The sequence below is a fragment of the Echinococcus granulosus genome (assembly GCF_000524195.1).
Source record: "Echinococcus granulosus chromosome Unknown EG_S00116, whole genome shotgun sequence".
Lineage (NCBI taxonomy): Eukaryota > Metazoa > Platyhelminthes > Cestoda > Cyclophyllidea > Taeniidae > Echinococcus > Echinococcus granulosus.
Window position 1 is genome coordinate 52,596 of NW_020170496.1, and position 143,211 is coordinate 195,806.

Sequence of the window (143,211 nt, forward strand, 5' to 3'; positions counted from 1 at the left end):
TACGGGGCGCTTCCATAACTTGGAGTGTTGATGTTAGCCAATATTCACCGTTGGGGAGAAAATCTACAATTACATTTTTTTTGGCGACGATTCTGCTTTTGTTTTGGAGGGGTGGAGCCAAGTGAAATGCATTATATTTACGCAGCATTTCCAAAAACTCGGTGCCTTAGTACGGGCGCACCCTTTTTGTGCATTATCTTGCGGCGCTTTTAAACGTCTTTCCCTATCGTGGGTGGAGCGAAATGCCACATTACACGTGCTGCAAATGTATCACCGATTTCAATCACGGCGTGCTGTGTATCGAGGTAAGATGAATGATGGAGGTGTGAGTGTGTGACCTACAACTCGCCTTTTTTTGCCATTTAACCTTTATGTATCTTGTTCAAGAAGAATTTTGATGTATTTGCTTTCATCAGTACTTGGGGATGGAAATGGGTGTTCAGAAAGATGCTGTATAGAATCCTTACTTAGTGCGGCGCTCATCCATACTATTGAGCGGATTCTCGGTGAATACCTTTTTGAGTGCTTCAACGAACTTTCACTCATTTGTCCTTAAAAATTTCCTCAGATTTGAGCGCAGAGTAGGCTAATATCCCATTAGGGGGCGATGGCGGACATTGATTAACCATTGAATTTCATGTCGCAGTTTAAATTGAGGCAGGAGAAAAAGTTGTTTGCTTCTGGGAGCATTTGGCGCCTCTGGCCACATTCGGTAGGTGCGGTTCTGACAGGATGGACAAAGCCTGCTCAAATGACTGCCAAACATGTCATGACTGGTTCAGCGGCCTCAGTGTTTCTTTGATAATGCCGCCTGGGTTTTGGCCTTTAAATGGCCAGGGGTGTTGCCCTTTGTTATGACAACAGATCTCTAGTGTTTCCTTTCTTAAATAACAACTTTCAACTCCTGTGCCATTACTTATTTGCCTTTTCATTCCCTTTTAGTCTAATTTAGGTGTTTAATTAAGAACCAGAGGGAGGTTTTGAAAGAAAGCACCCAGCAGGGAAGGCTGAAAGGAGGAGGACGAGGAGGGGAAAAAGGATAAGAACTGAAATGTACCAAACTCTGACGTCAGTCGTCAATTCGTGAATGCACAAGGATCGACGTCATTCCCGTGGAGGTTTAAGGAGTCGAGAATCGCAGTGATTGGACGAGGCTGGAAGGTGGAAAAAGCACTAATGCATACATCGGTACGGCAGCTACGAAATGGAGGATTTGCAAGCTTGCTTTGCTGATTTACAGCACATTTTAACAAATTTTATGCCAGAATTGCGTGTCATCTACTGCTATGTGGAAAATTTAGTGAAATTCATGCATTCGGTGCTTTCAATATCAAGTCGTACCACAAAGCGGCCGGGTGAGTTTAGAGGAAAAGACTTTTGTTGTTTTTTGGTTTTTACCATCTGGATATTGTGGGTGATTTTCTCCTGAGTCCTTGATAACTTCACAACGTGGAATCTCCACTCTCCACCACCTTGGTGGTATGGGGTTACGCCCCTTCCACATTCCCCCTCCTACGACGTGACTGGAGAGGATCTGCGCGTAATTGAACGGCGATTTGGAACGAGAAGACTGTTTGAGATATGAAAGCAGTGAAAATCTCATTGGGACGTCAATTTATAACGAAGTTGTGATAACCACCTCAGCGTTTATTAAATTGGATAAGTGTAAAGTGCCAGACAGGTCTATGATTAGACCTCATTTATTGCCTGGAGCAAGTTTATCAACGCGGCGTTAACTCTCTAACCCACATTTACTGTACTAAATGAGTCAGACTTGAGGCTGCGTAGGTACTACTTACCTCAGAGGGCCTTAGAGTTACCCCAGACTAGGTTTCGGGAACTCGCCAGCATTCCTTGAAATTGGAGTCAACTGATCACGCCGATTCAAACACTCTGGGAGTACATGGAAGAACCTGCCAACTTGGTTAGCCTGAAAAGGTTTCATGAAAAAGCGAATACACTGCAATAGGTAAGTCGCTTATTTAACTCTCGGTTTTAGTAAGAGGCCACTTGGTATCACCGCAATTGAGCCCCCGTCAGGCGGCCTGGCCTCTGGGCCTTGCCAGAAGCCCCAGGCCTATTGTGGGTCGAGGGTACACATTCAGTCGAGCATTGTATCTCTTTTTGCTGCACTTGAAGTTTTTTATTCCTTTTTAGTAGTTTGGGAGCAGATAAGGTCTAGTTGAATGTCAGATTTCCTAAAGTTACAGCACGCATTTTATTAATTAATTAATCAAGTAAAATCGAGGGAGTACGTCCCTCTTGAAGAAGAATGCTCGAAAGGTCGGCATATCTGGCCGGTAAATGATTGTCAAAGTGGATGATACCTATCGAGTCTTGAGAATTCCCTGAAGGAGAAAAAGGACAACCCTCGGGCAGAATATGTGCTGTCGACGTTCAGTAGGACTTGGTGCTGCTGGCGTGGCTTGGAGAAGGAGTACCTCAATAACCCATTGCCAAAATTGCGAGTTAAACAATCAATTAAAGTATTACAATATCAGACAACTGCAGATACGAGCATTGTTTCTTTTTCAATAAATTCTGTACTTGACTACGATTGTCAACGTCTAGACAGAAGTAGCTTTGGCAATGACTGACAGACCTCATCGTGGCGGTTAAATAGGACATTCTAAATGGGGCAATCAGGGGACTACTGACTTTACTCAGGGGCTAAAAGTGGCGTTGTAGTAAGGCATCAGAAATAGTGGCTGCAAACCACTTTAATCGCCCCATGTGTAGTTACCCCTAGGTGAACTGACTACTACTTAGGAGAGGTCAAGTACTAAGTAGTATCATTTGATGACCGCAGGAAAGGTAAAAATTAGCCTTCAGAATTATATAATCACCTCACATTATCATCCATTCTATGAACAGAATCACACAAATCAGTGATTCGCCAAAGACAAACAGTCATGTCTGTACCTGGGCTTCATCTTGTTCCTACCTCACCTCGCCACCCCCAATTTGTCTGCGCTATTACTCAATATGTTATTATTTACATTTATACTGTATTTTCCCATAAAAAAAATCCTAGAATAGGTCCCCCAAAAGACATTAAATAATACTTTGGCCCCGATCTGCGGCCCATTACCTCATAATGGCTCCTCTAGAACGTAGGGGGAAGTTACCCTCGGTCTACTTGAAAATATTCGACACACACATCAAGACAGCAGGCACTGCGCGTAGGCCGCAATGGACTATCGGCTCCACCACAGGGGAATCACATTCTTTGCTTTTCAAGACCCACCAAAACTACCTTAATGGCCCACCCCGGGGTGGGAGCTACTGAAATGCACAACTCATAAGTCTTCTCGATTCTTCTACCTCCTAAAAGAAAACAAGGTGCAATTCAGGAAGAGGAAAAGATATTTTAATTCATTTTGGGAAGTTATGTGATTTAGAAGTTTTTATTTATTTTGCAACTCGTTTTCCAGTCAAATGAGACGCCACACGTTTGTTGAAGACGAAACTGATCTGTTTACAACTTTGCTATTTGCGTGGAAGGACGATATATGGCACTTTTTATTGCCGACGTGCTAGCAGTTTATGGGTTCACTGAAACAGTTGTTCCCAATAGCGGCAACTGCAGTGTCAGCCCTCGGTCCCCCACCGCTCACCCATCGGCTAACCTGCCACCAGGCTTGTGGTCACGTGAGCCTCACATGGCGGAGAGAGCGAGGGTTGCGGGAGTTGTTGTCGCCTGTGCCTCCATGTTTGATGCCTTAGGCCTTGTCACATCTTTTAAACAATAACCCAGTTTTGGGACGCCTATTGTTGACTTTAAAACTGCGCCTTTTGGAGGTTGTAATAAGTTTAATTAACTTGGTTGGGGAAGGTTAGCAGTCAAGATTAAAACAAGCAACACTCCAAACTTGAAGTTTTTCAATTTCTTTATTCTTTGATCACAAATATATTCACCTATTAAGAGGTCCCATTTTTATTTGCATTGTTAAGATTCTCAAACAACTCCACATTTTAAATAACGCCCTGGTTCGTCTTGAAACTTGAGATGGGGCAAAGTACAATGGGAGGGCGCACCCTACTAACCCAAGAGAGGGAGGTAGGGGGAGGCCTGTTTAGGGTCGCTCGAAGTACACACCGTGGAGACTCAAGTACCCCCCCGTTGCAACACATAGTTAAACCAATGCCAAATGATCGTAAAAACATTTATCCCGTCTTGGTTCTTGCATTTTCTCCTTCAGTCTTCTCATATGCTAGATGAAACTTTCTGTAGAGCTAATTACGTGGTTGAATCGTTCACCTCTGACTACTCGCATTTTGAGTGCTCCTATTTAATAAATGCAATGGACAAATATTAGGAATTATTTAATTCTTAGAGATTTATTTTAGGTCGTGGCAGTTAAACTAACAACTTGTTTACCACATTGATGTCTATTTGTTATTGTCCGTTAATTGATATTCCAAATCTTCTATACTTGTCATGGTGACTAGCTGAAACAAATACAGTAAAACTCAAAATCCCCATTTGCTTACACAACAAATTCCAAGTTTTTGCAAAAGTAAACATAAAAATGGCTTACCTTTCGTTAAAATCCCGAACCAGTTATCGCAAACCGATTTGATTCGGGGGTAACTGCATTTATGAAAATTTGCCCAATCGGCCTGAGTGCTGATTAAAACAAATGGGCCAGTGATGCGCGAGGATCCTTTTTTATTCCAAACCAGGGATCCAATTGCTCGTACTCATGCAGATTGAGGCCATACATTGGTAATAAATGCTCTTCCCGGTATTTACAAATCCAATTGTGGATTTTATAAACTAGCTTTAATCTAAGATCAAATGAATAGTTCTGATCTTCGAATCTTACGAATAAGTGCTGTACCATGAGATAACTGTATTTATTTTAACCAACCATCAGGCGGTCTCGACTTCGGTGACATATCTACTAAGGGCAACCCATCCTTCCGTACCTCTAACATTCGGTATTTGACCTAGGAACGCGTTTTTTGGTTTTTTCGGTAGGGAGAGAGGTATATCAAGCCGATTCAAATAAAATTATGGGCAATTTTTTTTGTTTTTCGGGAAGCTCTTGTCTAGTTACCAAAAATTGTTCTCACGGCAGACCATTTGGACTAGTTATTCTTCAGAGGGAGACGACCGGAGACTTGTCAGTTATTCTAGATGTCAACTGAAGTCTTGGGCATAGAACACAGTAATTCCATTGGTAAAGTTCGCCACTATCAACTGATTCGTATCTCGATGTTATGTTTGCATCACAGTGACTGTTTTAAAGAATTGGGAGCGCATAGGATGCGGTTTTTAGTTAAAATTGCAAGAGCTTCAGTTTATCACGCGACAGGCGTCTCTTTTGGCTGCTGGAACCGCTTTGCCATTACCAGTTATTTATTACGCAGCTATATGACCCTGACCTTAGCTAACCTGACCTAACCACACACTCAAGTCATGACCTTCGATTACTGTCATATAGTCTGAGTGAATCACGCGGAAGGAGGTTACTCGATGGTCGTTCTAGGGCCACAAAATACTCGCTTAATTAAATACGTTGAAATATCGAGTTCATAATTTCTTAAGCTTTAAAAATTAATGTCAAAGATTGAAAGATTTAAATTAAAAATGCGCAAGGTATCAAGGACGACCTACTGTAAATCTAACATGGCAACTTTCTTGTGTGAACCATTACTAAAACTGCAGCTCTTTAAATAGAACAGGAGAAATGTCCAGTTACTAATGTAAATTAAAAGGTATACTTACGAATCCAAACTAAATGCAGCCAGTCCGTCGGTTAGTGCAGGACCGCCATTGCGGCCTCTTCTACAATGAATGCCAACTCATTGGCTCAATTGGTATGTCACTGCTGTCGGCAATGCTTTCCGCTTCTCTTTTTATCCCACACTGACTTTATGTTTGCATCATATGGGCCAGTGTTGTATGAGAGTGGATGCGCAATGATTACTGCTTCATGTCAAAATGGCAGGCTACTCATGTCCCGAGCATCTTGGGCATTGTCCCCGAACCTACGCCCTTGACCCTAACTGACCGGACCTAACCGTAGGCACTTCTGTTAACTCACAGTCTCTTCCCACAAGTTACATCTGAATGATCTTCTTGTCCGTTTTACGCAAAAAAATATTGTTTTGTGTCAGAATATCGGCATGCACACGTCCCGAGCACCAAAAGCATGGTCATCAATTCCTCGACATGGAATCGGGCCGGCCTGACCTAGTCGTAGACGCCCTTGTTAGCTCACTGACTCATCCAACCAGTTACGGCTGGATCATTTCCCTTGCCCTATTTTACTCTTTTTGGTTTCTGAAGGGTAGCATACGTACGTCCCCAGGATTATGAGCATTGTCATCAAATCCACGTCGTCGATGGGAGCGGAGATGACCTAATAACAGGCATCCACGTCACCCCCACTGACTCACCAAACGAGTCACGATTGAAACATGCCCTTGTCATTTTTTTAAGGCAAGGATTACTTTCCTTGTTGGCAGAATGGCCGTGTACCCAGGACCCTACCATTGCATTTTTCCCGAACCTACGACCTTGCTGACCTGACCTAGTAGCAGACGGCTTCGCCACGCCACTGACTCATCCAACTAGTCACAGTTAGGTTATGTCATTGTCATTTTTAAAGGTTGGAAAATGGTTGTGATGTCAAGTAACAGGGGGTTCAATTTTTCAGGGTGAAAAGATGCTCTGGTTATCGGTATCCATCTTAGCTATGAGGATAAATTGAGCCACAGCGATTCCAAAAGATGATTGGCAAATCTACAATTGATCTAGATCTAATAAACCTTCAATTGGGTTTTATAAATGTATTGTCTTATTAACATGAGATAAACAATCAAATAAACATTTATTAATAAACCTCAATACTGCTCGAATAGATCCTATCTCGTGCTCAGAATTTCTTCCTTTTGGTCCAAGTCTCTAACATTGTTGACTTTATCTACCAAGCGTTCTGAGCAGTTAAGCGATTAGAAAAATTGTTCGACATTGATGCAGTTTTTTCGGCCGTCATGATAGCATTGTGATCTAGTCAACCTGAATGCTCATGAGAAGTGACATCTCAAGTTGTGAAGATATTTTAAGATATCACAAGACAAAAAGTGCTTTACAATTTGACATTAGTAAAGACGGAATAGCTGAAACTCAGAAATGAGAGTAAATTTTGCTGTGAATCTCAAGAAGGGTGCGCACTTATATCGTTTGTGTAGTTTTCTCATTAGAATTAGCTTGGAAGGTCAGAAAGTGAACAGTAGTGAATTTAAAGCTCTTTTTGAGCCTCCTTGAAAAATTGGAGCTTTGACAGCACATTTCGTGAAACAGTACAATTAGGGTAACACGTGCTGGCAATCAGCCCGTGGAGGATTGAATGAGGTTGACTGGCTTGGTGACAAGGGACCAGTTGCTAAGGCAACCTTACACTAATCAACCCGCCGTGCCGTTCTTACGTGCTTTACTCAGCCGCCGCGCTACCTCAGTCTAGTCATCTGTGAGTACCTCATGTGAGAGCGACAACTGATCTGTGGGACATGGCTTGGGATTGCAGGGCAAACTGCGCCAGTCATTGATGCTTATTCAAGCAATGGTAAGTAGTTCTTCAATGGTTTAGTGGACGTAGTGTTAAGCATGGTGTTCTGGAACTTTATGATGAACTGAATATCCTTCAAGAAGAGATTTAATGCACAAAAGACGTGTTCGTACTCAACTGATGGATGGTAATGATGATTACGTCCCATCTACTTGAAGTTACTGCATATTAACATGGTGTGATTGTCTGGCCAATTCTCTTACAAAAGCTGCCTTTGGTGCCTTTAACTAACCGTGCACGCCTTATGGCGGCAAATATTAACATTTATTGGGACTGGTCCGTGGTACTTTAATAAAACCACAAAAAATAGACTGCTTAATAGAAAATTGTGCTGGTGTTTCAATGATAAACTCTAACAAGCTGCGAAAAATTAACATCTCCCACAGAATAATTTAGGCGCTCCTTCTGGAGCATTATAAAAGCTCACACTCAAACTGACTACTGCTAGTGGCGTTCGCGATGGGCATCTTTCCCAGCAATTACTAACGTCTAAAGCACCAAGACGTGGTTGAATAGTATAGCCAGCGAAAACGGCATGGGGATTAACTCTAATTTTTTTTCGGCTTATGTGGAAACAGAATAGGTGAGAGCTGGTGCGCGTTGGTTTGCCTCTACGCCCACGCCAGTTACGAAAGGTGGGATGGAGCTCAAGGTCACCCTCCGCCCCAGCATTTGGACAGACTGGCAACGCTCTGCGAAGAGCCAATGCCTTTCATTTATGCAAGCAATTCACGCAATATGGGTAACTGTAAACCGACGTGTTGCAGAAACGAATCAAAGGTTGCAAGTTCATAATCCTAACGCATGCCGACATTAATGAGTTATGTAGAAGGGTGACGGAATTTGCCTCTGTAAGAAAAGGCATGCACAAGGCTTATTTAATAGCGTGCCACTGCATCATGCCAAAGGCAGCATGAAGCTACATGAAAAATGTTAACACACCAGTACATTATGCAATGAAGACCGAATGTCCGCCTTGATAGCCATAATCACAGAGAGCGAAGTGGCATTGTAATCCTAAATAATAATACAATTTTTGGGACGTGAATTTTATTTTAAAACTGGGGAATTTAGGGCACTAATTTAGGACTGCAATTCAAAATGCGCGAAATTCAAGTTTGGCTGTTATCAGATAGTGTGAATACATAATACTCTAATAAAATCAACTGCAACAGACATCTTGCTCACTTAGTAGCCTCAATTCAAAGGGAAAAGTCGTCCGAGCACATACTGGTAGGCTCATTTAACGCACAAAGTAATAATGGGCACTTTGAAAACCTGAACATAGACTTACTAATTCACCAACTTTTTAATGCATAAGAAAAGCTGCAGGATTCTGTTTTGTTAAGCACACAAGGTATTGGAATGTAGTAACTTTGGTCGTTAGGCGAAACCCATATTTGTTTAAATTTGTATTTTACCAAACTGGAGTATTTGCTTGCATATTATGGCGCATTGATATCTTGTTGAAGTAAGGTGCTCGACGTACATAAGCGATTGAGCTATTTCTCTAACTTGTATTTTGCCGTAAGTTTTTTTTATCAGCCCACCTCGTTTTGTAAACATACAGTGCATTGATATCTGTTCCAATATAGTAAATCATCACTCTTAATTTGAATATCATCCCCATGTTATTCAAACTTTTCTTCCGACAGATATGCGCATAATAGAATGGAATCAGAGACGATTATCAGCAAAACGATCACACTTCAACAACTACCGATATCACCTTCAGGTGCTGAATTTATTCTTGCTTAACGCATTTATTGTTTTGAGGCTGCATTTTTGTCTTTACTACATGCTAAAGTCCACATTTGACATCTTTTACCCTATGATTCTAGTATCAACAGTTTTATCCTAAAGCTCTGCACTATTGAGCTGTTTCCAATACTTGGCATTTCTCATCCACCACATGGTTTTAACCCCATGATAGCTAACCAATCCGTTTTGTAACAAAAGTTGCATTTCCCATGGAGGTTTGGTTTACTGCAGTGGTTTAAATAGGCCAACTAGGCTTCATGAGACCATGTTTTTGGGGTTTGACCTAGAAACGTTGATGCGATCTCCAACAAATGCCAAAGCTGCCCCTGATTTTGTCCTGCATGATACTGATAACTCTATAAACTTTGTCGCCTGTGAGCCTTTGTGGCTACTCGAGATAGTGTGTGCCTATGAAAGACTAACATCCATTTTTGGTCGTCTCAGGTTTTTAAGCTAGCAGGTAACTAATCCCATTTCTGAAGCCGTTATGAAGTAGTCTACCGTATCGCGCATTGGCTGACTGTTGCACTATTTGCGGCTCAGGAGTCGCTTACCTCAGTTTCCGACCGCGCATGGTTGCCTTGGGGTTGCCAGTCTTTTTCAACTGTAGCGTCTGGACTATTCTATCACCTGCCACGATCGAGTAGTTTTTTGAAATCTGGTTTCACAGTGTGAAGCTGGTAACCTCTTAGGAACTGGTTTTTTGTTTATTGCGACTTCATTGTCTGGTAAGCGAATTTAGTTTCCTGCGATTTATGTACGTACCTGGTTTTTTTTCGACAATTTCATCTCTTGTGTAGCAAGTATGCGCGGCGGTGTATGGAGTTGATCTTACTCTTGAGTCGTAATATGGTCGTGGGAGCATTTTTTTTAACAAATCATTCGATCTCTCTCTGTCTACCTCGAAAATAGATTTGATGCAGCCTGGGATACAGGGTCAGTTTGCTGCGATAAAGCGAAGGTGTCGCTTAGGTTCGTTGAGGCATATGCGGTCAGTTCCATTACTGTCTATTCTTATGTGCTAGGGGTTGAAGCTGTAAATGGGAATTGGCTTGATGTCAATTTCGATCGATTGCAGTATTAATTTGCGGCGTTAGAACTGCATCACTTTTTGATTGTCGTAGATGCAAAAACCGCAAATTAATTCTGACTTTGGTGTTGGTAGGCTTTGGTGGTTGTCTTCTCACTTTGAATTTCTCAATTTCAAAGTAGAAAATATTAGTCGAATGGGATTTAATACGGATTAGCGCCCGGAAAAGTGTTTGGCGGTTAATGTCAGGAGTCTCTTCCCTTTTTGGTCAACTCGATCCACTAGTGTAGGTCATAAATACCTTTGAATTTTATCGAAGTAGCTACCTCAACCGCGGTGATGGGTTTAGTATGGGGTGTGCGGTGACACTTTGTCTCATGCTGGTGCAGGTAAGGCTGCCTCACCGTTTTGATAACTCTGATAACTATGTGACATCGTTTAATTCTTGTATTGTTGTTACTCTTATTAATCGTTTTAGTAGCATAGTGTCACTGTATATTTCAAGTAAGCGCGCATAAAATTTGTTTGTCGTTGATCCACATACGCACGACCATCCCGTGTAATCACACCGCTTAACTCACCTCTAATCAGTCGCTTAGCCACTTAGCTACTTTGTTTTGGCTCATTCACCTCACACATCCCCACACATTTGCCTGCCTAGTTTGCAATCGCTCATTAACATTGCTCTCCTTTTTAGACGTTAAAGGCTCGGATCAGATTCCATCGCTACAAGACGCTGGAAGCCATTTCCCCCAAACAGAGCTGAATTCTGTTGATGAGCCTGTCGCCTTGCAGCAAACCTCACCAGACACTACAACACCCTCTTCTAGTGGCAATATTTCTGATCAAGACCAAGGCAAGGTATTTGCAGAGGTTGTTGAAGCTGCCAAGGCTGGTAAGTACTCTCTCTGAGTTTAGTGCGCCTAAACTCACATGCCCTTATCTAGTATTCTCAATTCCTCCATTTAGGCGATTTAGCAAAAATCATAAACCTAGTTTCATCATTGACGGAGTCATCACCTCCATCGATGAATCCGTCAACCGCTCAGGCGGCATCTTCATCTGCCGCGATCCCGAACAACTCTGGCGAGTTGGCTCTACCGAACTTACCTGAGAGTATTAATGCCGTTATACAGAGTGCTGTCAACTCTCCCCAAACTGCTATGGTGTCCACAACTACTTCTTCTGATGCTCCTGCTATCACGACAAGTTCGTCGAATGATATCGGTACTCCCGTCGCTTCTTCATCAGCTACTCCACCCCGTTCTCATCAGGGGCCGCCACCGTCCTCTCCGTTAGTTGAAGAACCCAAAGCCTTACCAACATCAAGGTACATATTTGGTTACTTTCTCTCATCTTTTTCCGATCTGTCTGAAAAATATGCCCTTCTTGTTCAGTGGGGAGGAGAAACTCACAGACTGTAAATCAGGGAACCCACAACCGGTGAATGAGTTGACGGGACCACCCCTATCAGAACCGGCAGTCACTCCCTCTTCTATCGCACTACCCACCACTGTGTGGGGCACATCCACCGCTCTGCCTCCCAAGCCTGTCTGCGTTACTCCCACAAACCTCTCTACGGATATTAACGTACAATTAACAGTCCTGAACGCAGCTGGTGAACTCAGTCCAGTTCATTTATGCTTACCGGAGCATCCACTTATTATACTGCGTGTTAACCCCATTCCAGGAGCTCGTGTTGGACAATTAGTCACTCTGAGTTTTTCTGCGCAGATGATTTTGAAGACTATATCTAGTATTCTGGAAAATGGTGCGGTCTACAACGGTGCACCGATTATAATACCCATCTCCACTGCACCACCACCCCCGGCTCCTACCTCAGCGCCAAGCACAGAATCCGTTTCCAAGGCTATCGCATTGCCGGCACCGCCTTCCCTCCCCTTGGGAATGAAGTCGGCAGCTTTGTCTGGGGCTCGAAAGATGCGGGCAATCGCGCCGAAGCCCTCCAGCTCTGCTGCGGGCTCAATGCCCGTCTCCTCGGTTGCCACCGCAGCGATGCGCTCCGCCTCGGTCAATCGGCCGGCTAGGAAACTTTTTGCTGCTCCGGTTGCACCGAATCCCCTGACTTTACCAAACTCTTCCTCGACGATCGCCCCGGCCTCTGCTCCTATCGTTAATCCCACCCCTCTGGTCAGCAGCAATAATGCACGTAGTGCTTCGATCCTCCGAAAGGTGAACTCCAATTCACCAAATTCGCGTAACCGCAATCGCAGAAAAAACCTCAGTACAACTCTCCCTCCCCCACCTCCCGTCACTATGGCTGTTCCCACCACTACTTCAATCGTACCTCAGTCCACCGGCTACATCGTCGACCCTACTTCCGGTGCTCTCATCTCCACCGACACTAGCACTGTTTCCGGTGGATTCATCCAATCCATTATGCAACCGGGACCAAACGGTCCTCAGTTTTTCGCACCAACCGGTTCGATCTTGGTGGGTCCTTCCAACAACATTATCCCAATGCCGATTAGTGGTGTTATTCCTGCAGAGAGTAAGCCTCCAGACACCGAAACAGTCGACCTAATCACCAATGCAGGCAATCCCTACCCATCGGGTTTCCTCGTCCCCGCCGATGGCAGTAATGATGGATTCTCTCGACAAGTCTTTTTCACTAATGGAGGTGCGCCAAACGGTCAATTCCTCTTGCCAAGTTACCAGACGAGTGCGACAGGTGGTGAATATGTGCAATCCTTCTCGGCTCAACAGGCGGAGTACTTGCAAACTAATGGAGGCGAAATATACTTCACCAGTGACGGGTCTTGCTACATGCCTTACACAGGAATCATTGGACAGCCACAACCAGTAGCCACTGTTGACATTAAGGACGATGGAAGTGGAGTTGACGTAGTGCCTGAAACCGACGATATCATCGATATCGCCATGCGCGTTGCTCGCGAGGATGTGGATTGTAGTGTAGCCGTTGCCACTGCTCCTGTTGCTACCGAAAGTGTTAGCACAGCTCCTGGGACGATTGAGCTAACTGACGACGCCAACGGAGTTATCAGTGAATTTATACAGTCATCAGCCGTCCCTCCGCTGCCATCCTCTAGCACAGAGTTCGAAGAACACCAAACTATTGACCATGTGTCGCCAGTCATTGATGAGTCCGTCTCTGCAGCTGATCAGCAAACTAGTACAGGCGATGCCAAGATTGATGCTCTGCTTGCTGAAGCAGCTCTTGTGAGCTCGGTTAATGGTGTTGGAGATAACCAGTCAGCTGTATCCGTGCCTGTCACTTCGTTGCTGGGCCCTCGTGCTAGTGTGCCGACAACTACAGTTGCAGTGAGCAATGCAGAAGCCTGCACAATTGTGGAGGCTAATGCCGTAGACATGAATGAGTTTCCGCAGTCTCTCTACGATAGCTTTGCGAATTTTGAGGCTGCAATGATCCCAGAACCGGTTCCTACTTCTTCCACAGAGGCGGCTACGGAAGCAGCCTTCACTTATGTGACCCAGAAAGTGGGGGATCTTGACGCAGAATTTGGAACCACTGATTCTGATCTGGATGTCACTTCCACGCATGTTACAGAATCATTTCTCAAATCACTAGTCAATCAGGCGGATGACTTGGAGGCAGAAATGGCAAGTAAAGAAGCACGTAAGGTTACTGAACCCCTTGAAAGCCAAAAGGAGTCTGATGGAGCATCGCAAAATGATGCAGGTGGGATCACTTCACAGGCTGAAATGACGGACCTCTTTCAGCTACCCTTCAGTCGAAGCGTCGATGATGATGTGGCCGGTGGCGATAGTGATGACAACTTTTTCCCATTTTCACGTGACTACACTACACCGGAACAGTTTGATGCAGCCCTGCAACTGCTCGATTCACAGCCTTCCTCAGACTGCACGCCTCCCCATATACCAGACGATGTTGATGATGCGGATGATGAGGACGTTAATGGGGCATACTGCGATGACGCCCCGATTGTACCGGACAGCCTTTCGGTGAACGACCAGGAAGTAATATCAAGAGAGAAGCCATCTAGTCCTGAGTCGAAACACATCGATGAGGTTTCGTTTGGCGAGTCGCTTCTGCCACCAGAGCTAACCTTGCACTCCAATATCCTCGATTCTAGCCCTGCCGCCGATACGCTAATTGATGAAGCCAGTACGCACGAGAAGGAGCAGGATGGAATGCCATCTCCATGCAGCACTTCTGATGCAACTGATGTTAGGGAAACGGTTCCCATCGTCTCTGCCAATGCCTATGTTGAAGAGGAAGACGATGACTCAGGAAGTGAGTTGGACTTTCTACCAAGTCGCAAAAGACCAGAACGGAATGTAACCCCTCCGACATCACCGAAGAAGCTTCAGTCGTCGTCGCCAGCACCATCTTACTCACAACAAAAGGAACCGCCACAGGGTGTTGATGACATCTCGGGTTCCCCACACCCTGTTCCTTCTACTACTACGTCTCCAATCCCTGCTACAGCATCTCGTAGACCCCTCAGACTGCCCAGGCAATCAACTCCTCGTGTAAGATTTTCGCGTCGAAAATCAGTATCTAGCGCGATTTCACCGAGTTTGCGTCGTAGCAGCAGAAGAGGTCGAGGAGGTACCTCTTCCACACCTGTCTCTCCACGTCAGCTGCGCTCATCAACGGCAAAACGGAAAGAGGACACTATCGATGTATCAGAGGAGGAGACATCGGATGATATATTGCCACTGAAAAATACAATCTCGAAAGATCTCAGCGAGCTGGACCAGGCCTTGTGCCCCAACCAATCACAGGAAGACAGTGCCACTTTTCCTATGCTGGGCAACGATGTGGCTAACTCATCGAGACTCACTCTTGACTCCACTTTACCCCGTAATCCTTGTGTAGAGGAATCGAGTATTCTCTGCAACGCGGGCTCGCCTCAGTCTCCCAAGAAGAAACGGATAAAGACAGGTGGTGAATCAACAATGTCTACTGTTTCTAACACTCTGACTGTCAAAGGTGGTTATCCAGAGGAGGGTTCAGCATCAGTTGTCTGGGACTTAAACGGTTCCAGACCGACATCTTTTGGGTTAGTGAAAATGCTTTTTTGTCTTGGGTAAAAAATAATAGTAATAAATATGTTACTGCATTATGTGAAAGAAAGGCCATCACCTCATTATGTATCTGTCAGTATATGGAATCAGGACATACCTGTGAATGTTGTTTTTTCACTGTTCGTAAAAGCAAATGAGGCAGGCTACATTCTTTCAAGGAGTGTGCGTGTGGGTCGTACTAAGGTCACACAGCCTGTGTGCGTCCGTGTGTGCATTTAGTTTGGCAGGCTTGAGCGCCCGTGTGCGTGGTAGGCCGCTTGACGCAATATGTGTGCACACTTGCGCGTTTCTAATCCAGATAATCCAAAATTTCCGCACACTTGTTTGCAGGTTAAGCAATACCTCTGCTGTTCCCTCTCTAATTCCCGTCAACAATTTTGAGTCCCACTTGGAGCTCAGGGACAATCCGGTTCTGCAGTCAGACAGACCATTCTGGAGCGATCCCAATGGGCCAGCTTCTACTGAAGACGACGACGATGATGAAGAAGGAGGTGAGAGGGAGAGAGTGGAAGTGGGCGATCCAGATGATGATAGTGAGTCAGACTCATCTCCCAGCCTCCTGGCTACTATTAGGGCGGCTTCTCTTGCCCTCAACCTCCCTTTCAGTCCACCAATCGCCTTGCCTGGAAACGAAACAGCTTTTACTCAATTTGCATCATCGATTTCTTTACCCTCCTTCGATGCTTTTGTTCCCTCTGAGGTGTCCAATGAAGACAACAAGCACACTAGGCCCGATAGTACCGCTGCTGCCGTTGGCTGCACTGCTAGAGATGGTGATGAGGATGCAGATGATGATGGTGATGATGACGAGGCGGAAGATGTCGCACCAAGCTCCTGGATTCCAGATCCAACAAAACTGGTGTTCTCTGAAAACCTCTTCCCACCGAAATTTTCCCCTCTACGGATCTTACGACCTCCCTCTGTTCCGATTTTACACGATAAAGTTCTGAGCTCCTTCTCAGCTATCGCAGAGGCAGCTCCAGAGAAGGAAGGATTTGCTACTAATCCCACTGTTAATATCCCTCGTCAGAAGAATTGTCGACCAATATGTCAGCGGTATGATCTGTCCCTATACGAAAGAACACAGGAGATGGTTACTGTGTCATCTCAAGAAGAGGTGACGGTGGATGAGAGTCTTCCTGGCACTAGGCATCTCCCCATACAGTGTGAAGTCGTTCCGGACTTGAGGTTGGTCTCCCCGGTAGCGAAGTTTATGGGTGCTAGCACCGTTGATCCACCTCCTGTAGCTCCTCGGCCATCATCATCACCATCTGTTCAAATAATCGATCTGCCTACACCCTCTAGTACCGAAGCTGTGTCTTCAAGCAGCGACTGTGCTGTCGAAATTCAAGATTCAGCATCGATGGCGCAACCGCCAATACGCCTGAAGTTTAAGCTCTCAGATATTAGGCTGCGTCACAAGAAAGCCAACAGAAAGCGCAAAGTGGAACAAGAGTCAACACCACAACAACAACACCAACTGCCTTTGGATATTGAGGCATCATCCCCACCAAAGACTCGCAAGATTGGCACCATTTTGCGGTTCTCACGTGTCGGCGGCACATTTCGTACGGAAACGGTAGCGGCACCACAGTCGTCACCCAACCGAACCTCACCACCACCGCAGCTGCAACCTCCACTACCACCCATTCAGTCTACTACCACTATTGGAGGGCCTGCTCCGCCGGTTCAGCCAATATGGGCGGCAGCCAAACCCCCCAAGCGTGGACGACGAGGAACAGGAGGAAGGGGAGGTAGAGGCAGAGGTAGTTTTCGTGCAGACCGTGGTGTTACTGCTGCCACTGCTCCTACTGTTTGTTGCCATGGTGATGACAACAACGGTAGGGGTGAAGCCTCTGTCGATTTACAACAATCCTTTGCCTCAGGTAGCAAAACGGTTGCCCCTACTCTCTCTAAGAAGTTCTTCTCCTCCTCCAAAGAAGATCGTCGCAGCAGTGCGATTAGAACAGTACGTGGCTTTATACTAAATCTTATGATGTGCGAGAGAGTGACTGTTCAGAAGTACTTTTGAAATCAGTAGATCACACGCCTCGTGACATTCTCCCAAGGCGTAGAGAGTTGGAGATCAAGTCGCTCGCCTTTTTATCTAAACGCCAATTTGCGTTTGCTCTACTCTGACACCTGTGCCTGTATTTGTCAGCGTCACTGTGGCGGTACCTCTACCGCTGCTGCTGCCGCCTACGGTGATGTGGCTTGCGCATCCACACACACACTCAACGAGGGCGATGGTGTTTGTAGGGTCGTGTGCGTGCGCACGCGTGATTTTGGCATCCCAGAGGTTTTGGCATTTGGGTGCGTGCCTCTTCACGTGTATGCGTGCGTGCGTGTGTGCTTGCATCGCTATGGCAGCGACTTTGATGGAAGAGCAAGGGGAGTGGCGAGGTGTAGGGTGAGAGAATGTGTGGGGGGTTGTGTATGATTAGTAGTAGCGTACGCGGAAACACGCATGGAAAAGAGTTTTTCCTGTTTTTTTCATCGTCGCCGTCGTTATGTCCCTCCTTCTAGATGATTTTGCGCGTATCAGTTTCTCTGGAGGCACTGTCATCCACTTTCCTGAAAGCCTCTTATCTTAGGTGGGTGGGTTGGTAATCACCGTCACCTTTGAGTAATCGTGAATTATGTTTGTAAAGGGTTGACTTTTTTTTATTCTCATGTGATATTGGTTACACTGTGTGCAGCACAAAGTGTTCCTTGTGATTGCTTGGCTCTTGTTGCAAGCGCTCAAAAGTTCCTCAGCTTCACACTACCCTGAAGCAGCGGGTTTCTTTCCCGCAATTGATTTTAGTCAAAAATAGGTATAGGGTTTATTTAATCCTTTTGTTATTTTCTCACCGTGATAATCAATTGCGCTACACAAGTTGAACATCAGCCTCAAATGCGAATGGCTACTACTCAAACAGCGGTCATTCTGGGTGTTTTTAATGTTCTTTACCAAGGTGCGGCCTTGGCGCTCGACATTCGGAAATTTGATCCGGAAACGCGGTCGTTTCTGTGGTACAGCAGACCGTACCGGTTCACTTCGGAACGGTGTGCCCAACCAACCTTCACTTCCACCGGTAACACCATCACAGCCACAAAAACCTCCTCCTCCTTCAACTCAGTCTAATCCCGCCTCTTCTCCTAATGATCCGATCCGTCTTGTGATTCGTCTTTCCAAAGAGAAAGATAGCAGTGCAGAGGCGGGTCAAGCCTTGGCGAACTGTCAAGCAAATGATGGTCAGCTACAGGAGACGGAGGAAAGCACCACTGTGACAAGTAATGAGGGAGGGACGTGCGATGATGGCGTTGAGGATGAGGAAGAGGGATTGGATGAAGAAGACGGGAATGAAGTAGGACGCGCACCGACTGGTGAACCGGGTCAACAGTTCTTCGTTGCCCCGGAAGCGGAGACCTTTATCGACAAGAATCAGGCTCGAGTGCGAGTGGTGCTCAACAAGGCCCTCTACACTGCCAACGGCGTCGATCCGCATGGTGATGATGACGACGACGAAGACGATGAGGAGGAAGAAGGGGATTCATCTTTTTTCCCCTCCACCCACGAGAGACTTCGTCGGCTACCCCCAGTAAAGAGCACGCAACCGGCAGTTCAAAGACCCACTGTTTCTACGGAACAGCACTATCGCAGCCACCAAACTCCTCAACCGGGAAGTCGACCTCCCAGGTATAGCTGGTTTCGTCATTTCTATTGGTCTAAAATTCACTGAGTCGGAAATGGACGGGATAATCCTCTCACTATTTCAGTTATGCATCACAACAACCCCCTCCAACCTCGATTTATAATCATCAGCCGACCACAGGTCCTCCAGTCTCCTCCTCTTCCGGGACCACAGTTTTCAGTCCCCTCCGTTGTGACATGACGACGGCGCCCACAAGCATGCAGCAGGCTCGATCTCAAACTGAGGCTGTTAGCAGTGCCCGGAGTAGCAGCACAGCGAGTGGCAGTCTTCCTGCACCCAGCACCATCTCTCCTCCGGCTCCCTTTACAGTCGCCGCAACGACAAGCGAGGCAGAGAGCAACGGTGGCCCTGGCGGCCCGCCCGCACAAGACCATCACCAGAGTGTCGCTGTTGACCAGCAACAGCAGCAACAGCATTTTTACCAAAGACAACTTCCCCGCCAGTTTGGTGAGCCTGATGAGGGAGAACAGGGATCAGGCCAGCGCTCTTACGTCCTGCCCAAATTGGAGAACACCTCCCAGCCGCCCACTCCGGCCACGTCCGCCTATCCCCAGGAAGTTCAGTTCGCTCGTCAGTTGCGAGATTTTCCCACGATCCCTGCACAACAACATCATCACCATCAGCAACAGCATCAGCAGGCGCTGGCGGCTGCCTGTGCAGCTGCGGCCGCTGCCTATGTAGGGAACTTCGAACCGGCAACTATGCAGGCGATGTGGGCCTCCTCTTTTCTAAATAATCTTAGTGGGGCCCCAAGTGGCTACGCACAGAGCCAACATCCCCCGGTTTCCTCCTCGAATTCCTATAATCACCAACAGCATGACCAACAGCATCCGTCTCGTGGAAACTTGGAGCCCTCACATCAACACCAACAGCAGCAGCAACAATTGCAGCAGCAACCTGTGTTTCCACCCTATCGAGGAGAGGGGGATGCTTCACGCGGACGTACTAACGAGGCACATCAGCAGCCACCCTACTCAGTACCCTCGCATTTTACGAGTGGGTTTTATGAGTCGCTGGGGTTTTTATGTGATCATTTTTTCTACCTGTATCCCTTTTTCTTTTCTAGATCGAGTTGTCCCCGATAGTGGAGCACTGAACTATTACTGGCATTCTCAGCAATATCAACAATTCCAACAGCAGAGTCATAATGCGACGCAGTTGAGAGCGATTGATAGGGCGGCATCTTACTACTCTGCCGCCTCACCGGCTCTACAACAACAGCAGCAGCATCAGGCATCAACATCACATCCCAACGCAGGTCTCACCTCCCAGTGGTATCAGAGTAGTGGCGGTGGTGTGCCATCGTCGGCCAGTCAGTCGTCACCGGCCGCACCCCAGGCTGCAAGTTCGACGCCTGGCTACTCTCAAATAGACGACTCAGCTGTTGTCGCAGCAGTTGCAGCTGCGGGCTATCGGCTGCCTCCGTTTTCGAGACTCTCTTGAAGTATCAGAACTCGTCTCCCTCCCCTTCCACACACTAAGAATATTTTGCCTCTCTATGTATAGTTCCATGGTCTTATTTTAAAGTGAAAAGTGAGAAATAGACGGACATACACGCATGTAATAACAAGGATTCGCTCATTCACTTATGAAAATAGGAAAACTCTTACCCTTCCTCCTCCCGAATCATGTGATACTGTTTTGTTCGCCTTTCCTCTCCCTCCGCAGATCTCTTCCTCTTATGATTTGTCGCCGAAGAAACCACACTTGCGCGCGGCAAGGATGATCTGGTAACAAGGGAGAAGTACTCTGGATTTTAATCTCTCAGGCTGTGAATGCCCAGCCGCTGTATAGGTCTTGCTCGAATTCCCCTCTAACTTCTTCCTGTTGTCATTTTCTTCTTTTTGTACTCTCTCTCGTTCTCTATATATCTTAATGAGCTCCTCTTTGAGAACGCGGGTGAATTAATGAAGTGTAAACATTACTCTTATGGTAAGCCTTTTACTACTGTCGCAGTATGGTCTTCTGCTTCTCTTGCCTGATGGGGTGCTATTTGTCGAGGAACCGGTAAGTGGGAGCTGGAATGCCATTGCGTTCAATGAGGCTCAGTGGTAGTTTTGGGGATAATTTGGCGGTTTGATGGCCGCACGTGGTGCTTGGGTCACCGATGGCCCAACATGGCCGATTTGTCGTGTAGCTATTGTCATCTGTTTGGCAGCATGTTAACTTTATGGACTAAATCGCCTTAGAGTTGTGAGGGGTCACCCGCGCTTAGAGTCCTCCTTGTTTTGGAGACGACTCGGGTCACTGCAATTTTACCAACTGTGTTTGAGTAATCGGGTCCTGGTCACATCCAGCTAGGGAGATATCAGTGTGATGAAGAAGGTTAAGTTTTAGTTAGCGTGACAAAACCTCTTATAATGGGTTGCTTGTAATAGTTCGAGGATAAGATAGTTACATAATTATTCGCGGTCAATGCTAGATATCAGGAAATTCAGTTCAGCGGAGGGAAGAAAAGCCGACTTTCTCCTCAGGTGAGGGTAATAAGGACTTCGGGGGCATTCGCCAATCTTTAGTGCTATTAAGTGTAATTATCCTTCCATTCTCAGCTAACAATCAACCTTCAACCCCTCTTTACAACTAGTATCTGCGGCTGATCCAAATATAATTTTTTCTTACAAGCATTAAAACATCAGCAATTGAAAAACTATTGCGAAACAAGCCTAGAAGTAACAGTTTTTAATTAACTTGTACCAGCTACTTAAGTTGGCGGATAAATAACATGCATAAAATCCTTTCTCACTAAATTTATTTTGCTTTAATTATAACTTTCTTCCTACCAGAATGACCAAATTCTCCATAAAGCTGTACTTTACCCTTTTTGCATTTTTCCCTTAAAGACGGGCAAATTCGTCGCTAAATAAATCTGTTTAGAGCGTAATGTAATGCAAATAATAACTAGGTGAAATTTAGTTTAGGCAATTCAAAGTAATTCGTAACACGCTTTCATTGCAAGAATTTACAGAGCCAATATTAAATTAACCCTAAAACACGTGACGAAAAAAGGTAAAAAGTTCAAAACGGCAATTATTTGGCCTAATGACTATTCAGTATTTTCGTGTATCTAATTCCCTAAGCAGGTGTGAGCAGTTTGGTGCGGGGCCTTACCGCCAAAATGAGTGTGACTGGTGAGACGTTCGCGTCATGGGCTACTCGCGTAACTGGATGTTCTAATCCAACATTCAACCGGGTTATTAATCGGCTTTGGGAAAATCCGTCACTACAGAAGGATGTTCTCGCCGTCCTTACTGGTGTGACTAAGTTAATTCAGTCCCGTGGGGGATGCGAATCTGCCGCAGAATACTATGCTGCGTTGGTAATGGACAGTTATTTCGTAACTGGGGTTTTCTTAGCTAGGTTTGTTAAATACTGAGACAACTACTAAGAATGCAGAAGCATATCTTTTTCAGCTTGTTATATCTAAGGCGTAAGTGAACATTTAATTCTGATATTGTCCCAGGGTTCCCGTGTCGCTTTTGAGGAAAACTTGCGGTGAAGCGTCTAAGACAGTAATGAATGTTTTGTCTGCTGCACTTCAGGAGGAATCGGTCAATATTTGCTTGTGTAAATCCGTAGGTACCTTTTGGTAGTGTTTTACTATTTAGTTACTTCTTTCTCTCGGGCGTATACTGGCTGTCCAGCCTACGGAAAACTGGGCAGATGAGTCGGTGCGCCATACATATAGGATATTTCTTCGATTTATTGACTATGATAAAGCCGCTCTGCGCAAAGCCGCCCATAAAGTCATTTCCGAACTTCTGACTTTTGCGATTAGCACCAAGGATACTTATCATCCTGTTTGTCACCAAACGATTAACCATATTTGCAAGTTAATACGTCAGGTGTCCACGTAGGCGTATTTGCATTGATCTACCCTTAAATATTTTGCATCTTTTTCATACTTACCTTATTCTCTTATATTTAGGGAACTTTCGAGTCTAATTCACATAACCGATAGTGCGTGCGGTCGACTGTTATGTATTTTGAATCTCTTGAAGGCTATTATCTGTCTCATCCCTGAAAAAGATATAAAATCGGCATGCGAGTGCGTTTTAGAGCTGACAGCTTTCAACAATCCACTGGTACGTACTTTTTCTATGCTGCAATTTACTCTCACACGGGCGACTATGGCAACTGCTTTGGACCATTTGAAGGTTTTGAAATCTGCGTTCGAGTGCCTTCAGACGCTGTTTCAAGGCAGGGTCAAGACCTTGACTGTTTCCCTGGACACTGCAGGGAAACTTATGACTGCTCTTCTCACTTGCAAGCCCCGTGAATCTACCTCAGTTGATATCGCAACCTTACAAAAGGATTCCGAATCCATTATTGCGTGGCTAAAGTGCTTGTGTGCTGGTGTCTGTTATCTAACTTCATTGGCCGTTGACAATCACGACGAGAAGCCCACAGAATTAGCTCCTCACGTTGCAGTGGAGCATCTGGAGCAGTTGGTTCGTGCTGCCCTTAGTATACTGGTTAATAGTCCCTTGCCAGATCTTCGTATCTCTGTCAAACGTCTTCTTGTCGACGTTTTTCTCAATCCATTGGTGAGCTTTTCTACATCACAACCGTTTAACTTACTCCGACGTCATGTGGATTTTCGATTCCTCTTATAGACTGAACAGTTACAGATGTGTAATCTGCTCACGCGACGTCCCCGATTTCTCCCAGAGTTATGCCTCACACTGCAGAATGCTCTTAACTTGGCGCGTCACGAAACCTGGCCCAGCCTTCTTAATGTTTCCTCCTGCCTGATTCACGCTTGGGCCATGAAGGCTGTTGTCGGTAATAGCGTCGACATACAGCTACCTGCCGAAGTAATAGACCTAATTCAACGCGTGGCCAACCTCCGCGATGCTCTGGCAGACGGCACTGAAGGTGTTGTCGATGATAGTAGTATCAGTGTAACTATACTTGTCGACGAAATGGATCGACTGATCCTCACCTCTATGGAATCTTGGGGCATTGAGCCGGTACTCAGGGATTCCTTGCCTTTGGAATCCCTTGTACTTGAACTTGAATCTGGTATTGTGGAACTGCGACGCTCCTGGATCCTTCCACTCATCTCTCGTGTCCGCCCTGCTCGCTCTTGTTCACTGGCCTTCTTCCACTCCAATATTCTCCCGCTTGCCGACCGTGCTGTCACAGTTGCCAAAGCGGCAGCTGAGCAGAAGTTCAAACGACAGATTGGTGGCGAGAGCAATGCTCCATTCGTACCCCTCTCGGCAATTCTGAACGCGGCTGTACAAATGGCTCGTCAACTGTGGATCACGTTGACCGCCTTCACACGGCGTTGCCCTTCGCGCTGGGCTGATCTTGTGGATTCGGGTCTCGGTGGCAGGCTAATTGCTGGTCTCCTCACCGCCAAGACTATCAGACCTGTCATTCTCTCTGCATTGCGACGCCTTGTTACTTTTGCCGAAACAGAAGGTTAGTTGCTTCCGCTTTAGAATCTCGTTTTAAATGTCTTCTACTCAGGCTAGCCTGATTTTCTTGCTCTTTGTGTAGAAGCCATTACTGTGATGCGATCAGGAGCCAAGCAGATGGTACCCAAGATGCTATCAATGTACGAAGAGCTCGACTCTACAAACGACCAGCAGCTCAAGCAACAATTGGGAACCACGCTGTCCGTGTTCCTGCCTCTTCTTACACCAAAGGTAAGCTTAGTTCCATCTGTTTCATGCTGTACTCTGAGGAAGGTGTTTATTGTTAACCTGTATTTGGGGTGATAATGACTCTTTAGGCAGTCTGGAAAAGACATTGTTTGGTTGTTTTTGATTAACGTCCTGAACTCCTTTTTTAAACCTTTTAAAGGTGCTCTCAGTACCTTGCGAAATGGCCTACAAGAAACTTGTCACTACTAAAAGGTGGGTGAGTCGTTTTACTAAATTTGCGCGCCCTTCGTCTAGTGTCGACACGCTTTCAAATTCCTAAATCTCCTCTTACAGGCCAATTTACATGGAAATTCTCATGTTAATTGTGCCAAATCTCACAAGTGAAAGTATCAAATCTGTACTCGATCAGCTGGAGGAGTATTTCTTGGTATGTAAAAGTGGTTTTTTCATTGCCATATAACTGAATTAGTGAATTTCTGGTATTTTGCTCTGGTGCATGACAGCGTCTTAATGACGAAGCATTTCGAATTGATGGCTGAAGTTAACGAAATTAAGTAGATTTTTTCATGCATCTATATTGGCTTAATCCACCGAAGCGTTTGTATTATCATAGCCGGACCATCACTTTTCATTATTTCTTGTCTTGATTGCCTATCATTAGTTCTTGCCTTAGCTAACGCTTCTCAGCACTTTTTCGTCTTTTTTAATGTTTAAACCATTTTTTCGGTTATGGATTTGGGCTAATTAATTGTGGTAGTTGGTAGCTGTGAATATCATCCCTTTTCAGGGTTACTCCCATTGTAATCAGTAATAAATGCGAGCCAATAACTTATTGGTTGTAAGACTACTCATTTGGGGGTGGGCATTCTCCCATCTTTTCACTTTTGGTATTTGTATATCCCATTTCAACATCTTTTTTAAACGTTATTTGTCCGTCATGTCTTTAAATGAACGCGATCCTCTTTTTCGACAACTCAGCTATTCAAACAGGATTAATTATTCTCGAGGACACAGATTCGTAGGCAAGACTAAAAAACGTTCTTCAATTTATTGTACTTTTCTGTCATGATTCATAGCACTTCAGCACAGGATTGTACAAGTCATTTTGCGCACAGAGTTTAACTTGATCAGCCTTAAAAGAATTGGTAATGCGAATTCATCGATTCTTGAAGGACATTAAAGGCAGCCAGTGCTGAGGTGTATCATAGCCTTAAAAGCTTTTCATTGGTGTCCTCATAGTAACTTCCATATGACTTGGTACTAGTGTCACCTATATGTTGCTCCTCTAATTTTTATCTGGGCATGGCGTGGTGTCATCTTATGCTAGCTGAATCTCATCGTGCCTCGAATAAATCGGTTGAGTTTAAAACAACGTAGACGTGGGATTTTCCGGCCTAATGATAATTGTGCTTTTTGACATTCGAGGAGCAGTTGATTTTGTCATTTTAATTCAGTAGGACAGAGGTTTTGATGTCATATCGGATCAATGAAATGCCTGGGATGTAGTAGTTGAATTTCCTCTGGGACTGTGGTAGCGAGTGTGTCAATGAGAAACTAAAGGCTTGATAACAAAACTGGGCAGTAAGTGTCGCCTCAATCTCCTACTCTAGCCCAAAGATCGTGAAAGTCGAGTTCTCAGAAAACCCGCTTACCGTCTTCTGGAGGCAGTTCTCTCCTCGCCCAATCCCTCAGCGAAGGAGTTCGTCGTTGCAAACCTGACCAGTCTCACCACCTTCATGGCACAAATCACGCCTCCCTCCACGGAGGTAGCGGACGGGACGGGAACTGAGATCGAATCTACCGACCACCTTTCCTCCACCATGGCCGCTTTGGCGCTATCCGCGAAGGAGCGCAAAGCTCTCGCCATCACCACTCCCTGGAAGGCACGTCTGCGAATCCTTCGTCATCTACTTCACGTTCATGCCGAACGTCAGCGGGAGCAACCGGAGGAGGGATGTGGAAACAATGCTGTGCAGGGATTTGTCAACATCTTTATGCCTGAGGTGAGCAATCAGCTAATTTTAGGGCGATTTTTTAAGGATGTGAACTATTATTGCTTTATTCCCGTTTAGAAACGCACTGTTTCTTCATCGAACTTTGTGTGTGCATCATGTCAAGAGCTTGTCGAAGGATTATTAACAGGACCTTGTTTTATTTCATCACACGTAGTTACATATCGCGGCTAAAAGAATTTAAAAGGTTCAATTTTTTTCCGATGGCAACTTTTCTGACGATCTTTCGGCTACACTATTCGATGAAATTCATTTAACTGTTCAGAACATCTTGAGTGGTTCACTTCGTTACACAGGCTTTTATTCCGGCCAAGATTATTTGAGCTGCCTATTTATAAGTATAATTAAACTCGTGAACCAACGCACTAGTTTCATTGACCCTGACAATTCGGCGTTTTGAGCTGTCTATTGATTCCGTGACGGAAGCTGTGTTCACTCCCTGGAACAATCACAAACAGGAGCTCACATTTTAAGTAATTCAAATAAGCCTTCACAATAATAAGGGAAGTCTTGAATTGGTAAAACAAAATATCACCGAGATATCGACTCTCAAATTGTGATAAATTTGGATCACCATATGTACCAGCTAAATATCTCTGCTCTTTTCCTCTTCGTAAATTTCAGATACCCCAATGTCTGGGAAGCTTGAATAGCCTCGTCCGAGTTTTGGCCGGCCGCTTGTTAGTGGACATGGTTTTGGCCACCGCAGGAAGTCTTTCCTCGGAAGGAGGGACGCTACCATTTGGACGTTTGCGACGGTCGTCTTGTTCACTAACAGCTGCACCTTCAGAACTCACTCGGATGGATGACGATGGCGAAGGGGATGAGGACGGATCAGAAGTGGAAGAGGTTGAAGGTATCGGTGAGGAAAGTGACGATGCCGATGATGACGGGAGCATCTCGGGTCAGTCTCGTAATCCCACAGAAATAGCCTCTGTGTGCACTTCCATTTCCATCACTGGAGTGGATCCTCTCATTGCCATGAAGGTACGTGCTTTGTCTTATTCTTTTAGTCGAAAGCAAGTAGTTCGTTTGACCAATCGGTGATTTCCTGCTTCACGTTATCTTGTCCTTCAATCTTGCTTTATTTTCAAGTTTAAAATTGTGAAATTGTCTAAAACCTTGCAGCTTTCACTTCTGCTGTTTTTGATTTTACATATTTTCATTCAGAAGAGAACTATTCTTTTATGTATCGGAAAGGTCAATTAATTGCTCTTGGACTACTGGCTTTTAAACTCCCATTTTGGTTGGTTTCCTTTTTGCCACGTATTCCAGAAAACTGGAATGGGTCTTTTGCCGCAACAAACATTGACCCTGGTTCCTCCAAGTATACGAACTTTCTGGGCTATTCTTTCAGACGTGCGCGGGGCTACGAAGCATTCTCTCCCATCTTTGGCCCGTGATATTGGAGGCAAATGTTGAGAGCCTGAAGAACGTCTCGCAATCACAGCTGCTGCGTCTCGAAGTGACGGTTAAATCGATTTGTCGTTTACTTTCCGACCTCAGGCTGCGTCGCTGTCTCATGACCGCCATGCAGGAGGTTGAGGACACCAAGGATACCTCGGATGCCGCTGAGGTCCTCTTAACTGCCAATCGCGCTGCCCAGGGGCTTGTCCGATTGCCCAGCAAGCACATCGCTCGTCTAGGATTGCAGATATCCCGTCTCCTCATCGCTTTTGTCGGGCACTCTGTCTATGTCTCGGATATTGTTGTCAGCATTCACCAGATCCATGCGAATCACAAGCACTCCTTGCGGTTTATGGTCAAAGCAATGGTGGAGAAACTACTTAAGAAAGTTAGGTGAGTATTGGAGACATTTCACAGATGACTGATAGACTTAGACTTCAGGGCATCTCTCGCTTATCTTCCCTCGACATATTTAGTGTACAAGCATTGTTATCGCTGATGAGCCCGGAATACCACAAGATGATCAGAAACAGCGCCAAAATTCTTCGAAGAAGGGAGCAGAAAAGCAAGATCGAGGAAAGGAAAAAGGGCGCCAAGTCTACCAGTGGTAATGTTGACGAAGATGAGTTGGGGACGGCGATTCCAGAGGGCAGTGTAAGGGAATCTGGGCGCTTTCCTTCTGTGTCTGGCGCCTCCTTAAGGTCCCTTGGAAGTGCCCTCTCCCTCTCGAAACATATCCATGTACAAAAGTGAGTTCCGTGAGTTACTTTGATCCTGATTAATTAAACTGCCGTTTATAACGGTCTGGAAGGTCGTACGAATGAGGCCTTTCGTGGGTTCTTCTGTGAAGCCTACTGCATTTTGAACGTACACCTTTTGGTAAAAAGAGCTCTTGAAGCTGATTTGAGTTTTTCTTGGCATTTATAACCAGAGACGTCGATTGTTTTTACCGTCACAAGTTCTGCATGGAAGGCATTTCCATAGAACTCGGTACTACTTATTCACGAGGTACCGTTTTAGTTTGTGCTACCATTGTTGATCCTCTGGGGTGGTATGAAAGTTAAAATCCACAGTTTAAAATAACTAACGGGCTGTCCGGAGACTACTCTAATTCCTCCAGATTCATTTCAATATCTCCACTCCATACCGTGCCTCGTGAAGTTTCATCCAGGTCTTTATTAACTTCCTTTCTATTACCCTTTTAGCCTCCAAGAAATCCTGTCAACTTCAAACGAAGATGATGAGGGTGGTGGCGTAGAGGATATCGCGAGACAGAAAGCAGCATCAGAGAATCAGAAGGCTACTGAACGCCCCCATCGACGCTTGGGTCTGGCGGCAGAACTTGAGCGCGCTGCTTCCGTCGCCGGGCTCAGTAGACGCTCCCGGCGCAACCTCCTCAGAGGGGCACGTGGAGAGAGTTCTGACGAGGGTGACGAGGATTTTGATGATTTGGGTATGGTCCAAGTTTTTGCTTGACCATCATACCGTCGAAAATTTCATGAAACACCTTGCTATCGTTTTAAATTGCTCATTTTTTGAGGACGCCAATCATATGGAAGCTCGGCTTAGCGAATTCCTAGAATTTGGAATTAGTTGTATTTTGAGTATACTGAAAGGCTAATCGTTCCTCCGTAGTAGCAGGGTTTTTTGGAAGAACAGTTCTCCTTCTAAGCAAATAACATGAAGTTTTCCTTTAAACCAATAGGAACCTTTGTAGGTTGCTCTTTCCCCTGTTGTCCGCTTGAATGTGCCGGCCTACCACTTCATCTTCCCGCTGGACTGAAGCCGATACAATAAGTTGCGAATGTGTGTGCTGGCGTTGATTGTCATTCATGGGATACTTTAAGGAATCGCTCTTGATTGGCACATGTCTCAGGCCCTATCAGTCGAACTAGTAGAGACCAAGTAGGTAGAGATTGGCTTTCGTAATGGAGCACGTTCAAACTAATGACTTGTCACGGAAAGAGGCATAGCAGTGTTGCCATCCGGAGAGTTTCAGTTGACCATCGCAAGCATTGATGGCGGACCGGTGGTTTATGGATTCGGTGCCGTAGCTTCTCCTAGAGGGGGATGATTTCCGAGGCAGGTTTCAGCTATGTACCCATTGGATAAACATTAAGCCGGACAGTGATGTACTTCCAGGGGCCAGGTGCATTGGCATGGAAGAAGGTCATCACCCTACATTCGTTGTTAGTTCTCTTAATCTTTCCTTGGCTTGTTAGTGGCCAGATTGGGAATTGACTTGATGGGATTGGAAATATTTATCCTTGTGGCTAAACCTATTATTTCTGGCGGCACTAGTGGCGCTTGTGGGGGTAGAACTTGACGAGTGCCCAGGCCATACTATACCGATAAGAAGTTTTCTCGTTCTTGGCGCCGGGGCGAACAGGGTTGGTCGGACTGGTGCATCTCATGGAGCCAGGGATTGCTTCGGCCGTAGACTGAGCCAGAATGATATTAAGCCATGAGATGTCATCTGTTAGTGGCCCAGCTGTCTGAATAGACGAAGTCGAAGCTTTCGTCTCTGTTAAGAACTCCATAAAATTCAACTGTTGCTCTAGTAGTAGCTCTAGCTTTTTATGGACCCATGGTGGGCCTATCTGCGCCGCCAATTATTATGATCTACCACCCATATTGCGGCACTTCGATTCCCTCAAAATGTTTTATCGGTTTCCAAAACATTGCTTTTATGTTCTCGCCTACTTTCACCTAATCTTAACATCATCTATCCATCATAAAAGAGCATCTTTGCATTTTAAATCGTGACGTGTCGTGTGTTTTTTCTCAAAAAACTGCTAGCAAAATCGATTTACAAACAGAGCTTGTCTTCGGATGATCTATAGTTTGCAAAGAGCGTCATTAAGTAATGGTATTTTATTTATATAACCCAATTTATACCACTTCTAAGCGTCCCCTTGCTTCCACATTGGTGCTTTTATGTGCCCTGTTTCTGGTCTCATCACCTTTTTCTTCACAAAATAAATGCCTCTTATTTGAAGAACCCACGTTTGCATCCCTCTCTAATTCGCTATTTGATCCTCTTAAAAGTATCTTGTTATAATACTTTTCTCACAAGACATTAATTCATCTTTTGTGCCTCCTGTTGATTCATAGCAGGAGTATCCTCGTTAAAATTGTTGTAAAAGTATTGAATCCAAGTCGTGATGGATAGTATTTCGGCTGGTGCGGTACTCACAATTTCTACCTCTCAACTCTTTACAGTGCTTCGGAGTACTTGGGCAACGGACTGAGACCTCAGGTTACGTTAGTCCCTATTAGGGTACCTCTCTTCCTCCCACATTTAGCTTACTCGCTTATTCAAATTATAGGTGATTGGCTTGAATTTTAGTGAACTTAGCAAGGTAATAACTCTTCTTATAACGATAGATCTATAAATGTAGCTCACTTAGCTTCCTCGTGATTCATGTGACTTTCATAAATGCGGCCGTTTTAAGGAGCACATTACAATAATGCTACGCCTCTATCCGGAACATTCCATTCAATGAATACCACGTCCTCCACAATGTCCTATTTTTTAAATGCGGCCTCTTTCAGTCACAACGCGAAGAGTGCGATTCGCAGACGATGTCGCAAAGCTCCACCTAGCGGGCAAGAGGCGTCGCCAGCGTGCAGATGCTGGGGGTGATGCCCCCTCCATGACCTATTTAGTGGAGGATGCAGAGGATGAGGTGGTGGATCTGGCCGAGCCAGAGTCACTTGCACGGCATCTCACCGTTGCCTCCTCCGCCCAGCTGGCTAAACGTGCCCTCAAGCCGGATACTCTCACACCCGCTGTTTCCGCGTCCAAGCGCGCTCGACTCACCTCCCTCTCCTTCGCTGCCGCCTTCCCGACATCCATTGATGGGAAGCTTATCATCAACGAGGCTACTGTGAAGGACTGTAAAGGTGAGTGGGAATTTCACTTGCCTTTGGAAACCTTGTAGAGGTGACTAGAGAATCAGTAGTATATTCCACGCCCTCTAGCTTATAGGCACTGGATTGGAAACACGTGAACCTTTTAAAATTTTGTCAAAATAGGGGGAAATTTCCACATTAAAAGGAATTCCAAACTTAGGCGTAGACTAGTTTCTCGTGTGCATCTCTTTTGTATCTTAGGGCACCACCTTGGCGATTTTATGGGCTTAGCTTTTTTGGAGGGATCATCCGGGATAAACTTTTTTAGCACTCATCACAATCATATTTCAATTTCCTCATCACTATTTAATCAAATCTTGCGTAATTATTTCATAAAGATGGCTGGTCGCTGAATGACGCTGATGATGATGGCGCTGAGAATGACGGTTCGTACTCGATGGCTCAGGGTGCCTCCATAGCCCGAGCGGCTGCTGCAGCGTCGGAGCGCATTCGCACACCTCGTCTACCGGGCGCAGAGTATCGGTCGTCGCGTGCGGAGGGCGATATGCGGAAGCCGGGCCGACCTGATCCCTTCGCGTATGCTCCACTCGGCGCCGGATTGTCCAACCCGAAGCGTCGTGTCGGCAGTAGTGGTATTGCAACTGCGGCCGAGCGCAGGGCCCTGCTACGCTACCTCGGGGCCGGAAAACGGAAGCGGAAACAGAAACAGGGAAAGAAGATGGATAGCGTGAGCGCCGGTTTTCATCAAGGCAAGGTTCGCGCCGCCTCTTCTAATTTGGTGCTGAGACTACAGAAATCGAAACGTGGCAGGAAGTGATCTTGTGTGGATCTTTCCAGATTATCATCAGTAGAAATAATTTTTGAAACCACTTGGGTGGAGTGATGTTGAATGTGAAATATCTACCACCTATTGTCCTTTGGCTTTCTACGTAGGAAGGGAGCTTCTCTCACCTCTTTTGGGTGAGTAGTACAAGGAGTGCTTCCAATCCTTTGTATTCACTTATGAATGTGGTGGAGCCCGGCTGTAAGTGTATTGGAAATGTTCAAATGCTTGGGCAGTTACATCAATAATAACTGATGGATGAAAAGCAGGTGCATTGTCATTCAAAACATGGACTTAAAATTTTTCATACGCAACGGACAAGTGTCATCTTCGTATATCTGTTTACGTTGGGACGAATTGCAATGTTGGAATGCAGGTGTGGGTTGATTTCTCATCGTTGGTTTGTATCGTCGACTCTCGCTCATATTGTTTCGTGGGTTGTATTAGTATACACAACTATACGCCGTGGATGCACGAGTCCAAAATGAATGGTATAATCCACGCCGGAATCGTCGCTTTTGCAGATGTGCATCAGTGTAGGTGTTTGGTTGGTTATTCAGGGTAGTTTCTGCCGGAGTAGAATGTCGATGTGTGCAGACCCGAGCTTGGAATTAAGGCTATTTGGCTCACCTGTGTGGATATGGTTTTTCACTATTCACTGTTTTGGATTTCTCGTGGAAGAATTAACTGTGGGAATATGTTCTGATTGATTGGCAAGTATTGTTGTGTTGATCCACGTATTTGAGTTCTGGTGTCAACTTGTCGCCGTTAGGTCTTTCCATTAACATGGTTCAATGGGGAAGCCCATTTTGTCTGCCTTGCCGTTTATTAGTGGATGTGGTTACAGCAAATTTTCGATGCTACTTTTGCCAGACCTTGTATTTACAACTGAGTGGCTGAATCACGAGTTGTGATACAACGTAGGTAAATGGGTGAGTGGGATTTATTTACGATAAAGAAATGAGAGTCTTATTCCTTGAAACGCCATGAGCACAATTTTTAATCAGTCTCTATTGAGACGTAGGCTTGCTGCAAATTTGAGTCTCATAAAGTTATGCCTTTGTAATCAGAAAACCGGCTGTGGCCACCTTCAATTCTACCTAGATTTTAAGTCAGTAAACCGTTTATTCCATTCCTCCTGTAGTCTTGTGATTGTCTGATGCCAAAACAGGGTACTAAACACTTTTCTTGCAGAAGTTTTATTAAAGGAATGCAGCGAATGAAGATGGGATTGACTATGGACATGAAGACAAGCCAAGGGCAGTCTCTCTCCCTCCCATCATGACCAAAGCCTAGGTCTCCTCAAGAGTTAGGTTTGGGGTATGGGTTAGATGTAGTCTTGCGTTGCCATGTTAAAATCGGAATGGGCCTTTCCTCCCACCTTGCAAGCCACAAGTTTGGGCTGCTTCCGCAGAAGGTGTTTGTGACATTATGCTAACCAGGGTAATCAAATGGATTTCAGGTGTCTAGACCTCAGCCTTTACACCACTGGCAGTCCTCCTTACTTGCTTATCGTTAGTAAGGGTTAAAATTTGGATATTCGGGATTTCTCATTAGAAGGGCACTAAAGCGATTTAAAAGCGTAAACAGGATCAGGCCATGTAACTGGATTACCAGTGTTGCATACATATGCGACTTCAGTGGCTACCAAGAATTTGGCTTTCTAGGGGGCTTTCCGAAATCAGTTAAATTTTTTCCTAAAAAAGCTAAGGAAAAGGCCTAAAACTGAATATATTAATAGCTCGTGCCTCTTATTGCCCCTTTAAATCACACATTTGGACCAAAGGATCTCCTGAATACATATGCAACGCCAATCTTTGTCTTGCTAGCCTGATTTAATAATATTAGCTTTTGAAATGAAAATTCTAGGCATTATAATTGGCTCTTGTGATTTTTTCCCCTTTAAACTTTTGAATTCTTATTATCTTTATTAATAGTTAGTAATGGGTCAAGGCTGTCGTGCTGTTGCTTCACATGGCCGGGCGCTTGAAGTGTTGCGGTGGTGATGGTTGCTTTTTGCAGTGTTATGTGGATTTTTGTGGTGGTCCTATAGGTCTTACTACATAAACAACTTGTTAAAAACGACTTATTCAGTTTGACAAATAGGTTCTTGCTTTGTTTGTGCTATCTCATCGTCGCTTTGGGATATGGTGACGTATACAATGAACCGGTACAAAATAAGTCTAAGCTAATTGTCCGATTAGAATTGTATTAAAAGGAATTACTCCTGTGTTATGAAAAGTCCTGCAATTAACAATCTGGAGGTCCTCTGCTGTATTCGTGAGACGGGTACCCAGGTCCTACGCCTTCGTCCGGTTTCGAAACGAAACCCAGTTGGGGTAAAAAACTACGTCTAGTGAGTGGAGAACATTTTGCAGTCACCAATTGGCATGCTCAATTACATGCTAATCGGCAAATGCACAATTCAAGTTTGCTTTGGCGCCGAGCTAATCCAATGTGTGGGCAGCCCGGGAAATGCGCCCGCGTTAATTATCATAGGAATGCCGAAATGCAGGGTTGCATCGACGTCCAACCTTGGTTCTTCCCTTTCGTTGTGAATTTCCTACTGATTGATTCTCAAATGTTGAAGTTAGTACATCCTGTTATCCATTAATTTAGGTGTTGGGTTAAGTGGTGTTTCTGTAATCTAGTCAATGCAGTAATTCATCCAACAAAAGTGGGTTATCGAAGCAATTTCTTCTGCCTAAAATGCCTCATCTCGAGCGGAATGGGCCCACATCGACCCTAATGCCAAAACAGTTTCTCTCTAGGTTCAGCTCACAAAATAAATGACGGTCTAAAGTTTTGCGATCTGTCTGTTATCTACACGACTAAGTCAAAACCGCTCAATCTCTATTCTCTTCAGAACTTTTCTAGTTTTATTAAAAGGGATTTCTGTCATGGTTGCACTGAGAAGTAGGCACTAAGGTAGGTACTATTAGGTCTAAAATTCGCTCAAAAGAGCCAAGTGAACATATCTCCCTTTCCTGAATGCAGTTTTTCGGAAGAATTAGTGCTGGAAGTTATTACACTGCGAGTAATTGTCTTACCCTCAAAAACGGAACTGTTCTCCGCTAGTAGTGAATTAAATAAAGTTGAAAGCATGTCTGTCAATTATTATACTTGCGTTTTTTTCCAAAAATACCGGTGATTTGATTAGCAGAGTCCTTCTCGCCTGGGATGGGTGCTGCCTAGAAATGAAACGGAATTAAATTATTCAAGTGGATTTACTAGACACTCAGATCTACCTCGTCGGCTAATGCCGACTTAAGGCGCACAATGTAGCGATACAAACAAATGCTAACAGTTCGTTACGGAAGCAGAGGTGGCCGAGCTATAAATTGTGCATTTTTCCTGGGGGTACTGAAGTCGTAGAAAAAGTGAATCGTGAGTTGATTTTCCAATTTTTGGCATTTTTAGTGGGCACACTTATCTACCCATTTCGATTAAACATTTGAAAATTCATTTTCTACGAGGTGTCTATTTTTACCCACAAGATGGGACGCGATTTGAGTCATTTTATTTAAAAAAATAATTAAAAGTTTTTGGATAGAGTAGCATCATCCCTATCATTGTGAGCGCCTGCTAAGGCCGTTTATTAGGCAAACCATAATGCGGTCGGACTGGAGAGTCACACCTCCAAGGTGAAAGTGGGATCTGCAGGGACCGCAAAGTTCAGAATTTGCCTAATGTGTCGTAATACCATCTTATGGTGAATTCCAGTTAAGTGCCTCAGATTTTAACAATCTTGGCCCCAGTGTCACATATATATGTCGCCCCGAGTTTCTAATTGTAGCTCTCCGTCACAAATATGTGACATGTGGTCTTAATAACTGTGATAATTAACCGCACCACCTTATGTCACAAACAGATTGATAAGATTTATAACACTAAACTAAACTCAGAATGCGCTTGACTTGAGATTAAATACATGTTTCAGTTCTAAAATTTCACAACTATATCCTACTATAAATACTGTCATGTCAGAACGATAAAGCATCTTTTACCATGGGGCCGAACTTTACGCGCCCTTGCCCGTTTTTGTACAGCAAACTTTTCCCCGTTTTTGTACTGTACATGTTGCAAATCACCGTTGCGGTTGAAAACCATCCGTCCATCCTTTTCGCGATAAATGGCTATTTTTTTCATGTCTCACCCCTTGCCATGACGCCCCGCTTGTAATTAGGCAATCGACCGAACCAGGTCGCAGTCCGCCTAGGCAAAATGAAAATGGACAAGTCAAGAGGAGAGAGGTGGTACGTGCACAGTTACGCAGCAATCTTTCTGACTTTAAATGGAAGCGTTGCCGGAGCGTAGAAGAAGAGGTTACAAGGCTATGGGTTCCCTGATTAATGGCTCTTTTCGTTTCGTTAAAGCATGAAATCTGTGGCTCGAATGCCAGCATTTGTAAATGCATCGAAAATGTGTAAAAGCGGCGTTTCTTATCGACGCTGTTTAAATTTAAAGTTCCTCTTAATAGCGCTTCAATCAAAAACCAAAGCCTTTTCTTCCTTTTTGAATAAAGCGAAAGGCAGGGGCTGAGGTAAATGGACCAATATTGGTAAAACTTTTAAACTCTCGTGCCGTTCGGCTAGAAATTGCCACGCATATCTGTGGCGAGATTTCCGACATCGCGAATGCGGATTTTTGAACAGACATATTTACCATCGTTTTAATGGGACGGGATGAAAATTAATTAAAAGCAACACATCACAGCGGAGTTTACTTGGGATTCCACGTCAGTCGAAGAGCGAATTTATTCAGTTCTAAATGTGATAAAATCACAGCTATTACGTGCGGATAATTGCATGCCTTATGAAGCATATTCTGCCGTTCAATCGGTGCTATCAAAGGGATTGGATGGACAACAGTGGAGACTATTCTGCTCCACGGACCGAGTTCACCTCCATTCTGCTGATGTAGAAGGTTCGCGTAAAGTATAGTCTATAGCATTAGGAGAAAGTGCAGCAGCGGAATGCACATCGTGGAAAAGATATAACAGAAAACAATTGGGCTTCAAAGGTCATCATCGTGCTACCCACTTCACTTACTTTGTGGAAACGTGCCGTGCAGTTTAGGTATCTTTGCTGATCGACTGATAAAGTGCCCCAGTGGTAAAAAGAAATGCCTTTTCCATTCTAATTCCCGTTGTTCATTGGTTACTCCTAAACAGCAAAATATCCTAATATCCGTTCCTCACTCTGAAAATACACACCATTTTGGGCATCATTCCCAACAGTCCGTGTTCTGTGTATATATCCAAGTATTTGTGTGCGTCTGGTGGACTGCAGACACAATTAACAACTACTCCTGTCCCCATAAAGGTCAAATAGCAACAATGACTGAGATCTACCCAGTCCGTTCCATGGATTGCATTTTTTGTGAAAACAGTCGAAACACATAGATTCCAAACTGGGAGGAAAGGTCTACTTAGATTGCCTTAAGGCCACGCGAGACTTGCGGAGAGAGGGAGGGAGAAAGACACCGTCTTGCGCTTGTATTTACGCCCATCGCCAACCTCTTCTTCACTCCTCCTATACCCCTGACGAAATTTCTGCAGGTGGGAAGCGCTTGTCACCTTGCCTTGGCTGCAGCCAATCACACGGTCACATATGAAATAGAGTAGGCCTTTTGACAACTAAAAAGGGTGTGGACACAGAGGTGGCTACAGCCGGTATTTTAGTTGCAGTGACAAAACTTTTTGTAAGACTGAAATTTGAAGGAACCTTGTCACTCGATGCGACAAAACTAGAGGTCATAGACTGCAGCCGTTAATTTTTACCATAAAAACTGCGCAAACTTATTTACCTTCCCTACATGCTCAATGTTTATATAAGTGAACCTTCCCATCCTTAAGGTAATCATTCCTTTGGTGAGGTTGTATCAACTTCACTTCGAAAATCGCCATAAATTTTGACCTACAATAACATTATTTTGTTTGTACCATGATTGTTTCGACCCAGATTTTTGTAAAAAAATTCCACTACTTCCATTTGCTGCACTTACACAGCGATGGCACCCTCGATTCAATCTTCACATTGCCTAAGAAGATTCCATTAGGACAATGTATCAACAACCAACTTTCTGTTAATTTTTATGCTTCAACAAAAAGGTTAAACATTTGACCTTTTCTGTAATGTAACGGTGTCACGGTATCAATGGATTAAGGGATAATTTGGACCTTGAAAAAAGATCCACCCTGCATTTATTAAGGCTTTCCTCCACCACAGTCCCAATTCATCCGATAAAGAGGAGTTTATTAAATTCAGTCAATATCCTTAAAAAATCTGCAAGTAATTATGAAGAGATAGGTGTGGTAAGAATTTGTAAAGCGAATTTTCGTTCTTAATTTGGATTGGGCACCACAGTGACCGGAACCACTCCTTGATGAATGACAAAATCGCTAACACTGCCAAGGAGAGCACGAGAGACCGGACCCAGTCCCCGCGTTCCCATGATAATCAGGTGAGCGTCCATCTCTTGAGCAATGCGTATGATGCCCTCCCCAATCTTCTCGGCAGGTTTACTCAAGAAGGCGCAGTTCAGGGATGCAGCTTGGCCCTCGGCTAAATAGTCCTCTTCCAGTCGTCGTGCCTTTTCGACTCTATCACGAAGTCTACGGCCCCATTCCTCCACTGGTACCGAACCGGGATTGGTGAGACTGAAAACATTTAACGACGGTGCCTCAAAGATATGGAGAAAGGTAACACCATCCTCCGGCATTCGAGCACATTGGAGGTACCAGCGGAAGGCATGTTTTGCGTGGTCCGAACCGTCAACAGCGATAATCACTTGGCGTCCGCCTGGAGAGGGAATTCCTGTGTACTTCTTGTTGGTGGCCATAGAGGTACTGGCCAAATAACTCCATACTGTGAACTTCTGGCCATATGCATGACTGCTGCTGATTTCTGATTGGTCCCGTGCCTTTAACTAATCAGAATGGGTTATGCTCACCCCACATAGGAGCTAAAGATTAACCGGAACACCTACGGGATTATATCCTAAAAATTAACAATTTTGCTCTTCACGTCTCTCTTTTTTCAGTAGCCGTCTGAGCTAATTTGTTAAGAATGCACCACAAATAAAATTTCGGGATTTTAGATTTGGGTAACTTCCTGCAACTGACAATATACTAATTCTTGAGGCATGATAACCCTTGGTAGATTACAATGTGTACAGCTGCATAACGTAAATGCGCAGAAGCACCTGAAGATGCCATTTAGCATTATTAACTTCCATTTCTGGCGCAGCATTTGGGCGGATCGTTATGCGTTGGCGCCTTTTAGTGGACACCGAATCAGCAAGTCAGCGGCGTCACCTCTCAAGCCCAATAGAGTACATTAAAAAAGGTCGCGCTTTTGGGGTGAATAAAAACAGAGACCAATTTATCAAATTACTATTGGGAGAGGGTACGTTTAGAGGACCTAAAAAATTGCAAAATATAGGGAGTTTATGCAATACTTAACGTATACAATTCGTTTAATTTTCCCAGTTAAGCCCAATTCTAGCGCACTCAAACACTCCCAGTTTCCTTTTGCGTAGGGAGGGGGAGGAATTTAAACTTACAGGATGCTAAATTGTACCACATCTTTGACTAATTCCAAGTATTCGAGGCTGGCTTGTGATTAATGCAAATGCGTCTTTTTAAAATTCGGTTTATATTAGTTAATTTGCTAGCAAAGGTATTTGGGAAAACCGAGGAAGATAGACATATGGTCTTCTGTTCCAGTCAAACACCATTTACCATATATCTTTTTTTGCTAATTCAGCTGCTTTTAGAAAACTTCTAAAGGGTGATTATCATCCAATCAGGAGCCTTAAGTCAGATAAGTTTGAAACCACCTACAACTGACTGCAAACGCTGAGTTTGAGTGTCACATATATGTGACATGGGTAGAAAGCTTGTTAAATACAAAACTGTTGGTGAGTGAACAATTTATAAGGGCACCACTACATGGTAGTAAGAGTTGAAAAGCAAAAATTAGGGTTTTATCATCAGGTTTTACTAAAAGTTGCACCGATTAGAATGGAAGCGTCAACAAGCACGGTTTGCACACTGTAATGTCAGGATTATGTACTGCGACAAGCTTTAACTGTGCCTAGCTGAAAAATGCACTTGATTTGTGAATTGCTGCGTTGATTGCCACTACCTTGCCATCAGAAGCTTACGTGTCCGCTCCCGTATAAGGTGGTGGTGTGAGCCTCGCCTTTCCCATGGAAGAACACGCACTGCTGACGTCAAGATGAGTGGAGAAGCTTCTAGCATGGTCTTAAGGCCAGGCCGCAGATTGAAAGCCTTGGGTACCTGCGTGATTGAACACACGGAGAAACAAACTGTCAAATTACTACATTTACTTACTGCAGTGTGTCAATCTAGGCAGAAGAAGTGGAATGGTGCCACAAGATGACGGCGCCTTCAGCTGAAGTAACGCCAAGTAAACAGTGTATTTTAGGGGCCTAATGTGACATTTATGCATCTTTTTTCACTTAAGGCAGTACGAAAAATCGCTAGGGTGGAGTGAATTTACAGATTAGTTTTAAGGTGCGGCTTCTCAAATTAATCTACCATAAGTTATTGCCATGACAACGCGAAAACGATAATAGCCTCAAATCCTCCCAGCTTACTGTTGTCAAGACTAAGTACAAATAAGCATGAATGCAGCAAACGGTGGACCGTATCCAGTGGCAAATATAGAACACTTTGGGTTGTTCTTTTCCTTTAAATTCCCACATTTTGCTCGGCTTTAAGGCGTTCATAAAACGCGCTTTCAAAGGTGGCACAAACATGTCCGACTCATGCCTCCTCTTATGTCTGGACGTCTTAACAACAAATAATTTAATGACCAAGTGCAAATTCTCTTATTTTTGGGGGGTTTGGGTTGTTTTATTTTACATGGTCATAGGAACACAATACTTGCTGTAATGTTGTTGTAGACATGATGCTCTACTCCTTCGATAGCTTGGTTAACACTGTGCCTCAGTAATAATATAAATCTACTCCAAAGTCTTACGACTTCGAAGAATAGTCGGGAGAATACATTGGTGCCAATGGCAAAAAACCCGATCCTAAGGGAACAACTACCCTGACTTCTACTACTGACGGCTGAACCTTAAAGTGACCGGAGAAGAGCATCACTTGCTGATGAAGGAATCTGTGAAGGTTTAAAAACGAAGCCTACCTTCGGAAACTACCCATTTCCGATCACTATGGGAATGCTATTTACTGCTGAAGTGATAATAGGCATGAACCATCTGGAAGAGCTCATTACGAAGCTGTCTATAGCACTTACGTGAACAAATGAGACCGCCTCCGCCCTACCAGCTGAATGAAATGATCAGTAATGAAGTGGGAGCAATGTGACGAGGAGGAATAGAAGCAAAACTTATCAAATGACTCTGCCCTAATGCCAGTATCCTTACGATTAGTGATGAGAATACCAGACGGTCCCGTTGTAGAGCGTCATTTAGTCTACGGCAGCATGAGGACAGCGCGATCCATTTCTCAAACAGGCCTGTAGAATTGCCGAGATGAATGGGTGGAGTTGCATGCAAATTCGATGACTGGCGGTGCTGGTTCGTGGTTGACCAAGGGGAGCGCTGAGGACGACCATCAAGAGAAGAGGGACCATGTAATGCTTTAGCAGTTTATCCAATTCTGCGTTTGATTGTGCGGACACTTAAGCCTCCACAGATTGCACATTTGCTCGATGAAATGGCCTTCAAACCATGCCAGTAGCTTCTCAGTCCTCCTGTACTTCGGTATTATATCTTCTCCAATAATACTCTGACTTTATACGAATTCAGAAAAGACTCGATTATCTGCAATACGTACCACCCTTTCTGCCAACAAAAGGATAAGTTATGTTTCTCCAAGTGAAGCACTTAAAATCGGAGAACAGTGGCAAACCCATCCATTTCAACTGTCCATGCAACCGCCTGATGGCAGATGACCGAATTTGTAAACCCTAAAAGTTTTTTGTAACTCTATGGTTTAAAAAATTGGGTAAGTTGGAACAATGCGTCTCTAATTTGAAGTAGTTTTTTAAAACACCGACTTAATTCATTTATTTGCTCACTTGGAGTAAAAACTTTCACCAGTTATTATTGTTTTGAACGCAGCAGGGATATGCGAGCAGTAAAAACGTTACATCGTCGTGGGATGTATCCGTGATGGGGTTCACAGGGTACCCTTAAGTGGCATCATTAGCGAACACTTAAGTGACATGCCACACATCAAGCTGGGTACACTCTTATACGACAATTAAGAGTTGTTGTGTTGATGATGCAAGTCCTGGGATTTCTTCTGCTCATCCACAAGTTCTCACAAGTTTTCCTGAAAGTCGATGTATCCAGTGTTATCCTGTGAGCGTCTCTATTGTGGCATTCGAGATTTTTCCCGGAAAGTAGTGCCCCTGAATCCAGCATAATTGTATTCCTGAAGTAAAATCCGTTGAAACAATGGGTTGCTACAGATTTTACTGAAGCCGAAATAGGTTCGGGACGTTTACAATGTCTAGAGTTTTTACAGTGGTTGGGACTACTTCTGTGCCACAGGCCTTCCGCTTCCTTCGCGATGATGAGGGACTGTGAGATCCACACGCAACTTGCACTTAGGCAGAAGAACGTATCGCCATAGACTGGAGATAATAGGCGCAAATTCATCACCGTCTGGATTAAGTTCTTAGAAATGTCTACAAGTTTTCAAAAGGTAGAGGGTTCCAGACCTATGGCTGCATCAGTTACTACTATGAAGTGAAGAGAAGAATGATGATTGGAGCAAGTGAAAGGAGTTTAATGCCTACTCTCATTTAGACCACCAAAAATTGGTGCTTATAGTTAGCGTCAGTCACGGAGGATACCCACTTTAAATCCTTTAGCATCACTTAAAATATATTTAGGCAGAATCTGCTTTTTATGAGGCAGCAGTTCCAACACAATAGAGCAACCATGACTACATGTGCAGGGAGAAAATTTTACATATTGGCATTAAAAAAACAGGATATTGCATCCCAAGGTTGACTGCCCATGGGAGTGACGTAGCAAATGCCTGGATGGCAAAAAACACGAACAGTCATGGATGAAATGTGGCAGTAAGAATGGTTAACATTTTGAGAGCGCAAAGCAAATGAAGCTTTCTTCTGATTGCCTGCGCTTCAACTGCGCTCATGCCATCAACGCTTCGTTTGTCAGCGCCGCTGTGTTGGCTTCAAAACTTGTTCCAGACTCTCATGCCTCTTAACGTCCTCCAAGACCTCGGTATTACCAGTAGGAGCAGCAGAGCAAAAAACCTCTTGACACACTACTCCGTACGACGAATACCTCTGTTTTCGCAGATGCTCCAAGAAAGGCTTACATCTGAATGGATTAACTGATCCATTCTAATTTGATGAGTCGACCTTTGGCAGGTCCATCCATCGCAATTCATGCATCATGATTAGTACACTGGGCCAATACCCACATCCAACAAGTCTGAAGGATCCATTAGACGAACTGCTCAAACCGCACTTCTGCAGCAAATCCTAACAAATTGAGGTCCTACCTGGGACTAGCGACAGGACCCACACCTTTTACACGAAAAACCAATCCCCGAAAAACTTCGTCTTTACCGACTGAACCAAGATTTGGAAAAAATAGAAAAAGTGAGGAAAATAGGAGGGATATTGGTAGGGGGGACAGGCAAACGCAAAGATGATACCAAAAGGAAACCCCCTCTTTACAGAGTGTAATGAAAGTAACGAATCAAGAGGTGAAAGTGGATATTTCTCCGAGATCGCGATCGGGTTACCATTCAAACCAAAGAAAAAAGACAGAAAGTTTACCCTGAATAAAAACTGAAAACGATACTTAGTACTATTAACAATAACTTCATGGCTTTAGTAAGTCCAGATAATTGGAGTAATAAAATAAAGTGCGTTCGCTGTATGAGTCCGTGTTTTTGTGGAGAGCACGGTGAATTTAAATTTGATTTGACTGGGATGATACTGGCGGCGATGGTCCGGCTATTGGACTTTATGCTCTGTCAATGGGTGGTGGGCGAACTCGTAGTCCAGATGGACAAAAGCGCGTTCCACCTCGTCCAATGACTCCAGCTTTTGTTGAAGCGACTCGCCGATGTCGTGAGCCTTGTGCAAATCCATGTCACGTGGTAGAACAATGTCCACCTGTAAAAGTACACACTGGAATTAGGGGCGCTGCTTCCCTGTACTTCTTGTGGCCGAATAAACTCTAAAAAGTGCATAGAGAGATCGGCTGTTTTTCCCAGACATCTACACGTGTTTTGATTTCTTATTACCTCATGAGGTGAGATGACGAAGCGGTCATACAGAAACTTACGGGACATAGGGCAACATTTCCCTATTTTTGGATCAAAAATAGGAGCTACTAAACCACCAGCTTGCTACTTATTAAATCTAGTAGGATGTGCATTTGCCAACCAATTTTTAGGCATAATTTGTTACCCCAAAATTATGACAAATCATAATCTCTGAAAAACGAAAATTTTGTACCGAAATCAAAAAATAACGGGTCATTTAAACTGCAAACAAAAGTAAAATACATAGCCTTTCAGATAATTCAGTAGTCATGATATTCCAGGCGCTGAAACTTTCCAGTTCTGGCCTATCATTAAAAATTTTAAAAAATAATGAAAGTGTAACATTTTTAAGAATACAAGACCGTAGTAGCAAGCACACTGTCAGCGTTTTAAAGTTGGATGTATGAACAGTGGAACATCGACAACATTATAGGAGAAAAGCCGTTTAAGCTCATGATGAAGGCTACATCAACAACTATGCACGTCGGTAATACAACAACGGGGAACAACTTTCCCAAGAGACTAAGTAATGATGTCAGCCCCTAGTAGGGCATTCGTGCAAGAAAAACAAATTTAAGCATGACGGAAGGGAGTTGCCAAAAAAAGCAGCCCTCACAGTGAAGACGATAAGCGATGAGGTCACAATGGATTGGCTGCGAATCAAGTGCTTGCAGTTACCCAACCAAGACAACAACAAGGTTGAACTTCCTATGAAAATGACACCTTTTTTCAATTAAAAGTCTCCAAGCCTTTGTTTCAACTGTGATCTGGGCTCTAAAACTAATCGCCGATGGTGCATAGAGGAAAGGGAAAAAGATAACGGATTGGCAGTTTCAAAAGCACAAAGCAGCGATTTGAGCACCGTTGAATAGCTTCACAGGATTATAATGAAGTGAACGGCATGTAAAGACACCATTCAAGATTTTCTTAGCTTCTTCAGCCTAGTCTAGAAAGGTTTACACGACTGTCCAAATGGTGTGAAAGACAGTTTCCAAGAGAGATGTGAAGCGCCTACCTTGGTAACAACTGCCAAATCTATGGTCAAACTGACGGTGAATAGAACAATCCCGTGCTAATATAACCAAAAAATAGACAGCAAAAGGTGGAGACAATGCCAGAACACTAATGGAAATGAGCGCGTTGATACTGTTGTTGTAAATCATAAATTCTCCGCCAAAAACTGGCTTTATCGAAATTCCCGGGGAAAAAGCATCGCTTTGTACAAAATCGGGTGACAAACATTATGTGAATAATGCAACAAAGCGTTTGAATGTAACCTCGAAAGTGATGCAAAACGGCAATAAAACCAAATTATCAGAGCCCATTAGCGAACGAAAATGGGAGGTTGAGAGGCTAACAATTACCATAGGGAGGGCAACAGGACGAAATCCATATTCTACACTTTGAAAGAAAACCGTACAAACAGTTCAAGTCCCCGGCGGATTAGAAAAAAGAGGCAGAGAAGTTTGCAGATTGACTGAATAGTAACAGTTCCACTGCGGCATGAGTTATGGAATCTCGAGTACGGGTGTAGTCGAAGATCGCGCATAGTTGCGTAGCAAATGAAAACAATCGTAGTCGCGTTAGAGAGCCGCCCTTACGCCAAAAAAGGTTAATTAAACGAGAAAAATTGCTAAAAAAAATATTGCAACTGACGTCTTGCCTTAAACCGTAGGGCTACTATGTTTTTCCAATTTACCCCTAATGACAGCAAAGTAGCTGTCAAATTTCGTCAATTTGTAAAAAAATTTCAAGCATCAAAAAGTGACCCAAACTTGGTAACTTAAAAGCTCTTGGGGACTGGGAATGCTTGCAGCCACAGAAAAAAGCTCCCAAATGCTTCCATTTTCTTGGCTGACATCTCAACCATCACGTTCTAACTCATTCCTCTCTGTCTGTCTGGAACCGTGTGTCGGTGTCCCGTAATTGACCTAATAGTCCACCTAAGGCCAAGGTCATTCCAGGTACTGCAATGTATGCGTGACCGGAGCGACTAACTGTCTCGGCCCGTCTTCGTTGTCTGGCTGGCTTTCACGTGTCCGCACGTAGCACCACCTTACGCACACCCGTCGGATAAGAGGTGCCGCATTTGTCTTTCGCCCTGATTCGGCGCTTGACAGGAACCACTCACCGATGTAGAGACCAGTTTATGACGCCTAAGTTTACTGTCCCGTAAAAAAAGGAGATATGGGGGGGGGGGGGTTCGGATTCACAATCTACCTAGTGGCGTCAGCACAGTATAAGTCGTGAAGTAAAGTGCTTCACACCAAGGGAGAAATTTGATGAAAGCGAAGTTGTCTGCCACAGCAAGAAAGGCAACATAAGGCAGCCCGGTTCTCAATCTTAGATCTTCCGGCACAGTCAAAGTCGAGACATAATCATGCAATCGAACCACAAAAAGTATTAAAGCATGGACCGAACTAGATGGGAAAGAAACACTAACCTCCACCATGAAGTTGCTGCCTAGGTGAAAGGCTCGGACAGTGTCCAACCGCTCGATGGAGGGATGATGATTGACACAGATGAAGGTGATGCGTTGCAAGAATGCCGGATCCGCGCTGTAGCCCGTGAGGTTCCGTGTGTGTTCTATGCAGAAGGAAAAAAAAATAGCCCCAGTCAGTAGCTACTGGCACCCTAAGTGCTCACTAAAGAAGTAATGCTGTAAAAAAAGGGGGCATAGCAAAGGTGATACTTCATCCGCCAACCTTTCATCCTGTGGTTGTCAAAGTGCTAGAGTAGATCAGCTCACAGGGATCACGTGAGTGCGTGCGAGCCACCGAGCCGCGTCGCATTAATGCTTGTATTAGCTGCGCAATATATCACCTTTAAATACTTAATCGACTACTTTAAAACCTCTTCTTTAACAGAATGATACCCAGTTTTCGTTATCAGTCCCCTGTAGTCCAATGTCCACAATAGTGGCGACGTTTTGCCACGTAGTACAGTTAATTTTAGACTCTACTGCATGCTGACTTCTTTAGGGACAACAAAGAAACTGATTCAAGTGCCTTCCTGCTATTCAAAACTATCTGGTGACGGTATCAACCGCGATATAATAAATATTCCTGAGAAAAATAAATGTTTAAACACTATGTTTCCATCCTCAAATACGGTAAAAAAGTGTCAGACGGACTTACCTGCACCCATCTTCCACCAACTATAGACAATGTAGGCACCGATAATAATGGCCCCCGAAGGATCTAGGTACTTCAGATACGGAACTCCCTCTGCAAGAATGAAAGAATAAAAAAGTAAATTTGGTTAAATTAGAAGTCATGCTTTGTAGGGAGAGTTGTCAAACCAACCAAATAGAAGTGACACTTTCAAGCAGCACGTGTTTAAGTATACATTCGGCACGTGTGAGGACTTTCAGGTGATTTTACACAAGTCAGATAACTTGACTGTGATTGGAATTGCCACATTGATGGGACTAAGCCCTTGCAATACCTGAACTTGAACACCTAAGAGTGTATGAAAACAAGCCCTAAGCATAATGAAATTTATTGCCCGAAAACATCGGTCCGAGGGAGGTTCAACGCGGCAAATATATGCCTAGAAAAACAAGACGCCATGCTACTGGGGTTATGTGGACCCAATGCTCGATTTCCTGTTCCACGGTCCCACTGATCTCATGAAGCTGGACTATTCCCACTCCCACCACCACGAACGATGCGCACAGCATACTTTTCAGGGTTCCTACAGTCGAGTTTTGCCAACCACTATGTGTGATGACAAACATACTGCCAACTGTCAATGTTATTTGGGATGTCAACGCATCTCTAGATGATTCTAGTGGCGCTATAGTGCCATGGAAACTGCATACGCTTGGGGCCGGAACATTTCGAATTTTTTTCAGAGCCGGGAAAAAGTGCACAACAATAAACCAACTTGTTTATTCTAGTCAAATAGAATGACAGGACATGACAACGGCACCAATATTTGTTGAAATAGGAAAACAACTTAAAAACTTGATTATAAAGTCCTTCTTTATTTAGTAAACGGGACCTAGATAGTGCCATTACAAAAAAGCCCTCACTTAGAGGAAGGGGAGAATGCATAAGTAGCCAACGCCGAGGTTTGAAGGTGAAATGCAAATAATCCTATGAGGAAAAAAAAAACGAAAAAGGAAAATACTGGTACATTCATCTTTGTGAAATGGAACACATCCAACTTCGTGGTCAATGTTAGGAGGATTTCAAAGTCAACAGCTTAATTTCAAGAAAATAGTAATACCGCGTCCAGGAAATACTTGAAAAAGGAATTTACACAAGTGCAAAACCGTTAGAAATTTTCCTTCAAAAGCGCGTCTTGAAACGAGATCTAACGCAATATTGTCTATGAAAATATTCCATTTAACCTGAATTACGACAAAAATCGGCAACTGAAAGAGGGAGGAGGAAATAGACTACAGTGGGAGCATCAAACAAACTACACTTTTACTGTAGAAGCCTCTGCGGGAAAAGAGTGTAGGACAAATGAATAATACGGAGTGGATTGTATCAAGACAACTAATCGCTTATCGCCAACGCCTCTTCCAGTCTTTGCGGTTTCAACGACCGTCTTGATGCCACGACGTTACAACGTCTTCAGGCACTGTAGAAAACGAACGTAGGAAAAGTGGTCCAGTTCTTCGTTTTTCGAATCCATTTTTGGGCACCTCTAACTCATCTCTTTATTGCTCCAAACCTTCCATTTCGCATTTGAATTCGTAACTCGAGGTCCTACAAGGTCTCCTACCAACACTTACTCTGGAGTGGTTGATATCTAGATAGGAGCAGATAAAAAAAAAACAACATTCTTAAGTAAGAATAAGAGAGACAGACTGTACCGATTCGTGCGGAGAGGGTACTGAAAATGAGCGCAATGGAGTTGCTGAGGGAATCGTTGAGTTGATCGTTCTTCAGGGCTGCCACAGATTCGCCCCGTCCGAACTTCCAGCAGGCCAGAAAGAGAGACACCTTTACCACTGTAAAAAGAGAAGAAAGTCATAACAAGAGCAGTAAAAAAAGTACAATTTTTACGATCTATTTACTCGCAACATTTCCCCCACTGCCTGCATTATCTAGGAGGGGTGGGGGCAGGGGTTGTGGCAGTTCTGTTTATTCCGGTTCCCGATTTGTTGACTTCGAGGGTAGAAAGGAAGGGTAAACAACAAAACTCTTCAAGGCCACATTAGGCTGAAAGAGGTGAACAGGAAGTGACCAAGACAGGCACTGGGGATGATAGCTACCATAAAATGCGGCATCGTGGGCCGCTAGGGACCAGGCGCTATCACCGATTCAATGATCATAAATAAAGATTAAAGCTGTAAATGATACAAATTCAATGCCGAAAATAAAATATTGATACTGATCTTATGCCACTGACTGAGAACATCGAAGTTAGGTCAGCAGCATGGCAGGCGAGCGAGGTCACAGTAGCACATGAACAACTGGTGATTTCCAATTCACATTAGACATGTCAACTGGAAATCCACTATATGGCCTCGAACGCGCAGAGGCAGTAATGGCCTATTCTGATCACACTTTCATCTAAAAGTTGTTTACATGACTACCTGCAGACAAGTGTTTAATTTTGAGTTTGAGCAGTGAAAATGGGGTAAATAATTTGAGACGAGCGGGTGAGGTCCTTGCTAGACTGCTCGCTTCACTGCATAAACCCCTCACCCTCAAGTATGGAACGACTGATTCCACAAAAGAGAAACCCTCGACATTCCTGGTACCTTAATAAGACGCTTCCTAAAACTTTTGATAATTTAGAAGGTGGGGCCTTGGAGAGAACTGACACCGCAACGGAAAAGTGACCTGCTGAAGAGGACATGAACCTACAACAGCTGAGCTGATGCTTTAGGGGGCGACCCTGCACCTGAGAAGTGAGCCATGCAATATTCTTGAGCGAAAGCGAGAGAAATACGAATGAGATGAGACCGGTGATCGGCGTCAAGGCGTGATGGGGTTGCGGTCCCAAGGAAATTAGGTTACCTCAAACGACGTGGTCTGGACGAAGCTGCCAATTAAGCAAATAGGCACGTACACTTTTTGAAATAAAAAGCAGGTAGACCAAAGTTCAACCACGGTTGAAACACTGGATAAATTTACTGGTGAATGTGCAACTCAAACACAAGCAATTCTGACATTTAACAGAAAGCACAGCACACAAACATCACGCCAATTCGTACTGATTGGCATCGGCAGTACACAAGGGGACAATGGAAGAGTGGTTGTGGACAAGTGTGGAGGCATTCGTAGTGACTTACCAATGGTGGAAGCGACAAGGCCAATGGTGAGATTACTCATGATTGGAGGACCCTGGTTATTGGCGGCCATGTTGTAGATAGTCTGCACCGCTTCCACCATTATTTGAACTGAGACACTAGCCATTATCACAGAGAGGATGATCACTGCCACTGGCTCCAGTCGTCTGCGTCCTAGACACAGGGGAGTAATATTTTCCTTAATTCAACCTCAAAGCTAGTTGTTTCAGGCACCCCTATGCTAATGGTCTCCCAGCCCTTCTGTACGCTTTGGTTAAAGCCACTTCCAGATTTTTAGGTGTTACAGGGCCTTCAGGAATAACTTAGTGCCGATGCACCTTTCTGAAAAGGATAAAAAGGCGACAATTTTGGCATATCCCATGTACTTCAAAAATGTCTTTAAGATCAAGAATACCAAGTGATAATGCAACTCCTATGAGTCTTTGAGAACCCCTAAAATCGAATCTAAGCTCACCAAATGCAATGATGTTTTGACTAGTTACTTGTACTGTGAAAACTGTTTAGGAACAAGGAAATGGAAAAAAAGATCGTCTGATAATGAATGTTGGAAAAATTGCGTCCTTTAGACCGTTGTTGACAAGGTGGTGAGTAGACATTGGTTCCACTTTTACCATTCCAGCACAGAACAAAGCAGTAGCACTGACGAACTCCCACAAAGTCCATCTCTTCATACCCCATTGGCATGTCAGTTGCCAAGGTCTCAGAGGAAAGATGACTCTACACACCCCACAAAAGGGAATGTTGCACTTAGTCATGCCGCTCAAAGATAAAAAAATAATTATTCTCGGGCCACAAATCCAGCACCCAGCTTGTCAGGTTAAAGCCAAAAAATCTTTTTGTGACGCACAATTTAATGGTGCAATAGTAACCATGATCTAACAAAGAACGCAGTGTCACATATTTGTGACGTCGGAGTCAGGTGCAAGACTGGGTCACACAGGTGACGCTGATAACGAGCTCGTTAATAAAACAAAAAAGGGAATCCCTTGAACAGCACGGTGGATTCAAAGGTCTTACCACGGCTTAAATACCAATGCAATCACATCGAGACTAGCAGATCCTCAGCTAAGTAGTTGTTGCACTTTTTCTTTGCTTGCGAAATGAGCGTTGCCGAAAGTCACATAATACCACTTACTAATATCCAGTAACCAACGCTTACGGCATTTAATGCTCCCAAACCTGGGCGCTGAAAAACATCGAAATGGAGATTGGTAAATCCGAGCCTAAACGTCAAAAATGTTGAAAAAGGATCAATAAAAGAGGGACCCAGAAATGCCACATCCAAACCTCCAAATTAGACTATTTTATCAGAAAGGATGAGAAAGTGAGGTCACCTGTGGGATAACTGTAGGGCCGGGACTTGCGCATCTGATGGGCTGCAAGCCAAAGGGTGAAACCTGAGGCCAAGTCGACCGCACTGTCCATGAGGGAAGAAATGACGGAGAGGGAGTGGGAGAGGATTGACGCAGCCATTTTGCTGCTCAAGAGGAGCTGAAAAAGAGCATCAGATGCGCATCCACATGTCGACGGATACTAAAGAAGCGGAATTGTTAAGCGAGGTCCTGAGGACTCACAAGGTTGAGTAGAAAGGTAAACTTGATGAGGAGATTGTTGACCCGATTCTGATGTCGTACTGTTTGGTTACGCTCCTCCATCTCACCATCTGCATCCTTCAGCAGGGACATTGTCGACTGCAGCGACTCAATCAACTTGTCCTGCTTCTTGTAGAACTTTCTGCACGTGGTAAGAAGGGATGAAACAGTTTATTCAGGAGTACTGTGGTGGGAGATGGGGAATTTAAAAAGTCGTATTCTTCGAACTTTCAAAACTTTCTGTCTAGTGAAGTGTTTCATCTGCCTTGGAATTAACTAGGAAAAGGAACTTCGGGATTTAGAAATATAATTAAAAGATGAAACGAATCATAAAATCATGATATTTTCGAGGACGTGTCACTGGAATAATGAAAGATTTGTAGCCATCAACTAGTGAGGTAGAGCAATGACAAAAAATTGAATGCGGTGAATGAAATAGTGACCTGAGATAGTGTAGAGATTGACTTGCTGTATTGACACTAAGATGAGTGGAGTACATGCAGCTATGTAGACGCCAACAGCTGGAGATCGGAGGAAATGGTTATCACAGGAATTTACGCGTCAATTAGAAGGGCTGACAAACTGGCCACACCATTGTAACTGGACGAAGCAAAATTTACATCAGCCACAACCTATGACCTGCATTTTCATTTTTAACTACAGTCGACAGAGTAGATTTGTGAGCCGGATCGTAAAAGCGTGATTCATCTTTAAATACGGAAAGGTAACGAAACTGTAACACAAAGTCCATTAAATATTACAGTAAACAATCGTTCGAATCACATCTGCAAGAACAAAGACATTATTGCACCAAGGAATCCCTAAATATGCTCATTATTCTGATTGGCTAAGATGATTCCCTAGACCAGAGTACCGGATGCTTTAACCCTATTGAAAAAGCATTTCAAATGAGATTGCACTGCCCTCCTCTCACCCTAGCGCTTGATGACACCATTTACCCAATTTTTTTGCGCGAGACGATAGGACACACTCAACCTTCAATATCACAGTCATGCAGGGAAGATTGAGGTAACGCTGCAGGACAGGCGGTAGAAAGGGAATCCTGAACACTTATTGTGCCAAAACAAGCAGATGCTTATTTATAAAAGCAAATACTGTGGAGGAGACCTCTTGAAGTGCTGTATGAAGTAGCGAAAATACGGAAGTAGTATCAGGTTGGGCAAAATGAAAACTAGCAACATAGAAATGCTTTCGCAATGGTGTGAGGCGACAGCAAATACGGCTCGCAGGACAAGACGAGGAGGGGATCACTTGTGGATTAGAAAACACCCCCAAAATTACAAATGATAACGAAATCTGTCAATTGCAATCCTACCTCTAAGAGGGAAAAATAGAAAGGTTTAATTTACGCACCTAACTTTGGATGGGAGTTCACGATCCTCGGGATTTTCACCTCGATACTTATCCCAGAACATTGAAATTGGGTGCGATCTCCACCGCTCATCTAAAAGTGCATAGGGCGAAAAAACATTCTCGTGCGAGTTTCCGCAAACCAATTGGGTGATAATGCAGAGGGAGGCGAGCTGTTCCTGATGGTAATGAATAAACAAATTCCTAGTTGATTGCAAAATGGAAGATCACTTCCTACTCATATTAAACACTGTTACATGAATGGAAATAAATTGGTAGGCATGAGAGAAATTGACACATGTATCGCCAAGAAGATCCCGAGTTCATTTTTTAGTCAACAAGCAAATCAAGCATTGCTCCACATTTTAAATCACTCAAGTAATAAAAGCAGTCCTGTCGATAAGACTACCCAAAACAGGTTGATAAAGTGTGTAATTTGATTTGCAAAAGTACAGAAGTTGACAAGAGGAAAAAGCATACCCCTATTGCTCTCAAAACCTCCAGAAGCGAAAGCAAATGCTATACAGCGAAGAAGGTTTTCGTAAAAATGACAGCAAAGACAAGTAATCAAGATCTGTTAAGTAATTTAAGAATATCAGGATTATTTCACTCGGTGTTGTGCAATACCTCTCAAAGGAAACGAGAATAATTAACAGCACAGATATTACGATGGCGTTATGAAATAAGCATTGACAGCGGAAATAAAATTTGATGCCATGCAGAAATCAGATTGTAATCCATTGAATAAGCAGTTAGGCAGGTAAAAAGAGGTTTTATAAAGTTTCCAGTTATTCGCTATCAATGAATCGAAATCGAGAGTAGAAATGGTGATGATTACAAATCATGTCAGTTTTTGAAAGTCGTAACCAATGAGACCTAACATAAAGCCAAATATCATCATTGTAAATCTCACAAAGTAAAAGAAATGAGCAAAAGCCAGTATCGAAACCTCGAAGTGACGAGGCTTACTATAATTATAGATACCTTCATGAACGGAGGGCCGTGGATCGACAGAAAGAGAGTTGGAAGAGTTCTTTTCATTCTCGCTTGATTCGAAATCACCGGCCCTACGGCTGACAGGCGCACGGTCAATATGGGGCAAAGGCAAGGGTAGATCAGGCGCTGCAAGTATCAAAAAGCGGTAAATGCCACTAACTGTATACATAAAATTTACCATCTAGCACATGATAAATCTATTCACACCCAACAAAGTGGCATAACAAAAATAAGCGAAGCAGGATACTCACTTATAAATTCAGCTAAGAAGATGCAGAAACATGAGCAAAAGCTAGACGAAAAGTCGATGTTGATAAAGGAGTAGAAAGGCAGACAAAAAGGTTCAACATTACTTTAGCTATTTAGCGCAGGAGATAGTAACAAAAACTGAATAAGTACAGATTTGGTCTAATGCAACCTCATATTCAGCACAAAAATGAGAGGTACACTGCAAAAAAATTAAAATCCGTAAGAAGAAGCTAAAAATAAAATAAGCTGTGCAGGACAACTGCGCACTTTCAAAAGTTATAGACGAAATCAACAGGTATTTCTCTATAATTCAAAGAAATATGTGAGGAATGACGAAGGTAGCCATGCGTGCACAAACAAAACTATCATTATAAAAAGGTCGAAAAGCAAATTCGTAAGGTATCCATTCCGTTGTTTGTTTTTGAAGAAAACTCACAATCGAGGAGGAAAGTCATTGTGAGCGCGAATTCAATGGTGCGGCTGAGTTCTCTTGGGCATTAAATTCATTATATCAAACAAATCTAAGCACCTTAAAAGTACTAGCCTTATAAAAACAATTGTTATATCCGTTTTACAGTGCAAACATAATAAAATACGCCTTTTTAGGTGAATGGTAAAAATTAAAATGCTTTGAAGAAAGAAAAAATTGATTATTAGCACTAACAAGCGCCCAAGACAGAAGTTCACTTTGAAATACTATGCAAAAATGCAAATAGCATTAGTAGGGTATTAGGGATTTTTTTAATTAGTAAGGTGCTGTTGTTTCCTGGTTAAAATCCCACCACCCATTCTGCGCTTCAGTTTCATGCCAACAGAAATGAGTGCATGAGTGAGGGTGGACAAGTTGTATTGTTTAATGTAGGTTTTGTTAAAAATGCAGACTTGACAAAAGGTCTCGATTTTTTTACGTCCTTTACGTCATTAGGACACTAACTTAAGCTAAACTGACAACTTACCACCTAAAAATCAGAATCAAATAATGTGTGTATTACACACGAGTTCAGATAGAACCAAAGCAATGAAACTTCCTAAATAAGCTTAAAATACCAATTTGGCTCTTTTATTTGAGTAACTTTTTGAAGCAAGGGTAGTGATAAGGGGTTTTTTCTTAATCGCTTTGCATATTTTCGCGCGAATCGAAATTTCGTTACAATGCTACAAAAACTTTATAGATTAGCAGGTTTTTGGTTTAAGCTGCGCAGTTAGATACAAGCTTTGGGAATGGCATCAAAGTCTTCGTTACGGCAGCTACTCGATTAACGACCTTATTTTGTCACCACTCTAATTATGCTAGCTAACTCAAAGTTTTTACGAAACAAATTTGGACGCCTCGATTTTTCAGAATTTTTCGATGAATCAATGCTTAGATTAAATGTTGAACGGGGATAAACCCTTTTGGTTTCAATTTGTTTAGGTACCTTGCATTAGGAGCAATCCTTTTGTGATTGGTAGTCATTTCATTCCCTCACCGGATTCGTTAATTTATGAGGTTGCTGTTTTGTATTTTTATGATGTTTTATTCTGTCATTTGGCCAAGCTACACCCTCAGGTTGGTGCTCTTGTCTATTTTGGCCTTGATATCAGAACTTGGAAGAGTAGATAAGAAGAAAAACAACTTGGAATTTTTGCCTTTTTGTAAGTCCTTCCTCCTAGAAGTATGCTTATTTTGGTGTATTTTCATGCAAATCGGTACGCTTGAACTATTAGTGCATCCGATTACCCGATTTTCATCTCAGGATTGTTTAATATAACTTGGGACCTCTAATCCACATCCTGTATTTTCCGGTTATTATTTTGCAAAGTTCTCTTTTACCATGCAGTGTCTTTCCTGTCGAGTGGATAAATTAAGAACATTTAGCTTACTGCCTAATTCCATTAATGTCAAGCACCTTGCTCTGCAAGACGAATGTTTGTCTGTTTTCTTTGCAGCACTTTTAAACTTTCTCTACGTTAATTAAACATTAATTTAATGCGATTGCACATTATCTGTACTGTTTCTTTTTGACTCTTGAGGCTTATTTTAAACTTTTTTCCTATTACCAAGGGTGTTGACCACACCAAAATGCTTTCCGTGGTTATATTTTAACCCATCAACGCCGTCAAAGCAGTAAAAGAAGTCGTTAAAGAAACAAGCCTGCACTATTAGTGTGCTATACTTATTTTCACCTTAATGCAGACTTAGCAACTTTTGGATTTTGCATTTCCCGTGTCTTGAGTTTTTAATTCCAACATTATTTTAATTGGCTCTGTTAATCCTTTTTAAAAGATCTGAATGAACAGGCGAACCTCTAGACGGAACACCAGGGGTCGTTCCTCTTCTTCCTCTTCCCGCTCCTCCACGTCCTCTTCCAACAGCAGTTGCACCAGAAGCTCTAGTGAATCTGATAACTCACGAGACTTCAATCTACAGCTCTCACGTAAAGGTCTAATCCTTCGTTCCGTTCCCTTGGATGGTAACTGTTTGTTTTCCGCGTTTGCCGATCAACTTACTGGCGATGTCCGTGACCACACTCGTTTACGGGATGAGGCTGTCAGCTTTCTCCGTACCCATTCTCACGAAATGCGCCCCTTTTGTGACGACAGATCTTACAAGCACATGCTGCGAAAGCTAGCTGAAACAGGGACTTACGGAGATCATATGTCGATTGTGGCGTTGGCTCGGGTTAATCGAGTTGATGTGATCGTTCATCGCCTGGGTCAACCACCTCGCCTTGTTGCTCGCGGTTGCACGTCTTCCTCATGTGCACACTCTCAAATTCATCTCGCTTACAACGGCGATATAGAACACTTTTCTAGCGTTCGAATTCGTAATGGGCCGCCCACTGGTCCGGCTAATGTGTATATGGACTTGAGGCTGTTAGAAAAGGAAGCTTCGAGGTCTCTGAGTCATTGCCATCGCCGGAGTGATAGTGAACATCACGAACATCATCACTGCGATCATGGGAATCGTAAAATTTCCCACAAACTGATGCTCACAAATTAGAACTGACGCAGTCTTTCAAATCTTTATACTTACATTTCCTTATTTAATTTTGGTTGCTTTGAATATTTGCTAATAAAATAATCTCGCTGTTCTTTATTGTTACACTCGTTAGCCACTGTGAGCTTCCACTATTCAGCTGTTCATTTTTTGTCTAGCATAGCTCCAATGGGCAATCAAGTCTATGGAGTGTCTTCGCCTCAGGTTGTCGGGTGTGAGGAGTGTCTGCACGAACTACAGAACTGTTTTACTTTTGAGGAGGAACTTAGGGGATCTCGATTGTTTAAAGTGGCTAAAGTGAGGTGAGTACCTGCTCTTCTTGTCATTCCCTGCTCCCTACAGGTGTATGGGGAGCAAGTGGTCGCCCCGCAAAGTAGTGAAGGTATTTCCCTACACAAAAGCCACCTTCTTGATTGAGAATGTCAGAAAGGCTGTACTCCCATTTTGTCAATGGATTGAGGGTGCCGTAAATCTACTTCCCCTGAACATGTACGTTCCATTCCACAATGGATCGTCAGCATCGGCTCCACCTCTCCCTTATCTTGACTCGTTGCCATGTGTTTTAGAGACTTCGTCACCGATAAGTACGCCTTCATAGTTCGTGATTTTGTGGACCACTCGCTGACCGAGCGTCTTTGCACTCGACCCTTCCTCACTATGGACGAAAAACGGTGGGTCGCCTTCCAACTTCTTTCTGCTATCAGTCAGCTACATTCCTCGACAAATGCTGACTCCACCGTGAGTTTTAAAAGTCGAGATTGTTTGAGTGGAAGTTTTCATCACTTTAACTTTTGCTCGCCTTTTCTTTTTCCTGCAGCCGCGTTGCCATGGGGACATTAAGTCGCAAAACGTACTCCTCACGGCCTGGGGCTGGTTGCTCCTGGCCGATCCGGCGCCCTTTAAGTCCACCCGCCTGCCTGCAGACAATCCGAGCGAGTTCACCTATTTTTTTGATAGCTCCCGACGTCGGGTCTGCTATCTAGCGCCTGAACGCTTCATCGACCCGCTGCTCTGCAGTGCTGGTAATGGTGAGGCATTTGGTTCTGCCCCTGGGTCTCTTAACCTCAAAGGCGATGTTGATCCCGTGAGTCGTTTCTGCTCCCCTTTTTAAGGAAATTTGCTGCTGTTTTCAGGCAAATAGTGGTGATGGGTGGCCAAGTGATCTAATTACAAACGAATGAGCCTGTTCAACGTTTACTTTCTTGTGCATAAATGAGCTATCCCGCACACACCCCTGTCTTTCTAATGGCTGCTTCCCAATTTGAGTTTAAAAGGGTGAAATCTTGGTTTAAGTATCGCCTCGCATTTCTCCGTCTACTCTAATAACAAAAATATTTGCCATCGAGATGATTTATACCTATTCCTTTGAGTTAGTTTTCTCTAACTCTTGAATGACAATGGTCGTCAGTTGATTATGAATAAGTTTCTGGGATCTGATTATGGCTAATTCTTCACCTGTGATTTCCGATGGCTAATATTTAAATCTGTGTTGAGTGAGTTAGGATTCGCCCATTACTCACCTTGTCATCTTTTTGCTAATTCCGATATTTTTTTGGGAAAAATTCATGCATTGGTTTGGCTCCGTGACCTCTGCTTTCTGCCTTTAAGGTGTTTTTTTTGGGTAGATGCCCCGTAATCTGAAGAGGCAAAAGCTATTGTCGAAAATGATTGTCTATAAGTAAAGCGGTGATTTTATTGCGGAATCCCCCTCCAGTTCCATATTTCCAAATAACTAACATCATTTCATTTTGCTGGTGCAGTCAAATGAAGCACCAAGTTGTACTTCTCATTTGATGCAAGTAGAGCTTCAGGATGGTCATATTCGCCGCTCCCTTCAATGTGTTCAATATGTTTTTGTTTCAAACGGTTTATTTAACTTAGATCCTTATGTGAAAAGTGCGGGGTCTACGTATTATTTTTACTTTGTCATACATGGGAAACACTCCCAATTCTTGTATTCCGCAGCATTTTATTTCAACCCATCGTATGTAATTACACCTCATGATCCACGTTTTTAAAGAGCCAGCAGTATTTAGTCCCCAGCTATAACCTTCTGCCCTTTGATAGCTTTCACTCTTAAACTAAATTATAATCCTGCTTAAGTACTGTTTCGTGATGGTCGCATTCAAAGCACCCCTGATGTGCATGTAACGCTATTCCTTGAATTTGCTCAATGGGCACCCATAATTCGATCGTCTGCAGATAAAACGCGGCTCTCTTGCTGTAAGTAAGTGAATTCACAGTCCTGCTGATGCATGCCTGAGGGATGAGTGTGGTTTAGCATGGAGCTGTAGTTAACGTTATTAATCTTACTGAGCTTGAGTTGAATTTTTGTTAAACTGTAAAGCTACTACACTAAATCGGCTCTGCGATGCCTAAAGATGAAGCACTGCCTCCTCTTCCATCATTTGTTCTTGCTTTATTGGGGATCAAAATAACCTCCCATTCGCCCTCTGTTTCGCTGTCAACGACGAATCTTTATCTCCTGCCAGTTGCATTCGTCTGTAGTCGAATTAGAGGAGCTCGTGATAAATATCACATCCCTTCATGTCCAAGCCTCAGACAAATTACGCGACAAATTCTGCGAATTTTTACAGCAAAATTCGATAGCTACACATAGCTTCCTTGCATGTTTTTTTGAAATGATCACTGTCAAAATCCATCGTCTTCCAAGGCGACGCAGAGTTCCTGCAAATTCAAATTTTGTAAAAGATTTGTCTCAGCAGGCATGAAATCCTTGCCCTAATCACCTCAGTTCCTGCCTCACTTTTGCCTCTCAAATGACGCAATCGTAGGTGATCATGTGACTGCCAAATGACAAACGAGGTGATAAACAGCACTTGAGGAAATATCACCAGAGGAATGTGAGGGATGAGGATGAGGCAACATCTCTTATACAACTTAACGTGTTAATCCGCTCATAAGTAGGTTTTTAAGGTGAGGATTTTCGTCAAATTGACTGATGTACTACCCTTAGCTGTTTCCTCAGTCGATATTTTTGTGGATATGTTCGAGCTGTGTCATGTTGAGGAGGTAGATCCCTGTTATAATTGAGATTTTACCTTCATGAAGTAAACGATTGGACTTGCGCCTCACCAATATGCAGCAATCCTAGTCTTCTGGAGGTAAAATGGTGTATGTCTTGGAAGTGCGGGGCAAGTTAGTGAGTAAGTCGTTTAGAGACAACCATAATTCATAATTCAGTCAGCCAGGATATAACATAAAATGCGCGGTACCTTTTTATCAAGCGCATGGAAGTGACAAAAGAAATGGTGGTCTGGGGCTTATTGTCGTCGACTAAAGTGGTTACCTTACACCACGATATTCCATTCTTAGATAACGTAGGTGCAAACTGATCGTTTTATCAATCACCCTGAAGATGAGCGATTTATTAGCGCGTTAATTGAAGGTTAAGGTAACAATAGCGAGGCAATGTTCCTGGCTTTGAGGAACTCAACACCCGAATCAAACTATTAATTTAAACCATTTCTAGACAGTGTGTTCTGCAACCTCATTCTGCACCTTGCCTAAATGCTAAACAAATTTTGCAAGAAGATCCAGAGGCTTCGAGACCGAGTTCAACTCGGTCCCGAAGCACGGATCACGTTTGCCAGGTTAGTTCAAGCGGCATTTTCATAACATGAGGACTCAAAATAAGAGGAAGAGAGTAGGGAACACTAACAAGAGTAGTGCACTGATGAACTGACAGCTGCGGTTTGTAGTTGGTGCATATAAAGAAGGGCATGCGTTTGAAAAGTCCGCAATTTACAACAGGTCGTTTTAGCAGGCCGTCCTAAAATTAGTGCATTTCTCTTGGTTATCTCAACTACGGGCACTTCGTTTTGATAATGAATCTCAACTTTCTGCTTTTGTAAAGTTTCCATCTTCGGGTTAACACTTTCGTTACCAGCATTTGTGTGACGCCCCACTTTTTCAGCTGCAACTGCTGATTTGCGCCAAATCCTGAGTTTAAAACAATGAGTGACTTTCCGTGTCCGTAAGATGTTTTTGAGTTAAGGATAATTGCACCTTAGTTTTGGACTGTTAAAAATATGCCCAACAAAAAATGAATGGCATTCGGTGTTATATTGAGCTAGTAAAGCGTCTGAACTGTGGTGGTCACCCTTTCCTTGAGACAGACCCGAAAACGACGTATCAACTGACAGCTCCAAGAATAAAACTCTAAGTATTCTTTAATGTGGACGCAATGGTATTGTCTTCAGCACAGAGGGTCGAACGAAACCATTTGATGGATATAAATGAGGTGATCCTCTCCATTCTAGCTTGTGAGGTATGAAGAACTTTTCTTTCTTTGATAAAATATGGAGGAAGAGGAGGTGACGGTCGGTGAGGTGGCTGATGAAAATCTGCACGCATACGAAGAAGACATCATGTCGTCGCAGTCCCTAACGCTCACCAACACTATTACCGGAGGTAAAAAGAGCCATTCAAGTGAGGTTGACAAGGCAACTAATCGAATTGGCCGCCTCCGACTTATCTCGGGCTCGTGTCCGGACTCGGCGTCCCCCACACCGCCAAATGTGAACATGGAGAAGCCTTTGACGGAGGATTTCATTAGAAGTTTCAATGAACCGCACCTGCGGCCTTCGATGGACCTCTTTTCTGTCGGGTTCGTGCGCAATCATTTCATCTTCCCTAGTTCTCTACCGTCCTCTATCTTAATTGACTGCTGTTTGCGGTGTGGTTTTATTTTCAGGTTCCGAGTTATAGTACGTTCAAGTCTGAAAGTAGGTTTTAGTATTAAACCCACAGAAGAGCAGTGAGATTATGAGCATAACTCCAGGGTGCCTGGAGTCTTAAAAATGCCATCGATGTCATCTTTTCTACTACGGTCATAATGAGGTGGTGGAATGCACTACAGCCATCGGCAAGGCAGGAACAGAGGTTGTGGGGCAATTTTCTGTCATAATGGGACTGATTTCGAATTCAAAGGTAGTCCTGGTTGTATTATGAAATTGTATTTGTCATATTTTGCTGAAGGTTGGACGATGGCCTTCAGCAAACCCACCTCATAGATCGCTTTCCTTTGTAGGGGTACTTTGCCCAGCATGAAACAGATTAGCAAAGCTCACTTTGTTGCCTTACCGGCTTCTTGAGATTTTTAATAGCTTTTTTTTGCAGTGTGAGAAGGCATTTAGGTACCTCAGGTCCAGCGATGTGCGGCAGACGCCTTTACCTTATGACGTTTAGATTTGACATCTGGCCTGCAAATTGGGATTTTGGGGTCTTTTGTTGTTTGATCCCCACGGGTCATTCTTGGGTGCGTTTTATGGCGCAAGACTACACCTTCGTTATAGGCCTTTACCATACGTTGAGAGCTGAAAGGTCTAGGTGGGTAAGCGTGCTTTTAAAACAAAAACTATTTTACCCCATAGGTGTGTTCTGCTGGAAATGTTCACGGATGGATCGGTAGCTTTTACGCTGTCCGACCTACTCGCCTACCGTCGCCATCAAAATACGAGGATCATGAAACTGCTGGCCTCTGTTCCGGATCCCGCTGCTCGTGTACGTCGTGTCACTTTCCACAATTCTTGTCTTAGGGAACCAGTTAGTATGCCGAATCAATTTGATGACGTAACTTTTCAGAATGCTCTGCTGTAACTTCGTGACACCTCTATTTCTATCTTGATATGCAAGTGCATAAAGAGGCCAACTCATAGCGTTGAAGAATTTCCATGTGTATTCACCTGTTTGATTGTATCATATCACCTCCATTATTAAATCAGCAATTAACCCACCGAAATTGCAATCGTTAAATGTGAGTTGCGATTTTACTATCTGATTGCGGACTAGATATTATCACACTAAAACCTCACCTAATTCATTTATAATTTGAAACTTTGAGAAGAATCCTTACTATCGCCTGGATTTTATGCTATGCGGCTGGGTGTACGACTGTTTGGTCTACCGCTGCCTGAAACAATGTAAAGACTGCATTTGTTGGTAATCATGGTCGCTGCTTAGGGTGTGAACGACATAAAGCGAGGGATAGAGGTAAATGGATTAATATTTAATAAAGTACTAAAAATATTTATGAAGAGAACCTAGTCTGATTAATTTTCAAGCTACAAAATGCCGAAATCTTCTTACTGAATTTTTCGGATCATAATAAGAGATTGAGTGAAGCGCTGGAACATGGCTTTATTTCTTTTTTTGTTGAAATTTACTGCCTCAGGAGATAAACACTATAATACAAGGGGTATAATTGACTTATAATTATTGAAAAGTATATTAGATTTTCATCAGATTTTGCTACTTTTTTAAGGCCATGGTTAGTATAAAATAGGAAGCGTAGTAAGATCACATTACCGCAAAGGCGGTCTTGTTACCAGATTTCTTTGTTCCTAATGTAACATTAAACGTTATGGGGCGGGAGTCGTTTTCAACTCATTACTTTATAAAAAGGACTGAAAAAGTTTCCTTTTTTTCCAGATTATCTAGTCGCACATAGTTTCCATAAATTCTGAAACATTGGCAAGGTTTTCAGTTGTTTCCGCATCTTACGGTTATTAGTAGTGAGACGGTTGACGGTAAAAGCCATATTTAATAGATTACATCATAAAAATCGTCCAAACACCATTCTATTTTGCAGTCGATAGCAAAAGATTGTGTGATCTAATATGTAAAGCATGGCTGGCTCTTTTATCAACGCCTAGAACCCTAAATGCCAATTTGCTACCCCTATTTATAGCTGCGAGAAGGGTACCTCATTTCTAAAAATAAGGGATACAATAGGTGAGTTTTTCCCCCAAAAAATCATTAAAAATATACCCATCTCGACTAGAATTTATCTTTTCTCCTAGGGTGAATAGTTTCTTTGTCATCATTTAAAAGGATGCATAACTGTTGCTAGTTTGCTGTCTTATTGGCGTCCTTGATACCTGCTTACAAAACATCGAGCTCCATAAAGGAGAACTGCAGCCATTTAATATCATCCGCCAAATTGCTAAAATAAACTGTTTTCTGATTGTCTGCTTTTGGTAGTCACTGATAACAGAGCTGCTCTCGCTGCATCCGGAGGCTCGCGGCAGCGCTGCACATCACCTCTCCACTCATCGAGGCGGTCTCTTCCCCGAATTTTTCTTTACCCACCTCCACCCCTTCATGCGGTCTTTCCTCGAACCTTCTATGGCCAGTCCGGACGCCCGGCTTCGTCGTATTCGAGCGTGAGTTTACCGACACCCCTGCCCGCATCTGCCCCCATTTATGGACATTTTGCGGAATATTTTGAGAGCTATTTGTGGTAGATTACCGGTGAAGGCCCTCTAAAAAAGCTGAGCTTAAAAGTAGTCGGATGAACGTTAAAGCCACTCGCTATCTTTTAAGACGACATGGCTATGCTGCACTATCAGCAATGGCAATCCCACTTCACTCTATCGTTTGACTTTCTTCTATTTCAAAGCTATGATAAGAGCATTGTTTGTATAACGGGATTAGCAGAAGCATTTTTTTTGTTAAATTTGGCTTTTCGGAGGTTGAAATCGTTTTCAGGTGCAAAGGTTTGCAGCCAAACTCAATTAAAAATTGTTTATGGAAGACGCATGGAAGAAACGATCTTAATTAAACGAAGGGACTTACTTTCACTCTGTAAGTCTTATAATGAGTATCCTAACTAACCTGCTTGTCTTGGCAAACAGATGAATTCGATGCAGACCATTTATAAGACGGTTTTTCCTCACAGCCTCAGCGTCTCAGGATTGTAGGTGGTTATTGATGGGGAATTGTTGCATTTGATGCTTTTTCCCTGTATATTTTTATGATTGGTTGTTTTCTTGTGTTAACTTTCCGTTTATTCACGCATAGGAAGCAGCTTCAAAGCTTTGCTCTTCCCAAAAGTAGACCATGTTAGGAAAAATCGGTTAACGGAGAACGATTGAGAACGTGTATCTGAAGCGCGCTAATGCTTTCTCTTGCAGAAACCTACCAAACCTTATTTCTAACCTCCTCAATGAACCTTCCCCCGCCTGGTCCGCTGGTTCCATAGTACTATGCAATCTCATCACCGCTACTCTGCACCTGCAATACTTTAATCGGGCTAATCCCGTCACATCTGCCTATGTCGATAAAACATCCTCTGTCAGTGAGACCTCCAGCATTCCTTCCGAGGATGCCAAAATGGACGCACTTTACTGCCTTTCCCTCCTCATCAAACGCATTCCCTCCCTCCAACTCTTCAATCGTCTCTGGCCACACTTCGTTGAAGTCCTCTCTGATTCACGGCTCCACGGTTCGGGGGTCCGATGTCTGGCGTTGGAGGGTTTGATGGAGAGCTTGGAGTGTGCGACGACCATTGCGGTCCAGGGGAAAGGGGAGAGGAAGGCCGATTTGGAGGAAGAGGAATGCGTGGCAGTGATTAGTGACACACGCTTCCTGAATGAATTTCTTTTGCCCTCTCTCTCGGCATTGACTCAGGACCCCTCTGTGGATGTGCGAATTACACTGGCTCAGTGTCTCCCGCGGCTGACCACAGTTTGTTCACGGTGAGTTCGCTATGCGTCCTGTTGACCAGTCAATTGCTTTAATTTGGATGTATTTATCTAGTGATTTCATTTTAATTCTCTAGACTGTTGGATCTCGCTAGACTACGTATCATGAATGAGAGGGAGGAAGAGGGCTTGGATGAAAATCTGCCGGAGCAGGTAGGCTGTATCGGTGATGTGGCATATTTCTAAAATGATTATATCACCTAATTCTCTATCAAATGAATGCTAGGCTGGATTTTTCGCTCCTGGTAACAACTTCACAATGAAAGTAGACTTTAACTTTGTGAGAATTTCGTGGATTTTATGTTGAGTCGTTACGTTTTTGAAGCTCTTGTGTGTGTATGACGAACTGAGATTCAATACTCCATATGCTTATGGTACTGATTAAAAAATGTCTGTGTTGTTGGCATATTCTGGGGTTGTCGGATCGACACAGACATACGATCGTCCCTTACCAATTTGGTTTGGGAAGGCATTCTTGTCTGGTGGACCAGAGGTCGTTTTAACTACGCCTAAGGACTATTATTTAGATATTTAGTAAATTCAAACACCAGAGGTTCAGATTAAGTAGCTAAACGGTCCTCTGGAAGCCGAATTCGATAAAGTAAGAGCCTATAGCTAGCAGTCACCCATTATCTCTTCAGTCATGCAGATCAAATTGTTTCAGCTTTTTTAAGGTGAGAGGTGATGCATTCCGAATTTCTAATTTCTGAGTATAATTTGTACGGATTTCCATTTGCTTTTTTGGCCTAAAAACAAGAACAGTATATTTTCAGTCTCATTCTTTTGAGGTGGGGATGGTTACAATTTATTATTGATGCTTAAATATGAAACATATCCTTTCAAAGCTCTTGTACTGTTGAAATTGTGGTAATTTAAACCATTAACGCTTATTCACACGGAGCTTGAAACGGATGTGAAAACCTTTCATTTCACTGCAAATTTTGTCTTAAAATCCCTATATGACGAATTTATAAAATATCAGTGCTCAGCACCTCAGTACCCTGTAAAATTGTGTTGGAAATGAAACTTAGTCAAAAGGAGCACGTTTTTAACCTATCCGAGGATTCTGAATAAACAAATTATCCACGGAATTGTTGTGGAGGTATCGAGTGTTAAGCTTGCCTCATCTTGTGCTTCTCAACTAGGTGTTTTGATGGTAATCCGGGGCGGTGCAACATGATGGTGCCCATGTGGCTGTAGAAGTTGTATGTACCCACTTCGTCTTTCCTCATGCAGACTCTGCTGTCGGATGTGAGCGCAGCGCTGCACTTGATGGGCGCCACCTTGCCGACACGCGGCGTGAACACGGGGAAAGAGGGGGTTCAAACGTTTCTACGTGAGCGCTTGGTGGCCCTCTTCTCAGACGACACGATAGCCAACCTTGTTCGCCGCGCTCTTATCCAGACTGCCACCGGGCTGGCCGCACTGGCCACCTTCCTCGGTCACACGAAGTCCAGCGACGCTATCTTGTCTCATATGGTTACCCTCCTCAATGACAAGGTCAGGCATGTATTCTTTATGCCTTTTCAAAGCCAATGCTTTTCCAACGGTTAGGAATGAGTTATTAAGCGCTGTCCTCTCCCGCCCAATTATCCCACTCAGATGCAAGATTCGACTCACTTTGAGCTCATTTTCACGAGTCAGAACATCTACTGACATCGTTGCTCGTAAAAATAAGACTTGTTAGGTTTGGGTTTTGCTTCCTCAAGGTCCATTCACTGCTGCTGTTTGTTGGGTTTTTCTGTTTAAGGCAACATTATTCCTCTCTCGGGACTGGTTGCTTTCCATCGGTTTTAGCAGTACCATGTCCAGTTTACACTTTCACATAACTAATTCCTATTCGCCTTCATTACGATTTTACCATTCCCATTTGAAGTACACCTTAAAACTGGAAGCCATCGAACCACACATATTTATAAATATGTTTCCGTATTCTTGTTTCTGCGGCGTCAAGTATGTATGTTAGAGATTCCGTGCTCACTGTCACTTTTTCTCCCTTTAAAGAAGGATGCAAATCTGCGCGCTGCCTTCTTTAACCAAGTGGCGCCGCTAGTGAGTTGTTTTGGCCCGCAGTCGATGACCGTGCTGCGTCCACTGTTGGAGCAAGGTCTCGCGGACCCCCACGAGATTGCTCTCGCCGCCTGTCTGCGAGTCCTCGGCCATCTCGAGCGTCGCCATGTCCTCGGTGCTCCCGTCACCATCGCCTTCCTCCAACGCATACTTGCTCTCACCGCCCATCCTGCTGCGCACATTCGACAGGTTGGCGAGTATTGCCCTTGACACTTCTATCTCCTCGTATCGTGTGATTCATCCGTTTCCCAATGAAACACAGCAGAAGATTTCTGTTGTTGTTCTGTCTCTAGAGCAACCACACCATTCTCATTCACTTCAAGTGAATTGCAGCTTAGGTTACTGAGTTCAGCAGGTGTTAGCTTTCTCTCATGCCTCTTTTGTTTTATTAGTTGTACCCGCTTTGCCTTAGTCTTGAAGATAATGTGGTTTAACGCGTTTATAGATTTTGACTCGTTGGATGGTTCTGTGTTCTCTCGGTTCAAAGCGTTGACCACTTATCTATCACTTCGCTCGTGCTCTCTTTACTCTTCCTTTATTTTCTATTTTCATTTGGTGGGCTTAATTCAAAATTCCGTGTGTCTATTTTTTTGGTCATGTTTTCGTTCTAAAGCTTCTACATCCTTCCAGACCGCTTGATAGCATAAATTGGCAAGTTATCCGACATCCTCATTTTCATTTATTCTACATTTACGCATTATATCGGTCATTTCAAATGGGCTGGATTGTTGATCACAGAGCATCGTCGTCTGTTTGAAAAATCGGCAAGCATGGGATTCCCTTTTTACCCCTTGGATCTCTTGGCCTTGTTGAATTGGAGTTGATGCTACTTTGGATGTATCTAAAGAAGCGTAACTTTATTTAGGGTCTAGCGTTGCTAAAAGATCCTAGTCACTCCAATTGAACTGAAGTTTCAACCCCCAAGTTTAATTGGACATTATCATTCTTTCGCGTTCATTGTTATTACGGACTTACAGTTAATCCTGCTTTCGTCTGTTAGAAATTGACTGTGCAAAGGGTTATTAGGCTTAAATAAAGAGTTGACTCTTGAGAATCATCCCTCTTTGAAAGGTGAAATGTCAATTGTCACCAGCGCGTAGGCCGAATTGTAGGAGACCGAAAGGGCCCGTATGACAGTGTGCAGAATTTTCAAAATAGGTTTTACCTGATAAGTGCCGTTTTTTTCGGGTCACAACTACACTTCTAGTCTATGAAAGAGGTAAATAAACGACATTTTGATCTAACAGCTGAAATAATTTTTCTACTAAATTGTAATTTGTTAATCAGAAGGGATATGAATGAATTTGGACATGAGAACCTGCTGGCGTAGAACATCGTCGTACCTCTCTCACCCACCATCATCCCATCCCACAGGCCTGTATCGCCTACGTAACAGCATTCGCACGCACCGGTTTGAAAGCCCTCACTGTTGCACCCAACGGACCTCTGGACGATCACACCATTGAGACAACGGAAGGCGGCACTGGTGTCCACGACCACCGTCCCTATACTTGCTCCATTGATCTAGAGCGCTTTGCTGGGGGCAAATATGGTATTGCCACTGTCTACGCTCATCTCTTCACGCGGGAGGTCACTGAGGGCATTTTCGCGTGAGTTGGAATCCACACTATGGCAGAAGTCCCCAGTTTTGGGGTTTGATAGTGCTTTGGCTTATTTCCTGTCAATTCATCCCAACGAAGGTGGAATTTGGCTTACAAAATTGCATGATAAGCTTAAGAACTCGTCGTTTGTAGCGGTGGTAGTCGTTACAGTAACACCTCATTCTTTGGGGTTTTGTACTTTTATGTTTTATCAGTCTCTTAACTCGTCTGTCACTTAGGTGAAGGCTTACACTTTAAGAATGTTTTGCCAGACATCAAATTTTGTCATTTGCAGCGGTGCTCAATCATATCTAATGATTCAAAACCAGCTTTGCATATTTGCAATTAAAAAATAATCTGTACACTTTGCTTCTCTCCCGCACCTTCACCAGACGTCCAATCGGTTCGAATTTCACGAACGACTCAGTGCTTCTGTCTGCCCTGCACCCTTGTCTGAGTCATGCCTTTATTGAGACTGTCGTCGCGACTCTCTTTGATGTCGTCGCGGAATTCCGCAGTGAAGACCCCTCCGTGCCGCCAATGTCACCGCGTCAGCTTTGTGCCGACCTGAAGGAACACCTGCAGGAGCGTCAGGCTGCAAGGCAGACCGCACGGAAGTGCGAGACGCCTTGGTACCCTGCTCCCTCGGTTAGTTGCCTAGGTTGCCAGTGCTATCGCTGGATGTGTTTGAAGGAGCTGTGATGAAATCTAAAAGTTTTGGATATCGACTTTCATGCTCATTGTTGCTAAATGAAGTTAGCGATGTCATATCTGATACTATATCACTCCATTTAGTTAGTTTTATTGGTTTAATCAGTGTCAAGGGATGTTATGTCTGTCCTGAATTAATCATACCGTGGCATTTTGCGTCAAACTTTCTGTTCCGCTCCAAATACTGTGGATCTGAAGGCAGACAGCGGTCAATGTGCTGTCACGCCTATCGCAGAGAGAGCGCTTAAGAGTTTGGGTTCTTTTAAAGTCTCACGCATTTTTTTAGTGGCACGTGATTGAGGTACTTCAGGTTTACATTGGTTCATGATCGAAGTGTCGGCTACTAGTCACTTAAGCGCTTCTGCCTATTTGAAACGGTGTTTTTGTGCTTTGTTTGTCAATATCTAGCCTCTGTGGTGCTTGCCTTGGTTAGTAGAGGGGGTCTAAGGTTGACTAGGTGACAGAACTGTGGTAGCAGTAGTTGAAGATTGCTGTAATATCATTCACCACGAATCCAAAATAGGTTTTAGATTTTAACTAAATGTTCTTTAAAATTCCATATTCCACTTTTGTATCATTTCCACAGTTTCTTTGGTGGTTTGAAGATTTTTAAACTCTGACATCTTTTTCCTCTCCCCTTTCCCACACACAGAGCGACCCCGTTGCCGAAGTTCTAAACCGCCTCCGGCAGCACGAGATGACTGACCAGGCGGAGAATCAGTTGCTGCGCCTAGCACCCCTGTTGATGGGTCTGTGTCAGAGTGCAGCAGACTCCGCGGAGCCAGGCTCCCGAGTCTCCTCCATGTCAGCGACTCTGAGGGCGCCCAACCAAATGGCCTACGTTGTCCCTTTGTCCAGTGGGGACCTGCCGAGAGCGAGACTCTACCCCTTGCCAGCTATTCCCTCGGGTGTGGTGTGCGTGCGACGGCCTCAGCCCATCAATTCAATCGGTATGTATTATGAGTCGTTTATGTTTGTGCGGCACTTTTAGGCAGCTCATCGGCTACCAACATCCCGTTTTTAGGTTGACAAACTACTCAGTGACGCTTCACTGTGAATAATATCCATTCATCATAAACACACGAAAGCTTATCAAAGTGAATGCTGGCATACGACACGTCGAGGAAGTATCCATTCGCTCAGTACTAGCACAATCCCCAAATGCATCGTCATTGCTAACTCTTGGGAGGTGGCAAAATTTTCCTGCTCGAAGTTTGGATTGAAACTCTTCCGCTCACAACGGAAAGCACCTTGTTAAAACTCGTTACGTTACCTATTTCGAAAAGTGCTGAAGAATTTTCACACTTTTTTGCCCATTTATAGAACCAATTTTCAGAGACAAATCTTAAAAGAGTGAAGTCAAATGCTTGGGACCATGCTCATCCACTGGTTGCCCAGGTGTTCACTTGATAAAAAGAACCGAAAACGAGACTTATTTAGGTTTGATATCTTCATTCAACCTTCCCAAAGTTTCTTCCACCTTACTTTCTTGGCTTCTTGTGTTTGTTTTTGTAGCTAAACGTTTGATGCCTCCTGCATCTATCACACCCATAGCAGATATTTTCGAGTTTATAAACCTGCTGGAGACGACTTTTTTCCAAACCGAGCCCACACTACAAAACCAATTCCTGTGCTTGTTGCAAACCCCCTTTTCCACGACTTTTTGCGCGTAAGTTCGGCGGCTACCTTCACCCTAGACCGATCGGCATCCTAGTGAAGCGAGTCACGTGACACGGCCGAACACGACTAATTACTCCTTTTTCTCCTTCTGTAGCAGCTTTTTGCAACAAAATTTTGGGAACGTTTCGGTTATTTGTTTATTTCCACTTTTTTATTTGGAACTTCTCCAACTTCATTAGCTTTAATGGCACCAACAAACGAAAGTGCTGCATGCCAATGCCTCCGAAGGGTTTCTGCGCCTGCAGCCATTATATAAAGCTGAAATCCGTAAGCTGCTAACACAAGCGAGCCTATTTAAAGCAATCGAGAAATCCAGGGGTTCTTATGCTAATTCCTTTGGCGACCGCTGTGTAAAGCAGCCTTTTCTAGCTACAATTGTACGATGCATAGGTTAGACATATGAACTCATGCATTTTTTTCCTAATAAAAACTAACTAATCCTAGAAAACGGTGTAATTGCTATTATACGATCCACATTCCGGTCGCAACAGGGCACAAGTTTGGAATCAAAAAGTCTAGTACTAGACAGCTCCATTCCTATTTTTTCCCCTTCCGGTTTTTATCTGTTTACTTAATTTTAATCTGATTACGGAAGAGAAGTAGAGAATGAGCTGATTGTTGTCTTTTAAACTTGTTCCTATCTTAGCACACGCACTTTTTAGCTCTCACGACTTTCCCTGTTGATGTGGGAGTAAATCACTTGTTTACCAAAAGTAACCCTTGACGCGTCAATCTCCAACTCTTTTATTGCCACAGCTATGCGTGATTATTCGTTGTTGAAAATGGGGGTCTTTCCGGACGTGACCCATCCACAATTGAGTGAACCATCTCATTAGAACCCCATCTTGGGGTATTCAGAATGTTTGAACCTACGTCAAATTTTTGTATCATACAGGCTTGGTCACCGTCAGGTTCGGCGAAGGCTTCATGATATGGGGTTTTAAAATGCAAGGAAAGGCGCAGAGAACACAATAAAGAACACCGTAACGATGGCCTGACGCATGCACCCCTATGCGAACATTTAAACAATGATATGCACTGCACAAGTTACAACGAGTCATTGAAACGAGCCACACTAAAAACCTTGCACTTGATGTGAATGCATTACGTTCTTATTCTCCTTCAGTGTCAACTCCGGAGCTCATCAAATTGTCGTGTGAAGCAAAAACAACTCAGTATCCTCTGTAAGTCCTTTCTTACTATGTAAGTGCACTTTATGATGCTATACAGCTTTATTTTGTCTTTTTTAGCCCGTCCATGTTATGTGAAATTGAAGTTATAGTTTTTGTTAACCAGTCACATTGGAATTAACTTAGCTTTTGAAACTGCGGTTATTTTGAGCACTTAATTCTGATTGCCTTAAAAGAATTTTAATTGATTTGTGGTTTCCTTAAGCCAAATAGTTTGGACCTTCCCCTTCAAACTCGTGACAACCCTTAAGTTATTGCTCAATCAGAATGCACCCGTTAAACGAATTTTCCTCAATAAAATGAGACGCTTTGATCTCCGTCTTTGAATCCATTACGGTCAGCGGTTGAAAGTTTCTAATGTTATCATCCCCATAGATTGTGATGTAAAAGAATCAACCTTACTTGTATGTCACCCGATGCAATGAAATGGTAGTTTTGTTTATTCAAAGATGGAATTTCGAGAACTGATGTTCCAAAAACCCCCTGGAAGTCAAAAGCACACAAAGCAATAATTCGCTAGATTGGCCCATGGGAACCAAAATATGTAGATTGAATTAGGGAGGTGTGAGGACGCTGAAAAAAGAGGAAATTTCTGTAAAAGCTAGCAGGTTTGCTGCCAGAGATCTCTCTTGGAGGTGACTCGACCACTGTATTCTGGGGATTTCATTGGTCTAATGGTTCTCCCTTCCGAAGTAATTCATCTTTTATCTGAAGGAGGCTTAATTTTGCGAGCTGTGGGCCTAGGTACGAAAACTACCGCGTCACATGTGCGTTTTAATTTTTAAACGCAGTAGAAGTTGGTGAAAACACATGATAAAAGTGTGTTTAAAGCTCCTTCTTCCGTGATCCGGCGTTTTTTAGCTTTACTGGTGGGGCTAAACGCTCGTGATCAGCGATGAGTCAAAAGGAAGGAGGTGCTTGTATCTTACCAGATGAATGCGCTGTACTTGATTGCCAGTTAAGCAACTTTCTTCAGCTTGCACTACCTGAAATAGCTCGTACTCGCTTTTGTTGAATAAATGTGGCCAGTAGTAGTCGGAGAGATTGTAGGCATTACTAATGGGTGGAGATTAATTATGGGGTGACAAAAGGTGCATACTGTTTTAGCTTTAGCTCGCTGCAATGGCTTGTGATTTGAAGGGCATCAAAAATGCATGCGATTGTTTATACACATAAACTGTAAAGCCTAGAGATGCGTCGGTCTCGTCATGGCGCTTTCTACGTATTTGTACCCTTTACTATTTTCTCATTTTCGACCCGCCCTTATGTCATGACTTGTCGATTGACATAACTTGATAGATGTGCCTCGAGCTTGACTACTTTAGGACCCGGGCTGAGCCTAGTCCCAGAGACGCTAAACCTTCTCGTAAAATGCACCTATTGTTTAGAGAAGGTGCGGAATGCCCTAACAGAACGTACTACCTGGAAGTGGTTTAAAGGAGTGATCCCCTTCTGGTGCCGGGTCTCCCAAAGGTAGATGCGACATTTTCATGGGGATCCTCTACTTTTTTGAATGATGAAGAACTATGGGTCACTACTGCTCGATTAATCTCGACTTAACATATCTGGAAGAACTTTCGGTAAAGTTTCGGAGGACACACGGTGAAACAGTTGAGTTACGCCTACCTGAAATGTGAAAATCGCGAATGGTAACCAAGTGGGATCCGCGCGCCAATCTGGAAATTGGGCTACGGAAACGCTTCGTTCACTTTAAATTGTTTACCGTTTGCTTTTGTATTTCAGTGTTAAGTGAATACTTGTATCATTGGTTTGCTTCGAACGATCCACCAGCCTAATAACCCCTTCATACGTCCCACCTTATCCTTCAAAGACCCTGGTTTGTGTGTGGCGGGTGGAGTACTCAAATTCTCACTGTGCAGACCAACACGACTTTAGGGGTTGGAAGAAAAGCTTTCCTCAGCAAGAATAGCCGACTAGTCAATAGGAAGACAGTGCGAGACCTCATACCTCATTGCATTAAAACTGACTCTTGAAAAGATTTGTGCTTTGGGCTGGGAGGGAAGGGGGAGAGCAAACCTGTCTTATCGCATATTTAATGTACCACTTGATGATATTTTCGCAACCGATGGTTTGGGTCTTACCATAGCTTCAGGCCATCACGTGCTCATCCACGAAATAAAAGTTAGGTGGAAACAAAGATGACTCGACTCATACGTTTTATAGCAGGGAAACTCGTTGGGGCAGGATTATTGCTTACAACTCGTAAGACACTTGAAGAAGCGTTTTACATTTATTTCTTTTATGTTACAAGAGCCGTGCAGCATTGTTTACTTACCTCGTGTTTTATTGCGAGGATAATTAATGGTCACCTTCATGCAATCTAAATGCAGTGTGTTCTACTATCATTTCGCCATTGCGAGCCACGTCGTTTAGTTTTCAAATTTGAATGATGTTTTGCGTACAAAATTATAAAAAATGTAAGTGTCTGCTAAGTTTGGATTTGCACTATGGAATCTAGGAGGTGGCGACTAATACTGGGTAGTGTGTGTGTGCCTCTAAACTTTCTCCACCTAAAGCTACCACCGATTCAAGTAATGTCGACAGATTTCAGTTAAGGCTAGTGGTAATTACAGTTTACATTAGGCGTGGGATGGCACTAAGTAGTAACGAACGCATACATGCTCACGCTTCCACGTAGAGCCTTCTTTCAAGTCTCACTCCGTAGTAAGATTTTACTATAACTACCTCTTCTTTATCTTTCAGTGGTAAGCTATATTAGTAATGGAGAAGCCATCGGTCCTCTGTTCGTATTCGGTTTGAGAATCGTGCATGAGTCTTCTCTGAAGTCGATACACGGTGTATGGGTCTGGCCAGAACTTTATTGTAGGCCTATAGAAAGGTTGACGAGTGTTATTATAGAAATGACGTGATCGGGACACCATTTCACCGTGTTGGTGATCGAAACCTACGGAGACTGGAGAGTCCACGTGATGAAATTGGAATTAAATCAGATCCTTCTGTTACACATGTTTGTATGATTCGCCACCTCAGAGCTACCATCAAAACAAAGCCCTCGTTCGTCGATATCATCTCGTCCCGCATCTGCCAGGGTCGTATTCCCTTGCCCTCCAATCCTCCTCCCAGGGCCGTGTTTGCCCGTGGTCTGACTGTTGCTGCAGTATCGACACCGAAGCCGGCCACTGCGGAGGCTCGTGGCTCTTTCGTCTCTCTCCGCGTTTCCAACAGCAGCTTTAACGGTAGTGGTCGTCCTTCGCACACCGTCTCACCAGTTACCCTCACCTCCCCTCAGCTGCGATGTGGTGTTGCCGAGTTCCCAACGTGGGCACTGGGGGGTGGACACACTTGGCCCCGTCTACGACTTCTTGTGCATGTGCATGAGCACATGCCTGGTCATTTGAGGTAAATATGCTCCCGTAGTTTGGGTTGCAGTAATTTTTTTGCTGTTTCGACTCAACTGTATTGTTTGAAAATCCATGGTAAGGACTGCTAGATCTTATCTCGCCTCCTTCACCACCCAGTGGCAAATGCTTATTTAAATGCTAGGGTAATAGACTGTTCTTAGCCATTAACTTGATAACGGCTACTCAGGGATGTACCCATTTGAAATTTCAACGACTCATCTTTGATAGCACAGGTCCAATGTGAGATTTATTGGCCTCAGCACTGCCGATCTGATAGTTTAAAGGGCATGAAGTAGTGGCTTAGTTTGAAGGTCTACCGTAAACTAGTCTCCTTCTCATTTGTCGTCTGTTTAGAACCGAACTAGAAGTGTCTACGGTGAACTGTCGAATTCCATCTTGCTGTTTCTATCAGATAATACGATTGGCCGGATTTATCGTTCCTAGGAATGAGTGAAGATTTCTGTTTTCTTTGCTGATTCCTATATAGGAAGGGTTTTGTTGCCGGTTGATGTTAAGGACCGCGGCGCTGTTCAACCACTTTATATGCCGTTTTAATATTCCCACGGTTTTTTGTGCTAGGACTGCTCATGTTTGAGGTACTTTCATAAGTTACGCTGTTGATATATTAGCTTGAATGATCCCAATGAAGGCAGGCTTTTTCGATTTATGACTTATTATGATCACATTTCAGGAAGGCCTTGAAGAAAGGGGATTGGATGCAAAAGTAAAATTTTCCAAACTTACTTTAATTCCTCAAAACCACCCCAAAGCTCTCGTAGATCAATGTTAACCGAATCCCTATTTACCTGTGAACCATTGTGCTATTCCTCCGACATCCTTGCCAACTAGGATTATCAGAGGTATAAGGAGAGCTCCCAATGTATTTAATGTTTTATCTTCCTTCCCTCCATAGCCTAGCGCTACATCCATCCAGTCGTCTGCTCGCCTCTTGCAGCAGTGGTGATGGATTTGTCAAGTTTTGGGACTGCGGACGCGCTGCCCACGCCAGTTCCAGCCAGTTGATGGCTTCCACCGATGAATTCGTCGAGCGAGTTGCCAGCGAGGATGATGAAACCACCCCAGAAACGCCTGATGATAGTTTGGTGGCTACGGAAGTGAAGATTCCAGAATGCGATGCTGCGGATGACGACACCTTTGCTGGACGCTCCCTTCCCTCTCGATCTCTCTCCAGTTACTCGGTTCGACAACCTCAGGACGCCCTGGAGACCAAGCAGAGCTGTCGGGTAAGTCGGAAGCGTTCGGGATTTAACTACTGCCTCTTTACTCTTTTAGTGCCTTGTGTGGACAGAGAGCGGAAGCAGTGTGGCTACACTGGTCAATAACTCGGCCATTCACCTGGTGGACGACTCAGTCAGCTGTCTGCGCTCCCTCTTTCCTCTGCAGACGGCACATCACGGAAGAGCCACACACTTGACTGCCCCGGCGACCGCTTTTTGTGGCGATGATGGAAGCCCCCTCCACTCCTACATGCTTGGTGGAACCGATCAAAATCTTCTGGTCTACTCCACAACTAGCGGAAATATTGTGGGACAGGATGTGCGAGTGAAGGAACCAGTGTGGTGGTTGAAACAGGATCGTATGCATGGTGGGTATTTTACCTTGCACTGCTTCTATCTGTGAATAAATGAACTTATGATGGGTCGTCGGTATTGATGCTCTTGTAGGCCTTGTAACCTGTCTCGCCGTTCACAGCGGGCATACGTGGCTGGCGGCGGGCACGATTCACAGCCACGTGGTCATTTGGGATCTACGCTACCGGCGCACCATTTCGCATTTCATTTTGCCCCATAATACCAAGACATCCATGGGATTCACTAGGCTTCAACTCTACGATTGGTATCGACGATCCTCACACTCCACACTGGTGCGCCAATTCCTCGTTTGTATTTCTGATTTTTGCGACTTCCCGTTAGAGTTTGTATGTGTACGAAATCAGAGTCATACAATTTAGGTAGTCGTAGCTTCGATTATTGCATCAAAAATAATTTGGGTGCATTTAGTCTTCACTTAGAGACCACTGGAATCGGGTCTATGATTCAGCGGCAGTTTAAAAAGTGCGACTCGGATATTATGTTAGTCACCTTCCACCCACCATCTTGTAGATTTGTGCTGCGACAGGCCACCATAACGAAGTGGTGCTTTTCGACCTGGACGACTCTAATCCGCGCCAGGCGTCGACAACCTGCGTGGCAGCCACATGGACACAGTCTGACACGCATTCGAAACCTCTGATCGCGAAAAACTCCTGCCCATTGCCTAGACGTGGTGTTCTTAGTCTCCTCCTTCTCCCACCGCCGTCTACGTCTTCGTCGTCCTCGACAGCACCATCTGGTGCAGCCAATAGTGCTGCTGCATTGCCAACGCTGGTAACTGGTGGCCATGATGCTCGGCTCCGGTGCTGGAGCTTCGCTCAGCCCGACGCCTCCGCAGTTCTGTCTTGGGCGGGAACTGAGGAAATCTTTCGGCCACGTGTCTCCTTTAGGTATGCATTCTCCGTCCTAAAATCACACTAACAAAGCCACGGAAGACCGAACTATCGGCCTGTCAATTCGAGCGTTAAAACCACCTGATTGTTAATGAAACGGAATACTGTTTGCGCTGTTGCTGTAGAAGCTCATTTGATTGAGCATTAAACCCTTTGACTTGAAGGTTACTGGTCAAACACTTAGAGCCTTATTATTGGATCACTAGTTAAGCATTAAAACCAATCAGCCACTCTTCATTTGAAATCCAAGCCCTATGACAGATTCAATTGCATGTATTTTTTGATCAGAAATACGGTTCAAACTTATTTCCTTTCCTCTGCAGCGAAAAGTTGGTCGACGGCGTACGAGTAGTAACGGAAGAGGAGTCAGTGGAAGACTACTTTCAACAGCAGCATCAATCATCCACCCCCGCCGCCTCAAAGGGTCGCCGCGGTGAGGCCTACTTCAGTCCTTTGGATGCAGGCGACGTCACAGTAGGTCACACCAATGGCGTCAGCGACCTGGCCCTCATTAGTCACTCCTCTGGGCGCGCCTTTCTCGTCTCGGCGGCCATGAACGGCGTCATGAAATTTTGGAGGTGAAAAGAACGGCAGTCTCGACCATCTGAATGTGTTTGCATTTTCTAGCCACAACTGATTATGTAGTTTCTTGATTTGATTTGTACCTCAAGTGAAAATGTCTTTCAATGCCAGAATCCCTACTTGGACTAAAACGTCGATCTGGATCTGTATAAGCATGTTTTTAGACTTAACTGGGTGGGATAGGATTTCAGAAGCAGAAAAGGCAACCCCCGACCTCAGGCTTAAAATGATAGAGCTTAAACTGATGTGGTCATTTGTTCTATCGCCTACTTGTTTGCAGCAAGTAGAAATGGCAATATGAGCTACACGGAACAGGATGACGTGAGTTGGAGGAGGATCATCACCACGTTTGTTTATTCATAGGTGATAGGGAACTGATCCAGGAAATTTGCCGAGAATGACGCGAAGGGACCGGTGTGCTGGCCGAGTTCTTGTCCGTAGATTGAGGCGGTCAGTCCCCCTGGAGAAGGCTAATCAGCGCTGAATCGTCGACACCTAGTCAACTTACCGATTTTGCGTCATCTTCTCAAACTTGAGTGGATAAATTGTACATATTGAACAATAAAATGAGGACAATCTGAGTTTGGCTACGCCGTCTAGCACTCAAGCACTTATTATAATAGCCAAAGGCCTGTCCTACCTGGAAATGAACACATGTACCCGCATAAGTAGCAAAAGTGGATATTATCGATAGCGCATTGGCAAAAAATGAAACACTTCAGTTGCGGAGTAGTAAGAGCACCAGAAAGTCGTCAACAAATGCCAGTCCAGAGGAAAGTCTAGGCGCAGCGAACTTCAAAAGACTGAGGGAAAAACTACTCGGTGTGAGCAAAAGCAGGGTATACTTGTGAAATCCCTCCTCCTCACCGCTATTCGCAGTTCCAGTAGGCAACGGGGTAAGAAATCCCGCTCTTTGCTTCAAGCGCAGATATGAAACGAGGCAGGTAAGTGGCCTTTTTACAAAGTTCGGCTTCGAGTCATCCCCTTCATCCTTGTCCTTTTCCTCTTCAACATTTTCCTCCTGATTCGGAAGCGCTAACAGGATCGAGAAGGGCGGTGACGAGGAGGAGGGATCTCCGAGGGCCCCGTTGATCTGTTCTACTGCGTCTGCCATCCATGAGGCCTCCGTCCGCGCCTGATGGGCCATCTGGAAGCGTAGAACTCCCCCAAAGGAGGAAAAAGCAGGTGATTGGGGCAATTCCTTTGCTAGGCGTTCGTCTCCAACAACATGAAGGCACCTAAATCGAAACACTGACTTTTTGGTGTAGAGACGAGCAAACCAGAGGTGGGGACGAAGAAACGCTTCCAGATCAGACATGGTAATGATGGAAGAGAGGACAGGGTCGCTAAGGTCTGTCATGTCGGGTCGGAGAAGGCTATCGATCGGTGAGGCACCACGACCCCCAAAACGAGAAATAGGAGCCAAACGTCGGGGCGGTGGGCCCATGGCTAATCGCTGCTGCCGAGTGGAATCGATCGGCCGGGGCTGTCGCCGTAGTCGTACATCTTCAGCGGAAGAAGGTGCAAACGCGGAAGCGTTACTTTCATTGTTTCCCATTGGAGCACGCATGAGATCAAACGCAGCAGCAACGAATTGATTCGGAAAGGGTAGAGAGGGGATGAGTTCAGGCACGATGGGGAAAGTGGAGGGGAGGGGAATGAGTGAGGACTGTCTAGGTGCGGAGAGTACATCTTTCTGAATGTCACCTTCAATGAAATCCACCATTAATCTGCGATCTGGATAACGCAGAGCCAGTGCTTTCAGCTGCTGATTCACCTCCTCAGCTACCTCAGTGCTTTGGAACACTGCCGTGGCATAGTTTTGCCTAAATTCCCAGTCCAGTTTGACCAGCGTTCCAAACTGATTAAGAAAGCATTCCAGCTCTTCGGTATCTCGCCAATTGTCTAGTCCACTGATGTATAAGACATTAGAAATGAGGGGTTTTCCGTAGCCGATCTTGCAGTGGTAGGAACGCACACAATTCCCACTCATTTTATTTTTTGCTACCACTGCCATATCAACATTGGCAAAGCGAACGAAAGCGTAGGCATGTGAGGAACTGGGATGCTTGACATCAATCTGCTCAACAACTCCATAGCGTTCAAAAGCCTCGCGAACCTCAGCTTCTGTGATGTCGGGCTCCAAGCTGCCGACAAAGAGAGTTCTTGTGGCTTTGGGGTCGTTCAGAGGCTCAGATTCCATAGATCCAGGTCGACTTCCGCGGCCGGAATAGTGAGAATGACGACTGGGCGTACGCAGCGGCGAACGAGAACGATCGTCAAAGGGAGAAGGGCGGAGTGACGAGTGCTTGGGCGACGAGCGTGGTCGGTGCGGGGATGACTCTTCGCGATTTCCTGACCCATGTATAACAGGTTCCCTTTCATCCCAAATTTCTACACTGAAAGCTCTGTCGTGAATGTAGACCCGGTGTTTGCACCTGTACGCACGATGGGCATCACGAGAGTGACTAAAATTAGAATCGCACTTATGAGATATTATAACGTGGGTATTTATTCAAGTAAGGAATACTAAATGCAAACGTAAGCTATACGGAATTGCAAAAATTAGCATTGTGTATAGGCATGTACCGAAAGTATATAATTGCAAGCCTTCTTTCGGAGGATTTAAAAATACGGATATCCACATCACCAAATGTTGAGAAAGCATCATGCAAATGTTCCTGTATGGTATCAATGTCAAACTTTAAGGAGATTTTACGGACACATAGGGCTCGGTAGTTCGGCTTCTGATAGGAACTCGTTTCAGAGCCATGTGTTTCGATTGAACGCTCACAGCGCCGCCTTGAACCACTCTCTCGGCTGCTCTTGGAGTTCGTTTCACGCTTACTATCGTCCCGTCCCATGTTGTAACGCACTCAAGTGAGTAAAAGTAATGGAAAGAGATAGATAGCGGCCCCCAATTATAAGAGATGTTTTAAGTCGCCCAACATTTGAAAAACCACAGCCCTATTTGGGAATTTAAACAATTAAACGCGGTTTAATAAGTGTTTAAAGGTTGGTTACAGGCCCTTTATTAGCCTGAAACTTAGTTTGAGGCACAAAATTATTAATGATCAAGAATCAATGCCCGTTGGAGAAATAATCAAGGGGCCTAATGCTGTGCCGCTATATTCCCCCCTAAGCTGTTATAAGGTGTAAAACCAGACGATAGCAATTCATTACTAGCACATAAATAGCTTAAGAACTACCTGTTAGAAAGGAATTTCGAGCATCCTACCAGGCAGAAGTTCAAGTTGCAGTTGCTCAAGAACTCATGTGCCCGAATGCATTTATAAAACAAACCTGCAAACCAGCAATAACTTAAGGATGGAATGTCACTTAATAAAGGTAAGCAGATCTTACTTTAAACTACTTTAGGTCCCATAGAATTTTTGGACAGTTACTGTAGCATGTTGGCTGTCTAAACCTCGGTTTTGGCAATGAGGATATTTTGGGTCTCCGCTACGGTAACTTCGTCGGGTGAGCTGAGTTTCCAGTAACCCCGGCCCTACCCGAGTGTTATATTTTCTTCCGTCTTCATAGGTGTCTCGAGGTGTGTCAGCTACAACCACACTTAAATCTTAGCGATGTTTTGGTATTATGAGTTAATGGACTGAATTACTGACTCAGGTCTTCAGACTATCCATTGATATTTATTAAATATAATCGCATTTTGAGACCGTCTACTTGTTTTTGCCATAAATTTGACTGTTTAGGGCTATAAATGAGATGCGAGGCATGATTTTTAACTTATTCATCTCAGCGTGTTCAATAATAATTCGGATGTCTTGATGAAGACAGTACCGGCGAACCGACTCCGGAAGGGTGATCGTGCCGATGTCTAAATGCATTTTACAACTAAACATCAGAACACACTTGCGAGGACTCAAAACAAAGGAACCTCGAGACCGTTGTAACTTTGTCGCCACCCTGGTATAAGATTCTGCAAATTTGGAAGGAACTGCAGGATTGTGACCGAGGTGAACTACGGACGTCGTACAAAAGAATGACACCTCATATTTGAGGGGATTAAGAATAATCTAGGTAGATGGGTGGCCAAGCATCAATGAGGTGCCTTTGAGGTAGGAGGTAACTATAGAATCAGTCTCCCTAATCCTATGTCTAGAATGGCCGCTTTCCCATCTCACTGAAATTGCTGCTGAGACACTTCGGGACACCACTACCTCGACTAGGGCTTACTAGTTTGTCCTCAACTAGTCGCATCTCGGGGCACTGTCTTCACTTTTTCAACTTTCCACCGGAATGTTTTTACCACAAAGTATCGCTTTCTGAGCTCTTCCAGGACTATATGAGGCCACAACAATCCCAAAGTTAAATGACAAACCTGAACGGACTTTACATAAATTTTAAAAAACGACCTTTGGTAGGGTTTAAAGTATTCTGCATCTTGTGGTCTTTTTTTAAACCAATTGACTGTGGAAAATGGAAAGTTGATAGCGCTGATACTTAATTCAAGCGGTCAAGTCCACCTGCCCATCCGATGAATAGAAGTTGAGCTATGTATAAGAAATTAATTGAATTTTACTATGGCAAACTTGTAAGTTCAAATTATTCATCTTTATCAATGTCACTACTCTCGTCACCGTCTTTCTTCTCCTCCGAGGTCTCTTTGGACGCACCTTGATCCGACTTGAACCCCGTAGTAAGGGACTCAATAGCCCTGCGCACCTCCTCATTTTGAGGGTCCACACCGGGCAGATACTGTAGCACAGACTGGAGAAATTCGGGATCGCAATCCATCACAGCTTCATCCTTCGCCTTAGCCCTCTCTCCTCCCCCAGACAACTGGTGGTGACCGTGGGAGGCAGCTTCGGAGGTAGATGCAGCTGGGACACCCGCGGATGCAGGCGCCTCATCTACATCCATTTTTGCATTGTTGTTACCGTTGTCGTCATTTTTCTGTGGAACAATAGAAAGGATAAACCTTGCCTGACTTAAGTAACGAGCAGATGGAAATCAGGGTGGGGATTCAGAGCATTCTGGAATGACCACAAATCGACAGTCGTAAATACGTACTCATAGCTCGCTCCGTCGATAAAAGTGATAGCTATAACCATTTAGTGCCTGCTTAATTGTCCTACCGTCTTACCTAGCAGCCCTTTTGAATGACAGAAAACAATTCTTATGTGGCGATAGAACTTATTATGGCTTCAGAAAAGAACTGGAGTGCCATAACAACCGCAAATGTATGGCATCATATAATCTTAAGAAGGGGGAACTGATTCAAGTTGCAGCAAAAAAAAGTTCAGTAACTTGCTACTTAGAAGAGCCCGGAAACTAATCGAGAACCTCAAGTAACTAATCGTGCATTCTTCAAAGGTTAACATGGAAAAAGTGTTTAAAGACGACAAAACACATCTCCCCGAAATGGTACACGACTGCTTCGTCAAATCAAATAACGTGTGCCAGCGCGGTACCGCTGAAGTGAATGAACTGAAATTGAAAAACCCCATCCACTCTAAGTTCGATCACGGAGATCAAACATTATGGATCGTTTGGGAAGGAATGTCGCCACGACTACCAAATGCTGGCTTACAAAAGCTCCGCAGGACTTTAGTATTAATACACTGAAGCTCCGCAAATAAATTGAGAATAAGGATGGGAACAGGAAAAAATTGGAATTACTAAATAGCTCACCCATTGATCATTGGGTGATGTATGCGACAAAATTAGTAACGAAAAAAGGGTTGCAAACACACATCCCTAAAAGATGAATGACCGTAAAATATTATGTTGGTAGGACACATAAACAGGAGCTAGCAGCAAAATCGAGGTTAGTCAGGTGAAGGAAACAGGTTTAGGTTAAATTTAATAGAAAAGGATGTAGGAATGAAACAAAGACCCTATCCACGGATTTCACGAAAGAAAAAAGAAAAAACCAAACAAGAGAAAATGATTAAAGAAAACTAAAAACTCACATTAGAATCGGATTTCTTATCCTCCAAGGCTCTCTCCTGTTCTTGTGTTTGCATTGACATCTGGATGGCATAAGCGATTTGTTCCTCTTCTGTCATATTGGCCAGATCCACCGGCCCTGAAGCACCACTAGAGCTAGCAGGCCCAACCTGCATTGACATTGCCAGAGCTTGTCGAAGCAACTCCTCCTCTGATGTGCCGGCAGCTCCCGGCAAAACAGCCGTAGCTTGACCACCAGAATTTGCGCTTGCCTCCTGCTCCTGTCTCATGCGCTGATCCTCCATGGAAACCCGGAGAGCGTAGATAAGATCCGGGTCGTCCACAGCATCCAAACCAAACTCCAGACCAATGCCGGAGCCAGGCAGAGCCCCAGAACCATCTTCCCCAGCGATGATAGGACTTGAGGCGAGAGATTCGTGTAAAACAGTTCCAGGCGGGACCGTAACCAAGTGGGACCCGGTGCCGTCTTTCCCGTTTATTGTTTCGACAAACTCGAGGAGTTTTTTCTGATTCACTTCATCTTCACCAAAGTTCACAATGTCGACATTTACCTTTTCTTTCTTTAAACGCTTAGCCAGTTTTACCATCTATGCTTGTTAAGATTTAAAATGGAACAAATGAATACCTCAGCTTCATCATCTTTTATGGGACTACCTATGAAACAGACTATACGCATTTTTTGGTGACGAAGCTGTCGATGGCGGAGAGCCAAGTGGGCGATTCGCATAGATGTGCAAAAGCTAATACCTCCTTTAGGCTGAATTAAATGAAGCCTGTTGTATATTTTGCTCATATCACTAGTGAGAGTACATAAAACCTCGGTATTGGCTAGAGATATTAACCCGACTGTATTTTCCGGATTCGCTTGCCGCTTCACTTGACATAAGAGATTAACAGCATCGTTTTGGGCCTGCAAGCGTGATGGAGCAAAGTCCCCGTTGCGCATGAAATCGCTATTATCCACACTAAACTTATAGTAACATCGGATTAGGCACGTACGCAATCATCACTGCCTCCTGCGACATTTTCCAGGTGAATCACAAAAAAGACCGCAAGGTCCGCGACCAAGACACCTCATTAAAATATATAGGTCAAAGAATAACAAAGACTAAAATTTGGCATTTTGCCAAAAAATCCTCAATAAAATAAAAATATACCGCAAAATTAGTTTGTAGGCAAAATCGATCGAATTTTATGTAAGGGTTAAAAAAAATACACAATTTTACGCTTGGAATTACAGCAAATAGAGCCCCATTAGGTTTATCTTTGCCATCCATAGTGCAGCGCTTATTTATTTTTAAAACACTAGGTGACTGCATTTAAAGCGGCTGAATTCAAATGTCTCATATCAGATTGTTGGGGCTGTGGTGCCTTTAAAATTTCCGAGATGTAATGTAGCTCATGGAGACTTTTCTGAGGACAAAATATAGGAACAGAAAATAAGTTTTTGACAAACGCTAGGCTTTGAGTCTCCTGGAGTGGATTAAAGGCTAGTTTACTTGGCAAAGGCACAATGGCGGAGCATAAATTGCCCTTTTACCAAAACCAAGTGTTACGTATTGGATTAACGCATCATGTGTATCCTAGGTCAAATCAGATACTAACAATGAGTGCTATTTCCATTGTTTTTGCCAAAGCATCGGAATCTGATGCGCTTTTGGAGCTGTGGCATATTGCTAAGCTCTAGTCTTCAGCAGGATAGGATTTGCCTATCTTTTTCTTTCATAGGTTTCAAATCGATTTCCTGCGTGTTAACACAATATAAGTGAAGTAGTTGCTGTTTTGCCCCACATGGCTTTAAAATAATTGTAGCTCTCGAAGTCTTTTTAAAGTCGTGAGAGTCTAAAAGATCAAGATAGTATGTATGTAATACGATGGTGGCCTTTTTCTTGATTGCGGTGAGGCGCCGCTTTTGAACTGTTAAATTTGACTTCTTGTACCCTACCGGGTGGGCTGGCCTTCGAGTCATACCAATAACCCAGACACCTTCTCTGCGCTGAATATATATCCTGCCCTAGTATTGTGTCTTCTTTCCTCTTCAGGGAAGTCTTGGGACGCTACAATGTATGTAGTACATTGACCGGATAGTTAGCTCTAGGTTTTGGTAAAGGGCCAAATTTGGGTCTCTGCCGTTGTGTTTTAATTAAGTAGGCAAGTTTCCAGCTAAGGCTAATAGCCCCAAGCTCTACCGTTCATCAAATGTGTATTTTCTACCCAAGTTATTCACCTGATTTCGTTTTTAGGAAAGGCCAGAGATGCGACGCGTAGACCGCAAACGTTGAGAGGAGCTAAGAAGTTGCTGTATTGGTTTGAACGCCACGCTTTCTAATAGAATAAAGCCAAATGCTAATAAGGTAACTGCATAAAAATTACAAATCAACTTTTAGGGTTAGCTACCAAGATCTTAATTTTACCGGCTATCAATTTATGCATAACTTTTAAATGTGGTGTTGTACCATATTTAGGGGTAACATGTGTTGGTGTAAAAAAGAAGGGACTAGGCAGAATAACAGGGGCTGGATTTCCTGCTGAACGGCTCAAATAAAATAAAATGGTTATCCTAAGCAAGGTCGTTGCCAAAGGTATGACTAAACATAAGCAATTAAGACAACACAAGGTCTTGAACATTTTAGCGCCTTTAAAAAAGAGGTATTTGAAGACATCTCGTCACTTAGACGCGTTTGTTTGCACTCTGACATAAGCATTAAGCACAATCTCTTTGTAGAAAATTTAATTCCCCTAGCAACACTGCAGTAATTTAACAACGATTTTTCGTCGATTCCCTGTTAAAGTGTTTTGCGCAGTTTGTTGATTACTTATAACCTTGTTGTATTTGTTTTTATTTGCGAATTATTTTAATAACATATGGTGTTGCGGAGAGCGCCACATTTAAATATTCAAGGTCTTAGTCCCATTTTTGACATATATTTGTACCCGCGATAGATTGTCATAGCAACCGCCCTTGAGTTCTTTGTGTGCATACCAGTCCTCTGGACATTATGTAGCCAGCACATTTGCAGTTTTCCTGGTTGTGGCCTAAAGTGGTTAGTATGTAAACTGAAAAAATTTTGAATATAAAAATGTTGTAATGGTTTTTATTAAATTGAACATTTAATTCAGTCATTTTTGCAAAATTATAGTTTTTAAACTAGCAATGCTTACAAGTTTTTTGCCTGATGGCAAATTCATTTTAAACCTTTTGAAGTGGATTTGTAGAGTATTTTAAATAATTATATCTGCGGTTTTATTTCCCCCCGCGGACCTGACCAATCAAGTGATAGGGACCAAAGTGTCTCTTATGTCAGAATAGTGGGGAAGATGAGTAGCAGGCGAAGGACCTCTTTTACTGAAAAGCTACCCCCAATAGAAGATGTAAAAAACTATATTAGATCCAGAGAAGAGGATCCAAAGCTGAAGGCCATGCTAGCTTTTACAATAGCTAGGGATCGTGAAACAAAATATAATAAAATCTTGTAGGTTTTTAATAATATGCTAACTTCCAGACGTTCACAAGCTAAAGTACTACATTCATTAAGAATGAAACAAGCCAAAGCAAAAATGGAATCAGCAGCCCCAGATCCTGAACTCCCATTATATGTACGGAATCTCTGCCTTTATTTGGTACATAGATGATGAGTGAGGATCGTAAGTTGCGAATCGCGTATGAAAAGCTGGTTGGATGCGTCAAAGAAAGTGTAATACCACCCATACACGAAAGTTGGCTGCACAATATTGTTTCAAAAATTCCAAAAAAACTGCGCAGTGGAAAAAAGGCTGAACTTAACCAAGTGCTGGTTGAAGTTCAGGCTAATTTTTTCAATAGCATGCAAAGGAGCGTCCTCCAGCAATCTCTTAAAGTTCCACCTATTAAAGGAGTAGAGGTAGAGGATCTAACCATGCCCATCTTTGAGCCAACGTAATTATTTTTCGTAATTTTTAATAATATAGTGGAATGAATTTCGCCAATCCCTGGCACAGGGACTATATGACCCATCGGATCGAACTGCGCGAACATTTGATGCTACTTTATCCACAAATGGCGAAAACTCTTGATATTTGTGAAAGGTTTTTTTCATCAGTTCAAGTGGCAGATGTTGGCACGTTTCGGTACAAACCTTTCTCCACGACTTTATTTGTTATTATAGTGAACTAGGACCCATTGATTTCGATTTTGTCAAGACTAAAATTCACGCTGACTGTAAGAAAAGTGGCGAAAATCTAATGGACAAGTAAAAATAGGTCGATTAGCATTTTTAGATGGTTCCCAAAAATTTGTTCAATCTTTGTGGGGAAAAATCGCGTTCCGGCTCTCAAGCAGGACAAAATGAATGCCTTTTTTAACTGCGCTAATATACTCCTATCAAATAAAGTTCGTTTCTTCTGGTCTTTACCAATTTTTTTAGATCAAGCAGTTTCTCTTACGAAACCTTGAATGTTGGATTGACCTCTTTGATGAGGATCACCGGGAAAGGTTGCCCGTTTTGAAAATGTATTTGACATTCGAAAATCAATGCGTCAAATTCTTTCCCGGCTATGAAGATTTGGAGGAGCTCCTTTTATCAGTAGCTAAATATATTTTGGAATCTATGCCACAGGTACAACATTTTGTTCAAACATGGATTTTACTGCTACTGGTAATCATTTCAGTTGCTTTTTACGTTAATCAATTTTTTTATAAAGTGTCGTCGTTTTTCGATTCCCCCATTTGGAAACCTGAAACTACCTCTGCCGCATAGTGATGATAAAAGTGTCGCAAAGTGAGATGCAGTCGGCTATCTCGGCTGGGTTGGGTGATGCGGCCTAGTAAAACATCCAATTTAAAATTAATTTCTTGTCCTTAATCAATCGGTCTAACTGACAAAGAATGTTGATCTTTAATCATCAAAAACACAAGAAGCCTGCCACACCTTTGAAAGTATCAGGTTCCATAAAAGATACATCCGTCGATGACCTATTCACGGCTTGAAATGACCATTGTTAATCGTAACTTCAAAAGTTGCACTTGCTGGTACTAGTGTCATGCATTTTTCACCTACTTTCTCTGTCCTAGATACCAACGGTACACTCCATCCTCTATAGGTCTGATTCTCCACGCTACATTGACACTAATATCGCTCCTCACATAGTAGAAGCCCTCCAAGACAGACTGAAGAATGCCGCGAAGTTCTACTTTGAACCAGCAGTACGCTTCTTCCACCAAAACATTGGTAGGTTCTATAATACCCTCATATCTCACTTTTTAGTTGAACCCTATTCCTACATATTCGACGGGACTGAAGCCAAGCTGGTGGAAGACTTCCTGAATAAGGATCCAGAATTCAGGGACTACTGCGTTGTAGGTTATCGCTTGGTATATTCATTCACTGATTGGACGAGATTAATCAAATTGCACCATCATTCTTTCCTTCAAAAGTATGTCACAAAGCTTCACGATCTGGCGCATGATATCAACCACCTTCCAGACGTAGAATACTTCGATCTAATTCGTTTGGACTGCGAAGATGTTAAAACGGGCATTGCAAAGGAATGTATGCGATTAGCCAACAATCTCCTGGAGACTCTGGCCAACAAACTTCGCCAAATTAATCAAGAGTGAGTTGTAGAGTAGATATCTGGAAATCAACCCTCTTTGGCTCTATTTACACGCGAATTTTTCCCTTAAGTGGACAAGGATGGTACACTCTTTTTTCTCTGCTTAGGGTATGCGCAAGCTTTGAGGAGATGCAAGCCAAGTGTCGAACCATCCCACAGACAAGTGAAGAATTGATTGAACTCAACTCCTACATGGAGGAAGCACGTTGTCAAGGCATGGTGCGAATGGAACAAAAGATCCAGGTCCATCCGGCACAAATCTTTCACCTTTTCGGACCCAAAATACCTTTTAACCTAACCGGTGATTGCTTCGATAGGTCTGAGGGAAATGCTTGCTTAGCTATGTATTCAATTTAGTTTGGTGAATGGAGTAGCAGCTGTAGCTTAGATGCGTGTAGTCTTGTCTATAAGAGCGAAATATGGTCCAGCAAGTGTAGCCGAGGTTGATTTATCTCCAAAGATGTAATAAGATGTATCGTGCTAGAAGCAAATCTCTTGTCAGTGCATATAGGGGTTGGAAAACTATCAATGTGGATGACATGAGGATGAATTCATGTCATTAATGTGACCATCGAATTTCAGTAGACTGAAGAGACATACGTGGTTAATACATTTACCCACCAAAATAATTACGTGAAGAAGTGGAGCTTACTTGATTTACAATAGAGGCAACTTCAAAACTGTGGTGACCAAGTTTTTACTCTTTTAAATTGCAGTGGACTCGAGAATACCTTATTTACCTATTGGATGCGTATGAGTTCACACCAGAAGATATAAAGATGAATAGTCAGGTGCTTACTTGGAAAGCCAGAATAAATCCCGAATTTGATGCTCATGATAAGGTGAGTTTCACCATATTTCGGATCATGCTAGGATACTGAGGCAGAAAACAATGCTAGGTGATAATACTTACTTTCCTACTACAGATGCAAGAGAACGTACGAACCGTGAATGAACAACGCATCAATGCAAAACGCGAACAATTGGAGGGCGATCTGAAACGTCTGCGAAATCGGGTGGATGAATTCAATGACTATGGCGAAGTGGACGCGGAAATGATGGCACAGTACGCTAACGATGTGCGTGTCGTCTTCAAACGAGTCAGTGAGGCTGAGAGCTTGCGTGAATGGATTAATAAGGAAGAGAAGCTCTACCAAATCCCCATATCGCCCTTTGCGGACATTGAAGAGATCAAGGCACTCGCTGAACCATTCCATCGTCTATTTACCAGTGTCGTCAAGTACTATAAGTCTGAGAGGAGGTAGGCACTGGTCATTTTGAGGGGAGACTATGCATTTATGAGGAGGTTCAACATTATCAAAAGCGTCATGAGTTAAAATAACTTCTAAAAAGATTGTTTAGTAATAACTGATTGGGAAACATTCCCGGAGTTCTAGCCCTATCGCGCACCTAAACTATGTAACCTTTAACTCTGCACTAGATGGATGTACGGTGAGTTTGACAAATTGGATGCAGAAGCCATTGAGGATGAGGTGGACGAAACGTGGAGGGAGATGTTCCGCCTACAAAAGGTGTTCGCCAATCGGTTGAAGAAGATGCGAATGGAGGCGGATGAGCGGCGAAGGGAGCGCAATGAGCGTCTTCGACGCCGCATGCTAGCAGCAAGTAGAGCAGAACCAATGTCGACCCCTGTAGATGAGGAGGCTGCAGCCGTAGCGATGATAACAGGAGGAGCAGTGGAAGATGAGGAAATTGCTGATGTTAAGGCTCCAGCTGCTCTTCAAACTGTCAACTTTATGTTGGAACGTCTAAAGAAGTTCAAGGTTGGTTCTTCTCAGCCCTGCTTTCCTTGAAAGCTTTGCACCTAACAGTTACGGCTTTTCTAGGATATAGTTCCTGTCATACGGATCCTCTGCAATCCGGGTATACGCCAGCGCCACTGGGATGCCATGTCAGCTATTGTGAATCGTGATCTGACCCCGGACAGCGGTACCTCACTCTCAAAGATGCTTCAAATGAACCTGACACCGTATATGGAGCAATTTGAGGCAATTTCGGTGGGTGCGAGTAAGGAGCATACGCTGGAGGTTAATCTAGTAAGGATGCGTGAAGACTGGATGGATGTATGCTTCACTCTAACCCCCTATCGTGATCACGGTTTCTCGATTCTCGCCTCTGTGGACGATATTCAACAGCAGTTGGACGATCAGATTGTTAAAACGCAGACGATGCGTGGCTCGCCTTTCATCAAACCGTTTGAGATGCAACTGAAGGTAGGTTTTATAGTTTTAATCGAGTCAATTACAATTTGGCCTAAGGGAAGATAATCCATCAGAAGGAATGCCTTAAACTTATTACTTCCTCCTCGCCTTTTATCAAACTGTTTGATCAGCAACTAGAGAAATGCGGCATAGTTTTGCCAACGGGAATTTAACAACCCGAAAGCTTTTCCCTCACCTCCTTTATACTTTTATTTCTTGTTTTTCTCATCACAGAAATGGGAGGAGCAATTACTTCGCATTCAGAGCATAATCGACAGCTGGCTGGTAATGCAAGCCAACTGGCTCTACCTGGAGCCCATATTCAGTTCCGAAGACATTATGCAACAGATGCCAGAGGAGAGTCGTCTCTTTGTGGCGGTTGACAAAGCCTACCGTGACATTATGCGTAACACAGCTGTGGATACCCACGTGCTCAAGGTGATGGGTCCTTTTTAACAGCCCCCTTTCTATTGCCATTTCCCATGGCTTATCCCATTCAGCTCTGCACAACTTAGTGTTGCCTAGTCTACTCCTAGTTTAATGAGAATAGGCTTTCTTAGCGTACGGACACATTTCCATTGTCGAAATGTGCTAGAACTGGGAGATCAGAAGTGTAGCTACATGTCATCTGTACAATTATCCTCCTTCCTTCGAATAGGCCACCTCAATGGTCGGTCTACTGGAGCGCATTCGGGAGGGCAACGCCCAGTTCGATCGTATTAACAAAGGCCTCAACGCCTACTTGGACAAGAAGCGTCTATTTTTCCCTCGTTTCTTTTTCCTCTCCAACGATGAGATGTTGGAGATCCTCTCGGAAACCAAGGATCCCCAGCGTGTCCAGCCACACCTCAAGAAATGCTTTGAAGGCATCGCGAAGTTGGAGTTTGACAAGAACCTCGAAATTAAGGCCATGTTTTCTGGTGAAGGTGAGAAGGTGGTCTTTAGTCAGGTGAGTCTTTTGAAGTGCTTTCAGTGATGCTCGTAATTTTTTGGCTCAGTGTAGATCTCTACACGGCCCATTCAGAGACATTTCGCCGATCTAATCTTGGATGGAGTTTAAAGGTCAAGGATAGTGTGGATATTCACTAGCCTAGAATGGATCTCTAATAGAGAATGTCGATCTCCGTGCCAGCTGCCGGAGATGTCTGCAACCTTCAAAAATTGTTTTTTTTTTTGGTTCGACCCTTCAGGTGCTTTTTTATGCCTAGATTCTCAAAACATTCTCCGTCAAATATTCTTGATTGTTTACTACTACGTACAGCTAGGCTAGATGTTTTAATGCTAACTTTGAGGTCAAGACCGACCAAATATTTAAGAATGGGACCACCCCGTGTCCCCGGTAGTCAGTCAGCAGGTGTACTTCATCTTACTCATGCACGTTGACGAATAAAGACGTCCGTATTGTAGTCGTACTTTCTTTTTTGTCCCATACACCCAACTACCACTTAGTGGCGCTTTTTACGTATCAATAGACATTTTGGCATGTCAGGTCACCTTTCAAACTACCCTGGACGAATCTCACATCTCACTAATCAGTCTAGAGTGGTTTGAAATCTGACATCATTCAATTTCATACATGGACTACAATACCAAAAGCCTACCAACTACAAAAAGGAGTTTAATTTGCCATAAATATATATAACAATCTTATAATATAGCGTGACCTTTGAGAATGCCACCTCGGGTTAACAGTACGTGTTGGTACTGGAAGACCTTTCACGCGCTGAATATCCCAAAGTATTGTGAAAATTTCTATACCCCTATTTTTTCCTGCCTCTAGAACATTGACACAGCGGTTTGCAGAGGAGCGGTGGAGAAATGGCTTCTACAGGTTCAGGATGTCATGGTGCTGTCGGTGCACGATGTCATTGCCAGCGCAAGAGACGTAAGATGATAAGTTGTGGTATTATACTCCTGAATTTCCATTGTACTAAATATATTTGGAGTAGTTTCTTCGATTTGAAATGAAAAAGAAGTGTTGGCTATCGGTAATCCTGGTCACCCGTGTTTCTACAGCGCTCTCATTTCTTAACTGTCAACTCTATTTCGCAGCAATTGTCACTTAAATAGCTTAAGGGGAAGAACAAAGTGGTATTTCCCTGTATTTATGAAAGATCTTGACATTTGAGCTTTGAGTTCTTAATCACCCGTTTTTCTTGTTTCATCTTTCTATTTGATAACCAACTAAATAACTGACTTCAGTATATCGTACATTTCCACTCACACCAGGCGTATGACAGCGAACTTCGCGATGTGTGGGTGCTAGACTGGCCAGGTCAGGTGGTGCTTTGCGTGTCGCAGATATTTTGGACTCTGGAGGTCTCCGAAGCTATCGCATATGGGCAGGCTGAGGGACTGGCGAGCTACAAGAAGAAGCTGGACTCGCAGATCGCGGCGATTGTGCGTCTGGTGAGGGGCAAACTCTCCACTCAGGAGCGCATCACTCTTGGCGCCCTAGTGGTCATCGACGTCCACGCCAGAGACACAGTGCAGACGATGGCGCAGAACAAGGTGACCGATGATAATGACTTTCAATGGCTCTCGCAGCTCAGGTACTACTGGGAGGAGGACAATTGTCTGGTTAGTCACTCTATGCCTTTCTCTACTGTATCGACTGAGTTGTCCCTGAGGCTACTGCGAGGTATAGGGTTCGAGATACAGCCTTATTATGAGCTTGCGAAAGGGCTAGATTTCGATGAGGCTCGTGCATTTGTAAACCCCTATGTAGGATCTTATTTGCGAAGTATTTCTCAAGATTGTACGATGTGAATTTGCTTTACAATTAGGTTCGTCTTACTAACGCTGTGGTCCCCTACGCCTACGAGTACCTGGGTAACTCCACCCGTCTGGTAATCACTCCCCTAACCGATCGCTGCTATCGCACTCTCATTGGGGCCTACCATCTCCACCTAAATGGAGCCCCCGAGGGTCCAGCTGGGACCGGTAAGACAGAGACCACCAAGGACTTGGCTAAAGCGATTGCTGTCCAGTGTGTCGTCTTCAACTGTTCTGATGGGTTAGATTACATCGCTATGGGCAAGGTGAAATCAGCTTCCCAGCCTTCTTTACGCTCTGTTGTGTCTGTGTGCCTTACTGTATCTATGTTTCACTGACAGTTTTTTAAGGGACTCGCTTCATCTGGTGCCTGGGCGTGTTTTGACGAGTTTAACCGAATCGAGCTGGAGGTGCTCTCGGTTATTGCTCAACAGGTTAGTTGGATCTGCAAGCACACCATTAGTTAGTGGCATTCTGTCGGTTTTGTTTTTGAGATCAAATTAATTTTCATAGTCGGGAATGAACTGGTTTGTATCCAGTCCTAGAAGTTTGACTTTGTTTCGCATTCACTTCACTCGGATAACCTGTCGCTTCAAGATCCTTATAAATATGAAGTACACCTAATGTCCCCTTGGTTTACTCTAAAGCACCGCACTAGTTCTGAAGGTTCGGGTCTAATTAAAGGAAGTTCTTAGCTGATGGTCTGTGCCTTTCGGACAACCTTAACGTTTCCCATGATACCTGATCATGGTCGTCATTGTTCTGGAAATATTCTCGGAAGAGATCAGGTTGTTTAAACAAGTTTGATCTCGTTATCACCACGGTTGGTGACTCATTCAACAAGAATGGGTTAAATGCTCAAATTTCCTTTACTAGAACCCTGAAACTGGATAGATGACCTTTCTTGCATATAAGAGGATTAATTATGTCAATTTAAACAACAGATATTTTTATAACCAGATTCTGTGCATTATCCGAGCGATTCAAGCCAATCTCGAAGTGTTTGAATTCGAAGGGACAGTACTCAATCTTAATCCGAACTGCTACGTCTGTATCACCATGAATCCAGGTTATGCTGGCCGTTCCGAGTTGCCAGACAACTTGAAGGTAAGTGTCGCCCGTCTAGACACCCATCTACTAATCCCCCCTCTCATCAACATTCCCTTCCTCCTCCTTCACTCCCCTTGTGCAGATCCTCTTCAGACCAGTTGCGATGATGGTACCGGACTACGCGATGATAGGCGAGATCTCCCTTTACTCCTACGGTTTCATGGACGCACGCAACTTGGCAGGCAAGATAGTCACTACGTACCGGCTATGCTCAGAGCAGCTCTCCTCTCAATCGCACTATGACTATGGTATGCGTGCCGTCAAGGCGGTGTTGCATGCAGCGGGCAACTTGAAACTCCGGCATCCAGAGGAGAATGAAATGATTTTGGTGAGAGAAATGCATTCTTTTTCGATCAATGGACGTTAGAAATTCTTCCACCCTGTAGTGAGCCTTCTACATTTTGTCTTTTGGAATATTTTTAAGGTACTCTTCTAGTCCATATTCATAAATAGTGGTTTTGAACTATTCGATAATCCTTGACTTGTGCCACAACCGCGACCTAAGGGCCAGGATCAAGTGGCAGTCTTTTGTAGTTTCCTCATTTACCCCAGTACGATAAAAAAATATCTAAATGTTGCACTGAAAACACTTACTTCCTTATCCCACTTATACGGCAATCCAAACTTATTAAAATTGACCTTTAAAGGAAATCTCACCAAATTTACAGCACTTTTCAGGGCCGCTTTTACTAGCTTTTCTGATGTAACTGCTCAGAAATCTACAAGCGGAGACAGATCCTCGTGCCCCACTGAAATCACCTCCTAGACTTTCTACCCTTTGACTTTTCCATGCTCTCCCCTTTTTTCTTAAGTGTCTGTCACATAAGCATTGCTTTATTGACGCAGTCTTCATGCACCTTGTCTCCCACTTTTCTCCAAGCAATACCTTTGCATTGGCTGCTTTCACAAAACCTAGCTTCTGCGTTCAATCATGGATGTGAACGTGCCCAAATTCCTTTCTCACGACATTCCACTCTTCCGCGGCATCATCTCCGATCTCTTCCCCGGCGCCATTCTACCCGATGCGGACTACTCAGATTTCCTTGAAGAAGCGGCTATAGTGTGTCAACGCAATGGCCTCCAAGCTGTGCCAACTTTCACGGAGAAACTTATTCAAACCTACGAAATGATGATAGTTAGGCATGGGTAGGTGTCACATGTGCGTCCAGATTCCACCCCTTTTTGTGATCTCGCGACCTGATTGGTGGATACATTTAGGGACGAATTAATTAAATCCTAATGAGCCAATCAGGACGTTGCTTATCATGAGTCTCCTGATTAGCGTATATTTAACTATGAGTTTAAATACTACTAAAATTTAAGACCTTTCAGCCGATTGTATTGATAAATAACCACCTAGTAATGGATTAGACTTATTACTCGATATCTGTTAATTGTCATGAAAGCTTTCAGTCGTGCGGGCAACATATCAACAACAGACCCTGGTCCTGAGTGTTTTTCTTGTTTCATCTCAAAAAGAATATCCTTTAACAAGGCGGAGAACTTTTCTCATCTCATATATAAAAAACTCTGGGACGTTTAAGAGAGTTTTGTCCTCTGAATCACTGCATTGGTTCCCTGGAGCCATGAAAACAGCATGACGTTTCATCGTCTGCATTTTATTCAAAGCTAGTCGAATTTACTTCTTAATTTATTACAAAATGTTACAAAATTGCATCAGGTTCATCCCCTTGAATGCCTTTAGATTCATGCTGGTTGGTATGCCCTTGGGTGGTAAAACGAAAATTCTCCACACTCTGGCCGAGGTGATGACCGGTCTCTTTGAGAAGGGCGACACTGACTACGCCAAGGTCTTCTATCGTACCATCAATCCCAAATCCATCACCATGGGACAGCTTTTCGGCGAATTTGATCCCGTTTCTCACGAGGTATGCTCTTTAACCATAGCACCGCTTGTAGTAGTGTAGATTTCAAGAAAATAGCTTTCCCTTTACTTAGTGGACAGACGGTGTTACGGCGAACACCTTCCGTGAGTACGCCAACATGGAACCACCCGATCGAACTTGGGTGATTTTCGATGGGCCTATTGACACTTTGTGGATTGAAAGCATGAACACTGTGCTGGATGATAACAAGAAGTTATGTCTCATGTCGGGAGAGATTATTCAGATGTCGAAGACTATGAACCTCATCTTCGAAACTATGGATCTTCTACAGGCATCGGTAGGCTATTGTAGCATCTGAGTTATCACTAACCACGTCTGGAGATAGCTGCATTGGGTTAGTAGGGCGTAGGTTGAGTCGGTTAAAATAACAAAGCCGGTAGAGTCTAGACCGATTTTTAACACTTCAGCCGGCAACTGTATCTCGCTGCGGTATGATCTACGTGGAACCTATGGCACTGGGATGGCGGCCTCTAGCAACCTCTTGGTTAGACAGCCTCCCCGAATCCGTTACTCTTGGCGATGGCAAGAAAGTGTTGCAAGACCTATTTGACTGGCTTTTCGATCCTTGCTTAGAATTTGTTCAAGCCAACTGTCGCCAGCTGATCCCTATCAGCGCCATGTGCAGTGTCAAGTCTACTCTGGACTTCCTCAGCGCTCTCATCACTGAACACGCCAACGCAGAAGGTGCGGCTGACAATCGATACCTTAGGCAATGGGTACATGCTTCTTTACTCTTCAGTGTTGTCTGGGGCATTGGTGGATGTCTGGAGGAGAACAGTAGAATCAAGTTTGACGATTTTATTAAACCCATTCTTGGTGGAAAAGTGACAGAGTTACCCGTACCCCAGAGCATAGGTGGCCGTTGTGATTTTCAAATGCCTGATACTGGGTTGGTCTACGATTACTTCTACGAGGTGAGTTAGTTCCCAAACTCCCGATAACTCCAACCCCGGAATGACTGACCATCTTCACTTCTCCACTTTACAGTTCAAAAGTCGAGGGAAGTGGAAACACTGGAACGAATTATCACGAGGTCAGAGCAAGTTCGAGGGCATGGAGATAAGGGACATCATCGTTCCTACCATGGACACAGCACGCTACAAGTACCTCATTGATATCTGTTTGACGAGCAGACAGCCATTGAGTTACATCGGTGTGACGGGTACCGGCAAATCGGCCTATGTTCGGGAGAAACTAATGCGCGACATTGATAATGAAACCTACCGACCGTTCTTTATCAACTTCTCGGCTCAAACTAGTGCTAATCAAGTTCAGGTGGGATTTGTGCTTTCACAGCTTGTCAACTGCTAACATATCAACCACGAAATCTGCAATTGATTTAGGTGTTGATATTAACTACTTCCGCGGTTTTTAGACTGTAAAGGTGTTTAGTCGCTCGCTGTTTTTGCGTAGCTTTCACTCTGCCTTAACGAACAATTTTGGTGAAAAAGTGGATAATTAGTTAATGTCATTTAAATTCTAGAACATATTTTTACTGCAGAACTGCTAACAATTTATCAAGGCATTTCTAAACACGTTAAATCTCCCAGGTGAGCGCCACAGGCGAGTCGAACTAAGGCCAAGACGAATGAGGATGAGATGATGATAAGTTTTAGCGCAAATGGTTACAATGATTTAAGAAAATACCAACTTTCATCGATAACAAGCTACTTGAAGGTCAAATATTTAATAAAACTTGAACCCTAGCCATCAACTTCGACTTTTTCTTAAGGATATTATTATGTCGAAGTTGGATCGTCGCAGAAAGGGTGTGTACGGCTTGCCATTCGACAAAATTGCAACATTTTTTATTGACGACCTAAATATGCCTGCAAAAGAGGTTTATGGTGCTCAGCCGCCAATTGAATTATTGAGAACCTTCATGGATCATGGATTTGTGTAAGTTTGCGCCTTTATTCGCACCTCTATCCCCTTTTAATACCTTTCTGTGTTCTGATTGGTGAATATTTTGCGTGCAGCTCACTCATTGGCCGATTATGGACCAATGGCTTTATTATTAAATAGCTCAGTTGGGCTCTACAATCCATATATCGTTTATCGACTGGGATGGATAATGTAGTCAGATTTCTAATTCCAATTTGAGTTTATTACAACCAGAAGTGAAAGCTCCTTCTATTTGTTATTTTATTGTTTGCTAGCTATGATCTGGATGACATGTCAAAGATCCAGCTAATAAACCTCTACATCTGCTCGGCAATGGGCCCGCCCGGTGGCGGTCGTAACGACGTGACGCCGCGATTCATGCGCCACTTCCATGCCGTCTCTATGGTGCCCTTCAACGATGTAACTCTCACTCGCATCTTCACTACACTCATGCAAACTTACTTGCGGGTGGGTTTCTGATAGCTTTTGTCTGCATATAACCTACTTTCTTCTAATGATTAATAGTTAGGGCGTTACTACTTTCAGACAGTAAACGCATGTAAGAATTAAAAAGTCATCTTCATTATTTTCTTGTGCCACTGGTGAGGTTATTTCTGCGATTTCTTGAGCCATGTCAATTGCGGTTTCTTGCTACCTTGAGTGTGAACTTTAGTTTTCGTGTACTCGCTTCAATGCGAAACTTTATTCATATAGACTCAAAAAAATGTTTCGGATAAATTTGACGTTTGTTACCAAACCGCTTGGTCATGCAAGGCTTGAGTGTTGAAAACTAAATGCAGGATGGGGATCCTTCCACCTCGTTCTTTTACTGGTCAACTATTCCAAATAATGGTGACAAGCATCTTTAAAACCAAATCACCCTCACAAGATGCGCTTCTTATGATGTGTTTCCTGCGGCGTCCGGGTTATCACAGGGGAATCAGCTTTGTAAACTTGATTCAAACAAACGCTTCTGGTCAGATTAAAGTAGTTAAATGTATGCTTGCAAATATGTTTATTAGTTTATGTCAAAAATAACAAAACAAAAGTTGCCGAAGAGGATTGGGGAAAACTGCATACCACTTGGCTTCATTTGACATCAGTTTGACCTTTCAACATAATCGAAACTACTAGCTACCAGAGGTTACTCATGGAAATATTTATTTGTGATCGAAACAGGCGCATGAGTTCACTTCTGACTACTATATTCTGGGTAACACAATGGTTGACGCAACACTGAACGTCTACAAGGCCGCCATTTCGAATCTATTGCCTACACCAGCTAAGTCGCACTACGTCTTCAATCTGCGTGACTTCAGTCGTGTCATCCTTGGTATTTGCCTTATCAAAAAGGGACGTGTGAAAGATAAGCAGACCTTTATTCGTCTATGGGTCCATGAGGTGCTTCGTGTCTTCTACGATCGTCTCACTGACGAGAAAGACCGTCAGTGGCTTGTTGAGTAGGTCCAAACTATTTCTAAGTGAGAAGTGATTTCTTTATGCAGAATTGACTGGAATATTTTCATTTCGTTTTCTGAAGCTTTATCAAGAACACAATTGACACGTCTTTCAAGGACAAAGTGAACATGGTGTTCTCCCACCTTCTTGCTAATGTCAAGGACGAGGTTAGTTGATTCGCCCATTAGTTTGTTGATTTATTTATTCTAGGTCACCGAAGAGACCTTCCGAAGTCTAATATTTGGTGATTTTATGGATATTGAAACACTACCCGAAGAGAGGAGTTATGAGGAGGTCATGGATATTAACACGATGTATCCTATTGTGGAACAATGCCTTGCAGACTACAATGCCACCCACAAGACGAAAATGAATCTCGTTATTTTTAGGTTGGTTGGCGGTTCTTCTGCTGAAGTCCAGCTGTTGAAATGTCCTCGGAGCATTACTTGAGGGATTTCTTGTATTCCAGATACGTATTAGAGCATCTGGCGCGGATATGTCGTGTTCTACGAGTGCCTTCTGGAAACGCGCTACTAATTGGAGTAGGTGGTTCTGGCAGGCAGTCATTGTCGCGTTTGGCGTCCGCCATGGCAGGCTACGTCACGTTCCAACCTGAGGTCACAAAGGATTATGGACTTCAAGAGTGGCGTGAAGATGTCAAGGTGAGATCCTTCTTTTATTCTCTATTTTGAGTTTTCTGTATCAGAGTCTTCGTGGACAATTCGGATAATTTTCAGGGTGGATTGAGGTTTACAGAGTGCATATTTTCCTCTTTTCAGTCCTGTCTTAAAAATTCCGGTGGGCGTGGGATGAAAACAGTCTTCCTGATGACTGACATGCAGATCAAGAATGAGACCTTTCTGGAAGACGTCGACAACCTCCTCAACTCGGGTGAGGTGCCTAATATCTTCACCTCGGAGGAACGTGCTGAAGTCACCGAACTCGTACAAACTGCTATAGAGGTGGAGAGTCGCAAAAATGCCACCACTCCTGGTGGAGGTGGCTCCAGAGTCATCCAGGACATGTCTCCACTGGGGCTCTTCAATAGCTTTGTCAATCGCTGTCGAGCCAACCTCCACGTTATTATTGCCTTTTCACCCATTGGAGACGCTTTTCGAAATCGGCTTCGTCAGTTTCCATCCCTCATCAACTGTTGTACCATCGACTGGTTCACGGTAAGTGGTACCCACATCTACACAAAACCTTCTGGGTTTTTTTCAAATAACATTGTCTTCTTTTGATAAAATTTCATTCAGCCATGGCCAGAAGACGCGCTGGAAAGAGTGGCCCGACGCTCACTAGAATCGCTAGGAATGGAGGCTAAGTTGAGAGACAGCATTACGCTGATCTTCAAACACTTTCACACGTCCATAGCAAATCTGTCGGAGAAGTTCTACACGGAACTCGGAAGGAAGACTTATGTCACACCAACATCCTATCTGGAACAGATTGCCTCGTTCGAGCGACTCATTACGAAAAAGAAGAATGAGATTATGACGGCAAAAACGAGGTATATATACAGGGTAATCAAGGGGATTTACAACATTTAATTTTATACCCAAAGAATTTATTGTTGAAAAGTGCGGCTTCTATTGTCAGTTCAAAGCTTTACTAATAGGACTTATTTAGTGCCATTTGTGTCATTTTTTGATGAACATCGAGGAAAATTTATAGCCTTTGGGTCTAAGTACTGAGAAAAACTTTTGATCTCTACTGGAATTTTGCCCTAAAAAGGAACAAAAGTGTAGTAGATAGGGAGTGAGAACTGTGATGTCCCTACCAGCCGGATCAGGCAGAAGGCGACCGTTAGTGGAGAGGCTGTTTATGTGCAGAGCGCGCCCCTCACGCTATGAAACTTTGTATGAGATGAAAGTGGCGACTGGAGCTTACGTGCAAGGAGCAAGTGTCTGGGTCATAATTGTACTTCAATTGTGCCCTCGTGCTTGAGTCATCTATAATATAGGCTCTCTGGACTGTCTGCCTGGACTGATGATGACGGGCCCACGCCGCTTGTGTGGTCGTGTCCCCCAATCTGCACGATCGGTCCTTGTGTGTGAGTCCGAACCGTGGATGTCGTAGCGCGATGGACGCCCCAGATGCTTTCAAATGATTCAAAAGGTGCCACTTAATAGTCGAAACTGCCACCTGCCTTTCAAACAATTACCTCAGCTGTTTCAGTGAATTAGCTTTTGACGTCGGTTAAGTGGGTTTTGCAGTCCAGATTTTGAGTTAACTACCGAAAAGTTATGAGCACTAACAAGCAGTAGCCACCAGCAATTTGAATGATGTCACAAACCATACTTAACTATCATGGAATAAATTGGAAGACTGATCCTTTAGATAAGCATCTAAACCGTGAATCGCGGCGAAGAATAATAATGCATTCTATCATCGCCCTCTAAACAGGTATCTCAACGGTCTAGACAAACTGGCCTTCGGCGCAAGTCAGGTGGCGGACATGCAGGTGAAACTGGAGGAGCTACAGCCACAACTGGTACAGGCGGGTGAAGCCAACGAACGTCTCCTAGTGGTGATTGCGCGTGAGTCGGCAGCAGCAGAACAGCAACGGGAGAGGGTGGTGCAGGAAGAGAAGGTAGTAAATTCTAAGGCGGACGCCTCAAAGGCACTGTCAGAGGAGTGTCGGGCCGATCTGGCGGAGGCTCAGCCCGCCATGGAGGCAGCTCTGGCGGCCCTGGACACTCTTAAACCCGCCGACATCACTATTGTCAAGTCGATGGCAAATCCGCCTTTTGGAGTGAAGTTGGTCATGGAGGCGGTGTGTGTGATGAGAGATATCAAACCAGATCGTATTAATGATCCCAGCACGGGGAGGAAGATTTTGGATTATTGGGGACCCTCAAAGAGGCTTTTAGGTGATATGAACTTTTTACAGACTTTGAAGGAATATGATAAGGATAACATTCCTGCTCAGGTGAGGTTGAAAGGTGGTTTTATTTTGAGTCAAGTTAGTTTACTTTTTTCAGAAGCTATTTTATTATACGGCCTATCAAATCGAAAACGAAACTAATTCAGATTGAGTAGCAAAATTAGAGGCAGTGACTTTAACTTTGATGTCATTAAAATCTTGCATTCTCTGTAGTGAACAATTTATTTTTTTTTTCTATGAAAAATCATGTGTTTAGTAGGTGCACAACCAATCGGCTTGCTAATTCTTTAACAGCGAAACCTTGGAGAGGCTATGCTGAATTTATCCATTCATTTATTTTCTGGCTGTTCCTGAACTACCCATCTGTTCTGTATTCATCCATCCCAATTCCATCCATCCTGTATTCATCAATCCATCCCATATTTAACTCGTATGCGTTCATCCATTCCGTATCGATCGGTCCATCCATCTCGTCTCCATCCATTCATCCATCCACTCAACAGGCCCTTTCACATATGGGGAAGGGAAAAGCACCACTTCATCTCCATCCGTCATTTTCAAAACTACTAATGTTTGTGTGTGTTGGTAATAGACTGTAAACGGATTTGTTCATCCATTTTCAGTCATGAAGAATATTTTGTTAATGAACTGAAATTTGCCTCAGGCGGGTCTATTGGAAGCCTATAAATAAAATTTCTTTAAGTAGTTCCTTATCCACTTCGTTCCGCGGTGTTTACTCCTTCCATTCATTCAACTTAGATTATCACAAATATCAGGAGCAATTATATAACCAACCCTGAGTTTGACCCCGCAAAAGTTGCCCGTGCAAGTTCAGCAGCCGAGGGTCTGTGCAAGTGGATCCTCGCTATGGAACAGTATGACCGCGTGGCCAAAATTGTTGCTCCGAAGAAAGTCAAACTAGCTGTAGCTGAGAAGGAATTGGCAGAGAACATGGCTGCACTGAAGCAGACTCAAGCCTCTCTAAAAGCCGTCGAAGACAAACTTGCGCAGCTGCATGAGAATCTAGATAATACGCAAGTATGCTTGGCTGGAATATTGTGTGCTTTCTTGTTTTCTGATTGCCAATAACGTTATGCCCTTCCAGGCAGAGAAAAGGCGACTAGAAGACGAGGTGGAACTCTGCGGTTTGAAGTTGGTGAGAGCCAAAAAGCTGATTGGTGGATTGGGTGGGGAGAAGGAGCGCTGGTCACAGGCGGCAGAGCGGTTGCAGCACGTCTACGACAACCTCACCGGAGACGTTTTGGTTTCGGCGGGCGTGATTGCCTACCTCGGTCCATTCACTTCAACTTATCGTGATGCCTGCATTGAGGACTGGGTGGGTGTGTGCAACAGCCAGCCGAAAATTACTTGCAGTCAACACTTCTCGCTCACTAACTGTCTGGGCGATCCGGTCAAAATACAGGCATGGAATATCTTCGGACTCCCTCGAGATGCGTTTTCTATTGACAATAGTGTCATTGTAGATAATGGACGTCGATGGTATGCTGGACCTTTGTGGGCTTAAGGCGTTTCGAGAATCAAAACTTAGGCGTTAGCATTTGTGCTGCTCTTTCAGTCGCTTTGATATCCACCTGGTATCTTACAGAACTTAAAACTTATAAATCATTTTTAAAGGCAATTCAACATTCCCATTTAGGCTTTTTTGAAACTTTTTTGTGCCCTACTTCTCGTGTTTCGGGAACCAAATAGTTATTTTGCGGTTATACCTGTTCCCTGTGTCCATTTTCAAATTTCGTCATACTCCTGCGGACGAAACTGTAAGAGAATCTGGTTTTTACAGCAAGTACACTTATCAAAGGAGATGAGTGAAAAGTAGGCGGATGCACTGTTGGAGGAGAAAAATCATCGGCAACCTCAGTTTTCATGGCTTAATTCGCATTCGGAAGCATATTGTCCATCCAAATTCGGTCCTCTCGTCTGATTGCTTAGTTTTGCTACCTTGTTCGCTTCTTGATCAAGATAAACGCTAGGTCTCCAGCTTCTACCTCTAAGTTACGATTGATGGCTTCTGCGTAGCGTCTTTTTGGCACTGACGAATTCCGCGTGTGGTAATTAAGATGATTATCAAATGACTCTCAAGTCACTGACAGTTGACACTGACCCACCCCAGTAACAGTATCGTTGTATTCGTATGTCGTCGTTATTCAGGCCCCTGATGATTGATCCCGAAGGTCAGGCGAATAAGTGGATAAAGAATATGGAGAAGGAGAACGCGATAGCCGTAGTCAAGTTGAATGACAGTGATTTTATGCGACGAATGGAGAACAGTATACAATTCGGAGTACCCGTCCTTCTGGAGAACGTCGGTGAAGAATTGGATCCTAGTTTGGAGTCCCTATTGTTGAAGCAGACGTTCAAGCAGGGTGAGTACAGGGCATATCTTAAACAGCCAATTAGATGGGGGCTTGTGGGGGTTAAAGTTAAATTAGTTCCCCTTAGAACCGAGTTTCCCATGATGCCGTTATAAGATGAGCTGGTCCAGAAATATCTTAATTAACGACACGCACGAGTTGGGAGGCAGCGGCAGATCCCCGTCTTACTTTAAAGTCCTTTCTCGATTTTATTTTTGGCCTCATGCTATCAAGAGACTTTGGTCACACGTGTTGCTAAAACAGATACCATTATTCTACTCGTATTCTCCTTTTGAAGGCGCTATTGATATGATTAAGTTGGGCGAAAATATAATTGAATACTCCTCGGACTTTCGCTTCTACATTACAACAAAACTTCGCAATCCGCATTACCTCCCCGAAGTGGCAGTAAAGGTCTCGCTGTTGAACTTTATGATCACGCCGGAGGGCCTGGAAGACCAACTTCTCGGTATTGTGGTTGCAAAAGAGAAGTATGTAGAATGGAATTCTACCCCATATGTTGTTAACTTTATGTATTACAAAAAGATACTTTATTGAGTGCCAAAAGTGTTCATATTCCACGGAAATTCGGTAGGCGATGATGCAGATCCTTGAACTCTAATTTCCAAAGTTGATAAAACCCAATTATTCATAAATTATTGCAAGCTTATAACAGAATAATATAATCTGATCGAATCTCTGCAAGTTCCATGATTTTGCATTTTCATGGGAGTGGTAGCAGTAGATTGGTCGTCTCAGTTTGTCATGCAGCCATCTCTGACTGACAGGCCGACTGCCACGCTTTGTCACAGACACATTTCGTGGAGCGAAGAATGCGATGACACCACAGATCGAGTCGAACCTCTCTGTAGGTGAAGTGAGAGTTCGATGCAGTAATTAACGACTTTATTTTAACGTCAGGGAATATGTTTATTCACAGTGTGCAGAAGAGCAGCTGAAAACTAGCAGCCTGTAACATGCTTGGAACTCTATATCCCCTGGATGACAGTGGAAGGGATGGAGACCAAAAAGCCTACTTAATATCACTTAGTATATGATCAATCCTACTTGTTAAAGTTAATCCACCTTATTTAGACCGGAACTGGAGGAGGCAAGACAGGAGTTGATTGTCACAACTGCCAACAATAAGCGAATGCTTAAGGAAGCTGAGGATCGTATTTTAGCTACTCTGGCTGAGGCAGAGGGCAATATCCTGGAAAATGAGACGGCTATCCAAACTCTCGACTCCTCAAAGGCTATTTCTGATGAAATTATGCAGAAACAGGCGGTATGTTAACATTCTCATTTATCGGACTGTGTTGTGAATCTTGAAGAAACTTTATCGCTTTTTAACGCGGGCTTACTAACTGAATTGTCAAGTATATATTGCGAGGAAATGTCAAAAATAGAAAGCATACCAGAATTTCATCATTATGGCTATTTTGCTTTGTTTTGTCTGTTTGTTATCTTTGTGAGTTCTCCTAGGTAGCGGACGAGACGCATAAAAAGATTGACCTTGCTCGAATGGACTACGCACCAATAGCGAGGCATTCAGCGATTCTATTCTCCTCCATCACTGATCTCCCCAACATTGATCCCATGTATCAGTACTCACTCAGTTGGTTTGTCAACTTGTACGTCAATGCCATTCAAGATAGGTGAGTGACTGGCTGATCAATACTTGATGAAATTACTTACTACTTGTCACGTCAGTAGTATGTTTGAGATCACGAAGATTAATGGGACAAGATCTGCGGAAACAGCTGAGCCACGTAAATCCCTCCTTGTATTCTTGCCTAATTTAGCAACAAGTCGAAGATCCTGGAACGCCGACTGCGTTATATCCAAGAGTACCTTGATTACAAGCTTTACTCAGAGGTGTGTCGAGGCCTCTTTGAAAAGCACAAACTAGTCTTCTCACTCTCTCTTTGCGCCAGGCTTTGCTTGTAAGTATCACCACGTGTGCGCATGCATGTAGGCAACGATGAGGCTGACTGCTGCACAGACTACGCACTTCTATGACATCTGCCTGTACCCCACTACGTGTCGCACGTTGCCTCCAAACACGACAGCTTGATGAAATTCATCGCATCAAAGTGTATCAAATAGGGCTTTAAATCACTTTAAAAACAGCAGAAAAAGGCATTAAAGCGTTCAGTTCCACTTTGGTTGTTCAATTGGTTCTTTCTATCGTCTAGTAGATACTCCGTTTCGTTCGTCATCAATCCTTCGGAGTATTTCATGTTTACTTTTTTGTATCCATGACTTTGTTATCCACTAACTTGGGACGATAAAGTGCTGTCGAATAAAAAGTCGCGCTGAACTGTGATGAATTGGGTGAGGTATAAGGTGCATACTTAAGGTATAGGAGGGTGAAATGTAGAACGAAAGTGGGTACATTAAGCTGTAATGCTAAATTGAGGTTACGTTGCCATTTAATTTGTTGTAAAACTGCCTTCTTTCTCTTTCTGCACACCTTACAACATCACAGCAACAAGTCAAAGATAGTGGAGAAGCGTATCCGCTACCTCATCGACTATTTCACCTACAGTCTCTACGTGAGCGTCTGCCGGTCGGTGTTTGAGAAGCACAAACTCCTCTTTTCTCTTCTCCTCTGTTGTAAACTAATGATGTGAGACTCCCCTGCGTTGTGGAGCGTTTTGTGTTCTCTGTTGGTTTCGGCTCTCCCCTCTGACACTTGGTTGATTCAAGACAGGTGCCAATGAGACGATGGTGTCTCGTGAAGGTGTGCGTTTCGGTTCGAGTTAAACCTGGCAATACTTAGACCTCTGACTTTCCAGGTTTTCACAAACGCAAATTTTAACTCTTCAGTCCATAACGAACAATGAAACTATAAAGTAAAAAGATTAATTTCCAGCCATAAATGCAAACAATTAGGTGACCTGGCAACTACTTAACTTTGTACTGTTCTTGTTACGTCCCTTTTTTATGTTAGCTTTCTCCATTTCTATAAGGGCACAATAATTCGCTTTTTGCCTGAAACTATGTGAAAAGCTACCACAATCCTTGAATCGACGAAGCAGAGTTTAAATAGACTTATCTTTCCTCGAAACTAGAATTTACTAAGGTGTCTTGAAGAAATTCTACTTTGGTTTGCAATTTTGCCCAAACAATATAGCGAAATGCAAATTCAGGTGCATGGAATAGTAAATCATTAGTTACTGTAATAAAACTTCAACAATGAATGTCCTGACAGTATCAGATTATGAGAATCAAAGGTGATTAGAAGGGATCTCATTTACCAACATTTGGCGTTTACATGCCATTTCCCAATCACAATGTCGCATTCAACTCTCAAATTTGTGAAGAAACACAGAATGGCTAGTAAGTACAAAAAAAGCTTAAAATCTAGCATAAATTTAGTCTTTATTTGTTTGGTTGCCAAGGTGACTTTTCCCGAAATCCACTGTTTGTCAATCCTAGTCTGATGGGTTTTGCCCATTCACAATGGCACTACTCCTATGCCGCCTTTTTTGTTTGAAAGCAAAGAAACTACCTCCTAGACTAAAGCTACTTTGTAGATTAATGCAGACTTCGAGCGAAAAACTATTCTAGGTGGCACAGATTTTCTGAATGCAAGGCTTAATGCTTTTTCACCTGCCCTGCTCTTGGTACACTTCATTTACACCGTATCGTTACACTGTTCTGTAAAGGTGTGCTTTCTGATCCACTTCTTTTAACTGATTTTTTTCCTTAGGGCAACAAGACATATTGCTAGTAGTTAGTGAAATACAGTAGCTGAGTGCTTCCAATGGCTAGCGGCTGGATAACATAGCTTTTCTGGAGGCCATGACCTTGAACCCCGTGTAGTGAACTTTTCTATTGAATACCTCGTCAGTCCTTTTCATTTGCACTTCTGTTTTTACCTCTCATTTTCAGGTTAAAGTTGCACCGTTCTGCAATGACGTAGAATCACTGAAATATAGCCTGATGCTTCTTCCGTTTCTTCATTTTTTATTCGCCTAGGGCCAAAGATGAGATACACCTAAACGAGTTTCTCTTCTTCCTTACTGGCGGTGTGGGTCTAGAAAATACCGTACCCAACCCGGCTCCCCAGTGGCTCATCTCAACCAGCTGGGACGAGATCTGTCGCCTCTCGGACCTGCCGCCTTTTGCGGGCCTTAAGGAACACGTGGCAGGGAATACTCGTGAATGGCAGAAGTTCTACGACTCCAAGACACCACATGATACACCCCTGCCTGCGCCATGGAAAACTACTTTGGATCAATTTCGCACACTCATTGTGCTACGATGCATTCGGCCGGATAAGGTGAGTGCCTGAGCTTACTCCTTTCAATGAATGGGTTAATTCTTCAACTGATGATTAGGGGCCCCTTGATTCAAGTCAAAGTTATTAAACAAGCTTTCCCAGGGCAATGAAATGTATTGAAGTGCATTGAGGTGATGCTTGATTGTTGAACTCGTGACATTTGGAGAAAATGCGGTATTTAGCGGCATGGGCTGGCCCTAAACGATCCACTCATTACGCCACCCCACATTTTTAAAAGGAGCATCACTTCGTTCATCATCCTCAGGAGACTGAAGACGAAAACGATTATCTGCTGAAAGCCAGCTACGGCGATTAGGATTGAAGTCTATCTTCTTGATTCAATTTGTTGCAAGATAAACAATCAGGACTAGCCACTCAGTCAGTAGGAAGGACTTGTTCTTTTTCTTACAAGGCAGCATGATATGTTGTACCTTATGCCAAAAAACTGACTTGTGAGGGCATTTGCAGAAAGTGAGGAAATTCTGCCCATTCTTTAGCCACATCGTCCGTACCTGTCTCTCTAAGAGCTGCTTATCCTCTTCTTGGCACTGGACGTTTGTACTGTTATATGCCAAATACAACAGCAAATATTTGGAAAGTAAAGTTGAGGGAGGCAGAGGTGGGTGTAATTAAGTTGTTTACTCCTAGAGATTAAATGTAGGACTTATTTGTTTTCCTCACAAGATATGGTGGAAGTCATTTGTGCTGGAAATAGCAGTCGATCTCGTGTGTGATGGCCTTAAAACATAATATTCCCACAATTTTGGCACATTTTTGCCTTTTTAGACCAACATTTTTCTCAACAGCTGAACATTTACCCATTTCCTTTATAAAAAAACAGTACCTACCCTTGAAGTATCACGAATTTGGATGCATGACATCAATTCCTGTTCATTGACAACTTGGTGACAAAATGCAAATCTATGCAACCACAATTTAGTTAGGTGATGCGCGTGGTTTTGAAGCAGGTTTTGCTACAAAGACATTTAGAAAAATATCTTTTTGAAGTCATTTATCACATATTTATCTTCTGGGGAAGCGCATTTGCAAGTGATACCCCAATAGTCCGCCTTACTGCTGAAAATGGTTAGAAGTAGTTTATTCAAAATCCGGTGCTTTAGCTATGATCCATTGTTGATTATTGAGCATGACACGCACTACTAGGTTGTTGTCATTTAAAAACCTTATTTAAAATTCCAAGTCTTGTAGAGTTCTTTCAGTTTTAGGAATGCTATCATCCGTATTTTTTGCTGATAACAAATTCAAATTGTACAGGCTGGTTGCAAACATCCTGTTTGAATCCTCGAGTCTGCAGCTATTCGTCTCGTTCGTCGATATTCTTGCGTCTCCGCAGGCATTCCGTCCAGACTAATGAGAAATTGCTGGCTGAAACTATTAATACTGCCAAAAATGCATTTTCCTACATTCCAGGTTGTACCCGCAGTGACCAACTACGTACGTGGGAAACTGGGCAGGAAGTTTGTCGAACCACCTCAATTCGATCTAGCCAAGAGTTACGAGGACTCAACATCCACCGCGCCCCTCATTTTTGTGCTCTCACCGGGCGCCGATCCGACTATGGCATTGCTCAGGTTTGCGCACGACAAGGGCTTTGGAGGCACACGCTTCCAGTCAATCAGTCTGGGTCAGGGTCAGGGTCCCATCGCTGCAAAAATGATAGAACGCGCACAAGCGGAGGGTTCATGGGTGTTGTTACAAAACTGCCATCTAGCGGTCAGCTGGATGGCAAATATGGAGAAGATTTGTGAGGGGTTCACTGTGGATAATACTGCGCCGACATTCCGTCTCTGGCTCACTAGCTATCCCTCTCCCAGTGTAGGTATTTTGTTACTACAATGTGATAGTTTCAACACAAAATATCTTGCCGACCGACCAATTGAACGTCTTTACATGTGATTCGTGAATATAAATGACTTCCATCATCCGAAATTGGACTTTAAATGTAGGATCATGGGAATTCATCCTTCATTGGCCTCAAAATTTTGCTGTGCTACTTAATCGGTTTTTGTGGTTACACCTTAGAGGTGGAGTTGGATTTAATCGCTGTGATATTTTGGCCATTTCAGTTCCCAGTCACTGTTTTACAAAACGGTGTAAAGATCACCAATGAACCTCCGTCGGGATTGAGACAAAATCTTCTCCAATCCTATCTGAGTGATCCACTCTCCGATCTAAACTTTTTCTACGGGTGTCCCAATAATGAAGCGGTGGGTTTGGCTAGTTACTCTATATTTGATCCACTCATCTTCATCCATTTATACGACCACGTGAAATAATTGTAGAGTTAACATAGAAATGGTATTATCACCAAGATAGTTACTTCTACAAACAGACAATAGTGATTTTGATCGAGACGCACTTTATTGACATCCTGACGAGGTAAAGTTAGCCAATTTGGGAATTATTTGTTTCGTGTAGACATTTGAGAAGCTCCTCTACGGACTCTGCTTCTTTCACGCGTTAGTTCAAGAGCGACGTCACTTCGGTCCAATTGGTTGGAATATTCCCTACGGCTTCAATGAATCTGATCTGCACATCTCTGTGCGGCAACTACAAATATTCATTAATGAGTATGAGCAGGTAGGTCTCATTTTAATCTAGGTAAAGTTTTTAATATTCCTTATCGGATTTGTTACGTAAAATGTTTGGGAGCTCACACTCATTCCTGATTTTACTATTATCATGAAGCGACTTTTAATTGGCTCTCGGAATTGACCATTTAAAATTTACTGAACTAATAAAGTGTTCTCCGTGTAGGTACCCTTCGAGGCGATCAACTACCTGACAGGTGAATGCAACTACGGAGGTCGGGTGACTGATGAAAGGGATCGACGATGTCTCTTAACCATTCTCCTCGACTTCTACTGTCCTGCACTGATTACGGAGACCAAGTACAAACTGCCCACCAATCCGAACTACTTCATCCCACCGAAAATGGAGTACCATGAGTACATAGAGTTTATCAAAGTGAGCGACCAATTTTAAAATTGTGTCTAGAAGTGAATTTCAAAGTCCACAATGAGTCCGGAGGGCTGGGAGAGACCATTAGCATAGTTCCATAGTTTCCTATGGTCCCTGATAAAAAAGCTTACCTTCAGGGGTTAACGAATTGTTTTTGATTGACTTTAGAATCTGCCATCAGTGCAGACCCCTGAGGTGTTTGGATTGCACGAGAACGTGGATATAGTGCGTCAGCACTCAGAGACGAAGGCGCTGCTTGCAGCAACCCTCCTGACGGTCACCAGTATCGGTGTCGGCGGTGGTGGAGGGCAGACCGCCGCGGGTAGCAGTGACAGCCAACTCAATGACATCGCTACGGACATCATCGGCAAATTGCCGCCTCCTTTTGACATCGATGCTGCGTCAAAGCGATATCCTTTGGTATATCAGGAGAGCATGAATACAGTTTTGGTGCAAGAGATGGAGCGATATAATAAGTAAGGCTGTCATGGATTATAAGTCTTTAAAATTCTACATCTACAAGTGACAAACTGTAGCGTCACATTTTAACCTTTGGGCGACAGTTCAAATCTTTTCGAGATTTAATCGAGCAACTCCAAACATCTCATACGAGCTGATGAAGAGCCATTAACTACACATCTCTCAAGTGCTTAGTACTTAAGTGTGCTTATTTTCACATTTGCAGCCTTACACAAACAATTCGTCAAAGTCTGCTGAATTTGCAGAAGGCCCTTAGTGGTCTAGAGGTGATGTCGGCGGAGTTGGAGCAGTTAGTGGCTTCCCTTATGATTGGTCGAATTCCCAATGCGTGGGCATCCCGATCCTATCCCAGTCTCAAGCCCCTTGGCAGCTACATCATTGACCTCTGCGAACGCCTCGCATTTTTTCAGGTTTTCAAATGACCATTTAATCTCCCACTTCTAGTAAAACGATAAGACCGTACAACAGAAACCATTTTTTCTACTTTCCATGAGCTCAGTGGTATTTTGTGCGCGTCTTTAGTGAGAGGCGGTCTGTAGCTTAAAGCAGAATTGTATGTCTCAATTCATCCAAACGATTTAGATGGCCACAAACATTATCGTGATGCCTTCTCTTCCGTTTCAGCGTTGGTATGAAAACTCCAAACCGTCGACGTTTTGGATATCCGGATTCTTCTTCACCCAGGCCTTCCTGACAGGTGTGCTGCAGAACTGCGCACGCCAATACACCATCCCAATTGATCTCCTTGTTTTCGACTTTGATGTCCAACCCGTGTTGAATGTTGAGACTCCACCCAAGGAGGGCACTTACATCAATGGTCTCTTTGCGGATGGATTTCGGTGGGACTACGACAGGTACACCCTTAAATCGAGTTTTGGTACTCAGTATTTTGTCCTTTACTTAAAGGAATCTGTTTATTTCTAACCTCTTCAGTTAATTCCATGTACACAGCCTGGGATTTTTCACTAGTTAACATATGTTAAAAAGGATTGCAATAGATTAATCACCCTAATTTTTTTCCCAACCAAATTGGTTTGGGATACCGTAGTTCTTGTGAGTGCCTTCGTGATTCTCGGGGACACAAGACATTCTCCGTTTTTTGTTACGCTATTCAAATAAGTTTACCTACGTCTTGGAAAAAAAGAGATGGGTTATTGTCTCATTTGAGAAGCACTACAACACTAACATTTTCTTCTGTCCTTAATTACAGAAGTTTAGTTGTTTTAAAGTACTACTTTGAAGGTTAAAAAAATTAAATTACCTTGCGTAGGCTCCTGCAAAATAAGTACGCGGCAATCGTTGTGTTCCCGAATGAAAGACTGGTGCTTTTTATTTCATTTATGTAAAAAGAAATTACACCCTCTTCAGGGCAATAGTAGGAAGGTGAAAACCTTACTGTCAGACTAAAGATGCATGTAGCTTCTTTTGGAGTAATATAGTAACCCTTCATGACCTCAGGAAGCGTTCTCATTCCTCATTCCTAGTAGTTTCGTCTAGAAAATCTCGAGTTTTCATCTTTTCAGGTCTAATTTTTAAACATTTTGACACATTTGCCAGCTCATACTCCCATTCACTCTCGCTTGATTAACTAGCTATGGCGTGTAGACGCACCTTATATCCACTAAGTCCCTTTAGGCTTAAGGCTATTCAAAGGGTCACCTGAGTACTTAGCTTATCGGCAGAGGATCTGCGTTTTGAGGTCTTCGCATTCTCAGATCCTCTGGTTGAGGTGGCGGCGGTGTTCGTACTTACCTAGGCCATGAAAATTGGCAATATGAGAGAGATACATCCTGGATTCGTCAAAGATTGAACTACTACTACTGGTGTAGCAGCTGGAGTTGTTAGTACGGACAAAAATTTAAGATCTGCATGTTTGGTCATGCAGAATAGCCGGTATTGTCACTATGATCCAGAGGACAACGCCATGTTTGGCACATTATCCGTTCTACGCTGATCCTACTTCGTAGGATGATGCATGAGAGGTTCGTCTTCTGCTTCGCAAACTACGGCCACTGATATTTGGTCGTTTCGCTAATCTGATACTATTGCGAAATCCACAAGGCCACATTTCCGAAGGGAGAGTGTAGTCTCTTAGCTGATGACTCCATGAACAACCGACACATTCCAGTATACGATACAAAAGTTTGGAATTGGGTACAAATAAGACCGACAATTATCTTGCCGTGCAAGCGATTCAAGTTAGAAATCTTACTGTCGACTACTTCGAACCATTCACTTATATTAGCAGTCTTCAGTTACCTAAATTTTTAGATATTTGGGTACACCTACTGTTAAGCCCGAAACAGGGTCCAAGAACCACACCTGTTAAAACTTTTTGCTGGTATCAACGTCTACCAAATCCGAACTTTGATTTAGCCTGGGTACCAATTTAGTCTCAGGGTCCAAGCCGTGCATCACTACTGCAAACTTAGCACACGAAAACCTGGTTCACATCCCAACAACCAACATTCTTACGTCGAGGCCACTAAAACTCCTCCCTCAGCCTTCTAGTACTGCCGGATCTGGCACTGCCATATTTTGTCCCCCGAAAGCAGTCTCGATGCGGCTGTTGTGGCGCTGTTGGTCACAAAGGCAAGTTCTGTAAGTTTCGCCTCTCCGACTTAAAGTCCAGTTCCAACAAGCCAAAGAAAGCTAGCCACACAGCCGTTCGGCTTTCCGATCCAACGCGCCTGACCTTCAGAGGTGTGCCACTTTTCTACTCAATGACTATCCATTGAGTATGGATGGACTTCCCCCCTGAACATCACCATCATTGCAGAGATCCCGTGGCACAATTGCTCATGTTGGTCAATCAAAACTCTCCGGGTCGCTACGGTTATGCGCATCTTTCCGTTGTGCATTAGTCATTGGAACGCGCCACACCACTAAGGCCAACTTCAACCCACTTGGTCTAGACTGGTTTGACTGGTTGAGGCTGAACCAGGTACAAAAGCACTACGTTCTCAGAGGTCTTTCAATCCCGATCCGGTTGTTTTCAGACGTCATAGGCCGTCGTACACCTACAGCCTTATGCTACACCAGTATTTCGGCCGAAGTACTGGTTTCTTATACCTTTATGCTTTAAGTTAACGCGAGTATGCAAAGGTTTGTGAAGGGAGGTCTTCTAACTCTACCTGCTTACTCCATACCTGAAGCCCCTATTGTTGTGGTTAGAAAACCCACTGGATCATTTTAGATTGACTCAATGCTGCACTTAGGAGCACCATTACCAATGTTTGTCCCCTGAGGGTCTACTTACCATACAAAATGAGAGAAGATTCTTTATCTAAACGGACCTTGCTTACGCCTATTTACAAGTTGGAATTGCATCAGTATCGTGAACTTCGGACCATAAACACACCGCCAACTGCTCCAATCTAACGACCACCCTTCGAAGTGAAGATTGCTCCCGGTACTCTACAACAAGTGGTCGACGCGATTCTCTCCAGCACCTCCGGCTTGTCTGTATAGTTGGGTGCCATTCTAGTTCTTGGCGCTACGGTGGATGAACGTCCATGCTCAAAAGTATCAGACCAAACGACTTCCACTTGGGCTTCGGAAAGTGCAACTTTTTCTTGAGATCGGTAAAATTCCTTGGCTTTATCTTCGATGCTACTGGTGGTCACCTTGATCCAAAGAACATTGGAGGAATTTCGCAGATTTCGGCCCCGACGGATGTTCTCTCACTCAGTTCGGCCTTTTGCCGTTTCTCTACAATGTCCAAGCTCTAATAGACAGCTTACTTCGAAGGCCTTTTCCGTCGAATCAGATAAGGCAATACGAGGCCGCCGTTTTTTCACCTGGAGGCAGTATTGAGCTTGGAACGCCTGCTGACTCACTACAGTCTGGGGTTGCCAACCACCGTGGCTGCAGACGCGTTTGCCTACAGTGTCAGAGCCGTTACTACGAGTGTTCCCCGACGAAACCGGAAGGATTGTTGTATTTGCTTAGTGGGAAGGTACTACGAGAAAATCAAAAAGGAGGGTTTAACATTGAAATTTGTTGACCGCCGTCTCCAAAAGGCTACCTTATAGCCGATGGCTTATACTCCTTATTGACCACAAATTCTGACTGTCAATTTTCGGTTCAAAAGACGACATCCTGGCACATTCAAAAAACCAGCTCTACATTAGTTCACGCAATTTCGGCAGTTTGAAAATAAGTATGTTTTAGTGACGCGTTCTAATGAGTTTGTGGAATCAAAAACATGCCTTGGTGGTGAAAGCTTGATGATGTTGCCAACCCTGTACATTTTATCTTTTCGGTTGGATATCTTATTCACAGAGGATGAGATCGAAAGATCACTTACCGAGGCGATGAAAGTGGCACTCCTCGTGGTCATGATGGTCAAGCCATTCATGAGCAAATGGATTGGTCTCAACTTTTAAGGAATACCAAAAAAATGGAATCAAGCGATTTGTTGTTATGCGTTTTCAGTAGATGAATGTAAGGAATGAAAGAAGCTCTTTCTTCGGCTACCTAGGATGAAAGTGGGTGACCAGTTGCCCAAGGTGCTCAACGAGGTTTTCCCGGCGATCCACCTTCTACCCGTGCCAAAGAATAAGAGCAAGATGTCGGCTATGGAGGATAGCAGCTGCTGCTTCTACATGTGTCCAGTGTACAAGACAAGCGAGCGTCGTGGTGTCCTCTCCACCACCGGCCACTCCACCAACTTCGTCTTGCCCATTTACCTACCCAGCGAGGAGCATGAGAGCTTCTGGATCAAACGCGGGGCCGCATTACTCTGCCAACTGGACAACTAAGCTGTTGAACTCTAACATCTAACCCAAATACACTTGCACACACCCATTAGCACTTTTAAGTCCTTACTTTAGCCAGTGAAATGGACAATTAGCTATGGGCTTGAGTAGTTTGTTTAGCGTTTAGAAGAGCGCACATAAGCGGGCTTGCATGTGACGCCAGTGAGTGACGCCCTAGTAAGAATTCTAAGCTACTTGTAGTACCGACAACAGAGACACGTGTGCACACGCAGAGGAAAATAAGCGCATAGTGATAGAATAATATCTACACAACATTAATTTACGGAGAAAAAATGGAAATTCATACAGGGGTTGGAGAACAAGTACAGAGAGTCATCAGTCAAGATGTGAGTCAAAAAAGAGTTTTCTGGACTTACTGCCAATCAGAGGCATAATTTTACAGCCGATTTACTAGTTTCCTCTGACTACGTAGCCTTTTTAAGTATCAAGTGGACTTGAAACCTAAGTGAATTCCCTGTTCTACATGAGTAATTCCTTAAGTAGCCCATTGTGAGATTATCACCCACTTTGAGAGCTTAATTGCTTGAGGAATTTATAAAAGTTCATGCATAATTTGAATGAACTTCCCACCATTAGTGAGCCCAACGTTAAGGCTGTGGATTGTAGATAGTCAGTGATATTTATTTGTGTGTACAAGGCATTTTTGCAGTTTAGGTTACAGGGGAATGCATGAGGTCGCAGATGAAGCAGGATCTGGTTAACATCGAGAGGCACAGGAATTAATTGTGACCGTAATGGAATATGGCGTATGGATAGCGCACATAAATAAATAAATCACACACCTTCTTAGTCGCCGCCTTCCAAAAGGGCCGGGAAAAAAGGCGTGTTCATGTAGGGTTCAAAGTGCATCTATGATTGAAACGCTTTAAGTAGTATCATCTCTAGGCCTTCACAAAGGCATCTAACTACAAGGGATTGATTAGTACAGCAGTTTTACAATGTGTAAACAGGTAAGGTGAGACACCTATACGCTGACCTTCATGTAGGCGGCAAATTCATCGTAGCGACTGAGAAAGGGAAAGAGGCCTCCACTGTCGATGCTGGCAACTTTAGCTTCGGGGTAAGCCCTGTGCACGCCCTCATAGAGCTTCTTGTACGTCGTATCCAAGTCACCAACCTGGGCAGAGACAAATGAACAGGCCATAGTAGGATAACAGCACATAGGTAACCATAGAGAAAATAAGCCTTTACGAAACGGGACTGCGCTTTACAACTGCTTTCAGTATGAGTTACTTCGGGGTTTTTGCCACTTTTAGATGCAAAAACTAGCTATTCAACGATTCAACATCTCAGTAGATCGGTTTATTAAAGGTGAAATGTCGGATGATATTATTGAACAGGAGGCAACGCAGTAAGGTGCCAAGGTTTGTATCTATAAGGGCAACGATATTTTACTCATTAGAGTCAAAGACTAAATAGAGGAGTCTTCATCTGTCAAAAGGCGAAAATAGAGTGTTGGTGCACCATGAATTAGGCAATCCAACGCCTGTAAAACTGAGACTATTCATTGAACACCACCAGTGTTGGACGAAGATTGTCTGGGTACAGCTCTTAGAGGTTGGTTAATGTCATCTGATGGAAATGGCAGATTCCTGCAATGAAATTCCAAGCGTTTAAACACAAATATTTTGCCTCAAAATTCCAACTAGATGATTCCAGTAGATATGGGCTAGCTTGACTCGCTTGAGGGGTTAAATAAAACCTGATAATTAAGCAAGCACCACCAGCTTTCGATAGTTCCTGCAGCTCTATTTAGGTATTGAGTACTCAAAAGAATCCATCGTGGGTGAAGTGGTTTAAATCTGCTCCTTTGCGGTAAAAGGGGCTGTCCATAATTCTACCTATCCAGCTGTCAACAATACTGCTTAATCACGTGTAGTGATGCAGACGTGCATCCGCTTCTGTTCACTCACCTCCACTCATGCCTTCCATTGTTAAGACTTGAGTCTCCATTGCAGATCACAGGATATTAACTAGGGCTAGTTACATTCGCTAGTCATAATCTACTTGGCACGAACGAACAGGCACATTGTTTTGCAGATGTAGTAAAAGCGAGAGTTGTTGAGACCCCGGAACTCACCTCAACAATGGTGACATCGACATCTTGCAATTCTTCTACCGTGACATGGTCTGTCGTGCAAGCCATTGTGAGTCGAGATGCCAATTCAGATTGGGACATTTTATTCATCTAGAGGGAAAATGACGATGACATTTCATCATGTAGTCCATAAGAGTAAATTTGTGGATTATTTCTTTGTCTCATTTCATTGAGATTGAACTTGAGGCATTTCCCCTTTAATATTACAGTTGCATGGCATTCCAACTGATTCTAGTAACGTCAAACTGTAGAGAAATAAGGGTTTACCGATCAATCTCCATTGACCACCAGTAGATATCATCGACAGGCAAGCTAGTTAAAAGCGCCATTACTGAGGCTCGGGGTCAAATTCCCACCGGAAACCTCCCACGAGGTCGGGCTTTCATTATTTCACTCCCCTTTCATTTTTTAAGTTGCGCAAAAAAGTATTCGTAGTATTAATGCTGATATGAGTATCATAAAAGTAATAGAGTATTAAGCTACAAACCATACTGCGTTGACCATGAAAAATAACGGTTCTTAGTATCCCAGACCCAGGGGAGAGCATGAAATTGTTTACCAGATAAAATATGCACAACGGCTTCATGTTCATTGTAACTCCAAAAGGAATACGAAAGAGGTAACGAGCTTGTTGACTAGTAAATGTGCAATCACACGATTGAAAGCCCAGTAAAGTTTATTTCATTTTTTTTAAAAGAGTTTGAGGAGAATCAAGAGAAGGGCAGATTAAATCAAGTGGTTTTCGTTAGAATCTCATTTGCAGAATTTATTTTATTAGAAGATTGAATAAGATTTGTTTAGAACATAAGTAATTTGTAACGCGTGAAGGTAACACCGTCTGAAGCGAATGCAAGGTTTATAATGTGCAATTGAGCCGCTCAGCTCATTGCGTGTTTTACCGGTCAACAACTTATAAAAGTAACTGTAGAAGACTCGTGAACTAACAATGTGCAATATTCTGTTTATACAGATTCTATTTAACAAGATCGAACTTAAGCATGCCATCGAGAATATTTTTTATCAAATTTCAGTTTCCATGCCGCTGTGAATTCATCGCAGCGTGTTTAAAACCGAGCCAGAAAATGCCATTTCTCCTTTAATTTTCCTGGGCAGAGCAGCTCCATTAATGAATTTTTAGGCAAGCACACTTATTTGGTTTTGTGAATCTCATGTCCATTCCGCTAAAAGACGGCAAAAAAACAGAATTTTGCGCATTGACACGGGCTATATTGTGCATTTAACGTCATCTGTGCAGACTTCTCAGGCACGCGCAATGCATACAAGTGAAAACTAAGCTAATAGCTAGTCACCTGTTGTTTTGCCAGTTCTACCGAGGTCCTGACATCTTCGTCAGCATCGGTGGAGACGGGTGGATACTCAAGAGTCATTCGTAACAGGGATACTGGTAACATCCAGAACCTAGGAGACGCCAAGTACAATGCGTAAACCGTAGAAGACAGCTAAGAATGTAGACGAAACAATAGGAAAAATTCATATGGATAAGTAACAGAAAAGGCAGGTCGTAATCGATGGAACACTAACACAAGTAAAAGATAACATCAAAACTGGAACTTGCAATCTCGACGAAAATCGCGATTCAAATGAATAGGTGTCTGTGAATGTGTTGCAGAGGACCAAAGACTTGACATAAGCATTGGATTTTTCAGAAATTTCATAGAACTTCTGGGCAAGGAAACCGCCAAGAGAAGAGCCGATGAGATGAACACCCGTTACATGCAATTCACCAAGCATTTTGAGGAAGACTTCACAGAAATCATTCGCGTTATATGTTTCGGGATAATTGATCTAGAGATGATTACAAAAGCACCTTTACCGATATTATCCTAAAACCTTCCCTTGAAAGTAGTAGCTGAACTTTGTAGTAGATTGATGCATCACACGCAGTCGGGGGCAAACAAATTATTGGGCAAGATATTTCCTTTGGCCCGAAATCATAGAAGTCAATAGTGTACTTATCTATTTTTAACTAATATACGGTATAATTTTGTTAAAACATTACTGATGATTTGTTAGACGAGTCATTGAACTCCTCATAACCAAACAAATCCGAATTTTCCATTCAGAAATACGCTATTTGAACATAAGGCAAACAGACGTCTTGGAAAAAGCGCTTTAAGCTTAAGGTCAAGGACGTGTCACCGCGTGCTTAGAGAAAAACGGGATACTATAAATACTTATTTTGCCCTTATAACAAATTTTTGCATTCATTCTTAGCTCTTACTTACTAACGTGCTAAGACATATGCAAAAAGCACATTCAGTTAAGTTGGGTAAGTAATAAACTTGTACAAGATCGTTGTTGGGTGCTACCCGATTTAGTGCTCAAACAACTGATTTTTTGGGTTTCACTGGCAGAAAGTGTAGATAAAAAATCGATCGCTTTTAAACACTTTGTAGACTTTCCACCTGTTTGCATAATCGTGCATTTGTTAGGTACAAGAACTTATTGATCTTTGGCATTTCTCCGGGTTTTTTGTGGTTCATTAGGCATGTACACAGCTGCCAGACAATGGCGCTGCATGAGGTTTATGCATCAATAAATTTTAAACACAATTAATAAACGCAATTTAAAAAATAAACAGTTAGTTGTCGCGCGCCATTCAGTCTGGTTCACATGATGCTAGCGTCCGTCTGGGGGCTGGGTTGACTCCTGGATGTGTTATCTGGAATTCATGAGGGTTTCTAACAATCAATTCGCCTTTCTAACTCGTACATTAGTCGCAATAATTCGGTTTTGATATCATGAAGGTGTCAGATCAGGTTTCAAAAGTATTTTTTCATCATGGATTATTTTGTTCCACACGACCACTGCCAACTCTTCTGACTGTTATTTGTATATTCATTTTCTTTTGGTAAGTGTTCGGGTGTGATCTAGTCTTAGTTTTCCTTTGCAAAAAATCAGCATCTCACGTGATGTTCCATTTGAAGCCATCCCTCTACCGGAGTCAAAATGCAAGTCTCTTTTATCTACACCAAGTATCCAAGTACGCCTTCGAAACGTTTTTTTAACATATGTTGCCTTTTATAGAAAATCTCGAATGACGACTTTAACTTCACTTTTGTCGCTCAAATTATTTTTCGATCTGCCATTTCACCACAGCATTCTGATATCACTCACATGGATGGTTTGCGTTGCAACCTGAATGCCAGTTTCAGGATTCACGAAATTGTACAGTCTACTGCGTTTTTTGTCGATACAAAATCGAATTGTTCCGGTGCAGTCGGCGAACAAAAACTGGATTCGATATGTATGCGAGTATGTTTTCTTCCTTGATTTGCTTCTTTTCTCCTTGCTGGATGAAAACGTAGTCTTTTTAAATTTATGCCTAGATGAAGGATCTACTAATCAGCCTCAACGCTGATACCAGCGATCTAGCCACGACAAAAAGCCCGACTTCGCGGATTCTTAGTCTTCCTACGCCCTCTCTTCCTTTTGACGGTTGCGCTGTTCTCTCACCGAGCCTCATTTGGGGGAACGAGTGGAGCCTCTTTCACCTAGACGACATCGATCTCTCAGAGCGGCTCAATTTGAACGAAGTTCAGGAGCTCCTGGATGTCCTTTTTGGTCTACCGCGACGTCATCTCGGCATGTTTCGAATGAAGTTTCGCAATCTTCCAGTGGTGAACGCTTTCGCGACCACCATTGTGCTTCGAGACTTCTATCCTGAGTGAGTTTCTGTGGGTTTTATCTTGTTATTAATTTGCTGGATATAATTTTAGTGAAAGTACTCATATGCCATGTTGCACTTGCTGGCGATTTTGACAAGTGTTTGTTTTGACTTCGTGCAGTTAAGGATGTCAAAAATGCAGCATATTTAATCTAATTAGAGCTACAGGTTTTTGAAGGATTGCTTCACTTTCCGTGGATTACTAAACCTTTACGATTTGGCCATAGTTTCCTCTCTCCTTTCTGTTGCCGCCATTTTCCTCTTCAATCTGCTGCGATCCTTTCTTGGTCCTATTGCCTTTCGGGAGGGTTGAATCTTCTCGACATAATTTAATGCTGCAAACTTTTGGGTTGAGGTTTGCCTCTATTTAGATAAGGCATTCCTTTGCTTCAATCTGGTTCTAAGAGATTACCAAACCTATTCTTTTTCCTGTTTTAATTCGCTCTCGATGTGGTTGGTCATTATAGAGAGGCTTCAGCTGGCGCGGTTGTTTCTTTGGCACTAGTGCACCTAATCTTCCTTTCAAAAGTACAGCCTGGACGATAGTGTCCTTTATTAGTATTCGGCTCACCCCGTCGTCTAGTAAGGGTGTTCAACACCGCATATAGCATCGAACCAGAGCGTCAGTTTTGTGAACGGTCCTCTCGTTCTCCACGGATTGTCAAGTTTCTACAGCTTATGATTCCCATTTGCTTCTTTTTTAATCTCTTGTATCCGGTTTGTAATTCCGTGCTCTTTCGGTACCGATAAAGTTCTTCACTCCGTTTCCATGTCATGATTAATAAAATTTGACGCTTTGGGTTAATGACACATTTACTTATTCCATTTTAAGGCACTATTGGGTACCTTAAACCTCGCATTTTCTAAACTTAGATTTTAGTATGTATGAATTGCACATATTCCGTCTGTCAACTTAATTTAACCAATCTACTTTCAATGTACTTCTTGTGTTATATGACAGCATTTGGAAATATCCATTTTGGCCCTTCGTCTGTTATATATTTAAAACTGTAAACTGTCTTGACACTGAGTATCATCTCTTCTGATCAGTTATATCTTCTTCGGTAGATCATTGGATTTCAGCTGGGTTGTAATCTTCACACTTACCTTCCATAGCCACCATTTGCTTTAATGGCCTGATTAAAGCAGGCTCTGGGAGCCTCTACCGCCTTTCACTGGTTGTGATTCAACCCGTCGTAGGCTCTCGTCACTCTCTTTGGATGAAGAAGTTTGATCATTGGATTTAGTTTAACACTCATTTCATTGTTTTTAATAAATTATTAGCCCTCTCTCCAGTCTACTTCCCGGTTATTTAGGTTTCAGTGTTCTATTTTTAAAAAAACGAGGTATAACCTGTTTATAAAGAGTTTGCCCTTTTCAAAAATCTATTACAAACCTGCCTCATTTTAACTTCAGTTAATTACCGGTCTTATTGAACCACCCTTATGTATTATGCTTCTGTCTACCCCCTCTATAAAAACCAGTATATCGGTTTTTATAGTATTTTTTGCCCTGTTTTCACTGGTTCATAGCAAGTCACTGGCGTTAATACTACTTTTATTTGTAATGACCATAAGTTCGTTAATCTTTGGATTGCCCGTTATTTAAACCCTTTCCAAAAAGTCTGTACCTTGGTTTTCTAAGGCCTGAATCCCCCTTTACCCTGTCTTTCCACCACAAGCCTTTCACCATCTTACTACCTTTTTTTGGTTGTGAATTACACCCATTTTAAGACCTAACTTTTATAAACTTAGGAAATTTGATTGTCACTTGTTTATTCCATCCCGTCTTAAATGTCCTGTTTTTCTTCCTAAACCCCTGTTATTTCTTTTGGTTGCAATTTCTGTATATATAAACCTCAAAGGTTGATGTTTTAGCCTTTTGGAAACCTCGCTCCGTCCACTAATTGCGGGGTATTTGTGAAGCCATTGGCTTACGGCGATCAAGTTGCTTCACTTCAGTTTAGAATTCTGTAGTTCTCCTTTGAGTTATAAGTTTTCACCGGTTAATTCGTTCAAACTCCCACTTTTCTAACGAATTACAAGTTTTCACGGACCTAATTTGTTTCTTTGGTTATGATTTTGTCATTAATCTTTCTTCCTTATTCTGTGTTGATAAAATATGGCTCCCTTTTGGATTGATGAATTTAATTTTGGCATTCGAGACTCATCAAATGTTTTGAACCTCCTCTCTTGTTAGCGAAAATTTTAGTGCGTTGGGCACAAAAGTAAATGCTCACTAAGTGATTCATTACAAGCCGTTCACGATCATACTGCCCTTCGGTTTTGACGAATAACAGCTTTAGCAGGGCAGCCTTTCCTTTTCAACAATCAGTCCTGATCTTTACTTCAGTTAAATATCCCATCAAAATGTGGGCATATGTTTTCTTTAAGTTGGTTGACTTTTTCTCTTAGGCTTTCTGCATATCCTCGGTCTATCAAAGCCAGAAGTTCTCCTAGTCCCGTCTATTCTTTTTGTATTACATCGCTATCATTACAGTGATCTGAATCTCTCAACCATAGGTACATCCACAGCCTTCGTGAAAGACTGATGGAGGCCTTTCCGGATTCGCGATTTGTTGGGAAGATCAGCAAAGGAAAAAGCCAGGACCACTACCCCGACCCCCTTGGAAAGGACTCAGAACCCCGTGTCTTCGTGGTGCACTATCGTGGTCACAACTACCTCGTCCAATACGCCCCCGCCTTTGCCGTCTACACATTTCTTGTACTCTACATCTGGTTTTCTGTCAGTAAGTTTCAAGTACTACTTTTCATTGTTTTCGCATTTTCATTATCTGCTTTGTTTATTCTTTGTCTAATAACCTTCACGACAGTTTTGCATGCCTGTTGTGGCAGCTTCTGTATCTAGCTGACTTACCTTTTGGACATTTGTCATCTTCGGTATTTGTTATTCAGGCTCATTTACTGACTGTTACCTTGTATGCGCAATAAAATCGGTCTTCCTTGCTCGCTATTTCCACCTATGTATATATATATAGCACCGACTGGTTGTTTAGTCAACATTTTATTTTCTCACCACTTAGTTATTACATCGAGATTCACAACTTACGTATCTATTTTCGACGCAATTTAAATGTGATCAGCGGTTCTGTTTGTGTCTACAAGACTTAAACTTCGGGTAATCCTCCGCTCTTTTGCTACATATTGGTCTTTTGTGAAGTCAGTCTTTTTCATACTATTTAGGTAAAATTGACATGGTCAAATCAAAATTCGGACTGGCCGTCAGCGCTTGTTTCACCATTTTTGCGTCTCTCGTGATGACTTTAAGCCTCTGTGCCACTCTCGGTTTGATGTCTCCAGCACTTCGGGGCAGGTAAGGAATGCAAAATCTGGGCCATTTTGACTTGACTTGAAATTCTTATTCTTGAAGTATCAGCTAGTATGCAAGGATTGTACGAACCAAATCTCCATCATTTAATTATGCGTAGTCTAGCTTCATTGCTTCAACACTTGCATTTCTTTCACTTTCCAGGGAGTTTTTTCCCTACCTAGTGGGGTTGATCGGTTTCGAGAACATACTTGCCACCACAAAAGCCGTGGTCGGCACTCCAATCGACTTACCCGTAAAGCACCGCGTTGCCCAAGGTGTCGTAATTTCCCTTCTTTCCGTTATTCCTTAGGTCACCTTTTGACTATGTTCCTTCTTTCCCCTAGGTTTGGCCAAGGAGGGATGGCCAATGACTAAGAACCTCCTCTATGCCTTTTTTTGCACCGCCCTCGGATTCCTTACCTTCGACTCGGCTATTCAGGAGTTCTGTCTCATCGCTATCATCAGCTTCACTACAGACTTCTTCCTTCAAATGTTCTTCTTCGTGCCCGTTCTTGCTATCGATATTCGTCGCATGGAGGTTTGACTTCTGTTGACTACTTATTTCCTACTTTCGCTCTGGACGTCCATGTTTTTTTTGTTTTAGCTCTCAGATTTGCGACAACGCGCACCACTATCTTCCATTCCACCACCCCTTGGCAACGAAAAAACAGTCAACACCGGATTTTGTAATCATAGTCCAGCGGTTACCCGCTCCCGAGATACAGCCCCACCACCGGACTATCATCGTCGCTCCATGTCGCCCATCCCACAGAATAGTCAAAACTTAGGTCACAGACGAGTTCACTCTGGTAGGTGAATCATTGATTGACTGACTGACTAACTAAGGTCTTCTTCAAATGAGCTCTTGACTATTCATTTCAGATGCATCAAATGCTGCCTTCATGTCGTCGGAGAGGAACACTTCGGGCGGCGGTGTATCCTTCCGAAGGCGATTTTGGGCCTTCCGGACCAATCGTCGTGTTTTTCAGCATTTTGGAATGGTGAGTCACCCTGTCACCTTGAAAGATGTCGTAACATGTTGGACTGAAGGTAAACCACTCCACATCTCTTTCAAAATTCCTTCCAGAAGGCTAAACCTGCTTCGTAGTTGGTTGACGACGGACGGGATTTATCACTGGCACTTATTCGCCTTCTGAAAGGCCACACAATTATGCCTGGCATCTATCTATTCGAAGTAACTCTAGAATGTGCAAGAAAAAATTTTGGGAAACAGCTAGGACTATCGAATCAATCACTTAGAAAAATCTTATTATTACAGGACAGCACGATACCTCATCTCATACTACGCAATTGACCCGTGAGGATATTTTCATTTTGAGCCGAGAGGGATGTGCGGCCTCAGTCTCCGCACATTGTCGAGATATTTTTCCAAGCCTCGATCAGCAGACCTTTTTGGCATTGGACAATCGCGTGATAGCATTCCATGTAAAATAAACTAGTTGGAAGTAAAAGGAGTATTCTTTTATAGAAACGATTCCATTGTATAATTCAAAATTCGGAGTAAGTTTGCATCCCGTTGGAGAGGATCGTAGGTCGCGGTGGTGTCTTTTAACAAATAACGTATTTGCAGAGGCTCTCTACGGCTAATTCTTTAAAAACCGCACAACTTTGCTAACCTTGTATGCCCAGTGTTTCTTATGCATTTACATTAGATTGCTACTGTGGTAAGGGTACAGAACAGTACGATCAGGGCCGCAGTTACTTAGCTTTGAGAACACAAGGCATTTGATCAATTTGCCGGCAAATATTATACGTTATTGAGACACCTTACTTCCCAAATGAATCCAGGTTCGAGTCTGGGATTGCCTCTAACATACGCATACAAGAGTTGACATACTGTTTGGAGAATTCCAGATGTCAACACTGTGTAGGCAAGATCGAAATTGTGCTTGGAATTTTAATAAGTACATGCTAATTTTGTGACTCACCCCAAACATTTATTTTAGGCTATAGTTCTGATCTGGTTGGTGATCTTCCTCTGCTATACTCTTCTTCCATCCCCCTCACCACCCCGGCCCACCGACTCAATTAATCTGGCCTCCCCACACCTCCACAAGCCAGGAAACGGAGCAGGGGAGTCAAAAACGGCCTTCTCAGAAACTGAGGATGTCTCCCTCCGACGGCTCTTTGGCCTGCGCTCCATCAACCTTCACGGCTTCGAGGTACGGTGGGACGCCGATAATCTTTGGCGCCACATGGCCTTCTCCACCTGGCCATCCATCGCAGACCGCTACAACTTCTCTCTGGAGGGTCGGCGTCTGGTGATTTTTGAACCCATCCATGTGGTACAGCTGTTCTCACCAGCTGAGGCGATGCATGCGAGACGGCCTGCTTATGAGGCGAGTAATGCTAATGCCGCAGCATTCTCCAAGTCGCGTGCCAAAGCTACCAAGTAGAGTTGTGATTTTGTCTATTCATGCATTTTATGAAAGGGTGTGGGTTTTCCGTAAAATTGCTGGTAAGGAATTACCATGATGGCAAATCTCCGCTTTCTTGGATCCGAATCTGTAATTTGAGTAGCTGAAACTGTCGATCGGTGCGTCATACTGACGTACTCACCCTTATGAACGAATGGGTAGCTGAGACGAACAGTGGGTCAGCACTTTGTTGTTCGACTGTTAAAAATGCCTTTTTGGGTTTTTTTTTTTTTTTTTAAATCGTCATTTTGTGGACTGCCAAATTTCATGGATGGCTGGAGATGTTGAAAGCTGTAACTATTCACCTTCTTGTTAGTGGTTCTGATTTTACCCAATCTCACTCATAAGCCTCTCTTAACATTTCTTCATTCTTAGAGGTGTTGAGTTCTCCCGCAGTACACATTTCCGGATTGTAGAGGATTTTCAGGGGTGGTGCTTCCTCCAACCGCCGAGGACCAGGAGTTTGACAGTGACCGGACGTGGTGGTCGCACGTGCTTTCTTTCGGACACAAGGACGCGCTGAGGGCTCTGGATCTGCCCTGGAACGGCTTTTTAGACTGGACCACGCGTCTCTGGTCCACCGCAACGATGGCGGCCGCTAGCCTCTTCGGTGCCGGCTTCTTTCTCACCATCACTGCTACAGTTATGCTCTTTGTCCACAAGTGGCTCTCCAGGCACGTTTTTGTCATTCCCTTATCCCTGATTTTGGACACCCTGTAGCGCCTAATTTTTACAAATGCTAAACACTCATTTACTTTCCGACTAACGCCAATTTCTTTGAAGTTAGAAGTGGATAGATGTACACACCACTCTCTCCTGCTATAAAGCTCCCTCTTATTATTTACTACCTTAACTTCAGGTCCAAATCTCACGCATGACCCGTTAGGGGCCAAAGTAATCTGCCAGAATGGATTTTTCGAAATATTGACCTAAACTCTAGGTTCATTAGCTAACCTCACCACATTCAAGGCTTTATGGGGTGCAAAAGCCTGAAGGCAAATTTACTACAAGTGCCGACTATAAGACCAATTCGTGGGAGACAGGTTAATCTATCGTTCTCTCTCGTTGCCTCCTTGGGATTCTCCGTGACTACCCTTCTGCATCCATTGTCACAAAACTTTCCAAGTAAGTCAACTGAAACTGCGAGACAGTACCGAAAGAAAATTATTTTTTATTGCATCGTACTAACAGGACTTGATCACCTCACATCCTATGGATTTCAGTGAAATTCATATTTCAAGTCTTCCGGTGACAAGCTACCTTGAAAAAAGATATCACTGAAGTATTATGCAAAGCTGGATTGCATTCTACAATGATTACGCCTCAGAACTTTGTCTTGGTTTTATTCTACTTCTACTTTTCAGTACTATGACGGCATTTGTCTGGATTATTAATAGAACTTTCTAACATAAAGTGGTGTCTAGTCTGATTTTTATTAGTCTTTCACTTTTATGGATAATTAAGTACTCTATTATTAACGAACTTCCTCGACTAGTCTCACCCAAGTCCTCATCCCTAAGTCATCGATAGAATTTGCCTCTCTTCTACAACAACTGCCCCCCTCTAGCACAAATATTTTCTCTTTTTCTCGTGAGGAACAGTAAATGGACGTATCCTACCGCTCTGCAACCAATAAAACATTGCAGTTACCGCTGAAAAATTCTTAGGTTGTACGTGTCTGGAAGTAGCTACTCGAAGCATACAGAAGAACTTAGAGTCTATTAGTATCGAAGTCATTGAAGGGGACTGAAAAGGTTCACGTACTCGAGGACAAACCCAAATATGCTTGTCCTACTTTCCCAGGTCAAACCCAAACGCATATCGCGAGCCAGTGGTTCGTGTACGCCAGTTGGTAGTCCCGTTACTTCAAAAAAACCACTCTATTGAGGAGTGGATTGTGGCACATGGGGATGGGGAGCAGTCCGGCAATGGCACGATCTCCCTCTGGGGCGACGGTTTATTCCATGGTTTCTCTGGTACCACCTCTACCGCACTCTCCATATCCTCCCATCGCAGTCGGCATAGAGGTGAGACGGTGGACAACCTCATTGCTGCCACTGTCTCAGGCTACTTCGGCGGTCCCAAGTTGATTCGCAGCATCCGACTGTGGAGTGCCGATTGTGGCCATTTGGTAGCTACCGTCGATCGGTTTTATCCAGGGAGTTTTGAGATCCGCGGTGCTGGTTCGCGTCATCGGGACCTTTCGCGTCGATTCAGTCCAATTTGGTCCATGAAAGTGCTTGCCCCCACCGGCAGCCTCGTTGCTGGTTGTGCCAATGGGACCATTGAGGTAAGTTTTTTCCAAATGTGTGCTTATCCATCTCTCATGCACTTATTTCCAAGTCTGCCAGCCGACCGTGTTGATTACCTGTAGCTCACGTTGTACACAGTCTCCTTGAGTCATCACACTATTATTGTGGTGTTGGTTGGCATCTTCAATAAGTCATGGTAATTTCCGTGCCTGATGTTAATGAGGTGACTTGGCATTGCTACTATTCAGGTTGACACTTTAAAGGTCAATCGAACTGCTATTTTGTTGGCTTGCCAATAAATCTAGATCTCCTTTTTCGGGAGTTGTTCTGATGATGCATCATTGCTTATTTGGATTGGGTTAGGCGTCTTTCTTCAATGATCCTCCTTGTTTAGGTACTCTTAACCGCATTCATGATTCGCCATGGGATAACCAGCATCGCTTAATGGAAAATCAAACAGCCTTAATGGAGTCGTGCAGGCCAGTACGGGGATTCTGGGCTTTACTGTACAGTTTGCTGCAATTTTTCGAGCTTCTTTTATCACCTCTGCTTTTTGATGACAATAGAGTCACTAGACAGCTTCAGTAATGTTGACAAGCTGATTACTTGTCCAGGATATCACGGTGTTAACCTTTTAAGGAATACTTTCTTTCATTGACCCTCATGTGTGAGACAGTTCAAACTGTTACTTCCACAATCTTGCCACTTTAAAAGTGAAGTAAGGTGTTTATTGTCAAATGGCACCAAAGCAGTCAGTGTGCCACTGTAAAATACGCTTCTACAGTTTGCATGGAGCTACTTAGTGTCTAGGTCTTTAATGTGTTACCCTTTGTTGGTTTGGAATCTGTCAATTACAATGAGTTGTATTTTCAAATCCATTTCTTGTCCATTTGTGATAAAGAAGATCTTATTATGCGTTGGGACTAGCCTCTTCCGTTAAGTTGGATTCTGTATGTATTTTTTTGAGTCTCATAAATCTGAATCAAGCAATCTCAAATACAACAATCAGTTTTTTGGGTGAAATTTTGATATCAGACTGGGTTTTGTCACGATTTTGAGTGAGACGTTTATATTGTCCTTAAAGCCATGGTTCTTACCTTCCTGTAAACGGCTAGTTTTAATTGACACGGATACGCTAGGATGGTGTAATAAGTAGGCTGTAAAAGGCTTAATTATATGCAGCCACCATAGCACTGCAAATCACTTTTCCTTCCATCTTTCTCCTCCTCATGCTTACTGCTGTAGATCTGGGATTTGGATAACTTTGATCTGCGCCAGGTCATTGATCTGACCTCTCCCGAGGACTTCTACAATGCGCAGGGCGAGTTGGTAGAGACCGGAGGTGAGCCGACACCTGTTGGTGGAGTTACCGTCATCGAAGCCTCCCTGGAAAACCAGTAATAAGCCTCTTCCTTTCTTTTTCTTTTCTCCCTTTTTATCTCTCACCCTTTTTTCCATTTCACTTTAGTGATGGCTATGTCTACCGAAAAGTTTGCCCATTTTTTGCCATTATAGAAGTTCATTGCATATGAAGCAAACAAGCTTTTGTTCGAATGAATATCTAACATATCCAACACATTTATTAAGCTAAATATTTTTTTGAAAGTATTTGTTTTCATAGCATACGCCGTCGACATATAGCTTAGACTCTTTTTCCTGCGCAATGTTACCTACTGATAGTTGAAGACTTTCGAATGCGGCTGTTATTTGGTCTTTTTCTTTTCGAGTGAATGACTGACAAATTTAACACAAGTGTACATTCGTCTAACTATGCGGTTCTCCTGGCTACTTTGTTAGACCTTGATTTCATTTTGGAAATGCTTTTTTTCTATTAACGCGAGATAGGCAAAAGGATTAGCCGATTGGGATGAGAAAATCCTGCCTCCTGCAAATTGAGTATCACTGAGAACCAATATAGGCTTTTTGTTCAATGCTGTTTGAATCCGAGTGAATGTATACCCCATTCATCTGACTAGTTAGCTCCACCGAGCGGGTTACTGGGCTTGGATTATGCCTCATCAGTAGTGTCTGATAGATGCACAAATCAGCTCCCGTCTTGTGATAAGTGAATCTCGTCAAGGAATGTTGGGTTCAACTAAATTCGATCTGTGCCCATTGGAGGAGAGGGATTTTTATTTGCATTTGGGAATACACAGCTCTCTTGACTAAGGTGTTGCTGTGGTTTTATCTGTGGAATCGTTTATTCAAGTATTAGGCGATCAACGAGTGGGTTTTTGGCGTGAGAACTTTAACTTATTCTTTATTTATTGTAATTTGGAGAGCATTGGAAGACTTACCACATTTAGGTTGTATGTCAAATCGAAGGAAAGGTTTCTGCTTGGTATTGTTTGCATTCAAGTGAATGTCTAACACATTTGACATGTTAATAAACCCTGATTTGTATGCGATCGACAAGTAGCTTAGCCACTTTTCCCTCATGAATTGGTATTTTCCGTCAACTTGAAGGCTCTTTGTATTCAAGTGGAAGCGAAAAATTTTTGCAAGACAGTCCCACCTATCAAGTCATTAAATCTTGATTTTGTTACAGCTACCTCAGCGTTTAAAAATAATCAACCCTTGCGGTTGTAGGCACATCTTTTACTTTGGCACAAGTCTTGGTTTCGTCGGTTGCGTCAAGTGGGCTCTTACACCATCCTCGTCAACACCAACAACTCCCACCAACACAGAACCCATCTCCAGAGGTGGCCGAACCAACCGTCCGCAGTGGAGCGTGCGAGCCAAGTGGAGCGCTCATCCCCGGAGTCGTGGAGTTGTCCACCTCACACCCCAACGCGTCTTCCTCCCTCATCGACGCTTCACTCCCCGGAGTCTTTCGGCACTTGACGGGCACTGCCTTCGGAGTGGTGGAGTTGGTGGATGCAGTAGCGGAGGCGGCAGTTCGCGCGAAGATTGGGCTCTCGTCTCCGGTGCAATGGATGGCTCTCTGGCCCTCATCCAACCACGTCACTTTCGATTTCAGCGTTTTCATTGGGATCCCAGTCATCTTCTGTGTGCGGACTTCCTTCAGGTGTGGTCTTCCCTTATCATCTTTACGCTTTTGCAGTATTTAATTTTGTCCAAGTGCGACTTGATGATACAACTCGACTACCGCTTTTAAGGTGTGGCTAATTATTTTGGTTAAGGTTTGTTTTCTGCTGTGAAGTTACTCTCCTGAATTATGCCAATTGGTTTTCCATAGAATCTAGTTGACTTAATTTATCATTGGTTCAGATTTTGGATGAAAAATCTAGCTAATTGAGTTCCTGATTAGATTAAAAAAAGATATTTTGTGTTATTTCTTCAAGTAGTATTTCATCATTTTTATACTTCCCTCGGTTTTGGGACTAAAACTGACTTAATGATCGGCACCCTTCTCCGTTCAATGTGCAGAACCCAAGGCAGACTTTCAGTTCTTTCACAAGCTGATGGTGGTGTTGGCTAGGTGTATTGCTAGTTAAAAGTTCAAAAAGAATAATAAATAGATAACTTTGCGCATCAAATATAAAATCAGCCAATAGTGTAACTTGTAGTCTGAGAACTCAACTTATCACGTCTAAGACAAAATTCCCATCAGGCTGCATTCCTTTTTTCATTGTACTTTTTTATGCAGTTCAAATTATTCAAGTTTTCTTCACTAGCGATGAATAATTCCCGAGTTTATTTCTTCTGCAGGATGAGACCGGTTTAAGCTAAGGGGTAATGAATTGTTATTGCCATAAAGCGACTCGTTGTTTTGGAATGTGTCAACTAATTCCGCGTAAATGTCATTTGTTTAGAAGCGGTCAGTAGTGGGAACCCTCAGTGAAGGGAAATCAACCAAGATTCAATATGGTGCCTCACGTGTCACATTTCGCCATCCACTTGATACTTCATCGTGGTTTTCCACGCGGTTGGACTTACACTAACTAATGATTACTGTACTGTATGTACTCTTTGAAAGCATGAACCTCGACTGCAAGTTCTTTGGAGTTATAGTTCGATTAAGCAAAATATTAAAAAAAGTGAAAGTATCTCTCGTATTAAGTTTCTCATTCTCCCAGACTATGCTAATCAATCTGACGTATAATTTCAGTGGTTTGAAAGGAGCCATGCAATTGTGCGTCAAGCGTAATCTGCTTCTATTTCTTTGCTAGCATTTAGGTGATTAAAGTGCTGAAGGTGCAAGGGATGTATTTTCCTCCTCCATTGGTTCCAGCGACCTCTTCTTCACTTTAGTCAACGATAGTGGTCGGTCAGGCTTCAGGTCGTTTGCGGATGCTGAACCTAACGGCAGCAGTGCCTCCGGCCAACAAGGATCTCCATGTCGAGGTCTTCGAGTTGTGTACGATTAGCGCGACGGGAGCAACAGCGACGACGCCGACGGCCGAGGGCTCCCTGGGTAGCGCTTCGTGGATTCGCCTCTTCAAGATTTCAACGCCATCCTCCACTGAGGACTTTCGAATGGTCACCTACTGTCACACTGGCGCTGTCTCTGTGTGGAGTATCCATGCATCCAGTTGCCACTTAATACGAAGGTTTCCTGCCGTAAGTGGACCGTCTTCCCACCTCCCCCATTTCTATCCTCTCGCTACTTTTACACGTTGTAGGACAAAAAGCTCAAGCAAGTTTGCGAATTTCACGCTTGAACATTGATTTACCAACCTATCCTGCAATTCCCTCATTTGCATACGCTTTAATTTTGCTTTTTTTGATACCGGTAGTTTCTACCTGATGGGAGGGCAAAATTGGAAACACTTGCCCGTGTTTATTCTTTTGATTTACACGATAGAACACGCCTGTATGATCTTAACTCAGATCTGTTTGTTTCAATATTTGAGTCTTTCATCGGAACTGGATGCATTCGCTTTGTCCATTGTACGGTCTTGAGTCACAATCCCATTTATCTGTTTCAACTTTCTACCTTAAGTTGGTTTTACTTTCAAAACCACGCGTCAGCATGAATCAGCCTACCCACAAAACATACTTTTGGACTAATTTGTTGTTGCTTTCGAGAAGATCGCCTTCAAGTTGTGCTAATCGCTAAGCGAAATACGTGTGGTGAATCACAACCATCTTTACAATTCACTGAGCAGTCTGAATGGATCATCAATTTGTACAAATTGTGGGTTTATTCGGTGTCGGGCGATAATTTTGCGTGTTGTCTCCGTCCTTTTCAACAGGATCTGGCATGCTTATCTAAAAATTCAGTAAATCTCTTATTTAAGCTACGCGAATTCGAAGTTTTTATCGTAAATCTTACAAATTGGCTTTTCGAGCAACACTTACCATTGGTCTCTGTCGATGTGTTGCTGGATGTGATTTTTCGTGGGTTGTATTTTGAATCGCACCAGCTTGGAATTTAGTTTCGTCATTGATGCACGAAAGGTATCAGGACTAGTACCAGAGCCCTATGGTACTAGTGTGCCGGTCGAATTATGGGACCTTGACTAAGCTCATCAAAATTTCTTCCACTTCAGCTTACACTTGTGTGTGATTGAACTGGCACATTCTGTTATTCGGGAGTAAGAATGACTCCTCGATAGCATCAAACCACCTCTGGTGCCTTTGCTTTGATGTACTCTTACTACCCATGAACCCTTGAACTTCATGGCCCTTCAAATGTGCGTTAACTTCAAAGTTATGCTGTTTAAAACAATATAAATATATGTTTCTCTTCAAAGCAGCAACTTTCCGCTGCTTTGTCGTTTGAAAATCAGCAAACGTGTTCTCGACACACGATTTGGCGCGCCCACACTGGCACCCATTCGAGACGACGGTAATAAATCTGCTAAGGATTTTTCCGAGTATTTTTAGCGAATAAACTTGAATTAGTTGTTATTTTGACATAATTCTATGTAAATTTTCTGTTTCAACTAAATATGCAAGGCTAATGAAACCCTCAGGTCAAAAAGGCGAAATCAAATGTCAATTTAATTGCCTCAGCTGGGCCTGTCAATCACTGGCCATCGTTAAAACGAGGAAAATCATTCCCGCACCAAGCGCATTATTTACACCTTGGTTGCTTTCAAACTCAACTAGTCCGTTTGTAACTTTAGTGCAACTACATTTGTCACAAAATGGTAAAGAAAACGTGTAACATGTGACCTCGGTGACGAATTGGTTAATATCAGGCCCATCCACTTTGAGGAATATCATACAGCCCCCCATGCTTATGTTATTCCCCTGTTTTTCCTATCACATACTGTTCCTGCGCTTGTACCGGAGGTCCGATTTTTCGCACCGTGGTAACCACCACTGAGGACCTGTCAAGACAGCATTTAACGTACTTATAAATCACTAATTTGGTGTTGTGTGCTCACACCCTTGCCTTAGTTGGCGTTTCCGCAAATGAAGAAAGGCTTCATTTTGGAGGAGTGACCCTCTCTTTTAATGCTGTTTTGCTTGAAAAGAAAATCTGGCAATTCCGTTTGAGTTGATATTCACCAATCAGGCATAACTTGAGGAACTGTATCTTGCAATCACGCGATTAGTTTCGCTGGAAGTTGATCTCTTTTTCATTGTTGACATTTTTATTAGCTTTCCATAAGTCATGCACCTGACCCCTGACCGAGGTGACATCAATGCTGCATGTAGGGTTTATATTCATCTTTGAAATTCGTTTGTATGTAATTGAGGGTTAACCGGTCAGGGAGATTTTAACAGCTGTGTGATGAGGGCAAGCCGGCTGCCTTTGCGATTTAAACGTCATATTGTCACCTTGAGACAAAACCAACCCTAAAAGATGCGCTAAAGGGAAATTGTTCTGTCGTACACCAACTTTACCGGGAGCCCATATTCACTATCCTTCGGTATGTGTGTTTTCTAAAAATCTTGTAAAAACACGAAATTAACGATTAAAGGAGTAAAGGTGTTTAGTGCTCTATTTGACGATAGCCTCCAGTTCAACAACGCGGGAGGCAGATGAGTGCCTGAACAAGTGATGGAGAAGCGTAAATGGGGGCGCTCACAAGTTACTTATTCTTGAATGATTTTTTTTTGCAGTCTCCTTTAAAATGAGTGGTCAGCCTTTGAGTTACTCCGTTTATTTGGTCTGTCGAAACTGCTCAACTGAAAAACGTTTCTAAGAGGAATTGGGATATTTGCATCTTGTTTCACCATTCTTGATATGTATCAGCTTGCTGAGATAGAAGTTGTTGAGTACTCACCAAATTTCCATCAAATATGCGTCATACTGGCGTCTGGGCTCAGGCGTTCCGCGTCTCGGCTGACCATTTGTTGACGGAAACGAATGTGTAGTGTGCTCTTGGAATGGCTACAAACTGCCACGGCTGGGATTGCCACTAAGGTACATCGTTAAAACGCTTACCTCTGAGCGGCCAGGAGTCCCATCAGAGTATTGTACTTCAAGGCTTCTGTACATGTCCATGGGTTTTGTGCATTAAATTGCGAGAAACTTTGTTCAACACCAAAAACACGAAGGCAGGCGTGCAGTCTTTGCTACCGGTGTCTGAATGAACCATCTCAAAACCCATGCGTAGGCCATTAGAGGGAGGCCACACTTGGTACTCAACATTGAATGTAATACTACCACGTAGCATCCCTTTTTATGGCCGGAAACTTGGGCCCCTGGTTTATTCGATGGTGTAGTGCAACTTTTTTTTTCTTTTTTGGTGTTTTTAGAACACACCGGCCTTTGCCATTCGTGCACCCATCATCTGTGTCGATGATCGAGTCATTTTTGGCGAACGGGTAGGTCGTTGTCTGGTTAATAACTAAATTCCACTTAGCCTATATCCTGGTGACCCATCTATTTACCGCTACAGTAGTTTAAACGCATCCCAAACTCTGGTCTTCCTTGCGATTTTTTGAAAAGTTGCTATTATCCTCCTTTCACCTCGCACTCTGACCGCCAGTGTTTACATGACAAT

The 143,211-nt window shown here is 43.4% G+C and overlaps 11 protein-coding genes across 11 annotated transcripts in view; 6 read left to right on the forward strand and 5 right to left on the reverse strand. All coding sequences in view use genetic code 11, as the record gives it.

Annotated features, from left to right (window-relative positions):
- Positions 1-3,512: 3,512 nt before the first annotated feature.
- EGR_08697 (hypothetical protein) lies at positions 3,513-20,567 on the forward strand (the record flags this gene model as incomplete). The annotated part of the gene is made up of 10 exons (XM_024497946.1): positions 3,513-3,702; positions 11,069-11,266; positions 11,341-11,665; positions 11,769-15,401; positions 15,757-17,395; positions 17,588-17,836; positions 17,953-18,024; positions 18,384-19,108; positions 19,189-20,120; positions 20,191-20,567. The coding sequence occupies 10 exons, from the start codon at positions 3,513-3,515 to the stop codon at positions 20,565-20,567; spliced, it is 8,340 nt and encodes a 2,779-aa protein (XP_024347628.1).
- Positions 20,568-22,239: 1,672 nt separating this feature from the next.
- On the forward strand, positions 22,240-32,848 carry EGR_08698 (RRP12-like protein; the record flags this gene model as incomplete). Its single annotated transcript, XM_024497947.1, has 15 exons — positions 22,240-22,440; positions 22,730-22,974; positions 23,050-23,206; positions 23,279-23,668; positions 23,738-24,551; positions 24,630-24,778; positions 24,936-24,988; positions 25,070-25,163; positions 26,347-26,739; positions 27,373-27,735; positions 28,106-28,548; positions 28,632-28,904; positions 29,361-29,608; positions 31,711-32,061; positions 32,409-32,848. The coding sequence occupies 15 exons, from the start codon at positions 22,240-22,242 to the stop codon at positions 32,846-32,848; spliced, it is 4,614 nt and encodes a 1,537-aa protein (XP_024347629.1).
- Positions 32,849-39,199: 6,351 nt separating this feature from the next.
- On the reverse strand, positions 39,200-39,697 carry EGR_08699 (hypothetical protein; the record flags this gene model as incomplete). Its single annotated transcript, XM_024497948.1, has 1 exon — positions 39,200-39,697. The coding sequence occupies one exon, from the start codon at positions 39,695-39,697 to the stop codon at positions 39,200-39,202; it is 498 nt and encodes a 165-aa protein (XP_024347630.1).
- A 5,156-nt stretch (positions 39,698-44,853) lies between these two features.
- On the reverse strand, positions 44,854-56,104 carry EGR_08700 (Putative metal tolerance protein C3; the record flags this gene model as incomplete). The annotated part of the gene is made up of 10 exons (XM_024497949.1): positions 44,854-45,015; positions 47,611-47,753; positions 48,305-48,394; positions 49,996-50,133; positions 51,424-51,594; positions 52,776-52,932; positions 53,016-53,175; positions 54,408-54,498; positions 55,389-55,526; positions 56,086-56,104. The coding sequence occupies 10 exons, from the start codon at positions 56,102-56,104 to the stop codon at positions 44,854-44,856; spliced, it is 1,269 nt and encodes a 422-aa protein (XP_024347631.1).
- A 1,817-nt stretch (positions 56,105-57,921) lies between these two features.
- EGR_08701 (OTU domain-containing protein 3) lies at positions 57,922-58,632 on the forward strand (the record flags this gene model as incomplete). Its single annotated transcript, XM_024497950.1, has 1 exon — positions 57,922-58,632. One exon carries the CDS (start codon positions 57,922-57,924, stop codon positions 58,630-58,632), a length of 711 nt encoding a protein of 236 aa, XP_024347632.1.
- A 165-nt stretch (positions 58,633-58,797) lies between these two features.
- EGR_08702 (Phosphoinositide 3-kinase regulatory subunit 4) lies at positions 58,798-80,859 on the forward strand (the record flags this gene model as incomplete). Its single annotated transcript, XM_024497951.1, is given in 23 exon segments — positions 58,798-58,931; positions 58,972-59,118; positions 59,196-59,367; positions 59,447-59,713; positions 62,127-62,243; positions 62,958-63,259; positions 64,026-64,201; positions 65,504-65,619; positions 65,635-65,816; positions 66,567-67,130; positions 67,214-67,289; positions 68,373-68,636; positions 69,105-69,395; positions 70,581-70,816; positions 71,200-71,455; positions 72,171-72,468; positions 74,325-74,382; positions 77,401-77,769; positions 78,685-79,015; positions 79,065-79,377; positions 79,457-79,656; positions 79,895-80,274; positions 80,601-80,859. 23 exon segments carry the CDS (start codon positions 58,798-58,800, stop codon positions 80,857-80,859), a joined length of 5,508 nt encoding a protein of 1,835 aa, XP_024347633.1.
- A 718-nt stretch (positions 80,860-81,577) lies between these two features.
- On the reverse strand, positions 81,578-83,723 carry EGR_08703 (Putative RNA-binding protein; the record flags this gene model as incomplete). The annotated part of the gene is made up of 2 exons (XM_024497952.1): positions 81,578-83,327; positions 83,563-83,723. 2 exons carry the CDS (start codon positions 83,721-83,723, stop codon positions 81,578-81,580), a joined length of 1,911 nt encoding a protein of 636 aa, XP_024347634.1.
- Positions 83,724-85,428: 1,705 nt separating this feature from the next.
- On the reverse strand, positions 85,429-87,821 carry EGR_08704 (26S proteasome non-ATPase regulatory subunit 4; the record flags this gene model as incomplete). Its single annotated transcript, XM_024497953.1, has 4 exons — positions 85,429-85,779; positions 86,799-87,383; positions 87,422-87,761; positions 87,796-87,821. 4 exons carry the CDS (start codon positions 87,819-87,821, stop codon positions 85,429-85,431), a joined length of 1,302 nt encoding a protein of 433 aa, XP_024347635.1.
- A 2,607-nt stretch (positions 87,822-90,428) lies between these two features.
- EGR_08705 (Dynein heavy chain 7, axonemal) lies at positions 90,429-121,519 on the forward strand (the record flags this gene model as incomplete). Its single annotated transcript, XM_024497954.1, has 54 exons — positions 90,429-90,712; positions 90,745-90,861; positions 90,942-91,025; positions 91,054-91,165; positions 91,200-91,391; positions 91,847-92,003; positions 92,040-92,131; positions 92,210-92,388; positions 92,496-92,631; positions 93,105-93,230; positions 93,315-93,649; positions 93,830-94,172; positions 94,236-94,622; positions 94,845-95,048; positions 95,269-95,559; positions 96,391-96,495; positions 96,840-97,190; positions 97,397-97,651; positions 97,727-97,819; positions 98,346-98,492; positions 98,578-98,823; positions 99,412-99,641; positions 100,201-100,384; positions 100,455-100,679; positions 100,810-101,316; positions 101,390-101,677; positions 102,135-102,301; positions 102,562-102,754; positions 103,466-103,746; positions 103,827-103,911; positions 103,955-104,133; positions 104,214-104,406; positions 104,524-104,919; positions 105,001-105,254; positions 106,151-106,676; positions 107,391-107,669; positions 107,737-108,131; positions 108,801-109,015; positions 109,302-109,494; positions 110,099-110,291; positions 110,489-110,661; positions 110,809-110,949; positions 111,495-111,635; positions 112,991-113,294; positions 114,603-115,130; positions 115,382-115,522; positions 115,734-115,895; positions 116,073-116,282; positions 116,445-116,752; positions 116,962-117,166; positions 117,381-117,633; positions 119,268-119,459; positions 120,416-120,695; positions 121,240-121,519. The coding sequence occupies 54 exons, from the start codon at positions 90,429-90,431 to the stop codon at positions 121,517-121,519; spliced, it is 12,537 nt and encodes a 4,178-aa protein (XP_024347636.1).
- Positions 121,520-122,418: 899 nt separating this feature from the next.
- Positions 122,419-125,715, reverse strand: EGR_08706 (Maspardin; the record flags this gene model as incomplete). Its single annotated transcript, XM_024497955.1, has 7 exons — positions 122,419-122,442; positions 122,514-122,654; positions 123,618-123,725; positions 124,946-125,054; positions 125,194-125,441; positions 125,470-125,622; positions 125,656-125,715. 7 exons carry the CDS (start codon positions 125,713-125,715, stop codon positions 122,419-122,421), a joined length of 843 nt encoding a protein of 280 aa, XP_024347637.1.
- A 682-nt stretch (positions 125,716-126,397) lies between these two features.
- Positions 126,398-143,211, forward strand: part of EGR_08707 (Sterol regulatory element-binding protein cleavage-activating protein) — a gene marked incomplete at both ends in the record, with an annotated part of 17,762 nt that continues 948 nt past the window's right edge. Inside the window, 17 exons of the mRNA XM_024497956.1 lie at positions 126,398-126,507; positions 126,558-126,639; positions 126,684-126,911; positions 126,986-127,323; positions 129,846-130,072; positions 130,527-130,656; positions 130,816-130,928; positions 130,998-131,191; positions 131,258-131,462; positions 131,536-131,654; positions 132,621-133,066; positions 133,508-133,753; positions 134,895-135,381; positions 136,589-136,740; positions 137,933-138,371; positions 139,559-139,867; positions 142,964-143,032. Of these exons, the coding sequence (XP_024347638.1) occupies positions 126,398-126,507; positions 126,558-126,639; positions 126,684-126,911; positions 126,986-127,323; positions 129,846-130,072; positions 130,527-130,656; positions 130,816-130,928; positions 130,998-131,191; positions 131,258-131,462; positions 131,536-131,654; positions 132,621-133,066; positions 133,508-133,753; positions 134,895-135,381; positions 136,589-136,740; positions 137,933-138,371; positions 139,559-139,867; positions 142,964-143,032 (3,894 nt within the window). The remainder of the gene's footprint in view (positions 126,508-126,557; positions 126,640-126,683; positions 126,912-126,985; positions 127,324-129,845; positions 130,073-130,526; positions 130,657-130,815; positions 130,929-130,997; positions 131,192-131,257; positions 131,463-131,535; positions 131,655-132,620; positions 133,067-133,507; positions 133,754-134,894; positions 135,382-136,588; positions 136,741-137,932; positions 138,372-139,558; positions 139,868-142,963; positions 143,033-143,211) is intronic.